The sequence below is a fragment of the Ostrea edulis genome, chromosome 9 (genome assembly GCF_947568905.1).
Source record: "Ostrea edulis chromosome 9, xbOstEdul1.1, whole genome shotgun sequence".
NCBI classification, from domain to species: Eukaryota; Metazoa; Mollusca; class Bivalvia; order Ostreida; family Ostreidae; genus Ostrea; species Ostrea edulis.
In genome coordinates this window covers 75320879-75450662 of record NC_079172.1, presented here as the reverse complement: position 1 = coordinate 75450662, position 129784 = coordinate 75320879, and the positions used below count along the sequence as shown (strand labels likewise).

Sequence of the window (129784 nt, the reverse complement as noted above, 5' to 3'; positions counted from 1 at the left end):
TGAAGAAGACCGGTAACACGGTCGAAATATTTCAACAAAGTGTTTAGAGTTTTTTCTATATTTAACTTCCAAAACAGAGACTTATATATATATATATATATATATATATATATGTATGTATGTATATGTATGTATGTATATCGGGTCTGTGGTATAAAATTATCGAGATGTTACAAAATCATTCATAGTCACAAAATTGTTGGAAGCGGCTTCAGACACAGAAACAAGGCACACAAACCCCAATAACCCTACAAAAGCTTGTTTTACTGCAACAGGTCCCGGAGAAAGTCTGCTTCAAATTATGAAGTTCACCTCTTTAAGACTGCTTTTTGCCTATGTTACAGGTTGACCGGGTTGGCTTCCAGGTTTAACAATCAAAAACAAGATTTCAAACGTTTTCACTTTATATTGCAGACATTTTGTACATAGTCATTCTCCACTGCTGGCTCAGGTATTCGTTACTAGCAACGCCTGTTTACATTTGGTAAGGTTTACGTTGAACACCAAGTACCATGCGTCATTACACCGGGACCTCAGAAGTCGTGTCTGTACGAATTTCTAACTTTAACTTAGGAGTTTGACAAGAAGAGAGTGAAATCCTAAACTCAGGTGAATAAATACAGGTATCGAGGGGTACTCTGAAGGGTGTTTGACTAGAGAGGTCCTCCACAGGATAACTGAAAACATACTATACAGACATGTGACATCTTAAATGTGACAGCCTAGCATTTATAGTTTCTTGAGAGTAGGCAAATTGACCAGCAAATCGCTGACAGGGCATGACCCCTGACTTTTGCGGCAAAGTGACGTTAATATCATTAACCGTGATTGACGTAGTCAGGTAAAACTGACAATTAGACAATAAAAGGTGAATATAACAAACAGTAATCAATCTCATAACTCCTATAAGTAAAACAAAATAGATAGTTTGCAAACACGTACCCTTGGACACACAAGATGTGGGAGCAGGTGTCTAGGAGGAGTAAGCATCCCCTGTCGACCGGTCACACTCGCTGTGAGCCCTATATCCTGGTCAGGTATACGGAGTTATCCGTAGTCAAAATCAGTGGCCAAGAACGGCTTAACAATCGGTATGAAACACGACAGACGACATTTGACCCAATGATAGGTTGTATTGTACTGGACCACAAGTCTACTTTGTTTTTGTTTGAAAGAAGGGAGCTGCTAGCCCCATCTGATTCTTCTCAGTAAACAATTTCATGGGACCCTGTGTGGGCCCTGGTTGATAAGAATTTGGCCCACAGTATCCTCTGCTTGATCGTAAAACGCGACTAAGAGGAGCGTCCCGTTTGCCGTGGGATGAGACCCGTGTCGGTGGAAGAGGGGATCCTGGTGGCTGAGGTTGATGGGTGTTAAGGTTACAACGTTCATTGACCAACACGCCACTTTGGCCCTAATTTAATCTAAACGAGCGGACGTGCTGGGCCCTGCATGTTCAATCGGCTGGTCACGCCTAGCTTAGACTTTACCTATCCTTATTTTATACAGATACTTGTTACCTTTTACTGGTTTGTGTCAATGTATTCTATGTGGTTTAATATCGCTAGTAATAAATTGGAAAGTTATGTCTTCTGTTTTGTACAGAAGACTACCTGTTACAAATTCAATATTACTTTAATATAGATATCGTCTAAGCGGTGGCTAGGGTCAATTGGGTGGATACGTCCATCTGAGTATAACACCGCTGTATCCTCTTGGTGTTCGTATTCTGCTGGAATGTCCGCGGAGGACGACATCGCCATTGTTGGCGATCCGAGGCGGGCGGGGAGCAATGGTGCTGAACCACTTTCTCTTCATCACGGCATATAAAAACAACAAACGAAAACTTGTGGAAGATGATGACTCTGAGTCTGAAACTGAACGGAGTGAAAATTGGGCAAGATTTATTATTTTATCAACATACGATGAAAACGAAAAGCCTGTTACAAAGCTTTCTCCCTTCGTGATCGACAAAACGTTGAAAGGCATAATTGGAGAAGCCCAGTCAGTTAAAAAAAATGAAAAATGAGACTCTTTTGGTGGAATGTAAGAACAAAAACAATCTATGATTTTACAATCCGTTTTGAAATTTGGCGGAATCAAGGTGATTGGAACCCCAAGCTTCAGATTAAACCGAAGCAAAGGAGTTATTATAGACAAAGGACGTGTTCTTTGTGACTTGGAGGAGGCGGAAATTACGAATGAATTGAAACCGCAAGGTGCCCTTCTTACAAAACGTATTAAAATCAAGAACAATGGGAACTTTATTCCAACTAACACCTACATTCTTGATTTTGACACCCCCAACCCCCTGATAAGATCAAGATAGGATACTACTGCCTGAAAGTAGACAAAGTTATACCAAATCCTTTACGTTGCTTTAACTGCCAAAAGTTTGGTCATTCATCTGATCGTTGTAAAAAAGAAAATGTTTGTTTCAGATGTGGTTCTGAAGATTGTGTAGCAGAACACTGCAAAGAAGAACCAAAATGTGTCAATTGCGGCGAAAAACACCCATCATCGTCAAATCAATGCAGTGTCTGGTTAAAAGAAAAAGAAATTCAAAAATTAAAAGTTGAAAAACACCTTAGCTACCCAGATGCAAGAAAACTATACAATTCTCAGCATCCAAATATTTCATATGCAGCTGTTTTAAAAAAGAAAAATACAAAAGAGGTTGCTTGTCAAACAGATCATGTAATAACATCTACCTCTGGTTCACCTCTGCAAGATCTTGTAGACACGTCTTCTTCATCATCACCTAAACAACCTGTTTCTGCTTCCTCCAAGCCGCAAATTCCTCCAAAACCAAAGGAGTCCAATATTTCAAAACTATTGAATAAACCATTAGAACAAAAGACTGACAAAGACTCAGGGTCATCCAAAAAACCTTCCAAAACAACCATAAGGAGTGATAGAATCCCTAAAGGGATGAGAGATCCAATATCTGTTCTTAATAGATATGGCATTCTGGAAGAAGAGAGGATGGACACTTCGTCCTCTCAGTCCAGAAGCCAAAGCCTCTCTCCATCAAGATCCAGAACAAGGATCAAAATTAATCAATCATAATTGATCCTTCTAAAATCAGTCAGTGGAATTGTCGAAGTTTTACAATTAATTTTAATGAAATATCACTTCTTTTACAAAAATTTAATCCAGTAGCTTTTTGTCTTCAAGAAACACACCTAAAACAATCTGACAATATTACTTTAAAACATTATTCCTTATATAATCACTATGACCCAAGTGCCGATCGAGCAAAAGGTGGATCATCAATATATGTAAGAAACAATATCTTACATATTGAAATCAAACTTAACATTAATTTGCAAGCTACAGCAGTTCGTGTTTCCCTTCACAAAACCATTACATTATGTTCAATTCATGTTCCACCACAATACAAATTAGAATTACAAGAGTTAAACAATTTGGTCAATCAACTCCCTTCTCCTTATATCATTATGGGAGATTTTAATGGTTATAATCCCTTATAGGGTAGTGATAATTTAACTGAAAAAGGCAAAAAGTTGGAGGATTTTGCAAATCAAAATAATCTTTGTATCTTAAATGATGGTTCCAATACTTATCTTCATCCTGAAAATGGTTCTTATACATCTATTGGCATCTCTTTAACAGATCCTACTCTGGCTTATGACCTTTCATGGACTGTCCACGACGACTTGTGTGGCAGTGACCATTTCCCAATTGTAATTGAAGATGTAATTCCTTCCAATGATAAACAAAACCAAAACTGGAAGCTAAGTAAAGCAAAATGGAATCTATTCGATAAACTTTGTATTGAAACAATTAAAGAAGACACATTAATCAATAATAATGACCCAATTTTGAAATTTACAAATATTATTTTAGAGGATAGTGAAAACTCTATTCCAAAAACCTCGACAGATCCGAAGAAAATTAAAAAGCCATGGTTTAATGGTGAATGTAATGAGGCGATCAAAAACAGAAAAAAAAGCTGAAAAACGTTTCAATTTATCCCCGTCCAACCAAATTTAGATAATTATAGGAAATTAAAAGCAAAAGCCCATAGGACATTTAACACAAGCAGGAAAAATTCATGGAGAAACTTTGTTTCTAAATTAAATTCACACACCCCTATTAATAAAGTCTGGAATGCAATTAAAAAGATTAAAGGGAAAAATACAAATAAACAATTCAATCATCTAAAAGTCAATAATGCCACAATTGCTGATATTACAGACATATCCAATACTATTACAAATTCTATATCTAAAAACTCATCAACAGAACATATGTCTTCAAAATTTATTGATGTCAAAAATAGAGAAGAAAGGAAAAATCTAAACTTTACTTCGGATTATTAATATAGAAAATTATAACAAACCATTCTCCATAGATGAATTAAAACGTTCATTGTCAAAATTACATGACACTGCCGTAGGTCCAGACGAAATATACTATCAAATACTTAAACATCTTCCAGAAAGCAGTCTAAAATGTCTTCTATCAATATTTAATAAAATTTGGGAAACGGGCAATTTTCCAAAATCTTGGAAAGAAGCTATCATTATTCCTATTCCAAAACCGGGGAAAGATCACAGTGATCCATCAAATTATCGCCCAATTGCTTTAACAAGTTGTATATGTAAAACCATGGAAAGAATGATTAATGACAGACTTGTCTGGTTTCTGGAGTCAAAAAATCTACTTGCAGATATAAAATGCGGCTTCAGAGGCCAGAGAAGTACGTTAGACCATCTTGTCAAACTTAAATCATTTATTCGTGATGCTTTTATCAATAAGGAACATGCTGTATCAATTTTCTTCGATTTGGAAAAAAGCATATGATACAACATGGAGGTATGGAATTTTGAAAGATCTCCATAATACGGGATTAAGGTAATTTACCAATATTTGTCTCAAACTTTTTGAAAGAACGTTAATTTAAGGTTCGCTTAGGGTCCACTTACTCCAACCTGTGTGATCAAGAAAATGGTGTTCCACAAGGAAGTATTTTATCGGTAACACCATTCAGTATTAAAATCAATAGTTTAGCACAGGTACTTAGAAAGGATATCGAAGGTTGTTTATTTGTAGATGGCATCGGCATTTCATATCGTTCAAAAAATATGGCAAGCATCGAAAGACAACTACAACTTTGCCTAAACAAAATTCAAGACTGGGCAGACAATAATGGTTTTAAATTTTCGAAATCAAAAACAACAGGCGTTCATTTTTGTCAAAAGCGTAAACACCATAATGATCCAGACCTTAAATTAAATGGAACTCCGATCAAAATAGTGAAAGAATTTAAGTTTTTAGGAGTAATTTTTTATAGTAAATTATCCTTTGTTCCACATATTAAGATGCTTAAAACTAAATGTTCTAAAGCACTCGACATTTTAAAGGTTGTCGGCAATACTCTTTGGGGTGCAGACAAAAAAGTTTTACTTCAACTTTATAGATCTCTAGTCCGATCCAAGTTAGATTATGGATGTATAGTTTATGGATCTGCTAGAAAATCGTATATCCAAGCTTTAGATGCAATTCATAACCAAGGTATACGTATCTGTTTATGAGCTTTTCCAACCTCCCCCATAGATAGCATCTATGTAGAAGCAAACGAACCTTCACTTAAAAATAGACGTATAAAATTAAGTCTTCAGTATATCATTAAACTTCGTTCCAATCCAAAACACCCGTCATATAACTGTGTATTCAACCCGAAATTTCAAACAAAATATAATGAAAACACCAAAGTTATTAAACCACTTGGATTAAGACTCCAAAAACATATTAAAGACTCTAACATAGATTTAAATGTTATTTCTGAATTACAAATTCCTAATATTCCACTTTGAGAACTATCAAAACCTACTGTTAATTTAGATTTAACGAAAGACAAAAAGTCAGACACAAATTCACTTGAATTTATTCAGAAGTTTCAAGAATTAAAACACAGTTTTTCAACACAGAGTGAAATTTACACAGATGGATCAAAAGACAAAAATAAAGTTGCTTCCGCTGCTGTTCAGGGAAATGATATCTTTTCGGTACGTTTACCGGATAACAGTTCAATTTTTACAGCTGAAGCAAAAACTCTTCAATTAGCAATTAATTTCATAAAACATTCAGAACACAAAAAACATGTAATTTATTCCGATTCTCTCTCTTGTCTACAAGCAATTAAAAACTGTAAAATTGACCATCCTTATATTTATAACATTTTAAAAGAACATGTATTCCTGAAACGTCGAGGATTTTCCATAGTGTTTTGTTGGATACCAAGTCATATTGGAATACGTCGAAACACTAAAGTTGATAGTGCTGCAAAACTAGCATTACAATTATCAATTACAGATTTTAAAAGTCCTTACACAGACCTTAAATCGTTAATCAGAGAATATGTAAAACATTGGTGGCAAAACGATTGGAATGAAAAGGTAAATAATAAACTACATAATATCAGCCCTATAGTTAGTAAAACGCAAAATGTAATTCTTAAACGTCCAGATGAAGTAGTTATTACTAGATGTAGAATAGGACATTCGCGGATAACACATTCGTTTCTTCTGCAAAGGGAAGATCCACCCGAGTGTGTTTTCTGTCAATGTCCTTTAACAGTCAAACACATTTTATTAGAATGTGGAGATACAGCTTTGATAAGAAATAATTACTTTGATACACAATCTATGAAATATATTTTAACAAATGTTGATTTAAATAAAATTTTAGGATTTCTACATGAAACTGGTTTCTATCAAAAGTTTTGAATTGGAAATAAATTGATTATACGAAATTTTAATTATATGAGAATGGTTTTATGCACAGTGATGATGACATTTTAATACTATATTTTAACATGTTTACAAATAACATTTAGTTTTAAATATATTACTACTTTTATAACATGTTTTTCCATTTATCTAGACTCAGCCGCAGGATAACTGAAAAATTGCTCAAGCGACTATAAACAGTAAATAATCAATCAATCAATTTCATGGGAGTTCGAACTCGGGGCACACCAATACAATAGTCAATGCCTGGTTCATTTCGATGGTAATCCCCTAGTTATCAGATCTCATCTCTACTAGTAGAAACCATACAAATTTGTAACATCAACAATGGGCGTTTTAGGTCACAACCTTTTCGAATAGGGGCGGTGGCAGAGACAACAATGAGGGGCATCCCCGACCATTAAATCAAACAATGGGGCAGGCGGAATTCAGAGGCATATGCCTCATACATTACACTATAGTTTTAGTTTTTTTTAATACATTGATGCACTAATTAATTCCAAGTTTTGTAGGTTATAGGAGAGTGGTCTGGGTTTTGGGGTATTCATAGTATTCTGCGTTGCCCGAAGTGCCACCGGTGGACTCGGAGGAAGTGACCTCACTTTCCAAGATAAAATATTACCATATTGTGGTTCGGAATAAGGGGAGTCAGATGGTAGGACTTTGAAACCATGTTTGAGAACAAGTTAAAGTCTAATCCTCCACCAAATTACTTGATGGTACATGAATGTTTAGGTTCCAACGATTTGGGTATCTTGTCGGGGGAGGGTCAAAGTATGAAATGCCCATTCTTGCCTTGCAAGTTATCGTTCCCAGACATGTCAATTGTCTGGTCTGACATGTTACCTCGCTTGTATTGGCACAATGTCAAGACTGCTTCCAGGGTTGACGCCATGCGCAAATACGGAAGGGGGTCTGGTCATCAGAAATCCAAACATCACTTTTGCCCAGAAAGACCTGTTTGGGTAGGATGGCACGCATTTAAACCATTTAGGCAATTCAGCATTCCTCAATAGTCTGCAATGGGTTCTTGAAACCTTTTATGCACGTAATCAGGCATTAGAATAACTCCGGATGGCCTAGTTTAAGAGTTCTTATACACGTATTTATGTTTAATTTATGTCTCTAACATCAGGTTCGGTGGGTGAAATACTATCTATATAAGCTAACTGTATAGGCGTGTGTAAGTGCATACACGAGTATTTATGTATATGCATAACGCGTTGGTGGAGGGTGAACTTGTACAGATAAACTCATTTGGCTGAATTCGGGGATTATCAAAAGTCAGGGTTATTCATCCTCAGCAGAGGGGAAGATTTTAGGGTTACTTCAGTGGTACCTGAGGGAACAGCTTGATCCTTGCGGTACCAAGGGCAAGCTTTGGGGCCTACCCCTGGGGGTATTAGCCCTAGGTATTTGTTTTTCACCAGGGGAGGCCGTATAGAGTTAGGGCCCGAGTCAGAACTTGAATTCCTCTTCTTGCATGGCACTCAATCTTGTCGGGGTTACCCAGAGGTGTGTTCCCACCACAGTTATCTATGGGGGCGCTATCGCGCCAGGTTCTAAGGGAGGCCATCCCAGTAGGCAGGTAGCGTTGATGTATAAATAGATTGCGACAAACACTCGACACTAGATTTCTTACATTAATAAATTATATTGCAAAGAATTGATAGTGTAATCAGTTAAAGTATCTGGGATTAAGGTTTAGTTATCATTTGGTTTAATTTGATGAAGTCCTGTATGTGTAGTCAGTTAGAGTTGTAAAGCTGATGTAAATGTAACATTACTTAAACGGTCCGGTTAGAAATGTGAAACCGTGATTGTGAATACTAACAGAGACACACATAAGATATATTACAGATGTCTTTGCTTCTAAGATTTACTGTATCGGATTTAATTTGTTGTACTGGTTCACTGGGGAGGAATAGTGCGTGCATTAAACAGGTAACCTTGATAAAATTCATTATAGTGCTATTATTACATCCTTATTATCATCATTAATGTGACATGTGGCACTCGCCTTCACTTCCATATAGGACAACATTAGATATTAGCACACGAATATCCAAACACTGGTCACAGGTCCACCTCTCGTTTAGTCTTACAGTGTTATTGTTCTTTTTGATTTATTGTGCGTGCTTCTGAATTTTGATATTATTTGAAGACAATATATTGACGTTTTAGCAATCTGAAAATCAAAATATGGTCATGTTTGCTCAAGGAACATTCTGAACAACAGAGTAATTATTTTATTCGCAAATAATATATCTGAAGTTTTAGCAAACCCGAACCAAAATTATAGCTAAAATTTACGATACAGGTACAATTTATGAAAAAAAAATGTTCTTGACAACAAAATAATTATTACAAGCACTATCCAAAGACATATTAAAGTTTTAGCAATTTAATCCGCAACCAAAACCATGGCCATACTTAACGTTCCGGATACAATGGCTGAAGAACCGTTCTTCACAACAAAGCAATTAGTACAAGGATTCTCGTAATTCAGTCAATCATGGTACCAAATTGTACATTTTTAGATAACTCGACTGTAACGAAAGTGCAATTTTGTGTATCTACTTATTTAAGAACCATAAAACAATTCAGATTCCTAGTTTAGGCGTTGTAGACAAAAAGTTCCATCAATCTCGGAAAAATCGGTCTACTGTGGTGAAACTTAAACTTGATCTGTATCCGTATATTAGTCGATTTGATGTATCCCAGCGAACTCGAAATAAAAGACACCACAAAGTCCTCCACATCTGCTTCGTACTTAGATATTTTATTGAAAATAGATATTAACGGCAAACTAACAACTCAACTTTACGACAAACGGGATGATTTCAACTTCCCACATTTATCTAGCAACATTCCATTATCACCTGCATATGGTGTGTATATATTTCAACTGATTCGATACGCAAGAGCTTGATCTGTGTATGATAGTTTTAAAATCGAGGCAGACTACTGACAAACAAGTTGATGGTTTCGTTTAAAGTCAGGATTAATTTTCGCAAAATTCTATGGTCACTATGACGATCTAGTTTGCCAATACAACCTGTCATTGGGTCAAATGTTGTCTGACGTGTTTGATAACAATTTTTGATTTGAACACATTTTATTGTATAGATATACAAAAGGATTGGTTACAGGTTCTAGCAAATCAGAAAACCTCTGTCGCACCGTACGAATTGTTAGACCGTCTTTGATTCTGATTACGGATAACTCTGATCAAGATAAAGGACTCACGGCGGGTGTGACCGGTCAACAGGGAATGCTTACTCCTCCTCCTAGGCACCTAGTATAGCCAGGGGTTCCTGTTTGCCCAACACTCTATTTTGTATTGCTTATAGGAATTATGAGGTTGATCACTGTTCGTTATCTTCACCTTTTCAATCACATACAAAATCTCATTTTCCTAAATGAAATAATAATGAAATTGAAAAGTCTGGAAAACAAACCAAAGTTCATTCAACAATGAAGCTATGTCTAACATTATTTTGTTAGAATAAATCAACTGCAACAAAAGTAAAACTGCATTTGTACCTCCACATTAAGTGCAATTGCATGCCAAATTTCAGATTATTAAGTTAAAGCACAGTGGAAAACAGTCCGGATATACAGACAAACGGGACTGACGGAGACAGAGCAAACCTATAATTGACTCACCGGCAGGGGACTTTAAAAATCCAACAAAGATATATAGTAATCATTAATAAAACATGGTAATGACTGGTTTTCAATCATCTGCATTGTACATACTAGATAGACTATTCGGCCGATTAATCTAATTATCCATTAGCATTACATGTTTTCTTCTTTATCCAGTATATTATACATCTATGTACTGGCTATGAGGACAATTTAGCGAGTTTATAGTCCCCCCAAAACACCAACTATTTCCCCGAGGCGCAGTCAAGGGAGACAATAAACTTGTATTGTCTAAATAGTCAGTAAATAGGTGTTTTATTATACCAAAGTAAACTTTACCTTCCGTCAGTGATGCAAAGCGTTAGGTGCCATGATTGTCGTCTGGTAAACCAGTTATAGTTATCGGACTTTGACGTCACGATCCGGATAAACTGACCTTGACTTTGAACATATAACCTTGACTTGACGGAAATTGACATAATGATTAAATAATTACAAAGTATGACCGGTATCACACAATTTATACACTCTAGTTTGCTAAATATAGCATATATTATTCGGGGTGGGTGGGTATCCCTCAATGGATGGAACTACTAAATTTTCCTTACGGTAAATAACTCCTCAGACATGATACGTACCAGATTTTTATAGAATTTTATTTGGGGGGGGGGGGGTTAATGTAAAGATATATTCTGCGTTCATCACTGCAACCAATCCATCGAGAAAAATAAAACCTACTATGATTTTAGATGTTAGCTAATGGGATTTGATTAGCGAAATTATGGTACTCGTTAAATATATGTGAAATTAAACTACCAACATTATCTAAAAATTCCTGAATAAATATTGACGATATGTGGCCCTGTTATCATCCAATGCACATAGAGCACCTGTGTTACAACGATTTGACAAATCAAACGGTCAGACTGTCACATCTTCTCACCGAGGAAGCACATATTTTCAGAAGACCTGAAATGACTATGGAAAGATGCTCATCCTCAAAAGTGATAAAAATGACGGAGGAGGAAAAGTTGACATCTGGAGAGAAAACTGGCAAACCCGTGTTATACGGGGTGGATGATGTTCCGCCGGCTCACATGACGGTCTTATTTGGGTTACAGGTATGTTACGGTATTATATGAAGATAATGTCTTAGTCAGAACTTGTCCAGATGGAGTCAACTTTTATCAAATGGTCTATTTTAGATCCTTATCGGTGATCATGACGGAAAATGAAGTAAATTTTCCCCTGTCTACTAAACAATGCGGTGTGTCAATTTCTGAGGAAAACTTTTCTATAACAAAAACCACTGATTGAAAATTAGTAGATATGGAAATAATTTACAAAAGAGGAACATTTCTACTCTAACTTTGATATTCTATACAGTAAATATTACATTTCAGTAAGATTCATGACTTTGGTCAATGAAATCTGGATTCGACATTTAGAAAATAGCGAAGTACATGCAACTATAATTTTCAAGTTATCCTTCTTGATATAGACCACGTATGACCTTCGTATGAAGAGTCTTCATGTGTGAATGGTATATTGATCATATTCTAACCATATGGATTTACTAAAGAAATAAATTTCAGTTTTGAAAAAGCATGTCAGCATATTTCATGAAATTCGATAGCGCTTTATGACAAAACATGCTTGCCTGACATATTGTAGTTCGTATCCTTATGTATTTTCAAAAATGAAGTTTACTTCTTATATTCACATTCTACTTTAATTTCATTTGAAATTCTGTTAAATAGATGCCCTAATTCAAGATTCATACACAATTTGTTCACAATTGCATCGCATTCATAGCTATCATTACACTGGTAACGATATTGAAGGCAAACACATTGTAAATATATAAGATTATCATCTATCGCTAATATTATGTCTACAACAGGATTGCTTCCGTTTTAAACTCACCATTGTCAAGATGAACTTACATGTAGCTCGGTACGTTCGGGTTAAGATGAACTTACATGTAGCTCGGTACGTTCGGGTTAAGATGAACTTACATGTAGCTCGGTACGTTCGGGTTAAGATGAACTTACATGTAGCTCGGTGCGTTCGGGTTAAGATGAACTTACATGTAGCTCGGTACGTTCGGGTTAAGATGAACTTACATGTAGCTCGGTACGTTCGGGTTAAGATGAACTTACATGTAGCTCGGTATGTTCGGGTTAAGATGAACTTACATGTAGCTCGGTGCGTTCGGGTTAAGATGAACTTACATGTAGCTCGGTACGTTCGGGTTAAGATGAACTTACATGTAGCTCGGTACGTTCGGGTTAAGATGAACTTACATGTAGCTCGGTACGTTCGGGTTAAGATGAACTTACATGTAGCTCGGTACGTTCGGGTTAAGATGAACTTACATGTAGCTCGGTACGTTCGGGTTAAGATGAACTTACATGTAGCTCGGTACGTTCGGGTTAAGATGAACTTACATGTAGCTCGGTACGTTCGGGTTAAGATGAACTTACATGTAGCTCGGTACGTTCGGGTTAAGATGAACTTACATGTAGCTCGGTACGTTCGAGTTAAGATGAACTTACATGTAGCTCGGTACGTTCGGGTTAAGATGAACTTACATGTAGCTCGGTACGTTCGGGTTAAGATGAACTTACATGTAGCTCGGTACGTTCGGGTTACGTGCTTTGGACAACATCAACAAAATAAGTTGCCGTATGGAAAGAAATTTGTGATAAATAGATATTTATGCCATAGTAACTTCGATTTTTATACTGTGCATTAAAACGCCGAGTTAATTCTTCCATTTTCATTATTCAGCAAGCCGTGATGTGTATCGGAGGGACGCTCTCCTTGCCGTATATCTTGGCGGCGTTACTTTGCCCGATGGATGAACAAAACGTGCGAGCGCAACTTCTCAGTATAACCATGTTCATGTGTGGTGTAGCCACCGTTCTGCAGTGTTTCTTTGGCGTGAGGTAAGAAAGCTATAAACACCATCTGTTACAAAAATGTGTACGAAACTACTGTGAAAGTCATCGTACAGAAGTGGTTCGGGTCTTATTGGTAATTCATAATCAGTGGCATAATTATCTTAAATAACTATGGATGTTTAACTCTCTCACTTCTATACCACACAATAATTATACTTTTAATTATGTTTTCGTGTCTTGGTAGGTTACCTATCATTCAAGGTGGTTCTCACACATTTGTGGCCCCGATCGTTGTGATGATGTCCCTGGAAAAGTTCCGTTGTCCAGACCAGGGTTTGTGGAATTAGACAAGGGTTTAAACAAGTTACACAACAAACTTCATCCTCTTGTAGTTTATATCGTCAGAGTTTTTAATCAGACGGTGTACATGCACGTTTACATGCACAATTCTGAAAACTTTATCATGCTTTATTCAACTGTAGGTTTAGACATATCGACTGGGAACAGAACACACGTTGACTGGACAGAAAGAATGCGGGAGGTATGTGGTCACCAGCTCATCATCCACCTTAAAAAGCCCGCTACACAAACAAATGTGTACATATACAAGCACAACATATTACGGTGATAATTCCCTTACTGAAAAGTGGAGTAAAACCCCTTAGACTGTGAAAAGTCATTTTCGTTGGGGGTAATTTCCATGGTATGTGAATCCCATGAATTTTCAATCCTTTATAAGCAAACGATGATTAATTGCAATCAAGGAAGACAACTCTTCATCCACGGAATCAAAGTCGCATGAACATTCTTAATATTTTCAAACCACGTAAATGATACGAATCCCAAACAACCAATGATAAAAGAAACAACATGAGCTGCTTTTAACTTATATAGATTTTGATATGCGTCACTATTGATATCTCCCCGTGTAGATCCGGGTTAGAATAGATCCTCAGTAACCCTTGTTTGTCGTAAGAGGTGATCAAATGGGGCGGTCCTTTCTGAAAGATGCCTGAGAGTGGCGATAAACAATATCCAATCAATCAATTAAATCCCGTTGGGACTCGGGTTATAATAGGTCCTCAGCATCGCTTGCTTGTTGTAAGAGGCGACTAAATGGGATGGTCTTTCGGATGAGACCGCAAAAACCGAGGTCCCGTTTCAAAGCAGGTGTGGCACGATAAAGATCCCTCTGCTCGATAGTCATAAGCGTCGAGCGTATGCCTAAATGTTGTAGCCTGGTTACGTCTCCATATGAGTGAAATATTCGCAAGAAGGACGTTAAAGAATATACACTCAATCAATCAATTATTGATATCAGATACTTAATATGCCCGTAGTATCAAAATGTTTGAATCTGTACGCTTTTATAAGATGGGTAATATGTAGTTTTTTTGTAAACTTGAAATCTTTTTGTTGTGTTTAAACGGTGTCCAAAAACGCTGTAACCATATGCACATATCCATATAGCCCTTTTTGGCAAAATACAAATTACATATAGAATATATCTTCTGGAGAGTATCAAAATACAAAATTCATATAGAATATATCTTTTGGAGAGTATTTAAAGAAATACAAATTACATATAGAATAAATCTTTTGGAGAGTATTAAAAGAAATACAAATTAACATATAGAATATATCTTCTGGAGAGTATTAAAAGAAATACAAATTAACATATAGAATATATCTTCTGGAGAGTATTAAAAGAAAATTTTCCAAAGATATCCTCATTTCATCTCTTGCAAAATCATTGCATTTTTTATACATTCTTTCCCAGATACAGGGGAACTTGATCCTGGCATCCATGACTCAAATTCTTCTAGGAAGTTTCGGGCTCATCGGGATAATTTTACGATTTGTAGGACCTCTAACTATCGCCCCAACGGTGTCCCTGATAGGTCTATCTCTGTCACATGTCGTCGCCATGTTCTGTGAAACACATTGGGGAATTTCAATGCTGTAAGTTTCTGATACAAAGGAGGTATGATAATTAATGTATATAGCAGTTAAGAAGGTTTTATGTTAATTCTAATTACTTTCTCCATAAATACCACACATGATTAAAAGAGCATTTACTTTCAGGACTTTGTTTTTTCTCCTGTTGTTTTCAACCTGTATCAACAAATTGGAAGTCCCAATTCCCTCATTTTCACTCCAGCGGAAGTGTCATACAAAGAGGCTTCCTGTATTCCAGCTCTTTCCTGTTGTGTTCTGTGTCTCAATTGTATGGGCGTTGAGTCACGTGCTCACTGTAGCCGATGTCTTTCCCAGCAACAGCACAGTCACGGGATATAAAGCGAGGACGGACTCCAAATTACAAATCATGACGGACTCTTCCTGGTTCTCATTCCCTCTTCCATGTACGCAATATCTACTTAAATGACATTTCAACAGTCTCGATTGAAGTCAGCATTTCGCAAATTCTATGGTCGTTATAACGATCTAGTTCGTCAATACAACTTCGCATTGGGTCAAATGCTGTCTGACGTGTTTCATACCGATTGTTAAGCCGTTCTTGGCACACTGATTTTGACTGCGGATAACTCCGTTTACCTGATCAGGATATGGGGCTCACGGCGGGTGTGACCGGTCAACAGGGGATGCTTACTCCTCCTAGGCACCTGATCCCACCTCTGGTGTGTCCAGAGGTCCGTGTTTGCCCAACTATCTATTTTGTATTGCTTGTAGGAGTTATGAGATTGATCACTGTTCGTTATATTCACCTTGCATTTAGTACAATGGAGCAGTCTTTATCGAAGAAGTTGAAAATATTTCATTTTTCCTGGTCTGTAATCGATCTATCTCCAGGCTGGTACCTTATGGACACTTTTTAAATTTAACAGTGTGTGCAGTGTTTTGACTGCTATTTCCAGTATTGTGTTGCATCATCTTTCAGGGGTATGTTTTGGCTTAAGTGTGTAGAATCTATTCGACTTCTAGGACTCCGCCTTCAGGAAAGATTGTATCCAAGAAATTTTGAATTAAATACCCAGGGTTACAAGAATAGTTTTGATTTACTTACTCATTGACAATCTCTTCGTGGCCTTTGGAGATCAGGTCTTCCAACGGTCTGTAAGAATTCCCTTGGGCACGAATTGTGTTCCCTTGTTAGTTGACCTGTTTTTATATTCTTGTGACGTAGAATTTATTCAAAAGCTTGTACATAAAAAAGAATCTACTGGATAACTATCAATCTATCAATTTGACATTTAGATATACATGTATCGACGACGTTTTATCTATTAGTAATAATCATTTTCATTCATATGTCTATTCAATATATCTCAGTAAACTCAAAATAAAAGACACCACAAAATCCTTCACATCTGCTTCGTACTTAGATATTTTATCGAACATAGATGCTAAGGGCAAACTAACAGCTCAAATTTGTGAAAAACGGAATGATTTCAGCTTCTTCATCGTCAGCTTCCCATATTTATGTAGCAATATTCCATTATCACCTGCATATGGTGTCTGTATATCTCAACTGATTCGATACACAAGAACTTGTTCTGTGTATGATCAGTTTTTAAATCGAGACAGGCTACTGTCAAACAAAATGATGTTGCAGGGGGTTTCAACACTTTCGTTTAAAGTCAGCATTTCGGAAATTTGCAATACAATCTGTCATTGGGTCAGATGATGCCTGACGTATTTCATACCAATTGATGTACCGTTCTTTATACACTGATTTAGACTACAGATTACTTCGTTTACCTAATCAAGATACATTATAGGGCTCACGACCGGTGTGACCGGACGACAGATGATGATGCTTACTCCTCCTGAGCACCAGACTCCACCTCTAGTGCATCCAGGGATCCGTGTTTGCTCAACTCTTTTAATATTGCAATCCTTATAGGGGTTATGAGATTGATCACTGTTCGTTATCTTCACCTTGCATATTTGAATATTTACATTTCCTGTGCTTTGATATCTTTACAAATTGTAATGATAACCATTTGTTCATGAATTCAGTGCAGTTGCGAACAATGCGCTTATGAATCTTGATAATATTGTTTACTTTAACGGCTGAAAATCTTGACAGAAATGCAAGTGAAATGTAAATGTAACAAATGCACTTCATTTTGGAAAGTACACGAGGGTATGAACTGCAACGTCTCACTCGGAATACTTTTCATAACGAGGTAATGTGCATCATGAAGTATGGTTGCATGAAGCGTCGCAGTTTGTACTTTTATGTATTTTCAAAATATTATTTATTTCTTAAATGTGTGCACTGCTGAACAAAGGGTAAAAACGCAAGCTTTCCGAACTCTTTTAATCATTAGCCTGTAGATCATGTTAGATCTGTTGACATTACTTTATTGTAATTCAAGATTTCTCTCGATTTCCAACGTGCTCTGGCAACAAAAAGTAACAACCATAACGAATTTCGTTGCATGCGATTGGTTGACTTGACATTGTAACGTAACACTATATCAGATTTGTACTTAATTATGATTTGCATACTTTAAGAATTCGACTATTCAATAAAAATTTCTTGATTTCAGTTCAGTTCGGGAGTCCCACGTTTAGCTTGGCAGGTTACATGGGAATGCTAGCCGCGACAATTTCATCCATTATTGAGTCTGTTGGTGATTACTTTGCGGCTGCGCGAATATCTGGTGCTCCACTTCCGCCAGCGCATGCCATCAATCGAGGTATCACATTTGAGGGCGTGTCCAGCATAATTTCTGGATTGGTTGGAGCAGGTCATGCTACAACGTCATATAGCGGGAACATTGGAATTATCGGAATAACGAAAGTTAGTGTTTGGAAGCGTCGAGAGATATCCCAGTAATATCAAATATTCAAACTCGAGGGCAAGTTGTGGATTTCAGAAAATGTGCACTTCGTTCTAAATTTTTCCATCTCTTCTTATTTAGTGAAAAATTCCCAGAAATACTAGTTAAGTTATCGATTGGAAGTACTCTGTATTTGTCAACTCTTCAATAACCAGGTGGCTAGCAGGGCTGTGTTTATAGCGGCAGGCGTGATCCTAATTATTTGTGGTGTCATAGGGAAAGTGGGAGCAGCCCTGGCCCTAATACCAGAACCCATCATCGGCGGGGCTCTTCTCCTGGGTCTAGGAATGGTGGTGTCCATAGGGATATCAGGTAAAGGGTATTCTGTCAAAATGTGTGAAGAATGATATACGTTTATAGTATAGCATCGAGGGAGTCTGCAAGATTCTAATTCCCTGAGAGCAAGTCTTCTTTCCGAGGCGAAGCTGAGGGAAATAAGCTTACTCAAGAGGACCTGCAATATTACCATGTCCCTCAGTACTATCCTTTAATCGTTTTATTATACCGTCACTGACATTATGACCAAAATAAAACAATGTTTAAAATGTGGATTCACGGGACCTACTTACCATGATTGTTATCGGTATCTACCGTAAACTGGTTCTTATACGGGGACCAATTAACTTAAATGCAATTCCATTTGATGATCAAAATTCACAATTCCATTCCGGATACATCAGAACTTTCCATAAAGATAAAAAGAAGGTGCAAATTATTCTGAATAGGGGTGTATAAGTTTGTCGGATTGACGCACCTTTTTGCAGGGAATCGGAAATTTTGGGTGATTTACATGGAATCGGGAAACTTCGCGGGTACGATAAGGCGGGTCACGAGAATCTTTGCTGGTATAAAATCCGCGAAACAATGTGACGTAAATGAAATAAGTATATCAATATGTATATATATATATCTAGTTCCGATTTTATATTCATTTAAGTTTTATTCATACATGAAATAAACCATGCAGCAACTAAGATCGAAAGAAAAAAGAAATGTTATACTGCTGTCGTGTAATTTGTGACATGTCAAATAAAGGTGAAGATAACGAACAGTGATCAATCTCATAACTCCTATAAACAATACAAAATAGATAGCTGGGCAAACACAGACCCCTGGACACACCAGAGGTGGGATCAGGTGCCTAGGAGGAGTAAGCATCCCCTGTTGACCGGTCACACCCGCCGTGAGCCCTATATCCTGATCAGGTAAACAGAGTTTGTCAGTATGTCAAGGACGGCCTAACAATCGGTATGAAACACATCAGACAGCATTTGACCCAAGGATAGGTTGTATTGACGAATTAGATCGTTATAACAACCATAGAATTTGCGAAATGCTGACTTCAATCGAGACTGTTGAAACCCCTGTACCTTCAACTTGTTTGTCAGTAACTTGCCTCGATTAAAAAACTGACCATACGCAGAACAAGCTATTGCGTATCGAATCAGTTGAGAGATATAAACACCCTATGCAGGTGATAAAAGAATATTGCTACATAAATATGAGAAGTTAACGATGGAGAAGCTGAAATCATCCCACTTGTCATACAGTTGAGTTATATGAAAGTAAACTGATGACGTCATAAATATACATCAAATAACGTTAGCGCATTGAAAGAATTTGTTAACAGTGTCATGTAAATATTGACAAAATATGGAGCGATTAATGCATATGCCATATATATATATATATATATATATATATATATATATATATATATGAAACACTGAGAATGTATCGATATTATGAAGGCTATGGTGATGGTATTCATTCATTGACAATTTTGTTCAAAAGAAAAAGATTCCATTTAGCATGTCGGTCCGATTTAGCTCTGTCGTAAACTGAAATAAAACTGCAAAGTATAACACTTTGCTGCAACCTTTTAGCGCAGCACTTGACTGTAGACACGACAACGTCCAGACGTTTTGCTACTCTTTGGTAAGGTGGTGAACTTTCTCGACTATCTCGTGTCCAGAATCAAATGTTGCGTTGCTATGATGACATTAATTAATCCTGAATTCCGTCCTCCTGCGTGAAATTGTTATAGTACTTGTTAGAGAAATATTATTTCTGTAAATGCCAGAGAGAGAGAGAGAGAGAGAGAGAGAGAGAGAGAGAGAGAGAGAGAGATGTGTGTTAGATGTATTTTATTCCTCTCCATATTGACTTCTACCAGTGCTGCAGTTCTGTGATATGTCCTCCAGCAGGAACGTCACCATTCTGGGACTTTCGTTCTTGATGGGTCTGATGGTGCCAGAGTGGTTAGCTGAAAACTCTGAAAAAGTTAAAACAGGTCAGCTTTTCTGTGCAATTCCTTATTATACAAAATTTTATAATATTTCATTACCGGTGTTGTATAGTAGCCATTCCCACACCACACCCCTTGGAAATTGGCTATATAGCAGGATTATCCCCACGGAAATAAGGCTATATCGTCAAATTTCCCACCTATTATAGCCATGGAAAATCCCCATGGAAAATACTCCATGTTGTAGAATGTTCCCTTCATTTCATTCAAGTTTATCGAGGTATATTTTTTGGTAGAAACTTAGTAATATTGAAGACGAAATATCAACGTCCCATTAAAACTTCTAATCATTGTGAAATCAACTGTATGGAGAGATATGCGTGTATTCTACACAGCAGGTCCATATCAAATACATAGTTATATGCTATTCTCTTCAGCGGTTACATAGGAGTAACAAATACATTTAGTATATTTTTGCCGAACTTTTATGTTCAACATGAGCATAACTCTCGGAATATGCACATCTATTCGGTATTTCCTTATTGATGCAACGAATTAGTTCGGGATTCGAAACCCCCCCCCCCCCCCCTGGAATCTCTATTCAGGTGATCTACCAACTTGGTTATTTGGTCAATAGCGATTGGACCGTCTGACCGTTACAATTCAAACAAAACAAACCCGAGAGGGAGGAAACTTCTTATTGGGGTTAAATCTGCTATACATACTAACTCCTGCCTCAGGAGCTAAGTTTACTGTTTAGCCAATTTTCCTGGGGGTAACCTTCGGGGGGGGGGGGGTTATTATGCAACAACGGCTTGTAATGGATAGAAAAAATATTTGTGGAAAAAAATTTAAACTTCTGATTCAGGTTCGGATGAATTGGACCAGATGATTCGAGTTCTATTTGGAACAGCGTCCTTCGTTGGAGGTTTCATGGGGTTTATGATGGATAATATCATTCCTGGTATGGCCAATTTGATATACATGTTGTTGGAAATTTTGCTTTGAAATGTTGTCAGTAGCGGGAAATAAACCAAATTGTATGAATCCTCTAAAATGCAATACTTGGTACTCGTATTTGACGCAGATTGATGTATTCCAGAGGGGAAAACCATGTCTGCAAATTGGAAGATTTGTAACATACAATATTTGTTTCTATCCCTTTTTATTTTTGTTTTGTCTACCTTATATTGACTTCATAACTGGTTGTATACAAGGTCAAGGTCGATGTATGAGGTCAAAGGGAAGCTCATGTATCAAGGTCAAACTTTGATACACACATAACTTTGATTTTTGTCGCAATATTTTGACATTGTTTTATCGTCATAAATCATGTTCAATTCTGCTGTACAATACAGTTATGGCTACGTTCAAGACTTTATTACAAATTCACATCTTGAATTTGTCTGTATATGACGTCACGTGAGGCCCGGTATGATTTTAATTCATACAAAAAAAGATTAAAACCCTAAATACTTTTTTCCAGGGTCTAAACACGAAAGAGGCATCGACAGATGGGTGAATCAGTCAGTCTTTGATCCGGAACGGCTGTCCACAGATTCAGACCCTAGCAGGGTGTACGACTTACCTTATGTTACCAAATATATCAATCGTGTCAGACTGTGTCGATTCTGTCCCGTTTCGCCATCATTCATACAATTCGGGAGTTCGTGTTTTAAAACCAGACAGGGAGAAAACGTTTCAACCAAATTAACAAATGAAAATGAGTTGATTCCCTTACAGAACGGGACGGAAGGTTGACTTCTACTGTCAGAGACTTAAAACGCTAGCATGCCATATATCAAACATGGAAACGCAATAATAAGATATCAATGTAGAACAAAATGAAATACAGTTGTATAGGGTATTACAATATGTCAGATTACAAATATCACGGTTGTATAAGATAAAGTTCCTCTCAGTGCGCATGTAAAATGTTTTAATTTTTAAGCTAAACTGTTTTAATAATGATAATAATACCATATTTATATAGCACCCTTTTCATACACTATGTACGCTCAAAGGTGCTTTACAATGCATATATACCTTACAACAGAATGTTATACACATAATACATGGGAAATAAATAAAAGACTAAAAAGCAATGATATAAAAGGCGTTATCACATGTAAACAGTCCGTAGCTGTACCTATCTTGATTGTACATATAAAACATGAAAACACAAGATACCATAAATATGCTAGATAAGAATAAACATCAGTTTCAGGGCGTATTAAAATCACAAAAATAATGAAATAAACACACGCACACACAGCATATAATGTCTCGGTTATAATACATTAAAACAAAGATTTCTTTTACATCCCATTTAAAAATTTCTATACGCCTGACGTCATCAGACGGGACATATTATGCTATTATACGACTGACGTCATCAGACGGGACATATTATGTTATGGCGATGTTCGTCCGTCCGAGGTAATGTTTTCCAGACTTTTTTCCGCAACGGATGCATATACAGCGTTGAAATTTGGTCACAATTTTCCCCTAAGTAATTTAAAAAGTGACTGCATTTCAGCTGGATTGGTGCATCGTGACCTACTTTAGAAGAGGTTGGCCTTGTAGTTTCTGCAGAGAAAACCAAGGTTATGCCAATAGGTGAAACATCGGCATGCGTGAAAGATGGAGAGTCTACCATTGATAAAGTTGAGAAGTTTAACTACCTAGGCTCAACTGTAACACCAATTAATTCCATCGATACTGAGCTGAACATTCGTATAGGAAAAGCCGCCAATGCTTTTAAGAACTTGCGCAACACTTGGAGAGCAAAGATCAGCCTCAAAATAAAAATGAGAATATATAGAGCAGTTGTCATTCCAACATTGCTGTATACATCTGAGACATGGGCCACAACCAGGAATCATGAGCAACGACTAGACGCCTTCGATTCCAGATGCCTTAGAATTATTCTGAAGACCAAATGGTGGGAACAAAGGCGCAACAGTGACATTCGAGAGCTCACAGATCAACCATATGCCTCAACACTACTCATGAGGAATCGGCTGAGATGGTTTGGTCACATGTCGAGGATGGGAGACGAAAGATTCCCTAAACGAATGTACGAATGGGACCCTACATCGGTCGGAGGAAGACGAAAACAAGGACGACAACGGCAGAGATGGCGAGACACGCTGGCAAGAAACTTTACAACTGCCGGCCTAACATATCAGGACGCCGAAAATATAGCCAAAGACCGTGTGACATGGAGGGATACCATAGCGGCACTGATGTGATAACAATCACTAACAGTATCCAAGAAGAAGAAGAAGACCTACTTTAGGGCTAAAAGTGGGTCAAAAAGTTTTCCGGACTTTTTTCGTTATGGATACAAATATTGCCCTCAAATTTCGTCACAAATTTCTTCTTGGAGTAAAACAAGGTCAGTTTGCATTTCAGCTGGATTGGTGAACGGTGGCCTACTTTACGGATAAAAGTAACAGTTTTCCAGATTTGTTTTCGTTATGGATACAGGTGTTATCCTGAATTGTAGTTACAACCTTCATCTCAGTGAAGTACAGATTCAGTTAGCATTTCTGCTTACCTGGTGCACGGTGGCCTACTTTAGAGCTAAAAGTAGGTCAAATAGTTTCCGGGACTTTTTCTCATTGATCCAGATTTGTCATCGCTTCCTATATGATATGCATGTACTGTTTGTGGTACTCTTGTTCACTCATACTGTCGGCCCAAAACAACAATTATGAGAATGGGGACCAAACACGAATATACTCTGAGAAGAAAGGGACAACTTCTGGGCCCCCATGTCCTAATCTAGGTCTGGAGAGACGGCACCAGCTGCAGGTGATTCGACCTATGAATAGCACATGGCCGTATTTAGACAGGGTTGTTTATCGTGCTAACGCCTAACAAGTTTATACACAGCAATCTGTCAATACATGTATAAAGAATAGAAGATTTGTTTTTCATATTAAAACGCATGAATCAAAACCGTATATATCTTATAGTACTTGCACAGGTATCTGAATTTTAATCAGTAAATAGATATAAATAGAAAAAAGAAACACTCTAGAGATAAATAGAACAGGTGTGCAACGACATTTTGCCCCCTCTTCGATTCGAGTCCGATTTTAATATTGAATTCACCGTAACAAATCTATTCTCCGACACAGTTAAGCTCAGAAATGATTTTCCTTCTCATCCGTCGCTTCAGAAGTCTAAACTCCCTCGCAACAATCCAGCAAGGGACACATTTTAATGATATTTTGAACATTCCCACCAAGGCCTGACTAATATGTCGTGACGTCACGAACTAGCATCTCCGAACCATAAGAAGGGAAACCAAAACTGCATAAGAGTTAGTCAATTTAATACATTAATTAATTCATAATCGTAACAAACAGCACAGAAATAGATTTCTTTATTTTTTCTAATCACAACATTTTATCTTACTGATTTTACCTAAATATATTTGTAAATTTGATTAATCTGGTAGAGTTAGTATGTTTAGTGCGGAGATGTGATTTCGTGACGTCATGACATGGTAGTCAGGCCTTGGTGGGAATGTTCAAAATATCATTAAAATGTGTCCCTTGTTGGATTGTTGCGAGGGAGTTTAAACCTCTGAAGCAACGGATGAGAACGAAAATCATTTCTGAGATTAACCGTGTCGGAGAATAGGTTTGTTTCGGCGAATTTAATAGATCATGTAAATTCGGACTCGAGTCAAGGGGGGGGGGGGATGTCGTGGCACACCTGGTGCATTCAGAGAGAGAGGGGGAGAGAGAGGGGGGGGGGAGGGAGAGAGAAAGAGAGAGAGAGAGTTTATTTTTCTATCTATATCTATTTATTGATCAAAATTCAGCTATCTGTGGTACATGTAACTAACTGTTCAAAAGTTGTTAAGTTCAACATTTTCGCTCTATGTTAATCACATGTTTGAAGTTTACAGTATGGTTTACATATGTTTCAAACGTATGTTAGACCTACATGTATCAATGAAATGCATGCTAATCTTGTGTAAGATAAATATTTCGAACACTCAGTTATGTCCCTTATATTTATGTTTAGGGTATGTACCTGAATAACTAGCTGATCTTTTTCGAAAAGCTTTTAATGTGCAGGAACAGTTATCGTCCTTTCACATTTTTAAAACTCTTCTCAAACTATATTCCTCACTTGTAAAACTCTTTATAGATCTTTACATAGATTTTGATATCAATTTATTACTCGATTGCGATCATTTACCCTTTGGGGGAAAATGCAATATTTCATATTGAAAGATGGGTGTGTAAAGAAAAACTTGAAAATTGGCAATTAAGTATAATCTGTGAGGTTTCCCGGTATGTTTCACAGCTCGTATGGTTAAGTTTAAATATTACAAGCGAGTTCATAGTGTTGCTGTTAGAAATAATGTTACAAATGAAATTCTCAAAGCAACTCAACTGAAGAATAAATAACTTTTCATTGCTAGTTGTAAGGATAATTGGCAAAGACAAATGCATATCATTAAAGATAGACAAAAGCTAACGTAATACATTATTTAGTAACTGTTCACTCAATTTTTTGTATTGGAAATGTCAATATGCCACTCCAGAATAAACTGTACTTATTAATGAAATTAGGAGGTATTATGAAGTCAAAGAGTAGCTGAAACTCCGTATCGTGTGGGATAAAACTTAATAAAGCTCAGAATTCCTGCACACCTTGTAGAAATTAAAACTGGTAGATATTAGAAGCTTTGTCAGAATTCCTGCACACCTTGTAGAAATTAAAACTGGTAGATATTAGAAGCTTTGTCAGAATTCCTGCACACCTTGTAGAAATTAAAACTGGTAGATATTAGAAGCTTTGTCAGAATTCCTGCACATCTTGTAGAAATTAAAACTGGTAGATATTAGAAGCTTTGTATTTCGAAAGATTCTCAGTACTGTCGTATTTGTAAAATTGTTGTAGAAGATGAATTACATTATGCTTCTTATTAATGGATTACATTTTATCTAAGATTATGATCTTTATTTTTAGACTTATGCTAATTATAAAGATAAAAGAAAAAGTTTTACACGGACGTTTGTTGTACATTTACAAATTTTGATTTTGTGAAAGAAAATTGTTGTAAAGAATTGTGTAACCCTAATAATGTCCAGGCTATGTAAATATCTGTACATTTATAGACCGTAATAATGTTATATATGGGTACAGGTAACTCAGTCCTTCAGTGGACCAATGGCCTACATTTTTGCAGTTACTTCCCTTACACCGGAAGTTGGGGGCGCACTTACAATTGCGGTCCTAAGCTTCGCATAAATAGTATTAACAAATAGTGTATAGTTAAGCTTAATTGACCAAATTCTTTAGTAAACTAAGTTTTAACAGGCTATAATATATCTATGACAAAAACAAGGTTTGATTTCTTAGATTTTATGGAGAAAACTTTTAAAAGTATGCACTTCGTCGAATTGTAGAGTTGGGTAAGGGGGGAAGGGTATAGGTGTATTTGACATTATTTCTGTCCAAGTTATAATGCAATTAATACCAAGAATTTCAGTAGTAATCTGTTTTAAAAACAAAAGACACCTAGAATTAAAAGCACTATGAAAGCATGTGATACAATCAGGCACGTAACATCGTAAAGGGGGGGGGGGGGGGGGTGACTTCATAATATTGCCTAACATTTCTTGACAAGTAAATTTTAAAAAAAAATATCCAAAGCTGGTGAAGGAAGGCGGCAAGGGTTGATTTTTCAGTTCCATTCATCGGTTAAATTTTACATTTCCACTACCATTCACGACAATGCTTTTTAAGGGGGGCAGCCTATCCGACTATAGATCTATCTCTGCATGTAAAAATGACCAAGTTTGTATGTAATAATAAGAGGAGGCAGACCCATTGTTGCTAGAAGCCTGATGATTGTTTTTGTGCTCATTTGAGTAATTGAAGTGCAAGAAGAGGTGTAAATTGATGTACACAAAATCTAACTTTCAAAACATTGAATCACACGCGAAAAAAGTATTTTAACAAAAATATTACAATAGACATACAAATTCGAGATAATTAACATGCTTTATTTATTGGCACCTGGTGTAAATTTAGCAGCAAGCAGTTTTGTTCAGTACGTGTGAAATGATAAATTGATAATGTACATGTATGCGTTGGTTGCACATGTTTTTTTTAGGCATATCGTATTGCATGGTTTTTTGTGTGTTTTGGTTGTCGAAAATATTGATAAAAATTAATAATGAAGAATTGCTGATATACTAAGGACACCATGATTCTGATCTAAAGAAATCGAGGACTAGGTAATATTTACATATTTTATTACATCATGACCATGCATTGCATGCGAGAAAACCACACAAGGGACATATAAACGTAATTAGTGACTAAAATATTTTGTTCATTTATACTATTTTTAAGACATTACAATTAATTCTTATAAAAATTCTTTAACTGGCAATTGATTGTAATCAAAAATTGTAAAGAGGGTGCTGCACCAAAGCGGGAATTTTCTCTGATCGGAGCTACGTGCCAACACTCGTGACGTAGAACTGACCTTCATTCATATTTATACTCATTGCGTATTTGTCATTTAAATACCTGAAGGATTCCCCAGTACTAGGGACAAGCCTAATACATTCTATGTGTCAATACATTATACATGTAGTCTAAACATAATTTTTGAAATGGTGAAAATTAAATTGTCTTCTTTTTTTCTGAATATCAGATACAATGTATACGATTACATGTTACGTGTATCAACTATTTAATATTCTATACTACCACAGTCCGAAAGCTCTTATACTCTTGTGTATTATTTTCTATAACCAACAATTGGCAACTGTACATGACTCCGGCCACGTAACAAAATATGGGAAGTTTAATACGCATTGATAAAGTTCAACGTTATTCGAAATACATACATCTGTAAAAATTGATTCAACATAGTAATTTGCTACTGGAATACATATAAACTCAAACTGTTCAACGGTTATTTACCTTATTTGGCCTTAAAGTTTTTCTTCCAAAGCTTTGCAAAGTTCGCAACGGTTTTTCGTAAAAGGTACCACTTTCATTCAGAAAAACATACAAGTTGTCGTTAGCAGCCGTGACCATTAAAACACAGGTATTGCATGCTGTATTCGGCGTGTTTGTTGAGAGTCCTATTCACAAACTAAACAGTGTCCAGGTTGGAAACTTATTTCAAACTCGGCACATGGTAATAAACAGAGATTTGACATGAAATATTTATAAAAACTAGAAGCGTGTTTCAATTAAGAAAAAACAATCTAGGTGAAAACGTAATATGAACAAAAAAAGTGTGTTCGTGAGGGAGTCGAACCCGGTCGTTTTAAAAATAGAAAATATCTTTATACATAAGAGTCGACGACTTTATCCACTGAACCACGCAGTAGACCATACTATACTAAGGAAAATTAACGTACAGGTGAAGTTGAAAATAATACCAGTGAATTCGTTTCGATTTTTTTTAAATTTACAAAAAAATGCCCTCGTGAAACAAAATTTCAAAGCGACAGTTTTTAGAGGAAAACTCGAAGAACATGTTCATGCTAAATCTATTTTGTTTCACGGAGGCAGTTTTTCTGAAATTCGGGGATACCCCTCCATTTGGACGCTAAAAATCATATAAATCGCTTATTGCTTGATTTAAACTCGAAATATTTTGGCTAATTTTGTCAATACACTTCTTTTAAACTTATTTTCAAGAATTATTGAATCAAGACATACGTTCCAATTGGTTTTATCATATATTTGAATAACTTAAATTTGTCGATCTTTCATGCAACACCTTTAGGGAAATTAACACGAGACGTGCAACGTCTTCTTTTCTATGTATTCCTTATATGGCACCGTCAACTGAGGACCGCAATTTGCTGCGCGCCCTCTGTAATCAGGGGGAAATAACTCGCATAGCGTTATGAAAAATGTAGGCCATTTAACACTATACTTATAATTGTTATAATTTGTGTGAAAATACTAATTTGTTTAATTATGCATTTCTTCTTTGTGGTATTGTGCTTGAATGTCAACGTGTTTTGTGAAATTAAATACCGGTAAATCAAATTATCACTATGCTTAATCCTGTTCAAATGTAGACCAAGACTTAGTGTGATGTACCTATCTGATTTAGATATTTTAAGATACATTGTAAGTCATTAAACATTCCAATTAAAGGTTACAAGGTATGTCAAAATACGATGTATTACAAAAAAAAAAGAAAAAAGAAAAGAAGCAAAACAAAAAGCATGAACATCTGTCAATGACCGCTTACGTCATACAGCCGAGCTTAGACATCGATTTAAGTATAACCTGTTTAGTTTTATTCGAGTTATCCCTCTTCAGTGGGTGGAATTCATATTTTCACTATCATTCAGTCGCTGGTAGTACGCGGAACAAGCATTATCATCCTTCACCAGACCAACAAATAGTTACTATGAAAACATTAATCATGTGTAAAAAAAAAAAAAAAAAAAAAAAAAGTCATGACCCATGTGGCTTTCTTTATCCATTTATTGATTTTCCTGAATGAAAATTAAACAGGAAAACTTTAAACTTGATAATTTCATTTGAATATAAATTAATGTCGGGGATATTTTTTTCGAGCGTTTTTATTCTTTCAATTCTTCAACTTGGATGCCAGTGCGCATTACTTCTTCACTAAATGATTTAGGTACATTAGCTTACAGATCCTTAAATCGATCAGTTTTATTTAATCAAGGACTGTCAATATTTGAAAGATTGGAATTATATTGCCTGTGACACTGCCGAGGTTGGATAAATCATTTGATTAATTATTGAGAATACCGGGGTCAGATCAGTACCGAGTTTAGTTTCACGGGCACCTCGGGTCAGCTTTCATCACAGTCATCATTCAGAGAATGTCACAGTCATTCCAGGCCGAATGTTTTCGATGACATCTTTTATTTTCAAACATTTAGTTCACTTATTTTCGCCAAAGCTATTAATATTTGAATGATTCTAAAAGTGTGCAAAGTCTTCTCCATTTTGTTGAAAAGGTTAAGATGACGATTAGTGATCAATCTCACAACTCCTACAAAGAATACAAAATGGAGAGCTGGACAACACGGACCCCTGGACACACCAGAGGTGGGACTATGAAAAACCCCATGTACTGAAGGACACCATGACGATAAAATAAAAGGGAGTCAATCGGGAGCTTACATAACTAAAAATAGAACATCATTCATTGATACTTTTCATTATACAGGTATGTGTTTAGACGTTTGCTTACCTTTGTGGTTTCAGAAAGCAGTCTAAGGACAACTGCGTCTTTACACTCACAGTTTTTATGGATCAAGTTTATATTTTTCATGAAGTGCACACTTTTATGAAATATCGACGAATAAACTTGCTCCTGGGCCCTTTTCTGTAGCCCATATTGCTCACCTCAGCTACCGTATTTCCCTTAGCAATACCTCTATTTTGGTTCCAACTAACACAAGAAGGGGGGAGGTCCTGTTCATAAGGGTAACATTTCCAATGTGTTTTTTTCCCTTTGATATCTCTACAAATGCTAATGATAGCCTAATCTTAGTCGAGGCAGGATTGTTGGATTGACGCCTATTCCGAATCTCAGATCAGTGTCACACAAAGTGATTCGGGAAATCTGCTGCCTCTTGTTGCGAATCTCAGACCAGTGTCACACAAAATGATTCGGGAAATCTGCTGCCTCTTGTTGCGAATCTCAGACCCGTGTGACACACACAAAGTGATTCGGGAATCTGCTGCCTCTTGTTGCGATTACATGTAATATGGGTTAGACTGAATTTCTCGCCCGCTTTGACTTTCGCTTAGACATCCTATTAACTCCTCATCACTATGAAACGTGCATTTCTTACCTTTACATAGTGTAAATCTCACAGTAAATCAAGTTGCCCAAATGGTTATTTTTTAAGCTGTTGCAAGTGGCCATCATTTGATTTTATACCTTCTTAAGACTACCGAGTTCCAATAGTCAATATTATGATAGTTTGTGCAATCATTTAGACATAAAACTGTCTGGCGATACAGAACTTTCTAAAGATGCCTTAAAATGACACTTACTTTTCAAAAAGTAGTTTTCTTTTGATTGCTTGTAATCTCCATGCTTGAATGTTTTGTATGAAGGTGTGAACAGAGCTGGAATCTTTACTTTATGAGGATGTTTTTTTTAATTGAATCCTGTTGATTCTTTAGTAGCAGATTTTGAGAAAATTGTCCTAGATATTCCAATGTAAACCATGATTTAAGGAACCCCATTTGTGTCACTACTCGGTCCTCACCGGCCATGACGTGAACAAACCTGTAACTACACCACATACAGACATATGCATATCAATTTGACCAATTGTAACCGCGTCGTTCTTGAAAAGAATATTTTCCAACAACTTCTCCATACATACTTGCAAAGAGAAATGATTTTTTTATGACCCAGCCCTGGACCAAAGGTTCATGCCACGAAACATTTACACGACAAAGAGATATATCCTATAGACCTATCAAGAAACCCGAAAGGCATTTTGACATTGGTTCAAAACAAAATGTGAAATTGTCATAGCCATTAATGCGCAGTAAAACCACACCGGGATTTTTGTTTCCCAGCAAGTGTTACGAAAGAAAAGTTAGAATTGATTTTTATATAGTTATTATTGGTTGTAATCTTTCATTGTTTTATTTCGGTCAAACCAGTAAAAATTAAGTTCCTTCAACCTCCTTCACATTGCATATTGAAATCATAATCTAAATGATCCGTGGGGATCAAAGTAAGAAAAGGTTCTCAGTACCCCCTTGCTTGTCATAAGAGGCGACTAAATGGGGCGATCCTTTGGATGAGACCGCAGAAAACAAGGCCCCGTGTCACAGCAGGTGTGGCACGATAAAGACCCCTCCCTGCTAAAAGGCCATAAGCGCCGAGCATAGGCCTAAATTTTGCATCCTTCACTGGTAATGTTGACGTCTCCATATGAGTGAAAAATTCTCATGAGGAACGTTAAACAATATACAATCTATCATAATCTAAATGCATGGTACTTTGTAATTCCCTTTTTTCAATATTTAGTTAATGAGCAGAAATGCGAAGTTTAGTTAATTTGCTTTTCCTCTGATCGAAATTGTTAACAATGGAGAAACAGTGTTCTCTTCCATAGTTAATTTTGAATGTCCAAGTGTACATGTATCATACGTTCTTAAATCGCTATTTTGCTGTTCACTTTCTTTATGCCACATGTTTCTAAATTATGTCTTATACTTTTGAATGAGTACGAACTCAGATTTGCTAAATCAATAGTTTTGAGTCGAATAATCGAGCTAAAAATGCCTGGGTGGATCTAGCTGCAATACTGTAGCCCTCTCCGATATATTTTGGGGGAGAGGGCTACAAATCCCTAGGATCTCCGTAATGGTGCAGATGCTTAAAAGTCCACCCCCTCCCCACGAAACTTTCCACAACCATATAAAAGAATAGGAGAAATGTAATAGTATAATCAATTAAATGAAGATTTTTTTAATAGTACAAATATTGTATTTTCCAAATTGCATATACGTACAATAATCAGAGACCCCTTGCATAGTCCTTACCAGGGGTGTCAGGGGCCCCTGGATTAGGCACATATATTATCCATAAAACATATATATATTTGATAGCTTATGTAACGCTACATAAATTGTCAAGGAACATTAAGCAAAACAGTCTTACATACATGTGCATCCAACCGGAAGAATATTTTGATGGTAAATAGAGTAATATAATTCTTTATACATATACTCGAAGGAGAAAAAAATTATAAAAGAAAAATAGATCTTGTCTTGAATAGATTTGGACTTCAGATATCCCCTTGCCTAACAACTTGCTGAATTTGAAAAATTCAGTTTTACTATTTTAGACTTTTTGTACAAGAAATAATACTCTAGACCATTTCTTTGATAATGTAAAACATTCGTCCAACCTCTATCTGAAGAAGTAAGGGAAACACGAATCCTTGATAAGTGGGATTAGTTGTCTAGGAGGAGTAATAACCCCTTGTTGACTGGTCACACCCACAGTAAACCCTCTATTCTGAATAGGTAAAAGGAGTAATCCGTAGTCAAAATCAATATGTAAAGTGCGGTCTAGCAATTTGTATGAAACACTTGAGACAGGATTCGACCGAACCACGGGTTGTATATGTGCAAATAAGATCATTATAACGACCATAGAATTTGAGAAATGTTAACTTCAAACTAGAATGTTGAAATCTCAGTAACGTCAACTTATTTGTCATTAGCCTGCCTCGATTTAAAATTTGATCCTACAAATAACATGCTCTTCTGTACAGAATCAGATGAGAGACAAATACCATATGAGATACAACATTCTCGTTTGAAATCAGCATTTTGTAAAGTGTTATGGTCGTTATAATAATCTTATTTACAAACACAACATCTTATGATGTGACTTTGGTCAAATGCTTTCTGACGTATTCCTACCAATTGTTAGACCATTCTTTGCATGCTGATTTTGTCTACGGATTCCTGTTTACATCATCGGAATAGAGTGCTCATGGCGGATGTGATAGGGATTAGGGGATTTTTGCTTCTATTAGGCATCTGACCCTACCTCTGATGTTCCCAGGGGTCCGTGTCTGCCCTACTTGTGCATATTGATCACTGCTTGTTATCTTCACTTTTTCACTATTGACTAAGTGACACCAAGCAGGGGCGGATCCAGGAATTGCAGTTACGGGGGGTGCCACTTTATGAGGCAGGAGGTCTGGGGACAAAGCCCTGGTGGGGGCCCAGGGGGCGAAGCCCCCTGAAGCTCCTGGATTTTACAGATTTTATAGGGCTTGAAATATGTCTCCTATTTAGTCTTTTGTACTATTTTCTATAATTTTTTATGAGGTGAAATTAATAAAATTACGCAAATGTTAAGGGGTTTTGGAAAAAATTAAGTTCTCTCAATAAAGTAATTCAAGAAATCAATAGATTTTGTCATTTATTTCTCCGGAATTGGAAGAAATTATTGCTTATTACATCGTTTAGTACATTTTTCTAAACAAAATACCACGATTTACCTCAAGTTTGAAAATTTTAGGGGGGGGGGGGCGCCGGTTGCGCCCCCCTTAAATCCGCCACTACCAAGGGATTGTGCTCCTGGAATGCAGATAACTTAAGTAACTGTTCCATCATGTGTCAAGTGCAAACGTACTACGCCTAAGTACTGTTGTTGTATACACTTTCAGTTTGCACATAAACACATAGCAAAACAAAACATATCTGCAATACATGCAATACAAAAACGCAGTAACAATTCCAGAAACCTTATATAGAAGATCAGCAGCTTTCTTATTTGCCATTAAGGCTATTCTACGGACTATTGACAAGTAGCACCAGGGGACTGTGCACCTGGAATACGTATAAGTAATTGTTCCACCTCGTGTCAAGTGCAAATAATCCTTGAATAAAGCATGATTAAAGGTATACTTAATTTGTGATAAATGGTCATGTAATAACTGTAAATGACAAACTTAATATATATATGAAAATAAAGAGCTGTGTTTCCTTAAACTGGAACAATTCAAACACGGTCCAGTGTCTGTGCTGTCGATGAAATACACGGCATTGGGAGCGAGATCTTCTAGGTCTCCTTTGACCTTGTGGTGTAGTAATTCCCAGTACGGAATAGATCTTCCGCTTTAGATATTTGGACAGTAAAGATACACTCTTTCGTTATCCTCAATTAGTATACCATGGTTTGAATTTCCATTGGATGAAATATACATACAGTGATCAACATAAAGTATTATTTCTTCCAACCGTTGTTGAATGAGCGCATTAATTACTGGGTCATTTGAATTATTTAGCATCTACTCCTCCTGGTGTAGTGTCATTGACAATTATCTTTGCCTAAGGCTATTTTGGGTTGGATGATATCTCGACACCTTCAGTGGATTACATAAATTTTAAGTCATTTGATAAGGTGTGTAACATAATGACGTCCGTGAAACTCGATGTTCCAAAGTAAATTTCATAGTTTCATCTAATGATGTTTTTACTATTTCTATGCCCCCATAATCGGAGATTCAGAGTCATATATCTTTTGATCTGTATGTCTCTTTTTCCGCAAAAACTTTAACCTTGTCCATAACTTTTGAATGGATGGTGATATGGCTTTCATATTTCATATGTGTATTCCTTGTGTCAAAACAGTTATGTATCAAACGTTTTGACCGTGTGACTTGGAGGTTAACCTACTTTTGAAAAACTCCAACCTAGGCCAAAACTTTTGAATGGTTAGTGATAGGGCTTTAAATTCCAAATGTCGACAGGGGATGCTTACTCCTCATAAGCACCTGATCCCACCTCCGGTGTGTCCAGGGGTCAGTATTTGCCCAACTATCTATTTTGTATTGCTCATAGGAGTTATGAGATTGATCACTATTCGTTATCTTTGCATTTCATGTATATTTCTTTTGACAGGACCTTTCGTTATACGGCAAATTCCTTTACCTCATGACCTTAGAGTTTGACCTACTTTTGAAAACCTTTAATCTAGGCCATAATTTTTAAATGGTTAGTGATAAGGCTTTCATGTTTCATATGTGTGTCCCTTTTGACAAGACCTTTCTTTAACATGTAGTACAAAATATTTACCTGATGACCTTGACCTGGGAGTTTGACCTACTCTTGACAACTTTAACCTGGGCCGTAACTTTTCAATAATAATAATAATGTCCTTTATTTCAACAGGATAGCACAATTAGTTTAAAACTAGTTTACATTGTGGTCCTGAAAACATATACACAGACAGCAGTATTATACAGATACAATATGAAATAGTATATGAAGGTATGTTGTATACATACATGTATGTTATTTACATATTTGAAACTGAAACTGAAACAAAATAAATAAATAAACAAATAAAAATAAAACTGAAAATAATCAAAAACAAATCTCTATGGTTTTAATTTCCCGAATGAAAAAAATTTCTAAGATAAGCGGATTTTAAAGTTTCCAATGTTGGGTAATATTTTAAAAATTCTGGCATATTATTCCATAATTGCGAACCGTAAATTGTAAAAGATCTTCTAAAATAGTGTGTCTTTGCTCTCTAGATATATAATGAATTACTTTGACTTAATCTGGTAGATCTACTGCTAATTTCATGAACATACTGAAAATCATCTAAATAATCGGGGGTTAGACTATGTAAAACTTTGAAGACAAGAATGATAGTTTTATATACAAAATAGTCTGACAGAGGCATCCGTCTAAGTTGCTGCATCATTTCTGTTGTAGTTGTATAAAGATTTCTATTTAAAATCACTCTAGCAGCTCGCTTTTGAAGTTTGCATAATTTGTAAAGACCGTCCTTGTTTTTCATATTGCCCCAAACAGTACAACAATAGTTAAAATGAGGAAAAACAATTGTATTAAAAATTTTCAGTAATAATTCAGTTGACAAGAATGAACGTAATCTAGATAACACATCTATTTTGCTTGCAAGTTTTTTGGTTAAAATGTCAACATGTTCAGACCACGTGAGACATCTGTCAATATAAACACCAAGTAGTTTTGCACATGATACATTTTCGATGGCGATATTGTCCACTTTTATCGAAAGTTTTCTACAATTTCTTAATCTTTTTTCTGTACCAATTATCATGCACTGCGTTTTCTTGAGATTGATTGTAAGTTTGTTTTTATCCATCCATTCCAAAGTATTCTTAAGATCCATTTGTAATTTATTTTCTATAACATCTACTTTTATCTGAGACATCTTGGGTTGTATCGTCCGCATACATATGGGCTGCAGAGTATTGTAAGCAATCTGGATAGTCATTTACATATAAAATAAAAAACAAAAGACCAAGTATTGATCCTTGAGGTACTCCTATTGTAATATCTAGTTTGTCGGACTGAATTCCATTCCATCTAACACATTGTGATCTATTTGTCAAATAAGATTTAAACCAATTGTATGAATTTTCACATATTCCAAAAGACAGTAGTTTGTGAAGTAATACGTCATGATTTACCGTGTCAAAAGCTTTACTTAGATCTACAAATAAGACACCTGTAAGTTTTCCATTGTCAATGATTCGTAACCATTTTTCAATTATTCTATGAAGAGCTGTTTCGCATGAATGCTTGGGTCTAAAACCATACTGTTTTTCATTGATAAGATCGTGATGTATTAGGTATTCGTAAAAATAATTGTGAACATGCCTTTTAATAATTTTGCTGAGAATAGGCAGAACAGACACTGGACGGTAGTTATTGACCAAAAACTTTTCACCAGTTTTATTCAGTGGGGTAACCCGTGCATTTTTCCACTCATCAATAAACACATTCGACTTAACTGAACAATTCATGATATGTGTTAAAATATCTCCTATTACATTATTGCTAATTTTCAGAAGTTTAACAGAGACATCGTCTAAACCAGTAGATTTTGAGTTAGACATAGACAAAACCTCAGAAATAACAAAATGCTCGCTAATGAGAGGTATTGAAAATGAACCTTTCGGCATCTGTTGATTAACACTGGGTAAAATATTGTCAAATTTAGCTCCATATTTGTGTCCGATATTAGTGAAAAAGTCATTAAATTTAATTGCAATTTCGTGAGGTCTCTCCGTCGACTTCTAAGTGTGATGTTGAGGACTGAGTTCGCTTCGAGGGTAGACATTCCTTTATAGGGCCCCACATAGTTTTAGGTTTGGCGTGTGCTTGATCGATAACCTCGTTCACAAAGTCGCGTTTCGCACTGTTGATTTGTACTCCGACCCTGTTACGCGCCGCTTTGTACGCTTTCCAATTTGCGTCTGTTTTGGATTCAAGGGCTTTCCTGTGTAAATAGTCACGTTGTCGCATTTCAGATAAAATTATGCGCCTTTCTCTCATAGGAAAGTGTTTGTCGATGACTTGGAAGTAGTGATAAAGACCACATATCATTAACATTTTCAAGATTTCTAACTGAGTCCCAGTTTATTTCTGCAAGATCAGACAGGAATGAAAATTCATCGGCGTGTTTCATGTCCCTATATTTCATGTATATGTGTTTATTTTTTTCCTTGTTCAGTTTATTTCTTATTGTAATACTAAATTGTGATCACTAATTCCAATAGGAATGACACCAGTAACAAAAGGGGCAATGGAAGCTTTAGAGGGAGTTTCTTACCAATCTGGTGAGTTATCTGCTGTGATGTTTTTATCATGATGATTGAACATATTGAAGTAGTCGCCATTAGTTGGATTATAAATTTTTAAGGTCAAGGTCATAGATCAAGGTCGTATGTCTAGGTCAAATGAATATGATCTTTTATATTTGATTATTAGAAGTATTTTGATAAATGTTGTTAACATACAGTATCATAATCCTTAATAGGGATGATAAAGTGATTTTAGTGCACAATGGACTTTTTTCACTGTGGTTGACAACTGATAATTAAAAAATTTGTGGATGTAATTACAATTTTTTCTTTTATGATAGTCATATATGCATGTATCTTGAAAATAATAATCTTTTTTATGGTTCTGTGCATATAATTTTTTGTTGGGAATAAAACTAGTCAGTATTCTCCATCAAAAATGATTTCTTGGCGACTGAGTATTGACTCATTTGGTGTTATCATTTTCTTACATGATTGAAATGAGGTTGCAGACAATTTTAATTCTCTTTTAGAATATCATATAAGAAAAAAAAAAACTTATTATAAGGTTGATTCCCAACTGGAATATAGAATGCACCTGGTAACTATGTGTTTATTAATGGAAATGAAGCCATACTGGGTAGAGGTATATAAAGAGTTATAAAAAAAAAAATTCTGTGGTTAAATTTTCATGAAACTTGCAGAAATGATAAACTAAATATACTTCATCCCAATTCTGATGAATTTGGCAATATCTGAATTATTGTTCATTACACCCCTAATACCACACAACGCATGTTTCTAAACTTTTTCATTTTTTCAGCAAAATTAACTCTTTTTATGCCTAAAACTACTTTAAATGTGTTTTAAATGAAATATTTTGCGTAGTTTTCGAGTTTAAAAGCGATGAAATTCAAATCTTGCGATATGCATATTTTCTTTCGCTAGTTTACGCGCCTTTTGTGTGACGTCATATGCGCCCTCGGGTTTGAAAACATCTCTTAGCCATTTCATAAACAGATTAGATTTAATCGACAAAAAACCAATTGTCACGTTAACGGCTTGTAAATAATAACGCATTAAGATGTTTTGTGCCGTGCTCGGGTGTACTAGTTGTCGGTAGAAAGGATTTAGACTGAGTATTTTTCAATTTTTCGAAGGAAGGTACGAGAAAAAAGACGTGGATAATTTTTTTGTTGGAGCAAGAACTTTACCTTAAAAAACACACCCAGTCACCTTTTCAAACATCGCTTGGACAGAGACCCTGATAAACTGCGAGAAAATGGATATATCGAAGCTATAAGCACTGGTAGGCCTATAGCATACATTCTGTTTTGCTCTTCAAATTCAATACACACTCGGGTCAACTGACCTTCACCTTGTAACAACATATATCGACGATACAATGTAACTTCTACCAACTGGTAGATTTACAACAACAACAAAATAAAGATACAAAATAATTGAACTTTTAATTATACAAATAATAGAATATTGTATTTCCTAACTTTAAATTGAATTATAAAATTGTTTCTTTATTGAACTCGTAGCATCTTGAGTGCGTCAGTAGGCTACAACGCCGTGCTCCCACTTCGTACTTCCTAAAGACGTGCAGATCACAATTCAAAAATAGTAATAAGATTGCTTTATCAAAATAAAATAATGTGATTACCACTTTAAATTTGAATATTTTTATTGATTTGTGTATGTGTTGTCTTTTTCTTTCTTTCCGAAATGCACGCGTGACAATAGCTTGGCATAGGGCCTAGTTGTCAACAATTTAACGTATCATAATTTGTCTAATCCAAAAATAAATAATGATTGCACTGTTTATTTTAGAAAACATCGCCAATTACAGATGTATAAAGGAATAACATCCCCAAACAGTTTGTAGACAGCGACCCATATAAACATTATTTACTCACAATTTTGCCGATTTCATACACGCTTTACTCGCTATATTTGGGTATTTACATCGTTATATGTGTGCACTGGTGGCGAACACATATAAAACTCGGACAATTTATCAACATCGATTTAAATGTTGCCCATGGTAAATTAATTAGGCCCCTAAAAGTTGAGTTTTTAACAATATCTCGCAGTACTTTCACAATCCGAAGGGCGCATGTGACGTCACTGTACCACGTGACTGCCTACCTAATTAACTTGACTTTTTGAAATCGGGGCTAAGATTTAAGTCTGTATTGTGGTTAATTATCGCAAAATTTCGGCGAACGAACTATTAGAATTAATTACTATAAGCATAAAGAAGACAAAATGCATGTAATATTGTATACTTTGAAAACATGAGATATGTCCTTTAAGTGTTTCTTTCTCATGTTGAATCATCTTTTCACAGTTTACTTCCCTTACAGACTGTTTCCTTCTACATGTGTAACTGGTAGATTGTTTACTTTTACATGTGTAACTGGTAGACTGTTTACTTTTACATGTGTAACTGGTAGACTGTTTACTTTTACATGTGTAACTGGTAGACTGTTTACTTTTACATGTGTAACTGGCAGAATATTTACTTTTACATGTGTGACTGGCAGACTGTTTACTTTTACATGTGTAACTGGTAGACTGTTTACTTTTACATGTGTAACTGGCAGAATATTTACTTTTACATGTGTAACTGGTAGACTGTTTACTTTTACATGTGTAACTGGTAGACTGTTTACTTTTACATGTGTAACTGGTAGACTGTTTACTTTTACATGTGTAACTGGTAGACTGTTTACTTTTACATGTGTAACTGGTAGACTGTTTACTTTTACATGTGTAACTGGTAGACTGTTTACTTTTACATGTGTAACTGGTAGACTGTTTACTTTTACATGTGTAACTGGTAGACTGTTTACTTTTACATGTGTAACTGGTAGATTGTTTACTTCTACATGTGTAAGTGGTAGTCTATTTCCTTCTACATGTGTAACTGGCAGACTATTTCCTTCTACATGTGTAACTGGTAGACTGTTTACTTTTATATGTGTAACTGGTAGACTGTTTACTTCTACATGTGTAACTGGCAGAATATTTACTTTTACATGTGTAACTGGCAGACTGTTTACTTTAACATGTGTAACTGGTAGACTGTTTACTTTTACATGTGTAACTGGTAGACTATTTCCTTCTACATGTGTAACTGGTATTTTCAAGCATGTTGTTTCTTCTTTCAATTTTCGCATTGTCTCTGTTACAATATTTGTCGGAGCTAAAGACTCAGTGATATTATCAGTATTTGATTGGTAACCCATATCAATCTTTTTAATCTTTTGAACACTTTTAGCAATTTCCTTCTCCAGTCTTTCATTTGAGGATAGTAACTAACCTTTAACTTTTTACAACATCAAAATCGTTGCACCCTCTAAATCCTTAACTTCTTGCTAAACTGCGGCATTTAGGTTAAAAAGTTTCAATTGTCCCCTAAAGAATAACTTGTTTGGGGTTGTTTCTTCAAGACGAGATTCAGTGTGTTGTTCGCGGGGGTGGGGGGGGGGCTAATAGCAAGTTCAGAATTGGAATAAGAATATTGAAATGGTCAATGAAAAGTCTGTATTAACTTCCTTTCTCTCTGATTGTTCTCGTGGTGATGAAGACTGCGACCTTATAAAACAAAAACACCTTTACTGTCTTTAGCTTAATCTTAATACACTTTTCTGAGTTAGTTGGATGTGACCAATTTTCAGAGGAGTACGTCCAGCTGACATTTACATCTTCTAATCTCCCAAGGCTTTCGTTATAAAACACATGGAGTGCTTTGCTCCATAAAACCAACCTTTCCTCAGATGTGTGAAATGTTACAATTCGTGCAGATTCTTCATAAATACCCGTGTCCAGTTTTTTTCATACAGATTGTTCCTTCTTTTGCCTACACGACAATTAAACCGTTTGGGCAAATATCCTCAATGAAATAGTCTGTTGGATTAAATTCTAATTCGCTGAGACATACATTTCTCAATGTAAATGACCCGTTGATGCTTGGCGGGAACACAAGGAAATTCTAATGTCATCACAATGTCTGTTCTAGTTAATATTCATTAACTAATTCCAGTTTCAAAGAGAGATTATAGATTAATCAACTTTCAACACATAAACACTTCATCTGGTTTACAATGAGGATTGATTTAAGAAAATGTATCCATGTGTCTCCTGAGAATATATTTTAATCCCAGATAATCCTAGCAAATAAAACATTAAACCCTTTTTGCACCCACCCCCCTGTCCCTAGGGTTCAGGGTATCAGCAAACTTGAACCTACGGGCCCGGGGTTCGAATCCCGGCCGCGACACACCTAAGTCGTTAAAACAGGTGGTGACAGTTCCATCGCCAAACGCTCGGCATCAGGAGTGAATGTCACAGGTCCTCGGAGATGACATTATAAACGGATGACTCGTGTCACAGTAGGTGTGCCACGCTAAAGAACCCTCACTGCGCAATGGCCGTAAGCACCGAACATACGCCTAAATCTGAAGCCCTTCACCGGTCTTGGTGACGTCTCCATATGAGTGAAAAATTCTCGACTGAGACGTTAAGCAAGATACAATCAATCAATCAATGAACCTACGGATATGTGTATATTCATTTGACAAATTGTACCCTTCTGTTTCTTGGAAAGTAAAATTTTCCTGTATAATCCTTTGAATCCCTCTAGGGCCTCACCTCAGCCCCCGGACCGGTCCTCAAACGGTAAAATCCTCCTTCTGTCCCGGAAGTCATGGTTTAAACAAACTTGAATCTTCAACATGAAGGGAATTTTTAATACCCAGCGAAACTCGGACGGGCCGAAGCAAGGCGGTAAAGGTAACGCGTATGTAAAAGAAAAATAGAAAATCAGCTCAGGAATAGAGATAATCTCTACATACGTTCATTGAAAAGTTTGCGATCCATATGGGCGCCGCCATTTTGTTTTGTTCACTAGTTGCTTCTACAGTTATTCGTGTTTTAATTTTGAATGCCAAGATGCAAGACTGGCGTGTAATTTGTAATCAAACACTTAGTTTGTTAAAAATTGAATGGGGTAATTATTATTGTTAGAGTTTTTAGTCACTCATCAAATAGAAAAACAGTCATACGACTAAATAGATAAACGAGTTCATGAGTTTCTTTAAATAAAAATATACGATATATTTACACTTACGTTTTCACCACTTTGAATGTGTAGGTTAGTTTTGTTTGATTTTTCAACTCTCTTTTAAATTGCAAACGGGATGAATTGTTGTTTATATATTGTTTGATTTGAAAGAGAGAGAAAAGGTCGAGGCTAAATGTAAAACTTATACGGTACCAATTTTGATGCACCAGATGCGCATAAAAATATCTCAAATTAATTATAATTTATCGTACTTAATGATATTATGATTATCACTTGGGACACGCCAATGATCATTTCATGTTTCGCTCGGTCCAAAGATCACACCTAATATATATTACAATCGTTTGCGTTTTAGGTTCCGATTTTTTAAGCACAATACCCTACTTCAACTTTTTGACTGTTGTTAATTATCTCCCATTGGAGGGGGAGGGCTTCGTTTAAAAAAAAAATTGAACCCCTTTTACGCAAGAATACTATGTGGTACATGTAAGTTTGGTTGAAATTGGCACTGTGATTATAGAAAAGTACCAAATGTTAGAAAGTTTTCAGCTCAGGTGAGCTAAAACACACACGCAAAATAGTTCACTTAACTCCTAGAAAATCTGACTGCTAATCTACATTCCATCTATAGTTTGGTTTTTTCCCCGTCAAATCAAATAATTATCGGGGAAAATTAATGAAACTCTATAAAGCTATATTTGTATCCATATAACGAAATGATGTAGGAATGTTATAGATATAACGTCCATTATACTCAAGATACCGTTATATTAATTGATATGGAGTCCCTTTATTCAATATTCGAACAGAAAATGTTTGTACCGTGGTACATGTACCAAGCCATTTGGAAAATAGAATGTGAATAGAAGCGGTGCATCACCATGATCTGTCGTGGTAATATCCATGTTACACTGCATATAATTATGTTTAATGTTAGCTCCGGATATGAAAATTTCTCCCCCAAAACTATCGTTAGCGAAAAAGCACTTGTGCTGGAATGTGGGGGGGGGGGGGACAATTTTACAGACTCGACAGATATCGTTTTTTCTAAATAAAATATTTTAAAAAATTGTTTTGAAATCAAAGAGCACGACATGTGATATATAAAAGAAATTTTATTGGTTCTTTTATGTGATGTTATTCACATGTTATAAAAAGTTGATGTATAATGACAACAGACAGAGAGAGGTACAAAAATAACAAAACCTCGAACACGTAAGTAGCAAGTAATACAAAGATGATTGTGTATAAAAGCAGCAGTCCACCCGAACATCAGGCAATTCCGGAAATAATTGGTTTACCCTAAAAATCCTTTCCTACTACAGGTCACATTATGTAAATCAGGATATTTCTTTGCTTAAAAGATACAGTCTGCTCTGTATTAAAGTTCATGGGACTGACCTGTAATACAGTCTACTCCGGATATAATGAAATTCATGGGACTGACCTGAATTATTCATTGTATCCAAAGTTCAAAAAAGCCGATGTTGAACTATATAAATATTGTTACTGGGGGATTTATTCTATTTCATTATGACAGATAGTTTAATATAAGTGACTTCAATATAAATGGGGTAAATTGTAACTGAGAGAGGCTTACTAGTGCTTTATAGGGGTGAAACACAGTTATCTGGGGCCCGTTTTACAAAACAACTTACGACAAAGTCGCAAGTCTTAAGTTGTATTATACAGTTATTACTTTAAATGAATGAATTAAAACTTTTCTGAGGCTAAATTTTCAATCTTTTCTTTAAAAAATATTTTGTATTCGGAGTGAATGATTTACAATAAAGTTGAAAATTACAGTATGTAAAGTTTGTCGTAAGTCGTAAGTTCTTTTGTAAAAGGCGCCCCTGCTCCTTAAGAAATGTTGTGTTTGTCTGGCATGCATACAGGCCAAGTAACAAACCACAACCATTTGTCAAATGTGTGACGTTTGAGCCTTTGGATACAAAATATAAAACAAAGTTATCTGTAGCTTTTTCATAAATAAACCATCTCCGCGGGACGTGGACATCTCCGCGGGACGTGGACATCTCCGCGGGACGTGGACTGCCACTTCAATGTTTGTTGCGAACTAATGCCTTACGACAACCCATTTTGGGCATTTTAAACAAATCATTCGCCGATCGCACTGGCAAGAAAGTCTTTCATAAAGCTTGAGAAACAGTAAAGTTATTTTTCCCCATTTTCGTGAACTTCATTATAACATTTAAAAATAAAATATAAAATTGACCTGACTTTTATAACAAAACAAAAAAAAAACTACAATTACAAATTGGCACAAAAGTAAAAATGGACTAGATATATGCATCAGTATAATTGATGGACTAAAGATTCACTAGACTCTGAACATGTATATGGACTAGAAAAAACACATCAATATCCATCGGAGTAGATATCTGAGTAATTGATTAAATTAGAAAACTTTCAAATAAGTCACTGGACTTGATATTCCGATAATTAATGGATTAGAATATGTTCAAATCGGTATTCACTGGACTAAATTAAAACGTAAACTCGCTACTTCGGGAATAAGTAGACAATGATAATTTACAATAAATACTATCAAAAGTAAATTATAAAAAATACTTCAAACAGAAAAACAATGTCGATCACAAAACTATCATAAATACCTATTTCAATATAGGACATGTTAAAGTTACTGATAACTAAAGCTAGTGAGTCAAAAATAGCTGGGACACTGGAAAGAGAAGAACACGCTATCTATATACCGAATCACATCTGAAACAAATCATTAATTCAGCATCTACAATACATAGCGAACATTGGTCTATTGGATTTCATTCATGTAAGGTTACAGTAAACGTAAACCCCATCTTAAGAAGTTCATGTAAGGTTACAGTAAACGTAAACCCCATTTTAAGAAGTTCATGTAAGGTTACAATAAACGTAAACCCCATTTTAAGAAGTTCATGTAAGGTTACAATAAACGTAAACCCCATCTTAAGAAGTTCATGTAAGGTTACAGTAAACGTAAACCCCATTTTAAGAAGTTCATGTAAGGTTATAGTAAACGTAAACCCCATCTTAAGAAGTTCATGTAAGGTTACAGTAAACGTAAAACCCATTTTAAGAAGTTCATGTAAGGTTACAATAAAAGTAAACCCCATTTTAAGAACTTCATGTAAGGTTACAGTAAACGTAAACCTCATCTTAAGAAGTTCATGTAAGGTTACAGTAAACGTAAACCCCATCTTAAGAAGTTCACTCAGAGTACACAAATCTACTCTACTATTAAAATCTTTAAACATACTTCGGTTTGGAATTATTAGCCAATTAAAGGCTTAAGATTTAACATTAAATATATGTGTGTAAATATATATAATATAGAAATGAGTAAAGAATACCGAATTATCAACACAACCTCTTGTAAACAAACAATTAAACAAAACCATAACATCGGAAGTAAAACATATTTAAAGCATAAAGATTGGTTACCACAATATTGAGCCATAGACCCTTAATGTCTGAGTATTTGTATTTTGAATTTGTCAAAGCTGTTTACACCTAGATGGTTGTGGTATTACTTGCCTTGAATTATCATACTATGCTGAATGGTTTAAATTGAAAAAGACATGAACAATTAAACCTCGCACGTGATGATTACATTAAAAATCTAAATGAAATTAACCATCTGAGTCAACTGACAACAGCCGTCTTTCGTACTTAAAAGTCTGCTCCCAGTAAGTACCGAAAACCAGGATGGATGTCGTTAAATTTAAGGTCACGTGAGCAAGTGAACATTAAGGCGCAGTGGCAAGAACAAGATGTCACTGTCACTCTCAGTCCCTCCTTCTGTCCAGCCCACCACAGTACAGCACTCTACCGCCATTCTCGTGTACATATTACAGCCGGAACTTTGTCCCGATGAGACTAGTTTTTTGATTTTCATTTTGCTGGCGATATGATGGAGCTACCATATGTTTGCCCATTACACGTTGGAAGCGCAAAAGGATTTACACTGGAGAATGGTGACGTCACAAGACTGCTCATACCTGATAGAAACAGAAATGTGAAGTTTAATTGTAAAATGTATCATTTATCTATCTTAATAATTCAGAATGTTCTATTTTGTCTCTTTGTAAGTTAATGCTTTTATACACTACTGTTGTTAGAAATATTTTTTAAACATGATGAATATTCATAGGTCTACCTAGTATCATGCATTCAAATAATACTGATTGAAATTAATTTTCATTACCCATGTTCCCCAGACCACCAGTGGGGGCGTGGTACCCGTTCATGGCTGCCGAGCTATATCCGCTTCCGTTACTGTGAGGCGTAGACCCATTAGAACCGTAACCCCTGGGGGACAAACTAGAACCCTGGCCCCTTGTGTAACCTTCAAATAAAAAACAAAGAATATCGTTCTAAATGGCCGTTGCTATTAATTATAGATGAATAAACTCCATTCACATCAGATTTGCAGTGTAGACCTGCCTAAACCAACATTTGAAACGAATTTTCGCAAAATGAATATCTAAACATTTTCAAAAATTAAGCAATGATATCATCTATACAATAAGTTCGTTTTGAAATGTTCACATCGAATTTCTTTGCAAATTATCACATAAAAAACTTTAGTTGTACGTGTTTTGCCTTCTCAATTCTAAATGTATATGTATATATATATATATATATATATTCACATTCTTTGGATTCGAGATCTCTTCCTTCATGCGGACCTACTTAGTTCACCTGGTTTTCACTTCCTCTTTATACAACAGGACAATACGTGCTTACCTTCCTCCCACTGACCGTTGGTGTCTTGGATACTGACAGCAAGTTGTCCGGAATAAGGAGGGTTAAAACTGGACATGGGGGAGCCGTTGGTCATCGCTGGAGACCGCGGCGGGGGGAGGGAAAGTTGATTGGGGTTGCGGGGCATACTGTACAAAGCCTCGGCGAGATCCGCAGCTCGCTTCAGAACAATTTCCTACAAAGAAAATAATCAAGTCATATATTTACATCCATTCTGATTTTGTCGGTTTGGTCTGATATAAATTTATTATGAAAACCTTCAATAATGAGCATTAGTCATCGGCACGCTAAATACCTTAACAGACGGGTACACCGTGCATGAAACGGCAGCGTCAAAATTCGGAGAAGCCGAATAATTCGGCCTTATCTACAGTGTATATGTGATAGGATTCTACATTTTCCTAAATTCACGAAGGTTTGCTATCTCTCCAAACATGAGCTAAATTGCTTATCTCGTGCGGCACGTCTGTTTAAGCAATATTATATCACTGTAGGGTGCGTGTACGAGATTGCGTTACAGGTGTTTGTAGCAGGTTATCGCCGGTTTATCGCTACAGAAACGTACCCCATACTGCTAACAAATTCCACGGCCGATGCTGTACAATTAACACGAACAAACTGTTCAGCAGAAGAATTATTGCAAAGTGTCTTTATTCTTTAAATCATTTTATGATCTTAAAAAATGTTGTTGTTGTTGTTTTTTTATATTTAATCATTAAATGTATCATTATCAAATTTTAGATGTTATTCATTTATTTTTCTGTTGAATAGTCTAATACCAGCACTTCAACTACCATGCTTTACATGTAAACTATTGGAAACTAATGAGGAGATACTCGCATCACAGAATGAAAATTGTACTAGCATACCTTCGGAAGTCTCTCTGGGTCTCCGGGATGCCTCGGGACGAGCTTCATCAGGCGCTGAAACCCATAATCAATGGTTGGCTCCGCCAAAGCTGGAAAAAGAAACAAAAAAATATGAACAATTAAAAAATATTACAATACTTTGAAGAGAAAAAAAAAGTTCCTTACCCGGCATGCAATACTGGTGATTCTTCATTGAATATTGCAATAATATTGGGCGGGTAAAATTGTCGTACACGCCCCCTTTTCATCAATACGGTTTTAAAGTTACATACATTTAAAAAGGAATATCTTTTATCCTATCAAATGTATTTATTCCCAATCTGGTGTTATTTTAAGATGATACGCTTGATACCAATCTCCAGAAGAAGAAAAAAACAATGAAGTCAGATTATAAATATTTTACCGTCACAGTTGATTCGACGCCACACTTAAAATTTTTATTATCATTAAGAAAATTATAGCCGCTAACATTTTTTTCCCTTGCATTAGAAAATTTTATTATAACGTGGAGAAATATTCATTACGATTCCACAGCGATATGAGACTTTCAGTCGGTTCAGTGGTGCATGTGTAATGAATATTGATCTTTCTCGTCTCTTCTTGTACACGCATTTTAAAGTCAAAAGAAAATACTTTTAAGTTTTGGTTTCCATTAATGAATAAAAAGATAAAAACAAATGCAGATAACAGAAGAATTACCATCGATAAAATCTAAACAATGGCTTTAATCTGCTGACAACTTTGCGATATCGACGCTACTTTGTATTACAGAATTTTTAAAATGCGAAATCAATCAACGACAGTCCATAAACGAATACTGTAATAAGCACACATTTCAAAATATCAAATTGAATGATTAGATTACTTACATGTATCAAAACTTTAGGAATAGCATCTTTTTCATTAAAATACTCATGGGTCATAACGCTCACCTGAGTCACCTTCACTCTGCTGTTTGAAGAACAGATTAAAAAAATAATTAACCGTCGCAAATTTTGACCCCAAATGACTTAACCGAACTGTAATTCACACAACATGGGGATACTTCAATATCTGTATATGACTGACATGACTTTGCTGGTCTCGAGAGGATTTTGTAATAGCTTTAGAATATTTTTTTCCCAAAACGTAAACTTTGATCCCCGATTTTAACCCAACCCTAATCCCAAGTCTATATAAACAAAAACTTGAATCCACACACCTTGGGATCATATGCAAGGTGAAGATAACGAACAGTGATCAATGTCATAACTCCTATAAAGGTGAAGATAACGAACAGTGATCAATCTCATAACTCCTATAAAGGTGAAGATAACGAACAGTGATCAATCTCTGCATATTGATATGATTTAGTTTGGTCTTGCTACTCTTGATAAGATTTTTTTCAAATTTCCTCTTTTTTCATGTAAAAACTTTGCATCCCTACTTTAGCCAACCCTGGTCAAATATGAATCTGCACTGAATCACTGTCTAATCAGGACCAGTAAATTGCAATGTAAAAATTTGATACGCTATTGTGGCCCCATCCTACACTCCAGGGCCATGAATTGAACAAACTAAAATCTACATTAGTTGAGGATGCTTGTACATGGATACAACTAATCACAGCCCTGGTGGTCTTGCAAAGAAACTTTTTAAAAAAAATCTTGTATATCTCATGTAAAACTTTGATCCCCTATTCTGGCCTCATCCTACCCCCGGGAATCACAAATTTAACATATTTGAATCTGCACTACCTGGGAATGTTTGCATGTTAAATGAACATATTTAAATCTGCACGACCTGGGAATGTTTGCATGTTAAATGAACTTTACAATATAGAGTTATCTGTGGACGCTTGCTTATCAATATTACTTATCATACTACGGTTGCTATTAAGAAAAGGATTTTTAAAAGTTTTCCCCTTTTATTTACATATAAAGATTGGTTCCCTATGGTGGCCCCATCCTACCTCCGGGGGTCATAATTTGACAAACTTGAATCCATATTACTGGTTGGTATGACTGATCATGGTACTGGTGTTTTTGAGAAAAAAAAGGTTTTTTTTTTTTTTTTTTTGTTTTTTTTTTTAGATATTCGGATGTAAAAAATCCGATCCCTTATTGTGGCCCAACCCTACCCCGGAGTGGGATGATTTTTTTCTTTTTAGATTTTACATCTACATTAATTAAGGAAGCATTCATATAAGATTTGCTTTATGGCGAGTTTGGTTGAAATTGGCCCTGTGGTTCTGGAGAAAAAGTAAAATTGTGTAACGTTTACAGACGGACGGACGCCGGGCTAACGTTTACAGACGGACGGACGGACGCCGGGCTAAAGGTGATCAGAAAAAGTAAAATTGTGTAACGTTTACAGACGGACGGACGCCGGGCTAAAGGTGATCAGAAAAAGTAAAATTGTGTAACGTTTACAGACGGACGGACGCCGGGCTAAAGGTGATCAGAAAAAGTAAAATTGCGTAACGTTTACAGACGGACGGACGCCGGGCTAAAGGTGATCAGAAAAAGTAAAATTGTGTAACGTTTACAGACGGACGGACGCCGGGCTAACGTTTACAGACGGACGGACGGACGCCGGGCTAAAGGTGATCAGAAAATTTACTCGAGCATATAGCTCAACTGAACTAGAAATGGAAATATTTTTTTTATTATGACTCTTTTAAAGAGAGTTATGATGCCATCAAAATGGTGTAGCTTCACATTTATAACAGTCGAAAAGATGTCATGTTGCGTTCGTTTATTGATTAGGGGGACATGCCTAACTGATACAATGCGTAAAATGATTACATCAATGAAATATGTGCACATGGTGATGGTGCAAAACTGTTTGAGCTCTATTTTTCCTAAAGTGAATTCGAGCTAACATTTGATCTTTTGACTGTATTTCAGACTGAAATTTGTTAGCTCATTTTCAATAGCCAAAGATTCGGTAGGTTTTTATTGGTTTTCATTTTAAGGGAAAGTTTTACTGTAATTTAATCGGACGTTTAATTTTTTTAAAACTTTGTTTTATATTTTGGGAGGCAGGTCTTTGTTTTATATTTTGGGAGGCAGGTCTTTGTTTTATATTTTGGGAGGCAGGTCTTTGTTTTATATTTTGGGAGGCAGGTCTTTGTTTTACATTTTGGGAGTCTTTTAGTATGTTGTTACCTGTATCTGTATTTTACAATCCTCCGATTTCAATATTCAATAAAACATATTCACATTGACAATTATTCCTTCCGTGTTTCGACCCCTTCTCTTTGTGAACTTGTTTCCTAGGTACCAGTTCTTATATTTGTTATGATTTTTTTAGTACCTACACTGCAAGAATGACCTTAGTAAGCCTGATCATGAAAATCACTGTCTCACCTGTGTAGACGAATCTCCCTGGCGCACCTTTACAGAACTGCTTGGACTTGTAGGACAACGTGACCTCCACGACCCCTGGGAGTTGCCGGGCAGGTGTCTGAACACGTATGGCGTGTGACGTAATGAGCTGAAAAGTCATAGTGTAAAATACTATATATGTTTGTTAAATATTATTATACATGTACAGATTATACATAAACCTTAGTGCAGAAAGGTAGCACGGGATCGAACTCTGGGCCGTTCAAATTGACACCCCATATTTGAAGTGATGTTATTGTAAGAATGTGAAGAATAATTTTAGGATACATGTCAAGTCTAGACAAGTGCTTAATGAAAATAATAATATGCAATATGTAGGTGTCACCGTGATGCCTAGCCGTTAGATGGGTGCAAATACGAAACTAAAACACGTGGTCAGTTGCTGCAGAAATTCGGGTCAAACCCTACATGGTCCAGCCAAACGTTTGTAGTTGAAAGAGAAAGTGGATGACCCCAGATAAAATGTAGGTTTTTAAAAAGGGCAGACAGAGTTCTTGATTGTGCATAATGATTAAAACCCCTCGCACGGTATTCTGATGGGTTGTGGGTGGTACGGTATTCTGATGGGTTGTGGGTGGCACGGTATTCTGATGGGTTGTGGGTGGTACGGTATTCTGATGGGTTGTGGGTGGTACGGTATTCTGATGGGTTGTGGGTGATACGGATTGAAGTATTCCCACTTACCCAATATTTTTGCAAAAAGAGAGACAAATATTGTATTAGCTAAGTGGGAATGAGGTGCAGGTGGAAGACAGAAGATTTGATTATAAGTGGGAATGAGGTGCAGGTGGAAGACAGAAGATTTGATTATAAGTGGGAATGAGGTGCAGGTGGAAGACAGAAGATTTGATTATAAGTGGGAATGAGGTGCAGGTGGAAGACAGAAGATTTGATTATAAGTGGGAATGAGGTGCAGGTGGAAGACAGAAGATTTGATTATAAGTGGGAATGAGGTGCAGGTGGAAGACAGAAGATTTGATTATAAGTGGGAATGAGGTGCAGGTGGAAGACAGAAGATTTGATTATAAGTGGGAATGAGGTGCAGGTGGAAGACAGAAGATTTGATTATAAGTGGGAATGAGGTGCAGGTGGAAGACAGAAGATTTGATTATAAGTGGGAATGAGGTGCAGGTAGAAGACAGAAGATTTGATTATAAGTGGGAATGAGGTGCAGGTGGAAGACAGAAGATTTGATTATAAGTGGGAATGAGGTGCAGGTGGAAGACAGAAGATTTGATTATAGGTATCTGTATAGCTATAGTTATCATATGTATATTCAGAATGAAGTACATGTATTTGTCAGCATTTTAAACACAGATTTAATGATATTGTTGGGATATACTGTGTTTCTGCTCTCTCTCTCTCTCTCTCTCTCTCTCTCTCTCTCTCTCTCTCTCTGATATAATTACATTTTTCATCACCTTTTATATTAGTGCAAAATTGGAAATATTGCAGAAATAAAAATATTTTTAATTACACCAGATAATATTATCTTTTAGAATATTTAAAATTGTTTGGACTGTGCAACTTTATGATTAATACATTCCATAATTAATCTTCAATATTTCTTATCTGTTAAATGTACAATATTGGATTTTAAAAAAATATTCAGATTTATACTTGATTTTAACACATTTCAATTCATACAATTTAACATTTCTAAACGGAACTCTGTTTTATATTATATTTCAAAATTTATTTTTTTAAATGTTTGTTTTGATTTCATACAAATGTGTAATAATAATAAATAAATGCAATAATTGAAAAGTAAATAACAATAGCTGTCCCCAGACGATGCATAACAAAACTCGTACATGTGAAATAGACGATGGCCTGCTGATCTTAGAGGTGTAACAATAAAAATGTTGGCTAAAGGGGATTAAACCTGAGAGAAAATGAACCTGCGGATTAAGTCCAAATAGAAGAAAATCAACCTGTGGATTAAGTCCAAATAGAAGAAAATCAAACCTACTTAGAGCATGTTTTGTGCACTAGCACAAGTATGTATGAATTACATGTAATTTAGGGTCATAATTTATTAGCTGTATACCTACATGCAATACAGTATTGAGATAAAAGGGAAGTATGATTTTTATTAGCCTATAATAACCTCACTTTGAGGTATACCCCCTACACACATGTTCCAGATCCAAAATATTGTCCCGTGGCACCACAGAATATTTCATTGTGATGATTAAATATACCATTAATATGATTTTAAACACAGTATTTTTTGTCTGGGAAGAAACTTCGAGGATTATTAATCAAAGCTGCTGACTACCGACATACATATATTTGTCATCAACAACAAAGATATCATTAACGATATAAATATCTGTTATTAACTGTATAAATATCTGAATTAACTGTATAAATATTTCTCACTAATAGCCAATAATTATGTTTTGTGAGTTTCATTCCTTTCACCAATTGCGAAGTCCCACCCACTAGTAGCTTGGTAATTCCAGGCTACAGCACGGGGATGTAGGCAGTTTATATACGGACCGAAGAGTTAAATGTGTTCTATTGCTATCGATTTCTCCGCTCGGGTGATTTGCAGGCACATTATACTAGTGTACGACAACAATATGACTCGTAAATATTTAAAACAAAACAATGCTGATGTTCTTAAAGTTAAGCCCGTCGCCTTGGAAAGGCCTGAAGCCGACAATTCAGCTTCTCTCAATGTGGTTTTGCTTGGCATTCACTTTCAATTAATTATCCGGAGATTCAATACCTTAGCTCGGCTATGGCTTTCCATTATTAATTCATGGCGACTCAAGTTGTTGTCCATACCATTAGAATTACACATCCAGCGTTTTCCAATTTCAAAAATATTTTAAAATCGATCGTGTGTATAATCGGCCTCTATATCTGCTCCGTGGTGTGTCAGAATGTGTAACTAATCCGGATCGTTCCGATGGAGTCAGCACTGTGCTGCGTGTAAATGTCGCCCTTTTTTTCCCGTGGATTCAGAGGATGGATCGTTGCAGGACTATCTGAGGCAACCATCTGCCATATTGTGACCCGGGTACGGCAAACCGTTATATTTTAACTCTTAAATAAAGCAGTTAAACGATCGGTCGATAGATGGGATCACAGATTAAACAGTTATATCCCAGTGTTGATTTGAATTCAAAGTGATTACGGGTAACAACTGCCTAAACCGTTAGATTTTATGATTAATATGTTGAAATAACTTTGAAAGCCAATGATGTATCGATAAAAATTAAATTATTGCTCTTCCTTAAAAAAATATCGTCGTATATTTAAATTGTATCAATATTTAAATTGTATTAATATTTCATCGACACGAATTTCTATTCTATTATTTGCCAGCTTGAATTTAATGTACCTTCCTTCTTTCTTCTTTACAACGATTCTATACGGCTGGTATCGGTTAGTATGTATACACGTATTTGTCAACATTGGAAAGTCATTGAGCGTCACCGTGCTTTCATCAAGAAATGAAAACAAACAGACAAAATATTGATAAGTGTTAATATTTCATTATATATTGTATTTACCTCGCTCCAAACAAACACAGATCCAAATGCCACCTGGAGTCCATCGAAGAAATTATCTCCAATAATGATGATGGTGGTGCCCCCTAGCGTCCATCCTTCACTGGGACAAATGGCCTTGATAGTCGGAGTAGCTGTCAGAAAAAAATAAACGAGGTTATGTTTTTACTTACTAAGGAATGTAAGAAAGCCCGAAAATATCTATCTATAGGCAAGATAGATTAAGGGGCATTAACTGAACTTTGAAGAAGCATAAGCAAGGTGGTGAAAGTGTTCATGAGCGAGAACAGAAACCAGAAACGAAGGTAAACAAGATGGAGGTTAATATCTACTGAGGACTGATTGTCTGTCTGTGATACTCACTGATGGCCCCGGCATCCCGAGGGTAGCGGCTGAAGGCCCTGGAGGTGTATGAGTCCGCGAAGAACCAGGCATCTAGGGATGAGAAATATTCGCGTGTCAGTTATTTTCACACCAATGCATTACGCTATGAATGGAGCTATGGATGGCATGCAAAATGACTGAAATCTGACTCCAGTACATTAATCATGCATGGACATAGAGAATTTAGCTCCGATTCCTTGTTATATTTTAATCATCAAATGTTGATTAAGTGTTGGGTAAACAAATGACGATGCTATAGGTTTTTGTGACATTGTTTGTCACGGGACCACTTCCGATTTCGCCGTGTATACAAATTGACAACAATAACGGACATTAACATCTTAAATGTCATCAATTGCTGCAATTATTCCCATCTCTCTGCTTAAGACGAATCGTGGAAGGACCCTTGATTTACTCGAGAACTTGTAAAAAGCTCTTCACATTTTTCAAGAGTCTATTGATTCGTTTAGTGCTCGACTTCTTTGAGAGAGGCTTGATCGCTTTCTGTCTTTTTACTCGCTGTAAACCCGGGCCTGACGACATTGTCTTATGAAAAGGGGAGGGTTAAATTCATTAATCTAAAAAACACGAGTACAGATGGTATAAGAACGGTCTCTCCGGAACAGATGTGTCGGGGAGAATCAGATTTTAGACAGCTGGTGTGTAATGGTGTCTGGGTCGGAACACTATTGTTATTCTAATTAAAATTATAATCTGCCATCAAATGTTTAATTGTCTTTTGGGTAACTCGAATCGCCCCAGTGTGGATGTAGATTCTCATTTACTAAGTGATGAGAAGGAAGCAATGAATTCGTACAGTGACGATGGCGTGCGCATTGCATTTTAAACAAAAGAGTTATGGGAAATGAGTCGGATAAAAAAAATTGCAACTGAAAGTGAAAACTAAAGAACTGAATCAAAATCTGCTGCAAATAAACACAACAAACTTTTTAAAGAAATCAAATATAAATTGATTGAAAATCAACATTATTTTTAAAGACGAGTGAAAGAAATGCTTGACATTGACAAACAAATTGTGTTGAAGCAGAAAGCATTTCCAAAAATTAAGAACTTTCTCAAGCCTGTTCTTTCGAAAGAAAAAAGCATCTCTTTGTACTTTTTGTAAACGGTTGTCAATATGTAACAGACTTTAGGTATGTACAGCGAGGACAATGACTGTTTGAATGCCATATGATATATGAATAAGTAATGGAAGAAAGTTATGCGTGATGGTTTGAGGATTTTTGTGCTATTTTGAAACTGTGCAGGGACTGACCTCCGTCCGTGGGGTCCAGTCGTCTGGCCCTCCGCCCGTGTTTGGAATTGTTGTGGACGAACATGTTATCCGACACGGCCAATAGTGTCCCCTCCACGGAGATTGTCGTACAGATAGCTACCTGTAAAGTGAAAAATAATTTCAAGTCCACCGTCGGGACGACATTCCTACAATCATCATTTCGATTCCACATTGTTTCACCTTATTGGGCTATAGCTTTTGACACATGCGTGGAAACAATAAACTCCATCAAAAATCAAAACACAAGATTAGAACTGTTTTTTCTCGAGTTCCTTAGTCTTTACTGCCTCTGATGTATTTAATCAGAGAACAAGTTGCTCCCGAGATCAATTTCTGATAATCACCTTATTTTATTCATCGACCTATCTCCAATGTTGGTCATTGTGTCTTAAGAGACTTCATTTTTTTCTTCACCTTCTCTTTGTTAGTACACAAATTTCAGCTAATAGCCATTGACAAATGCTCTAATCCCTAAGCGGCCCCACACTAAGCACCTTTTCAGCCTCCATTGAAGAGGTTGCACTGGAGAGTACCTAATCTTATCAATATGTCTCATTTTCTGGGGATTACGTTAAATATAATGCTGGAGTTTCAAATACCATACATCAACATTCTTTCAGAGATTTTATAAATATCATTAAAAGGGTTTAGAACGAGATGGATTGAGAAAATGATCAGGGTTTGGCTTTGTTTCTGGGATTGGGAGTCCGTAGTCTGACATTTCAACACCACAGAAAACCATTAACACTCTCTAGTAATTAGGACTGCAGACAAACTCAATATAAACTAATGTATTCCACTAAAACGAAAACAAAATGTTTTGTGATTCCGCTACGAATTTTTTTTTTATCTTCCTTCGTAAAAAGAAAAATGAAACTTTGGCGACATAAAATGTCTGAAGAAAAAACAATGTATGGAGCTACTGCACATTTTTACATCGCATGCTTGATTTGGTAATTTTGACCTTGATTTGGTAATTTTGACCTTGATTTGGTTATTAATAGCATACCTGGAACCTCCTCATGTCTCGGGGATTCCCCGCGTTCTTTAGACAGTTTTGATTGCACTTCATGAAGAACTTTAGGAAAAACCTATAAAACGGCAGGAAAACAAAGACCACATAAGACTAGATAATGAAATGTAACATCACTCAGATGAATGAAGATGCGTGGACTGATAAGAGTCTGTTAATCATTGTGTTGGATATGACATTAGAAAGAGTGAATCGTCACGGTGGCTGGTCAGAAGACGAGGAATTATTTTACACATCTGGCCAGACATTCATCCAATATTTTCCCCCCCATTTTTTATGGGTTTCTTTATTTATTCATAATTTTTTTTTTATTTCTTGCTTTTTAATTTTCATTGAGATATCAGAAGATCATCACACATCAACAATCGGCTTCATCTTTTGAATGAACGTTAGACCTGGTCACGTTTATTGTATGACGATATTGCATGTAAAGGGCTAGTTTTGGCTGCAGGTAATGAAGAAATACACTATCAATTCCTCTATCAAATGCTCAATACCAACATCAATTATGCAGCGACCAGGCCTGGCGTTTCGGGATGTTCGCCTCTGTAACGGTCTATCCGTGGTATGACACTGGCCATTAGACTTATAGACGGGATCAGGTTACGGACGCCGGTCCTTATTTTCTATTCCTTGTCATCGATATTGCAAGTCTGCAGATCTTGTGTCATTAAAAATTAAATCACAATGCCCCGAAATGATTATGATAGAAAGCAATAGCTAAGAATACTAGGTTATAAAAAAAAAATTAAACCATATACCCGTATGAACTATTTTAAACACCCGGAAGCTTTAACGGAATCCTTTTTTCCGGAATAATGGCCCATCGGGACGAGGGTTGCTCATATGTAAGTCTAACCCTCGAGAGGCCCGTATAAATGGAGAGAGAAAATTACCTGTGTATTAATAAATTATTTGATTAGTGATCTCCGGAGACTTCACTTGTAAAACCGTACTGCAACATTACTACCGAAGCAATTAGTCCTCCACCGTCAATCTCTCGCACACATCAAAGAATGCACGGTTCACCTACCCTCCGCTAAAACATCATAATTGTATGTTGTTTCTTTCGCCATACCCAGACCTCGTCATGCATAGAAAAAATGTTTTTATATCTTGTTTTATTATATACATATTTATAAGTTCCTGGTGATAAGTTATTCTAATTGTGTCGCAGAATGTATAAAGCATTAGCAAAATTAGAGCAATTTTTTTCAAGAAAATATAAAAATTATTTTTGAAAATAGTATGCGTAAGAAATATGATAATTTTCTTCTTTATTACAATTTATCCTGTTATTCTTTAAAACATTTTCTGTTACCTTAAAGAACATGGAATGTTCCGTGTTATGACCTCGTGAAATTCAAGTTTATGAATATAAAGGTTAACAAAAAATTCAGGAAGTTTTGCAATTTGTAAGAAACACTCTTCTGTTGTAAGTGTAATTTTCATGAAAACATGCAACTTAAGATAATCCCGTTCCTGCTCAAAACAGGTCCACGGTATTTGAATACTGAATTGCCGCGGAATTCGGAAGGAGACGTTAAAAGAGACTTGCTATTGTAATAAATGACTTTTGGATTCAATTCCGTGTCGCGTGTTTTGTCAATTGGACGAGTTAATCCGTAATGGCAGAAATATTGCAATTTCCTCATCATTTTCAAGTCATCGCACCATTTGATTCCAAACATCAGACGACACAGCATCGCCGGAATCGGTACATTAATGGTGGTAATACCTGTGTCCCGAACCCGATCGATACGATGTAGAAACACACTTCAAACAGATACCATTATTGTTATTGAATGAGAGTAAGAGACAAAGTCGAATCAGAATTGCCGGCGTTCAACAGGAACCATCAACTAATGATATTTTGTTAAAGCTTTCCGGAACAGGTCTCGTATGACACGGGAAAAGTTATTTAATTAACCATCCAACATCAATCAACGCGATCATAACAGGACCGCAGCAAAGGCTCGGGAAAAATATGCAATGTTTAATTTGCAGAATTCAAAATCGATGGAAATTTAATAATTCAGTATTGCTTTCCAAGTTTGAAAACATTGCTCTGTGTTTTGTAGTTTGATCAGCTTTCAAAGTTTTCACAAATGCAATACTTGGTGCCATTTTTCCCATCTTACGCGAAGAGCATTAGAACGATTTCTTTGCTGTATGGGAGTAAAATCTCGTTTAAGTTAATTATTTCAGAAATATTCATTTAGCTTGATAAAAGCATGTGCCGTTGTTACGGTGAATAAATAGTGAGAGAAGTGTACTAATCCTGGGAAAATGTCTTATCAGAGCCTTTTCTCCGACATTGCTTTCGTCCCTTCATCCCCATGGACCTATTTGAAGGCAGATATACTGAGATAAAATGGCTCTATCATCATATTTACAGAATGCACTATTGATCACACACCGAAGAGATTGGGGTAATTCTAAATCTCAAAACCAAAATCAGTTTGATTAACAAAATACGCTACGAGTCTAAAATGAACAAGTGCTCTCTTGGGGAACCGGTTGCTTTCCGTGCTTGGGGTAAAGGGGTTATAGTGGTAATTAGAGGAACCCGGCGTGTGCTCTTCATTCAATCTCTGAATTTCACACACCAAAGATCAATGGCAGAGGTGAGATAGATAAATGAAGACAGCGTCACGTAATTACAAACTGACAGAGTCACTAATGTGCGGAGCAATTATGTAATGTTGAGGGACAATCTGTATAGTAGTAATCGTGTTCTTGTGTGTTCTTCTCAATAGTTTGTTATTCCAGAAACATATTTCGTAGATTATTTGTGATGTTTATGTGTTGATTGTAAACGACAAAATATCATCATGGTAATGTGATTCCAATAACACGTTAAATTAGTTTATTTAGACAAGTTACTGTAGAAAACTGCGAACATTTCATTTCCTCGGAGAGTCATCCGCCGAGGGTAATTATTGTTTGAAAAAGTGTCAGTCTGGAGGGGAATACAAATGTTTTCATTTATTGCGGAGTGATACACCGAGTGAAAATTAGTTCCCGGGAGAGTTCTAAATACACAAACAAACATGTAGTAACGAGGGTTTATACTTTTCTTTTCGCGGAAGGTGAAACAGACACTGCTGAACAACCATGTAACGAGCAGTTTATGTGATGTTACATCAGAAAACTAACAAATATCTCACGATCTGTCACAACCCTGTCTGACAGTGTTTGGTACAGCGTTTCTTACTGGTCTAGGGTCTTGAAAAAAATAACATTTTCTCGATGACCAAGTACCGGTATACAAAACGTACTTTAAAATGTTTAATTAGGAATGGCACATGAAGATGAAAATATCAGACAAGAATATGGCCTTTCTGTATTGTATCACTCAGGGAACCTTTCCATCGATAAAACTTGATAAATCCAATTATTACAAAGAATCGAAAAGACCAAAACTTCTGAAAAGATAGTTTAGACAAGAATTTCAGTTATAAGAAATGATCTGTTGAACGAAGCAGACGTACATCATGGCGGGAAAATTCCCTTGAGAACGTTGCCACGTCACGAATCCGTCCTCGGCAGGAATACTAACTATCTAACGTAATTGTTCTCGAACCAATTCTAAACCGCGGGGAATTCTGTCACTAATTAGTCGTCCACATTTCTAAAGACCGTCAACCTACCGTTTTATACGAGCAAAGAGGGGACTGTGGGCTTCCTCCGTCGTTTGAATTCTCTGTTCGGTGACACGATCATCAGATGTCTGCGAATCGCGTCAAGATTAGCACTCAGGCTAAGGATACACGAACTCGATGTACATTTGAATTTTCTTTGAAAATAATTCGACATATGAGCCTTCTCTACACAATGTGACGCCATTCAGCTCTAGCTCTTTTCTGACGCAACATAACTAAATAACACGTAGTGATATGTTTTCTTCCAATATTGTTCTGATCACAAACTGCCACCAGCAACTTCATATCAAACGGATCGTAGCTTATCATGGTAACCAGGAGCGGAGGAGACACAAAAGACAAACGCTCGTAATTTATTATAATTAGCACGAAGTCCACGTGCCGATTAGATCTTTTATATCCGGGGCACGTGAATAGTATCACTTTTAGCGGAAGTTGATTAACTCTTCAGCTTCTCCAACAGGGAGCATTTAGATAAGGTATTTTTGCCCTGAATACATTCGTTTATTGGAGTTTTCTACTTTTTAGCCTGTCCTGCATTCCAATAAATATAGACCTCGGCATATGATGAGCAAAGGTCCCCAGGGTGTTGTATTGTACAATAAACGGTACCATATAAAGCAGGAGCAATCACAGACCTTGGCTAAATGACAAAATATATTTCTCAACAAACCAACGACAAATTCAGTTTCAATTATCGGCTTCTAGCGACTTCTGCATACTTATCCATCTGCGGCCTGAGTCCAAATCGCCATAAACATTGTCACCCCGCAGTAAATTTTGTAATGGCGGCAGCGCGTTCGCCTTCCTCTCTGTCGTCTGCAGACAACTAAGAGTGTTAATCGTATTAGCACGGCTAAATGGTCGTCATGATGGATGACTCTGACCAAAAGTAGACCGTTTCCATCATTCTTAATGGAAATATTCACTCCTACTTGTCCAAATTTCTTTTCGTCAAAAAAGCTTAGTTGGGGAGAAAAGTTTAAAAAAAATTCATTTTCAATGGTCAGGAAAAATTTCATTTTGCACGTAATTTTGTTGGTATCCCCGATTGCATTGACATGGACTTTGACAGCAGATATATTTGCTGCTGCAAACTAAAATCTCCGTTTCCGTATCGTTTAATCGTCCTTTGTGTGCTAGAACTGTTGTATGTAACGCACACTTCCTCCTTAACGTTTGAACTATAGTAAGATTATTTACCCCCGGCTAATTATTGATCGGGATCAACATTGATTATATTTTTGGTCGCGTTTGTAAACTTTATTTACAAATAAGCTCGACCTCCCTCGGCTAATGAGGACTAGAATAGAGTGGCACCAATGAAGCATTGTTAACGAAGATCCTCTTCAGAAACCGACGTTTTTGTGAACATAAGGAGTCACCAGGGAGCCTTTGTTTAAATGGATTTAACAAACCTACCTAATAGGCTAATAGCTCTCTTGACAAATTATACCAAATAGTGCGTATGAATATTCAAGATCCCAAACCCCGCGAGGACTCCGGGTTAAACTAATGGAGAAATAGAATTATCGGGTTCGGAGTGCTGAATCTTCCCGACTTCGGTATTGTTCAGCGAGCGAGAATTCCACAGAGACACGACCAAAACCTTCATAATCAGCGATATATAGTGCTTCTCATCTTCATTCAAAGATCGGAAGTTTTATTTGTTAAATTTATCCCACCAGGGGCTGCTAAATTGAATCGGGTAGATACGATCATGGCAATATCTCTACCGATAGACACTGAAAAGGCAAAATCCGTGCCGCAAACGGCCAACAAGCGCTCTCTCGCACACTTACTTATCAATTAACGAAAGCTCCAGAGACCTACACTGCGAGATCCACAATAAGTTTTTAAGCATTACATAAGAGGAGGCACGAAAGTCAATTCAATCATTCCGAATTGAATTAATTTGATGAAGTTAACGTTTACGCATAATTTACAAAATTAACTGGCCCATAAATAACAATTCTGTTCTCTTCATTTTTTTTTTATTCTTCGAAGATGTGTTTGCTCATTTGTTTCAATATAATTCAACTTACGGGTTTCCAATTGATCTACCCAATTAATTAATTTGACTGTCCTCTTTCTGTTTTTACAACTTATATTTCTATGTAATACTCGTAAACAAAAAGATATCATTGAAATGCGGTTTTAAAGATTCTGGTAGACTGCACGACGGAACTCGACTGTTTGGTGCGTTTATTCGAATAGTTTTATGGTGGAAATATCAGTATTTGTCTGATCGATTGGACCTGTGAGATGGATAAAGCAGGAGGCATGAATTATTTGTTAGCTCTGGTTTATATGGAGGTCCGATATCATTCACAGAACAATATAACTATATATCGCAGTGATGCCGATTTAATGTTTATATACAGGCATCGTTACTTATCTATTGTTACATAGATAACGTATAGAGTACAACGGAACCCTGTCACCATAACAACCGTTACTATATAAAGTACAACGGAACCCTGTCGCCATAACAACCGTTACTATATAAAGTACAACGGAACCCTGTCACGATAACAACCGTTACTATATAAAGTACAACGGAACCTTGTAACCATAACTACCGTTACTATATAGAGTACAAAGGAACCTTGTAACCATAACTACTGTTACTATATATAGTACAAAGGAACCTTGTAACCATAACTACTGTTACTATATATAGTACAACGGAACTTTGTAACCATAACTACCGTTACGTACATATAGTACAACGGAACTTTGTAACCATAACTACCGTTACGTACATATAGTACAACGGAACTTTGTAACCATAACTACCGTTACGTACATATAGTACAACGGAACTTTGTAACCATAACTACCGGTACATGATACTAGAGCACAACGGAACTTTGTAAAAATAACTACCGTTACTTATAAATGTACATAGAGTACAACGGGACATTGTATCTATGAACAGGGTTCAATGTATATCGGAATTTATTTTTGCATAATATGTAAGGAAAATAGAAATTAATGAGGTAATCTGACAAAGAAATAATACCTCAGGCTTATCCCGCAACTGGCATTAAAAATCACAAACAATACAATTTTTGTCAGAAACAATGGAATAAATTCTGAAAATATCGATTCTACAACTCAAGAGAGGACTACACAAACCGATTTAACTCATCATAGTAAGACTCCTATCAAAACCCGGACGATTGAGAACTACCGCGTGGCCGCTTCCTTGAATCCCAAAGAATTGGTGATAAAAATATTGTCAAACTTAATTTGGAAGTCGCTCAGTCACCGCTACCAGCGAACGAGGCAGTGTGAGTTCTTTTGTATCATATTAGCGGCGGTAATAGTGCAGATGAAAGCCTGCTATCGCTTTAACCGTCATCGTTGACAGAGGAATGATGAAGTTTCGTGCGGGACTGAAACTTTACCAATGTGATTATAAGTTGATGAACCAATATTACGGGGGGATCTGGACGAGAGAAGGTCGTCGGTACTGACCTCCAACTGTTTGAGGTTGTGTTTCTAGTCAAACTTATTTTGACGTGTTTAGTAATAATTAATTTACGATGTTTCAGATGGTCGCTATAGAAACAGTTTCTCATAAGTTTCAAAATCTACAGTTATCCCCTCGTGACAAGGGCGGTGTGTCTGGCTGCACGGTGTTGTTGACTTGTTACTGAGGCATTATAAAATATTGTTTATATGCATATTACAACACAGATATTTTCTTCAACCTCGGCGGAACTCGAGCAGATCAGTTCCTGATATAGGAATAGCGATAGAAAGAACATGAAGAAATGTATCAGACATCGTTGTTAATTGTAGATTACTAATGACAATTAACTGAAATTGCAAAGTCCCCGGTAAAAAAATCCACCATTCAGAATCTTGCAGTTTTTTAAAATGCCGCAGAAACACTTAAGAGTGTGTTTTTATAATGTGATTTTGTCTCGATGACAAACACTGAGCATAGAGTCTTAAGATATGGCTGTAACGACCGTTTGATTTGGATATCAGTCGTTCTAAAATAATTAGAAGCTTGGCGGAGTAATATCATAATGCGTTATAGCAAAGGCTAAAAGCTCCAGGCACCATCTTATTCCATTTATTCCCAATCTTCTGAATTTGACAAATAATTCATCTAGAAAATTCGTTATTGATATCGGAATTGACCACTGTTTTTAAAAGGACTTTTCTGTAAAGCCCTTATAGCTGGAGGTGGTGCGGAGCAATAAAAGTAATAAACGTCAATTAGTAAGTCCACAAAAAATGAACAGACTAATAAATAAAATTGCTGCTTTGTTTTTAGTCGCTCGAGTGAAAGATTTATGTAAATGGAAGACGAAATTCCTCTCTTCAAACTTAAGGCATAGGAAGGTGCATTGATATACAAAATTATTTAACAATAAAACAACGCCGGTGAAAGTAAATTGGAAATATGACGTGCGAAGTTGTCGCCGTGGTTACGTAGAGGCGCTGAATTCTCGGGAAATCCCTCTTTTATCCGTCTGCCCGAGATCTTCTAAATTCTAGGAAATTTATATTGTGTTAAAAGTATTTTTACATGTATATTGAGCAATCCAGTCCACTTGGCAGAGAGGTTAGTATAACATCAGAAACTTCAGATTTCCTAGACGCGTTGTGATATATCTGTGACGGGATGGAGAAATGTATTATATACTGGATTTGATTATCCTATTACGTATAGTTTTAGCATATACAAAGGGATTGAATACAAGTTCCTCGAACTGCCAAACACCCTCCCCTTATGTAAAATCTATTTAATTGTCGGTAAGGTACATGGCAAGTACTGCCTTCAATTTGAATGAACAACTTGATAAAAAAAAATTAGTATCATACGTGAAGAAATTTGATATTACCCCCAAAGGCTACTACTAAAAACTAGCGCTCATTGATGAGGTCTCCCAGACAGAAGAAGACCACATGGACATATATACATGTAATTAGGTTACGCGCCGAGTGTTACTATATTATGAAACTGCCCTTCTGCCGGTTTTACACTACTGCTTTCCTCCAGGGGATACGTGATCATTAAATCGGATACGATTTCATTCAAGCTGTATCGTGATGCCCCCTCCAAGGACTGCTGGGAAATTGTTTCGTAATGGTTTAAGAATGAAATGTAAATTAATCAAATATATAAGCAGATGGATCACAAGCGTACATCCAAATTGTGATGTAGGTAGCGGGGTTAATGAAATCTGACCGAACATAGTCCGATACAGCGTCACTAAAACTGAAGCAATGTCTCGTTCCTCTGGGTTTTTTTTTTGTTTTTTTTGTTTTTTTTTTTTAGGAATAAAAAACGTTCTGATTCCTTATAAGAATTTTTTTTAGAATTCTTTGAAATCACACCAATAGTATTGTAAAGATTGGTAAGAAGAAATATTTCGTGGATGGGTTTTGCTTTTAAGATTTTAAATGGTAAATATCCCCGTGTATAGAGAATGGAGCCGATTCATCGATCTGGCTAAGAGAGTTTCTATAGAATTCTTTTAAGGGACACCACGAAAGAACTTCATTCTCCATGGTTTGTGCGCTATTAACTCTCGGAATTAATTCATTAATACCGGGTCAAAAACGAAATGATATTATCTCATTTTCTAGTTGCAAATAAATCTAGTTTTTAATCTCTTCGAGCGCACGGGTCTTTGCAGGAAAGATTAATGCGACATTAGGCTTTTGTAATTCATCCCACAGAAAAGCTTGCAAAGTAATTGAAATAAGTTTTCTGACAAATAAAGAATATCGAAAAATGGACCAGACTTTGTAATCGTTAAAATTATTATACTAAACTTGTGTCTACACATTTCCTTGTATCATCAAGACACGGGATGCTGTGTCGGCGCAGTATTTACATTACAAAATTTCGCAATCAAGTACGAAAGCAAAAATTAATTATTACCATACAAAACTAACAAGGTAATTCAAATTTAGTATTTGTATTTATCGATGGCGATCGGAAAGTGTCATCGTGTAATTGTGGGCGCCCGCGGGGTGCCACCAAACCGACATCGGAACCACCTGGTCCATGCGGAGTCGGTTTTGTTTTCTCGTCATTGGTGGACAGATTCTATTTCTGACACATGTGTCGACCATGTCGGAGAAATATCAAAGCGAAACCTGATTTATAATTAGGCAGCAACTTCTGGGAGGAAATTATTGAAAATTGCTAATATCAGAAAATAGGGGTTTTGACCCGAGACATTGAACACCTTATCCGACTTGCTTGATTAGATAATTAAACAAAAATGTCGTACCTGTCAATGATGACCGGGTCTGAGGGGGTCTCGTTTCTGTTTCCACAACTTTTCTTGTCGCAGCACCGACTACAAAAATAAACAGAAAATTGGACCTGAGTAAAATACAGCTCATGTTTTAGTGAAATTCTTTAAAATGTATTCATGAAGTAGATCTATCAAATCATTTTATTTTTTGGTATTCAAAATAAACTATGAAATAAAATAATGCAAAGTAAATTATAAATTATATACAAGTAGTTTCTTCCATAACGTCATACAGAGACCGTTTTTAACAGAATAAGGTATGGATTGGCTAAAAATAACACTAAAATTAAACTATATCAGGGATCAAGTATATGAATAAAAATACTAGATAGATAAATAAACAGGGATCAAGTAAATGAATAAAAATACTAAATAGATAAATAAACAGGGATCAAGTAAATGAATAAAGATAATAAATAAATAAATGGGGAATTAATTTAAATTATATTTGAATTTTTTATGTTTAATTAGCATCACAGACCAAGAACGTGTAGTTCATAAATTAATTCATCGTTCAGTTAGCTAGGGCGTTTGATTTCGCTTCAGTCCACATAAAACCTCCATTAATTAAAACTGTTTGAACCTGGTCATTGATCAATCGAGCACTATGTAATAATCAAGACCGAACGTCCCTTCGCAGCGGGAGGGGGCATAGTAATGAGGTCAGCGATGGGGGAGACAGCCCGTGCCCAGATGTTTGTGACGGGGGGAACAGATTGAGGAGAGTGATAAATGGTTTGTAATGGGGGTAAATTTGTTGTGAATGTAAATATGATGTCGGGGGATAAGAGGCCTATCATTGTTTGTGGAGGGGAAGAATAGGTCTGATGACTTAGATTGACTTCCGACACTTGTCAACGAAACAGATCCACAGAATTACAAAAATATCCCCCTCCTTCCGTTGTTGTGTTTGATCGGATAATGCATAGAAAATGTTATGAAAATACTGTTACAATTACGCCTGTATGGCATGATATATATAAACATGTATTCAACATCACCAATTACTTTTAATAACCACCAATTATGAAACGGTATTTACATCCGCGTTTCATTAGTTGAGCATATAATCCTATAAAATTCTGATATACTTTGTATATCACCAATCCAGCAAAGTTTGAAATGACATCGTGATATTTATATACACGGATACGAGTATCTTATTCGTAATATATCATGTGTATTCACATTCTACAATATCTTGTATATATTCATAAACTAGAATATATTATATATATCTATGTACTAGTACAGCTTAGATTTATTCATCTATATGCGTTTTAAGAATTGTAATATGGCTTTAACAGGGAATTTCATGTACCTGATGCATTACTGTCATGTGTAAATGTATACCTATATCTTATCATTAAAATAAAACTAATGTACATAATTAATTTCATATATATATATATATATATATATATATATATATATATATATATATATATATATAATTCAATAAAAAAAAAAAGCAGGAAAATATACAGTTCCAAAATATATTTAAATATATTTTGGAACTGTATATTTTCCTGCTTTTTTTATTGAATTATTTTGACTGTGTGATATCAACTCTTTCTATTTGGATTATATATATATATATATATATATATATATATATATCCTAGATAAAATGATTTTAAAGCACTAAAATCACCAATGACGCAAACATTTTTATATAGTTTCATTTTTGTATTTGACCTTTGACACCTTTAGCTATCGAGTGATGTTGGCATCTAGTGCTTTACACATGAACACAGACACACAGAGATAATATACATGTATACATTACATATGTTTTGATGATTACCCTTTTGTGTAAAATAAACTGTTGGTAATAAATGTATAAAATGATAAAGATTCGTGTATTATCTACTGAATATAAGTTATTGTCGCGCGGTTATTAATGAAACAATGGGTTGTTCGTACCTGCACATGACTTCGTGGGTGAGTAACACTCGGCACATCTCTGGATTTTTGTCTTGGCCCTCGTAGATAATGGCCTATAGAAAAATAAAACTAAGTTAATATCACGGGGAATATTGACTGAAATTTTAATGTTACAGGGCGTTCCAAATAAAATGAACGATGCCTTTTAATATTAGACTATTGCTGAGGTCAGTGCCGAGCCGCCAATTAATTGATTTTATGCTGAATTTGAGTCCGTTTTGGTAATATAAAAGCTTACGGAGAACGGCGCTCGGGCAAATTACAATTCATAGCCGTATTTCAGCACTCCAGAAGAACGGTTGCAGTATTCAATGAACGCCTTTCTCGGATACGAGAGGAGAAAATTGGCCTATTGTACAGACTTCATTTACATCTATAACCAAGAATTTAGCGAGTCGCCATATGCTCCGGATATTCTCACAAAATACAAAACAGAACTTGTGTCTGATATTTAACAGTGATATTGCCTGCTTAATGAATATTGTATGTTTCCTTTTTACATTTCCTCTGACAAATGAGGCTGGAAAATCGTGGGGAGAAATTTCATTTTCTTTTCCTAATAAATATCGTAAGGAAATAGAGGCTAAAAATGAAAGAATTATAAAATCTTCTCCATACTTCTGCGATTTGACAATATTGCAAATAGTATAACAGAGACGGCGAGTTAGGGACAGATTTTCGTGACACCTCTGGAATACCTTCGTGACACCTCTGACAGTTCTGGAATCTAAAGCACGTTATTCGAGAAACACCACGCATACGTTAACTACTGATGCCGAAATTTTTGCAGCAACGGATAAATATTTATCCATGCATTAGAAACTTCTTGGGTTGCAAGTCATATTCATTAGCTTAAAATGCAATCAATTATCAAGTAATTAAAGATACATGGCTGATGAATATGTTACCTGCTTTGTAACGGAATCGATGAGACGAACAAAGAGATCTTGTTCCTGCCGAACTCCTGAAAAAAATACACGGCTTTAATGGTTGTTTAAATTTCATAATAATTTCATGTACAACTTACTACGATATAAAGTGAATATTTTAACTGTTATGGTGAATTAAAGGAAGATGCTGATCAAATTCTTATTTACAAAAGTGCATTTTATCGCCCAACGTGACATTTTCCTTCTTCTCTAAAACGTGACATTTTCCTTCTCTATAACAAATGACTGTGTGATTTTCTCGCAACAAAAGAATGTTTTACTAATAAAGAAAAAATAATAAACTTATTTTAATTAATTTTCCTGTATTTCTACAAATATTTTTGCTGTAAACACGGATCAAAGTTTTAGATGATGACTTTCAATAAGATATTTTTACCGAATTCCTTAGAAAAACTACAATGTTTCCTGATATAAAATCCCCGATTTTAACAAATTTCCCTCATCTAAAAGAAAAATACAAGCACATTGAATCATTGAAACAGTGGGTGGTCGGGGATTAATGGTTAAACAATATGTCACCGGTTAAAAACAATTTATTTGTACTTAATGGAATCATCCCTCTGATATTCCCTGATAAAATTCACCGGAGCATGTCCGTAATCTAGGGGTGCGAAGGTGTTACAGGGAAAATAGTCACGGCCCAGCGCTACACGGGCAGCTGTCGACAAGGGTCCAACAAAAACGAAAATGTCTTCATCACACTAATGCTAAAACCAGCATCGCACCATTCTCTGCTCTGTAACAGTTCCCGTTATTGTTAAAGGGAAAATCTTACTCAAGAAAATGAATAATTAATAAAGTACTAAAATAAAATGAAAAGAATCGGCTCCAACGACCAAAAGATCGGCATAAATAAAATATAAGCTATGCAGAATCTTTCTTCTGTTGATTCCTGTGTCTTTTTTCTTCTTAATTTAATCAATAAGATCCATTATTTAAAGAAACTGTTATTTTCTAGTTCAACAAAATCTCACACCCGCCATCTGTCAGAAGGATAATTTTTTGGTGGAATTTGAAGATCGGGTCGAAGTTGATTCATTGTTTTAAGATCCGGGAGTAATAAATCACTTCATTTAGAGAGTGTATTTGCTACCATTTTAGCACTAAATGACTTTTGCTGGAGCCTGTGTTTCGCTAAAAAAAATCTCAAAGAAACGTTTATTTCATGATATCCTTTTCGCCCTCGACTTAATTTAATCAACTCGGCAAAGGTGCGAAAAGCGCGTAAAATAAGAGGCATCACATTCTTCGACTGTGATGTATCCGATACGGAGTACGCAAAATCCAGTTAGCACTAAAATTATGTGATCCCCTCATTTTCGTTAATTGCTGTCAGGAATAAATGCCCAATTTAAAATGGATGAAAAAGTATAATTTGTTTTTTCTACATTTATCATCGAACGGTTTCCCCTAACAAATTAACTGTACAGTTTTTTAGATCAGCCATTTATAATTCATAGTATCACCCAGTGTTTCGCCGATTACAATTCAAGCTTTCATACAATACTGCGTGATCTTATTATTTATATTTTTTAATCAATTCAGTTGTGCATGAAATGGATACTTGTTTATTATTCTGCTTCGAATGGAATCATAATTAAGAATAAGGGAAATTTTACAGACGAATATTTGTGAGTGCAGTATTTTAAGGAATAAACATTCGCAAATTAATAAAACTTACCATTAGCGTACAATAATTGAAGCCTATAGTGTATTCCATTATTTGTTTTCTGGCCTTCCAACTCCTAAAATATAAAGAGGAGAAAGGTGAGATAAGTTTCTGAATATAGTGATAAATATCTGTTTAAAATAAATCTTTCAGAAGCTAAAATAGTTTCCAGTTCACATGCCTGGACATGGGATTATTGCCTACATGATATTGTATAGACAGACACTCACATTATCCAAACAAAACATTTATCCAGGAAAAAACAGTAATTACATAACTCTTTTTGATTTCCATTAGGAACTGACATATAATCCTAATTGTAAAAGAGAAAACCCAAAATTCAGAAGCCGTCGACATGACGGAATACGGACCTGATCCTTCTCCACAAAGTCAATGAAGGCCGTTCTTTCCACTTCAATGGGTTGTCCCTGCCGGTCATACAAAGCCAGCACAAAATGGAAGAAGTTACTTTTCCGGAGGTTGCTCGGTGGCTGTTTTTCAAAATGTGCTCTTCCGAACCCCGCACTGTTAAGTAAAAGTTAGTCTCCGGTGGGAAACATGAAACTTATTGGGAAATGGCAGATTGAATACCTGCGGGGCCATTCGGGCTATAGGTTTTCATCGCCGGTGCATTTTTCTGACGATAAAGCGGAGGAATTCCGCTATGGCTTTTATTTGGCTCTGAGATAGATAAATTCCAGGTTTTGGGGGAAAATTTCCCCCATTGCATTCATGATATACGATATAGATATTTAGGTGCAATGTTTGGACTAATGAGATGATGCATAAATATTGGTGTACTTACTTTCCCCCTTGGTCCAGTGCCGTGGGCTGCATCCAATTCCGTATGGAGTTGTTTTGGACCGGGGCCACGGGTTCTTCCTTCATAGATGGGGGGTCGGGACTTCTAACGGACGAAACGGGTGGGGGAGCCGTTATGAACATGTACAATTACACAATGAGAATCACCGAATCTCCTCAAGAAAACATAACTTAACAAAAGAATAATCACTAAACATTTAACTCTCCATTGTAGATTGACATCATCTGGAACATTGTGAAGAAAATCTCACACACTTGTTGATGGCGCATAATATGTTTCATGTATTAAGTATATCTTTTTCGCCGGGTGATGCTGAGAATTGTTTAACGCCGAATCCCACGTGAGAGAGGAAAGAGAAATGTTATCTTATTGTTTAGCACCGTTATTTTGCAAAAAGATATAAAGTTATTTTACCCCGTTTTCTGCAGCGCTCGGGTGCGAGCCGGGAATCTCGAGGGTCTAAACTTTGTTGCATTCTCGTGTACGGTGTAAGGAATTATATCCCCAAGGAAGGTAATGTATCCCACGGGAGGCACCGCGCTTCCACCATGACACCTAGTTAGCCAATCAGAATCGCGCTTTTGAAGAGTTGATTGAAATATGAACGCCTTCCGTCCAACGGGGCATTATCCAAGGGAAATGACGGACCAATCGCAGACGGCGAAGGGTCATTGATAATTTACCGAACACATGTTCTCTTCATCTCGCCATATCAATGGCTCTTCTGGCTGATTGATTTGCAATACCGTTATCAAATAGCAGAATTCTGGTTGTTTACGGTATTCTGATGCTCTCTGTAAATAGAAAAGTGACAATTGACTTCTATCATCACATATGCTAGGTACCTTTTATATCATTCTATTTCATACACATTTTATTTCATTCTCTCTACATATCGTAATAAGAATTTATGAATTCAAGATTATTTTCAAAGTATTTCACGTGTTTCATAGTTTATATCATAAATTAATCTAGAGAAAAATATTTTGTAATATAAATTAAAATTTTCTGTATCCTTATTTTTCTCAGTAATATTTATAGTACATTTCTCACAGTAGATTATTCTTCAATATAGAAAATTCACAATATAATAAAAAATTGGTTACTTACACGAATATTCCCCTATGTAAGTTTTTCGTGATAACAATTATCGCCGAAATTAAAACTGCATTCCCAAAAGTGTAGAATTAATTTGAGAGAAATAAATCACAATTAATCTCTCTAAAAATGCTCTAGTAAACTTAATTTTAGAGATTGCCATTTTTCATTTGGGTACATTCTACAAACCATTTCTTTTTTGCAGATTGCCTTCTTCTTGTTCAACACAATAATAAAGAATCGTGAACATTATGAGACTTCAATTCACCGGAGAACGAGAAACAATAAGGTCGACCAATGAGGTGTAAATTATCCGCTGCATGCGGCTACCCCAGGGGTCCGGCTTTTACACTAATCATACGAGTTGACGACACGGCGATTACACAAGAGTCACAATAAAAATCCAGTTTTTTCTAAAATATATCTAGATGGCGTTGTTCGTTATGTCCCCAAGGAAAGCTTTTCGTAGTTACAAATGCCACGGCACGGTTCGGGAGTAGCGCCAGTTTATTATCTTAAGTAGACTTTTTTTTACTTCAACTAAAGCGCAGTATTGTCGTTGATAGAATTCTCACTTTGTGTAAGTGTCATTTGTTTTAAAGTTTTCCATAAGGATGACACTTAGAATGAAATTAAACAACACCCACGAGACCTGGATTTAAAACAGAATTTTAGTTCATAATAGCTCGTGACATCAGAGTACATACATAAAAGACAATGAAAGCTAAAATTTATCTGTCATGATTCCAGAATTCTAAACTGGAAGTAAGAGCATGCGTATTGTATCCATTGAACTACAAACCGAACTAATGATCAAAGCATTAACATTAAAATCTAAAATCTAACGTCAGTAATCAAATTATATATCTATATGTGTCCAGTCTTGACGCTCGTTCAGAGCAGGCATTTTTTATTGCCCCATTTTACACTCGAACATTTCAATATGGTGACGTTCTCTTTGTTCTCAGCTTATGTACGTTAATTTTATCGCTAGTTTGCATTTTCATATTTTGAAATATATTTTTCATTTCTATGTAAAGATTTTGTCGTCCTGAAGAAAGAACAGGTCGTCCGGAAAATTTGACAATATATATATATATATATATATATATATATATATATATATATATATATATATAATTATATGATTATTATTAATTGCCTGTTAACATGTACATGCCCCCCGAGGGCCCTTGATTGGTGAATAAACTATATCATATATATATATAATAATAATAATAATAAAATTATATATATATATATATATATATATATATATATATATATATAAAGCAGTTGAATATATATACACAGAATAACAGTCTCGAGAAGTAAGTGAAAGAGTAGAAAAGGATAAGGATAAAACAACGGGAGACCACTCTGCATATACCAGATCAGGGTCATATACATGTATTTTAGTCGTCCTTTGTGTCTCTTGAATTACACATGTATTTTAGTCGTCTTTGGTGTATTGAATTACACATGTACGGCTCCAGAGAGGGACTTCTAACAAGCGATGATGATTAAGACAAATTCCAGCTCCCCAAGTTTTGTTACAGGTAAGGGTCAGTATCGCATTATTTTTGCCAGAAGAATATTATAGATATTATTATTTTAATATTGTAGATAAAGTCATCTTGATATATCAATTCGTACTTTCAAAAATAATGATAAAACGAGAGATTAATTTCCTTGATGAAAATTATGGCGTTGTTGACCTCATTTTAAGATGATATCTAAATGTTTCATTGATAAAATAAACAAATAAACAAGAATCTGAAGATTTTTTTGTTCTGTTTACATTGAGATCCTTATACACTGTTCAGTCCAAAGTACTAATACCATCAACAGGTGTTTTAGACTACCGTGCGGTGTTTTAGACTATCATGCGGTGTTTTAGACTATCATGCGGTATATTTTCGTCACACCTACGTTGTTGTCCTGTTCTGTAGTCATTGATAATTTTTCCTAAATATTTATTTTTTAAATAGATATTAATTACATATGTAGATTTCTTCCTGAAGATAACTCTTCTATCAAACCAAAATCAAACTCCACAGATGTCCACAAAATAAATATATAGATGTTTAGGATAAGAATAAACCGATTTTCATAATTTACGAAAATCATTTTGTTGACAAGAATGAATATAGAAGGCCATATCACGTTGTGTCAAATTATTAAAAAGTAAATTATAAAGTTTCATTTCCAGTCAAATTGTATTTTCATGATAGTGAAAATGAAGGATTTAGAGCAATTCTTAATGGAAACACGATGACAATACGTAATTTTACAATTCACCCAAGTGATCGTAAATTGCGACATAAATATTTCAATAGCAACATTAGCACTGTCAATTTGATCGTGTTGATGTGGAGACATTAGTCTCGTAGTCACACAGATACAGCGGTCCCCGGGGGCAGTAGTACTACGATCACCCCGAACACCTTCCAGTGATGGCGGAGTCGCGTGTCTCTTCCCTAAACACACAACCACCTGTGCAATGTCGTCAACCCGTGTAGTTCTTTACAATTCCCCGTCACCTGACACGCCGGTAATTTTATTACAGGTAAAGTCTCGCCCTCCTCTCCTTTGTCACAGTAGCAAACGAGATGTAAACAGCCTTTTTGTGACAAATCCGGTATTTAATCTGTCCACGGGTACCTTAGTGTCTTTATGCTTTGTGATGTGCTCTGAACCTTATCGTCGTTAGAGTTTTGGTTACTGCTCATTATTTACATTCGTTGGCTCTTGTTTGTAGTCGTTATACATCTGATTCCCTGGTTTATCTTTATCTCGCAATGAAAATATGTCATTTCAAATTTATAAATTCGCGTTTCACAAATATTTTGATTGTTTGTGAATGTGTTTACCAATATAAATCATTTATACATGTACATGCACTTAAAATGAGCTGCATTGTTGGTATTAGTCTTGATATCTGCTATCAATAGATCTAAAAAAAAAAAAAAAAAAAAATAAAAAAAAAAAAATGTTATTTTAATTTTCTGCTATTCATGGATCTAAAATTCTTGTTATTTGAATTTCCTGCTTTATATATATATAGCTTTATATATGAATTTTCTGCTACCTATATGTATATAACATGCTTGATATCTGAATATATCTATAAAATAACATTTGATTCAAACATTGGATAGATCAACCCAGTAAAAATTATGGTGCGTTTCTTTAAAATATTATTTGCTTCTTCTTGAATTCAAATTTCTTGATTGTGATTTTAGAAAAAACGGGAGCTCAGCTCCTTATAACTCTAACCCTAACCCTAACCTTATAATGAAAATATATCGTGAACGTGAGCTCAACTCCTTATAATGAAAATATATCGTGATTCCAGCTTCCAGGACTATGAGTGTGTAACTGTGGGGAACTCTCCACTTCTCACATCATGTGAATATATGCTGTGTTTAAAAATATACAAAAATTAGAAAAATTAAAGAAATAAAATGGTTTCATTTGTATACATATACCTCGAAATCAGAATTAAACTTATCTCAGTTGTATGACCTCGAAGTGTATGACCTGATTGAGATTGGGGTTAAACTCTCCTCATTTATGGCTCAGATCCCAGGATCATGAACCGCCTGACGCTTAAGTAAAAATCTGAATATTGAAATGAAATGATCTAGAAGACAATCATTCAAAAATAGAATTGCTATTTGATATTGTTTCATCAAATTTTTAGTGTCTGTAAATTAAGAGTTTCAGTTCAAAAGCAATAAACATCTTAAAGTACTGACATGAGTTTGTTACATAATCCTGAGGCCAGGAGTCTTGTCTCAGTTGTCAAATACTTTTAACTTCCACTAACCGCTGAAGACAATGTTCAGTTAGACTGTGTGGTTATTGTGGATGATATTATCCAACTCTCTCTCTCTCTAACTCTCTCTCTCTCTCTCTCTCTCTCTCTCTCTCTCTCTCTCTCTACCTTCATTGAGATTTTTATCAAGAAATAAAAGCATGTGAATAAGATTCTACCTTTTGCGCTTATGTTTGTTTTTTTGGAGGACCTTTATCCTGTTTAGCAAAACTAACTGAGTAGTGAGACCAATGGACGTCCGAATCTGGCTGTCATTTCTCTATCTTATAAAAAGCTTCCAGGGAGACGAGCCAGGCTGTTGTTCTGATTTGTCAGTACTTTACTTGGTACATTTGTGCTAGGTAGCCGGGAAGAGTGACCATCTCACGTTGTGACTTGACAGCCATGTATTGTTTTACGTCACATCCGGTTGATGTAGTATAACCCCCCACATCGCTTATAAATCTGATCCTCCATAAATAGACTTTCCTTCGGCCGTCCATGTGATTTTTATAAATCAATTGTGGAATTTCAACAACAACAAAAATCTTCTTAATTTTATTTAGCAATAAGCTAATAGAAAATATATTTTACACATTAAGTTCAAGACGAGGGTTAAAGTGATGATATGCATTGAACATGTCATACTTAAACATTCAAGTTATATGTGGCGTATTAGTTGGATGAAGGGTGAAGATAACGAACAGTTGTTCAATCTCATAACTCCTATATAAGTTGAACAAACACGGACCCTTAGACACACCAGAGGTGGGATCAGGTGCCTGCCTAGTAGGAGTAAGCATTCCCTGTCGACCGGTCACACCCACCGCGAGCTCTATATATTATATGTGGATATAGTTTGTGGTTGTTTATAAATAAGGTATGTAAGTTATACACTTCATGCAAATTATGCAATTTAACTCAATCGGATTATAAAGTAATCTCTATTCATTTACTCTCAAAGTCGGATAATAGACGCCCCATTTCAAAATATTTATGATCACGTGATGTCAAGTTCATTCATTACACACAGATCACAGAAGTGATACATGAGATGCAGTACAAATTTACAAATACAAGCATGAGCAAACGAAGAGAAAGATCAAGAAAAAATAGAAACAAATTAAAACTAGGTTTACAGTTACATATACTAGGTAGCTAAAGGATCAGAAAAACCGAGTTTATTCTAATATTTTCGAAACGAGCACAAGTACGAGTATTTCCTCTCAAGTTGTCAATAAGTTACTAAATCTAAAAGTCGAACTTAGGAAGTAAACAATTATAGCGACACAAAGGCGTGAACAGCCTGCAACCATGAAAAACAGTCATACTGGGTAGGGAGAACCAGTTTAAGTGATGTACGTATCTAGGGTAGTTAAAGTTCATGTTAAATATCAAATCAATTTTAATGCAACAACATATTAGAAAGAAATTTTCTTCTGATAATACTTTTCTTGCGCACTTGTGCACACCCACCATAATTTTATCATTCATATATATATATATATATATATATATATATATATATATATATTAAAATTGCAGAAAAAGTCCACGGTATAGGTAAATAGTAAAAAAATATATCCAACGATAACTAAGTACACATGATCCACATTTAATTAATTACACTTTTTATTAATTAATTTATTGATTAAATGTGGGTCATGTGTAATATATATATATATATTAAGAAATTACTGTTTCCTTCTTGCATTAAATATAGACCATTATTTCGGTAATACCAATTAATAATTCGTCAGAATTTACCATCTTTAATAGTTTATCATAATGACAAAATTTGGTTTGGTTTCCAACATAAAAATACTGTTAATACGGCATATATACATGTACGTTTAAGAAACATTTGGTAGCTGGATAAGGTTTTGCACCAATATGATATAATATTATAGCAAAAGAGGTCAAAATATTTTACAAGAGAGGGAGAGTCAGTTGTTGTTTTTTTAATTAGTATGGAATGAGAAACATTTTATTTATTAATGATGCTGACTTGTATTCATAAGAATGGAATCGGCATTTATTTATTTTTTCTCAGTAGAGCCGCATGTACACATCCTTGGACATAGCGATATGGATCTCATGAAATATATATTAACTCTTACAAGAAAAGATTCTGTGATTCCGGTCCCCCTAGTGACAATATTAAGGGTATATGTCAACGGGTGACAGGTTCCAAATATAACATAAATGTCACTTACAAGTAGATAATTGATAGTACCGCTAACTTAACGCAATAACCCCATATTGTCATCAATAATGAATTGTCGTTATGAGAAATCACTCCGCAATCATTGCTTTGGAAACTCATGTAATGAATCTCGACCAATACACCATGAAATTACCCGGCGAAAGACCAACGTTCGATTTGGAATTATTTATTACTCTCAGATTCCGACACGTTTAGCCAGGTTTCGCCTCACTGGTTCACCGTTTAAAATAGGTAATTCTGATGAATTAATAATGACCTTGAAGTATGCCACTGTTTATAAAATGGAGACCAAATTTGACAACCGCGTTGCTTTGCCTGGTTTATACCATATTTTATGGGAAAACTTTTCACCTAAATAACTACCTCAGTGTACATATAACACGGAGATGTTGGGACAAATTCAGTCACAGTTGTCTTCCCCGGAAGTACATCAATCATAACCATTATTGCCTTATGATATAAGAACTCTGAGCTGACAGTTACATTGAGAAATATGAAATGTTAATGCTTAACGTATTATGCAATGATACTTTAAAACAATTTTAAATTCATACCTGTCTCTGAGGTGTGACCAGGCCCCGAGATCATAAATTGAGAATAGACTCTGAACAGTCTAAATTTCGAACCCAACTAACTTTTGAAATAATTTTCATAAACAAAAAAAAAATTTCAGTGTATGTTTAATTTGTATTTATTATATATATATATATATAACGGCGGGTCGTTTTTTTTTTTAAATCTTTGGTAGAGAAACATAAGTTATAAGTAATAAAAATTTTGACTTAAGTATATTTTTAGTTCATGGTCTTGAGGCCAAATCAAATGTAGAAGACAGAATGATTTGTGACATTGTGCTGACTTGGAGCTATCAACATCTATTTAAACCAAAAATGCAGGAATATTTTCTATAACTCCCTAAACCAAATTCACATCAACATATTTAGTCAGGTCCTTCACAACGGAATGGCTGTACTCTCGTGACGGTGTATTTATTAAGAAGAACGATGCCAAAGTTCGTATAAGTTCAACAAAACAATTGTTCAAGATGCTTTAAGGGTAAAAATAACGCCTGGAAGTTTTACATAAACATCAATAGACTTGTCTAGTTTGAATTGTCTCACGAAGCTCACGTTGAACCATGTACTGTAAATAGTTATTTTCTACTTCATTTAATTGAATAAAAGTATCTATTGTAAATATATATTTTCTACTTTCATTTGATTGAATAAAAGTACCTAAAGAGGCATGACTACCCACGTTCGCGAATGTAGTGTACGGTTATCATAACAATCCTGCTAATTGAAGTTCCACGTGATACGTTTTGCTTGAATAAAACAGTAAAGATAAATCTGGTGTGAATCGCTAAAATCAAGATGAAGTTTCACGAATTTCACATTTTCATTGTGTGAGACGGTAGTGGCATGTGGCTTAGTTTGACTTGCAGAACAGCATCGAATGATGACGTTCTTAATTAGGTCTAATCATCATATATGTATAATGACATGAATACATAATGATATATCAACTCATTTTATTGCACCACATTTTTTTAATGACAAACCATCTGCCTATCGTGTTGCTTTACAAAATTTGATGAATACTCGCATAGAGGAGAAGGCGCGGATCAAGAACTTGGAGGTAACTCCCTTCCTAGTGCCATGCATCCTATTTGCATTTACCAATGAAAAGGAGTTCATAATATCATATAGCAAAACATTGGTGAATTTCAAGGCAGAATTGTGGTGGTTCATTTAACACATCAATATTTTTTCATGGAAAACATTATATAACCTCTATTTTAATTTTTCATGCTTCACTGAAAGATAACGGCATTGTAATTTATTTCTTGTACTTTAAATCAAATGAAAAATTCATTTTTCAAATTATAATCATTTGATATTGATGTAGTATGAGAACCCATCTGTCGACCTTTTGCCTCATTTAACAGAAAATAAGAAAAGATAATTAGCAAGCCGTGCTATTTTGCACATCGTTGGACCATTATTTTAAAACTGACTTAGAAAAAAAAAACCAAAATGAGCAAGATTTAGTTTTTTTTAACTTTGTATTTTTGAATATAGGACATAAAATTTGAGTGGCAATGGGAATTTCTAGAAGAAAGAAAAGAGATGTTTCTTTAAGTATGGTTCCATGTAAAAATCAGGCAGAGGGTGATAAGTCGACCGTCAGGGATCGAGCCGATACTTATATATATAGTAACATTGTTTATAGGAAATCATTCGGTGATAATATTTTTTTCATATGACGCACCTTCACAGAGCTGTGTTACTAAAAATAGAATACCCATGTTTTGACCAAAATTGACTCATAAAAATGCTATATATTCTTAAAGGTTTTGTTAAATGAAAAGATCATACATTTTCAAATGGCTTATATAAAATGAAGAAGAAGGCTACTGTTTACGAATTTCTGTTGTCATAGTGAGTATTTGTTATGTGTTACCATGGTAACCGTTCCTGTAGTTAACGAAAGGATTTTCTAACGGAAAAACATTCCAACTTTAAGACCATTTTTCTCGAAACAGCAAACACTTTCAAAAAAGTTTTATAATTAGACGAATAAAGTACATGCTATTGAATAATTTTTACTCAATATTTTTTTTGAAAGTTTTTACTGTACTCGGAAAAAAATATATGAAGATTGTGAAAAATGGCGGGAAAATAATATATTTTCATGTTTTTAAATTTTCTTCTACTTACAAACTATTCAACAAGCACACTTTTTTGTCATGTTCTAGTAATTATCATATTTATAAATATCTAAAATAATCTTCTTTATGTGTTTACATACCATAATGATATGTCTATAGATGTAAATGCAAGAAACGATGCATAGCATTTTGGGTCGGGATCGAAAGTCCGTTTATTATTAACCCATGTCTTTCAGATTTCCTCAGGTTTTTGTAAACAACTTATTAGACCGGTCTTTATAGGATATTTTGCACTGAATGGAGAGTTTAACTTGCAAGTATTTTTGGCTGGATAGTTGTGAGTTTGTTGGTAATTAACAGATTAAAGAAAAAATGCTTGGTTGGCAATTGTTTTTCATTTTGAAATTCACCTATCAACAACTCTTGTGAGGCTGGTCAACGACGTACGTTGTAGGTTGCTCGAATACATTTATTACAAAGCATCTGGACATTTTAAACTTTGACTAACAATTCTAGAAACATGATATGGCTCAAATTTTAAAATAAAACTTTTTAGCACTTGATTTCCTTATGAATCCTTTGTAAGAGTGGAACAAAAACTTTTAGTGAAATGTACGTTTTTACAGTCGTATAATATATATGTTTGTTCAGGAAAAAATAAAAATGAGAACAGAAACTGCAGACATTTGTGTCATTAATATTGTAAAATTTGAACAGTTTATATTGACTTTATATAATTTTATGAAAATACATGTAATGTAGAAATGGGATTGTTTTAAAATTCAATAATGTAGTTTAAAAAATGTAAGTTGACTCATTTATCATGTCTATGGCACTATCTTTTACCAAGTATGATTACAGGTTGCTTTTAGATGACAAAACAACTGTTTTACATAATCCATGTAGTCTGTAAAGTGAATTGAAAATGAATTCTTAATTATTTCATCAATACATTCCATTATCTATAAGATTTTTTAACAGTTGCAACTTGTAAGTTTAGATCCTTTATAAACTGTATACTGAAAAATGTACATAGAAGAGTTCTTTGAAGCTTAAAATTTTTATTTCAAAATCATTCTTTTTTAAAAGTGTAACCCCAAACAAGGCATAAACATGATAAAGGAACAAATGAGCACAGACATATATTTGTTACGAACATATTTCTCCATAATTATCTGTCCATAATTTTGGAACAAGGCGAAATAAATCAAAACTACTTTGTTTATTTGCCAAACATATTACGGTGAGTTAGTATGCTAAGTTTGGGTTCATTTCGTGAACATGGACTTATCACGAAAATGCGATTTTGCCTGATTTTTACGTGGAACCATACTTAATTTATATACTACTAAGTGTATAAAAAAGATGAAGACAACGAAAAGTAATAAACCTCATAAATCCTAAAAAGAATATTAAATTGAAAGTTGGGCAAACACGGATCCCAGACACACTGCAGGTGGGATCAGTCGCCTAGGAGGAGTAAGCATCCCCTGTTGACCGGTCACGTAGGAGGAGTAAGCATCCCCTGTTGACCGGTCACACCCATCGTAAACCTAGGCTAGGAGGAGTAAGCATCCCCTGTTGACCGGTCACACCCGTTGTAAGACCTATATCTTGATCAGGTAAACAAAGAAATTCGTAGACAAAATCAGCATGCGAAGAATGGCTTACAAATTTGAATAAAACGTATCGGGCAGGATTTGACCCAGTAACAGATTGTACATGTGTTTGCAAATCAGATCATAAAAACGACTATAGAATTTACAAAATGCTGACTTTAAACGAGACTGTTGAAGCCCTTTATCATTAACTTGTTTGTCTGTCAGTAGCCTGTCTCCCTTTAAAAATTGACCATACTAAGAACTTGCTCATGTGTATCGAATCTGTTGAGAGACATATACACCGCCCGCAGGTGATAATGGAATATTGCCATACAAGTGTAGGAAGTATACATTTTATTGCACCTCATCATAAACTGAAGTTCAATAACGGGATTAAAAGACGTGGTCGTGTGTAGAATCCCCACCTCGTAAATTCACCATCCACTGGAGCCATGTTGTCTTCACATCGAGCGTGCATATACAAGCTAAAAATATATTTACATCTTTACGCATTCATCAATTTAAAACAAATTTAGAAATTATTCGATATAGGATACAAATTTATGAGACTGATAATGCTTCATGCAAATTCAAATTCAAATACATATATACATGTAGATATAATTTTTTCATTTATTTTACAATTATTTAAATTGGAAGTACATCACGTGGATGTAAATAGACCTGTAAATTTATCATCTTTTCGTCGGAAATTATTTATATTTCAATTTTAGGAAATGAAAAACGATAAAGAGCTAAAACCAAGAAAGTAGAAACTAACCTTGCATGCATTGATGCTGATTCCACCTCACCACAGCCGCTGGTTGAACCAGAGACAAGATAACACGGGATGGTTTGATTTATAAAATCAATGTTTTCATCACAATTCTCTTTTTAAAAATGAAAATAAAATATAAATTTTTGTAAGACGGGAAAACTGTGTAACCAGGCTTAGATATTTTGGTGTCAAATTCAGTACGTGGTTTTGAAACGTGACAAGTAACACACAAACACAGGTAAATTCTATGTGTACACTGGATTTAAGAACAAAAAGCTTTCCTTTCAGCACTGCGGTTGATGTTTTATTTATTCTTTCATCATTAAACACAATTCTGCAATGCTTTCCTAGCAGACATTGTTCCATGCCATATCATATCTAAATGAAAATGTATAATGTAGTTCGAATTATCTCTTCCTTTCGTTTTCGTATTATAATTGAATGATTAGATAGGCGTATCACGTGACAGGTTCCTCGCAGCAGTATCAGTTACATCTATACGCAAACCAATCTGACCGACAGACTGACCCCGGCATGATACTGTGATGTGCACAATACTGAGATAGGCATCAGACAAACATCATTAAATAAAAATGTATGTAATCTCTTGGAGACTGTAAATCGTCCCAAGAAATTATCTCTTCTTCTTGACTTCATTCCCACAAGTCCTTTCATTCCCACAAGTCCCTGTTCGGGAAGATTGCACAGCCTCGGTATTAGTGCTATCTTTAATTAAGGTAATGCTTTTTTTCAAATTTGTACCTATTGACTTCAATAATTAACAAAACGACGTGAGGCTAATTGTGGAGTGTATTTATTAGTTTTTGCCAGAAGTCAGAGTAAACATGAGGAGCTCTTCCGTAACAATACTCATGGGCGTTTGTTGGTTAATAAACGCAAGATCATAAAGATAGCGTGAAAGACGGGGACATGCGAACACGTCATTACGGCGCGAATTCACTGAAATCACAAACGAGACTTGTGAAAGGTGTATCTTAACTGAATTATTAACGAATTGTTTAGTGGAAATATTTACCAATAAATAACTACGCCATTACTTTAAAACAAGAATACTCGTCCAAAACATAAACTATGCAAATGGGGAACACAGTCAGTAATTTACAATAATCAGGTGTGCGGATAAGTAAATCTACTGGCGTATCACAACAAAGTTAGTACCAAGACAATTACAGGTGTGTGCACGTGCATGGGGGTGATATACGACGAATAAAAGCAAAAACTTGCACTAACTGACACATGGACTGGCGGAGATCATTAGTACATTTATAGAAGTCTGTAGATGCGGGGTATATGTGGATGGACGGGGTGGGCTGTACATTTATAGACCTCTGTAGATGTTGAATATGTGTGGAGGGACGGGGCAGGCAGTACATTCATAGAAGTCTGTAGATGTGGGGTATATGTATAGTGACGGAGTAGTACATTTATAGACGTCTGTAGATGTGGGGTATACATGTATATGGAGGGACGGGGTGGACAGTTCATTTATAGAAGTCTGTAGATGTAGGGTATGTATGGAGGGTCAGGGAGGGCAGTACATTTATAGAAGTCTGTAGATGTGGGGTATGTGTGGAGGGACGGGGCAGTACAATTATAGACGTCTGTAGACGTGGGGTATATGTGAAGGGACGGAGTAGTACATTTATAGACGTCTGTAGACGTGGGGTATATGTGAAGGGACGGAGTAGTACATTTATAGACGTCTGTAGTTGTGGGGTATGTGTGGAGGGACGAGGTGGGCTGTACATTTATAGAAGTCTGTAGATGATGAGTATGTGTGGAGGGACGGGTCAGGCAGTACATTCATAGAAGTCTGTAGATGTGGGGTATATGTGAAGGGACGGAGTAGTACATTTATAGACGTCTGTAGATGTGGGGTATATATGGAGGGACGGGGTGGACAGTTCATTTATGGAAGTCTGTAGATGTAGGGTATGTATGGAGGGTCAGGGTGGGCAGTACATTTATAGAAGTCTATAGATGTGGGGTATGTGTGGAGGGACGGGGCAGTACAATTATAGACGTCTGTAGATGTGGGGTATGTGTGAAGGGACGGAGTAGTACATTAATAGACGTCTGTAGTTGTGGGGTATGTGTGGAGGGACGGGGTGTACAGTTCATTTATAGAAGTCTGTAGATGTGGGGTATGTATGGAGGGACGGGGCAGTACATTTATAGAAGTCTATAGATGTGGGGTATGTATGGAGGGTCGGGGTGGGCAGTACATTTATAGAAGTCTGTAGATATGGTGTATATGTGAAGGGACGGAGTAGTACATTTATAGACGTCTGTAGATGTGGGGTATATGTGAAGGGACGGAGTAGTACATTTATAGACGTCTGTAGATGTGGGGTATGTGTGGAGGGACGAGGTGGGCTGTACATTTATAGAAGTCTGTAGATGATGAGTATGTGTGGAGGGACGGGGCAGGCAGTACATTCATAGAAGTCTGTAGATGTGGGGTATATGTGAAGGGACGGAGTAGTACATTTATAGACGTCTGTAGTTGTGGGGTATGTGTGAAGGGACGAGGTGGGCTGTACATTTATAGACGTCTGTAGATGTGGGGTATATGTGGAGGGACGGGGTGGGCAGTACATTTATAGAAGTCTGTAGATATGGTGTATATGTGGAGGGACGGGGCAGTACATTTATAGACGTCTGTAGATGTGGGGTATATGTGAAGGGACGGAGTAGTACATTTATAGACGTCTGTAGTTGTGGGGTATGTGTGGAGGGATGGGGTGGGCAGTACATTTATAGAAGTCTGTAGATGTTGAGTATGTGTGGAGGGACGGGGTGGACAGTACATTTATAGAAGTCTGTAGATATGGTGTATATGTGGAGGGACGGGGCAGTACATTTATAGACGTCTGTAGATGTGGGGTATATGTGAAGGGACGATGTGGGCTGTACATTTATAAAAGTCTGTAGATGTGGGGTATATGTGAAGGGACGGAGTAGTACATTTATAGACGTCTGTAGATGTGGGGTATATGTGAAGGGACGGAGTAGTACATTTATAGACGTCTGTAGATGTGGGGTATATGTGGAGGGACGGGGTGGGCAGTACATTTATAGACGTCTGTAGATGTGGGATATATGTGGAGGGACGAGGTGGGCAGTACATTTATAGGCGTCTGTAGATGTGGGGTATGTTTGGAGGGTCGGGGTGGGCTGTACATTTATAGAAGTCTGTAGATGTTGAGTATGTGTGGAGGGACGGGGCAGGCAGTACATTCATAGAAGTCTGTAGATGTGGGGTATATGTGGAGGGACGGAGTAGTACATTTATAGACGTCTGTAGATGCGGGGTATATGTGGAGGGACGGGGTGGGCAGTACATTTATAGAAGTCTGTAGATATGGTGTATATGTGGAGGGACGGGGCAGTACATTTATAGACGTCTGTAGATGTGGGGTATATGTGAAGGGACGGAGTAGTACATTTATAGACGTCTGTAGTTGTGGGGTATGTGTGGAGGGATGGGGTGGGCAGTACATTTATAGAAGTCTGTAGATGTTGAGTATGTGTGGAGGGACGGGGTGGACAGTACATTTATAGAAGTCTGTAGATATGGTGTATATGTGGAGGGACGGGGCAGTACATTTATAGACGTCTGTAGATGTGGGGTATATGTGAAGGGACGATGTGGGCTGTACATTTATAAAAGTCTGTAGATGTGGGGTATATGTGAAGGGACGGAGTAGTACATTTATAGACGTCTGTAGATGTGGGGTATATGTGAAGGGACGGAGTAGTACATTTATAGACGTCTGTAGATGTGGGGTATATGTGGAGGGACGGGGTGGGCAGTACATTTATAGACGTCTGTAGATGTGGGATATATGTGGATTGACGAGGTGGGCAGTACATTTATAGGCGTCTGTAGATGTGGGGTATGTTTGGAGGGTCGGGGTGGGCTGTACATTTATAGAAGTCTGTAGATGTTGAGTATGTGTGGAGGGACGGGGCAGGCAGTACATTCATAGAAGTCTGTAGATGTGGGGTATATGTGGAGGGACGGAGTAGTACATTTATAGACGTCTGTAGATGCGGGGTATATGTGGAGGGACGGGGTGGGCTGTACATTTATAGAAGTCTGTAGATGTGGGGTATGTGTGGAGGGACGGGGTGGGCAGTACATTTATAGACGTCTGTAGATGTGGGGTATGTGTGGAGGGACGGGGTGGGCAGTACATTTATAGACGTCTGTAGATGTGGGGTATGTGTGGAGGGACGGGGTGGGCAGTACATTTATAGACGTCTGTAGATGTGGGGTATGTGTGGAGGGACGGGGTGGGCAGTACATTTATAGACGTCTGTAGATGTGGGGTATATGTGGAGGGACGAGGTGGGCTGTACATTTATAGACGTCTGTAGATGTGGGGTATGTGTGGAGGGACAAGGTGGGCAGTACATTTATAGACGTCTGTAGATGTGGAGTATGTATGGTTGGAACAGACAAAATAAATCGTATCAGAAAACCATGCATCTCTGGAGATTGGGTATGTAGCAAAGTGTCCCCACTAGGTGTCTAACCCTTACCCTGAAGGTTCTCAAAACGACTGAGTTTATGCATATAACCAATGAGCTTTTTTTTTATCTAAATATTCACAGAAATATTTCTTAGTTTACAAAATGATATCGTTGTTTGTTTACTCATGCAATAACATTAACAATAAATCTGAAAAAATAGTTCCATAAGGCGAACGAATAAGTATCGTCAATATATTCTCCCACCAGAGGGCGCGTTACGCAAGCTTCACATACACCTCTGACAACGCTTGGAATCACGTGACAATATAATCACATGATATAAACAATCATTTTCTGTTTCCTTTCCCTTTAAAAGTTCTGGCAACAAGTGATACATCAGGCTCTTTACATAGCCCACTGGCACTTGAATAAGTACATATTTACCATTTAGCTGTTTGTCTCTTATTTTACAAGTGTTATCGTATTTTTACAGCCTTTCTTACTTTTGATTCCATGTTTACATTTAAATCTCGACCACGTGAATGTTCTACATTCATACGGATATTACGAAGTAGTTCCAAATTTAGGATCAGAAAAGGGCGATTTTAAACAATTTACAGTAAGCATCAATTTAATTGCACCAAAAGCATTTCATAATATGACTAAATATTTAGTCCAAAACATAAATGTTGGATATTAGAAACTTTTACAAGATTTCTGTAAAAAGCCGTTGACAGAGGTGTAGTGCGAGGAGCGCAAGGAACTCTGGGTAGAGAATGATTGTCAATAGTGTATTTCCTTGAACTGCGCATGCTCAGAGCATATGTTTTGAATTTTGTTTAAATCAGCATGATTTTGTGGTGCTTAATCTTTGTTCTCTTTGTTTTTAAATTGTGACCTACGTTCATTAATAATATAAGCATTGGGTATATTAACATGTTTAAAGGTCTATTTAATTTATCTAAATATTACGAAACGTTAATTTGCTATTTCATCTGAATATTTAACTCTAGCTCTGTCACATGAGAAAGTGGCGTATTGTGTGATTTTGGCCGCAGTGCGAAGAATATGCAAACCTTTTTTTTTTTAAATTGTTTTCAGAGAAGATCCTTACTCATTTTTCATTTCAATGATGAGAACCACAGGGGCCCCAAACAATATTTATATTTGTGTTAGCAGATGAGAAAATTCTTTGAAACAGATAAATTATTGAAAACGTATCATTTAATGTTGTAAACAAAAAAATGGGAGAAACACCTGGTATATAGATATAGTATAATTACATAAAGATGATTAATTAATTTTATGTATTTTAATAGTTCCTATTTATAATAACATAAAGATGATTAATTAATTCTATGCATTTTAATAGTTCCTATCAACAGCTCTATTTACAGAGCCGTATCCTTGTTGCTTACTTGAAAAATGAAACCATTCATGTTTTTCATTTCAATGAAAATGTTCGGAATAAACAGATTTGAATACGATGAATTCTGAGTACTATTTGTCAAGTCATGTTTTATTAATCCTAATCATCCAAATGCACCGAAATGGCTGAAATTGTTTTTCACCTAAAAGTGAAATTTTTGGGGGATATATTGACCGTAACGGTCCTATCTAGTGACGCTTCCTATCTGTGTGTTGTCATAGAGCACTGTGATAATCAGGTGATAAACAAATCTAAATTTTAGCAAATATACGAAAGAGATTTCATTGAAGGGGACAAAATCACTTTTACTTACTTATTCATTTATTTGACCATTATTTATTTGGTCATCTATTTATTGTTTATTTAAGCTTATTTTTCAAATCTTGAGATGAGGGTATTTCAGTCAATTTTCACATTTTATGATACAAAATTTATGCCAATAACCAAACCCGAAACAATTCAAATATCGACTTCGACACAAATTTTTATCAACAATCTATTAAAACGAAATCAGTAAGACATATCACACACGTCAATTGGTTTGAAGTATACATGAACTAATTATATTTCCTCTTGATTAATATCATTTTATACCCTGATTATTTTTGATAGGATTCCATTTTGTGTTTCCGTGACTACTTAAATATAGAGGGTAATAGAAATCGCCTATATTTGGTTTTGGCATGCTAACGACGGACATGTTATTAACTCGTCCAAATTGATAATGACACCATGTCCCTCTTATGTATATTTCATTTCCCTGGAAAATTGAAATACTGCCAATTTATGACGTTTTTGCAGATATCGGAGAATCGCTTGGCACCATGGAGAATTCTTATGCAAATATGCCAAAATCAATTAAGAAAATGTGACAATTTATAGCACAGCCCAAAGCATTGTTATTGGATTTGCTAAAAACTTCAATGCGGTCAATTCATGTTTATTCATGTATACTACAGACCACTATGAATCTATTCGCCATTCCTAACTATGCTAATGAGAGAAAATATACATTAATAAAAGTTTTGCATGATGTTCAACAAGACAATTTTCTATTCTCCGGTGAAGTGTCGTTTTCTTAAAAGCATTATGTTTGCTAAACTGTTCTGTAAATGGCCATTTTTAGTTTCTATAATTTACTTCGGAACACACTCAATTTCCGCTATCAACAAGCAATATTTTATGACAAAACAACCATTAAAATGTCAGCTTTCTAAATAACATTTTAGGAACAAGCATAAATCCTAAAAAAAAAAAATATATAAACCATTGGGGGGCTCTCTTGAGCACTTTAAGGGCATGTTCATGGGATTGTTGTCACGGTTGCAATTCACAAGGGCTACCCCAAATTGAAAGACAATCAGAGACTCTGATGCGTTTGGATAACTATAGTCCCTGTATGTCACAGCAAAGCTTTGGTTTGATTTCAAGATGGGACCAAAGGGATAGAGACGATAGCTCCAGATCAGGTTTGCAATCCCCACAATTCTTTGGGGTTTTTTGGTCGGTATATTAAAAGCCGAGGCAAAGCAGGAGAGTACCTCAGATTTAAATGTACAGTAGAAGTGGAGCGGATTTAATAATGTTTTATTAATCACCGTATACTTGTAAACTGTGTACGTGTTAGTATGGGGTCCACCATAAATAAAGGTAAGTGTTTATTACATATACCGACATCACTATCACAAATATCTACCGGATTCAATGGATACATATCTTTCCATTTAAAAAATTAAATTGTGGTCAACATTATCAGAGAATTTTGATTTAAGAAAGTCTTCGTTTCAGTATCAAGTATTTGAAATTCTTTTCAAACTTGTCAGAAGGCATATTGTGATACAAATATTGTCATAGATGAAATATTACCCTGATCAAAGTATGAATAAATCTGTTGACAGCATTCCAAGAAATAGATAGCACTTTTATGATTTGCATCATATTCATTATTATTTTACTGATGATTTTTAGTTAAAAGTCGGGGTTTTGAATATCAAACAATCGAAGCAAAGACAAATCTTTTCATCTCAGTTTTATTGATGCTAGTGTCCAGCCAGCACAGACAAAACAAAGACAATCATTTTATTACATAAATTGTTTGCCGTTCAGCATTCATTTCAAAGCCATTTTTATTGTATTGTGTAGTATTAGTGCAATTTCAAATCCGCCGCATGCCATTAAAAGAATATTAAAAGACAGGAAAAAAGATTATTTTGCAAAGAATTTTGCAGGTGCAGGTAAACTTTGTCATGGGCCACCAATTGTTAGTAAAGGACGTTTAGTCATCCATGTCTTTGCAAAAAGCTACAAAATGATTCACTCACATAAGAGAAATCACACTGATGAACGCCAACAGTACACGTACTATATAACGCTTCATTGTCGTGATCCTACCAATGCGAATTTTCACAGAGAAATTGGGCAACCAGAATAATTAATTTGTTGTATTGACTTTCTCACGAAAATGAACAATTTCTGATTACAATGGCCATTTAATCCTCCTCTCGTACCTGAGATGACAGATGATGAACCATGCTGAATTACTACACTAGTGAGCCTTAAATATTTTATGAACTTCAACTTTTATTTTTACAATTGGAACGATATGTAGCATTGTGCTAGATGATGACGTCATTTTTTTTCTATTTAATTTCTTTTTGGCTCCGGTCCTATTTCATTAGTGAGATAGGACGCTAGTGATCGCTTGAATTATAGCCGGAGAAAATGGCTCAGAAAAAAAAACTAAATGCAAACATTATAATTGAGAGTTGATATTCGAATTACAAGACCGTCTCCCACGGGAGTCATCTTGGCATGGCATCTATAAGAGTAGTACTGAAATATTCATGTTTGGTTATTAATCTAGGTTTACCATACGCTCTTAATTAGAAACTCTCTTTTGAGATCATTAACTGACAATGTTGTAAGAAACTAATCCGTTAAATGGATACAGAAGAGTAAAATTTATGACTCTGAACAACCCTGTCTTGTATGCAGTGCGGAAAGTTTTGAACAAGCCGAGATCCTTTTTCCAAGCCGCTTCTCGGTTTCCATATCTAGCCGAGTCACTGCCAACATACGGACATGGGTATATAATTTCAGCTAATGCTTCTAGGATATCAATGTCGTGTACAATGGATTGGTTTGTCGTTAGTGCCTGTAACTGGGTGGAAACCATTAAACATCAGCGACTCGGACAATTCCTTGTGCTTGAATCCTAAGTTTGAACCCAGACATTACTTGCTCCTTACTTGCCTGTAGACCACCGATCTGTTCATTCTGTATTTTCGTTTGTAAATCTGTAAACAGGGCTATATTTTGTAAACAGGGCTATATTTTTACACGTCTCCAGAGGTTTCTGGTCCAACGATAATTGATGTGTTGGTCAAACTAATTCTCTATATTGGGACCTCTGTATTGTATATACATGTATACACGTTTTAGTGGTGTGTTACTATTCTATATTGGGACCTCTGTATTGTATATGCATGTATACATGTTTTAGTAGTCTGTTACTATTCTATATTGGGACCTCTGTATTGTATATACATGTATACACGTTTTAGTGGTCTGTTATTATTCTATATTGGGACCTCTGTGTTGTATATACATGTATACATGTTTTAGTGGTCTGTAACTATTCTATATTGGGACCTCTGTATTGTATATACATGTATACACGTTTTAGTGGTCTGTAGCTATTCTATATTGGGACCTCTGTATTGTATATACATGTATACACGTTTTAGTGATCTGTAGCTATTCTATATTGGGACCTCTGTATTGTATATACATGTATACACGTTTTAGTGGTCTGTTATTATTCTATATTGGGACCTCTGTATTGTATATACATGTATACACGTTTTAGTGGTCTGTAGCTATTCTATATTGGGACCTCTGTATTGTATATACATGTATACACGTTTTAGTGATCTGTAACTATTCTATATTGGGACCTCTGTATTGTATATACATGTATACATGTTTTAGTGGTCTGTAGCTATTCTATATTGGGACCTCTGTATTGTATATACATGTATACACGTTTTAGTGGTCTGTTATTATTCTATATTGGGACCTCTGTGTTGTATATACATGTATACATGTTTTAGTGGTCTGTAACTATTCTATATTGGGACCTCTGTATTGTATATACATGTATACACGTTTTAGTGGTCTGTAGCTATTCTATATTGGGACCTCTGTATTGTATATACATGTATACACGTTTTAGTGATCTGTAGCTATTCTATATTGGGACCTCTGTATTGTATATACATGTATACACGTTTTAGTGGTCTGTTATTATTCTATATTGGGACCTCTGTATTGTATATACATGTATACACGTTTTAGTGGTCTGTAGCTATTCTATATTGGGACCTCTGTATTGTATATACATGTATACACGTTTTAGTGATCTGTAACTATTCTATATTGGGACCTCTGTATTGTATATACATGTATACATGTTTTAGTGGTCTGTAGCTATTCTATATTGGGACCTCTGTATTGTATATACATGTATACACGTTTTAGTGGTCTGTAACTATACTATATTGGGACCTCTGTATTGTATATACATGTATACACGTTTTAGTGGTCTGTAGCTGTTCTATATTGGGACCTCTGTATTGTATATACATGTATACACGTTTTAGTGGTCTGTTACTATACTATATTGGGACCTCTGTATTGTATATACATGTATACACGTTTTAGTGGTCTGTTACTATACTATATTGGGACCTCTGTATTGTATATACATGTATACACGTTTTAGTGGTCTGTAACTATACTATATTGGGACCTCTGTATTGTATATACATGTATACACGTTTTAGTGGTGTGTTACTATTGTATATTGGGACCTCTGTATTGTATATACATGTATACACGTTTTAGTGGTCTGTTATTATTCTATATTGGGACCTCTGTGTTGTATATACATGTATACATGTTTTAGTGGTCTGTTATTATTCTATATTGGGACCTCTGTATTGTATATACATGTATACACGTTTTAGTGGTCTGTAACTATTCTATATTGGGACCTCTGTATTGTATATACATGTATACACGTTTTAGTGGTCTGTAGCTATTCTATATTGGGACCTCTGTGTTGTATATACATGTATACACGTTTTAGTGGTGTGTTACTATTCTATATTGGGACCTCTGTATTGTATATACATGTATACACGTTGTAGTGGACTGTAGCTATTCTATATTGGGACCTCTGTATTGTATATACATGTATACACGTTTTAGTGGTCTGTAGCTGTTCTATATTGGGACCTCTGTATTGTATATACATGTATACACGTTTTAGTGGTCTGTAGCTATTCTATATTGGGACCTCTGTATTGTATATACATGTATACACGTTTTAGTGGTCTGTAACTATACTATATTGGGACCTCTGTATTGTATATACATGTATACACGTTTTAGTGGTCTGTTATTATTCTATATTGGGACCTCTGTATTGTATATACATGTATACACGTTTTAGTGGTCTGTTGCTATTCTATATTGGGACCTCTGTATTGTATATACATGTATACACGTTTTAGTAGTCTGTTACTATTCTATATTGGGACCTCTGTATTGTATATACATGTATACACGTTTTAGTGGTCTGTAGCTATACTATATTGGGACCTCTGTATTGTATTCACACAAAGTGCCCTACTCCATCTTTACCGCTAAATTCACATCCATCGATCTATTCTTATTTCGTTGTTTTCCTCTTCTTTAAAGCAGTTTTTTTTTTTTTTATAAGTCCTCATTACTAGAAAGTAATAATGTCACTTGTGAAATCTACTGGTACATGTAATTAAAATAAGAAAACCAAACAAACAAACAAGCAAAAAAATCCAAATTGATTTTTTACTCGATTTTCAAAAGACGAAGTATTTCGCATGAAATTCTAAGCTTGTAAAAATTTGATTTTTAAGTTGAATTTCTATAATATTTATTAACAGTACATATGTATAAACCGCCTGTAATATTATACATATATACTCTTTTTGTTTTAGACGATAGTGAGGTTTTGAATATCCATATACACTTAATAAAGAGCTTACAAATTTCTTAGAGAAATCGATAAAAGAAATCAAGCAAAGAATTATGTGTGATAAGGGATTAAAATGGCCTCTTGAAAAAATTCAAGTGAAATCTTTGAAATTTAAAGTGTATAATTCATTTTCAAAGTGTAATTATTGGGGGGAAAATTAAGGAAACTTTGAAAAATGATTCCCCGCCATTTCTTGTCATTTGACATCAGAAAGGACCATCGTCGTCTTTTGAATGGAAATGTAAATTTAGGATAGGCAATTGTTTATCATCTAAAACAAGGCAAATTTTTTCACAACTAACGTATTTTTGAGAGACACATATCGTATTCAAATGAACCTTGTTAAAGTCACACCTTACATGTGTTTGTGAAAGGAAAATGGGGAGAGGGGTCTGTATATTTTCAATACTTTTCTTAATTGAGAATTGTCCTGGCGTCACATAAAACAGTATACATGGACTCGAGTTCTTGAATCTTATGAGGTTGGTTCTGTCCCCATACTACATATATATACAAACTATATAACATTCAAATAAGATAAACGTGAGCATGTGATCTTATGGGTTTTAAAGTTTTTGGCAACATTAAAAAAACAACAGGAGAATTATAACTTTTCATGATACAGATTTTATAGTTTTTAAACTTCTTTAAACGTATTCAAACGTTCTGAATATGTCATAGTGCAATTTCTAGTAAACATATTCAAACGTTCTGAATATGTCATAGTGCAATATCTAGTAAACGTATTCAAACGTTCTGAATATGTCATAGTGCAATTTCTAGTAAACATATTCAAACGTTCTGAATATGTCATAGTGCAATATCTAGTAAACGTATTCAAACGTTCTGAATATGTCATAGTGCAATATCTAGTAAACGTATTCAAACGTTCTGAATATGTCAAAGTGCAATTTCTAGTAAACATATTCAAACGTTCTGAATATGTCATAGTGCAATTTCTAGTAAACGTATTCAAACGTTCTGAATATGTCATAGTGCAATTTCTAGTAAACATATTCAAATGTTCTGAATATGTCATAGTGCAATTTCTAGTAAACGTATTCAAACGTTCTGAATATGTCATAGTGCAATTTCTAGTAAACATATTCAAATGTTCTGAATATGTCATAGTGCAATTTCTAGTAAGAGAATATCTTGTTATCCTCTGTATTGGTTTTCTTGGAAAAATCAATTCAGCTAACGGCTTCTTATAAACCCGTTTTCATGCACCAACTTAAGAGAAAGTACCCTTTTTGAAAACAAATTCCTACATTCATTTGAATGGCTTATTAAATACCTAGTATCACAAACAAATTCCTACATTCATTTGAATGGCTTATTAGATACCTAGTATCACTAGCGGTATAAAACATTTTCAGCGTCATCAATTTTGATACCGTATCTCACTCAGAGAGAAAACCAGAGACCTGATTACAAACACTGCGCCACAACAGGAGTCCCCACAGCCACGGGTCATTTCACTTCTTCATGGTGAAATATGAAATTCAGTCTCCATCATTTTGTCCGTTAAACTCATTTCCATCGCAAACTTCCATCAGATAGTAATATTTCTAGTCCTCTTTTTTACATCAGTCATGCAAGACTAGGTTTCCTCACAGAAAATCCATGTCATGAAATTGTAGACTCCAGCGGTGAAGTGTAGCTTCTAATCAAAGTAATATCACAACTAAATCTGTCCATTAATATCCACATTTCTCATGGTCCTAATGTTTAAATATACAGGAAAATAAGCAGACAATCTTTTGTTTTATACGTAATTTGGGACATATAAATGATTTTAAAGTTTAGATGTTAAAATTTCTTTAATAGATCATTATTATTTGAAAATAATTGTCTAGGCTGTTCATACAATATGGTAAATATTAATGTAGTGATTACCTCCTTCTTTGCATTGTCTTTATGCCCCCATGATACAAAGAAATATCTTCTGTTTATGTAGATATGCATGTATATAACTTTTTACGTCGAATTGAAAGACCAAGCAGTGCTTTTATTGAGATTTATTTACTACTGATTGTTTTAAACATTAGTAAATGTAGATGTTAATAACAATTCTTAGATTCCCAGGCTGTCAATCTCAATATTTGATAATTAGATAATAAATAAATCTTACACGTATACATTGCTGAATAACTCGCAAGTAGTGTACAGACTTCGGATAATGGATTCTATCATCCAATTCAATTTGCAAGGCGTACTCTTCGCCAAATTGTATTTTTTTCCTTTTCAGGTTGAAAATTGATGTAAAAATTATACATGTACATTGGGATAAACCTTTAGATATAACATGTGTATTTTATGCTGTCGATCTGACAAACTCCGCGATATTTATATTCTTGCGCTACAAATACACATGAATTTTACGGGTCAGATAATGTTTATTGATCTGAAACAATAAACATTAAACATTGAAATAAAAATATCAGACTAGATAGATGAAGTCATAAACTATATGATTACCCAGGGAACTACAGTTAAAAGCGCATTGCTGAATTTTCTTCTTTTTTATTCTTATTGTTTAAACTTTATATTCAAACGCGCAAAAAATATTTACAAATACAAAATAGTTTATAAAAATTATATACAGAAAATATGATTTGTTTTCAAAACAGAAAAAGAAATGATTTATCTATTTATTTTAATCAGCAAAAATATAATAAAATGTATGAAATGTATGCTTTTTTCCCCAGCCTTTTGGTTAGGAAATTTATCTGCTACTAATTATCTCTTCACATATAAAGCTCTGTTCAATTCCACTAATAGGGATGACTGATGTCTTTCTGAGTGATCAATACTTAAACACCGGGTTTTATTGCAGGAAATATACCATTTCCTAAATGAGGAAACAATAATCATCATTCCGTGATGGTAACACCACGCAATTCCGGAATAAGGTTGTCAATTAAGTTATTAATTTGGAGTCAGAATTCCTGTCATTGAAGCATGTCCTATCGTCATTACGTTTCACTTTTCTGTATTTTGCTGGGTCTCGAATCATGTTATCTTTTTAATCATCAAATGGCTGAAGTGGATGAATAGCTTTTTTTGGACAACAGTTGAGTATGGTTATCACCGCTTTGATGTAGTGTCGTCAGAAAAAAATGCCGAGAGCGTTCTAATTAGAAGAAAATTTATGGATATAAATTACTGTGTATTATGTTCCTTGTAAAATTCCCAATTTTTTTAAAGTCGAAATGAATTCAGTTTTGTTTTTTTACTGGAAATGCAGCACTCTGAATGATGAGTTTTCGATTTTTCTTTGATGCATGCATATATTCAGAAAGCTGATATTCCAAGGTTTTTATTTCAACCAAAATCTTATGTTTTCTTTCTCACAGCGAATCTTCTTGTGGTGCAGCCGGGAATAGAAGTCATATTACGTAAAACTGACACAAATTACTCAGAAAGGCGCTCCAATATGAATTCTCCCTAATTATGCTCCTCTCAATTGTTCTAAAAACGTGTATTCAATTGAATTTTATCAATTGATGAATATTGTCTTGGATTTACGAACATTTTATCAATATTTCCCACTGAATCACGTGCTTTTACAAAGATCTTCCCATGTCGAGCACGTGCTATTAAAGAAATTTAATCAGGACACGTGCAATGACGATTGAAAAGCTATTAAGAGATATTGAAATTACATTGCTTTCTTAATGACAATTTAGTTCCAATCTTGTGACCGCTTGCTTTACAATGTTATAATGAGTTAATCAAGGAAATGTGTCTTTGGTTAGTGGTTTAGTATTTGTCCAACTTTCAAAAAAAAAATATACCAGAGTGTGAAAACACCACCTAAGTGTGAAAAATTCCCTCAAAAGTCAATGACTGTCACTTCATGTCCCGAGCTGGTGACGTTTCTGTCAGCGGGGAATCCGCATACCCTCACTGTGGGACGCACACCCCTCGCGGCGATACAGTGGTTAAAGATTTCTCTTGGTAAATGAGTGGTCTTGGGTTCAAAACCCACTCGTATTTGGCCGCGTCAAACCATAGACGTAAAATTAGATAGTATTGTTTCTTCGCAAAACCTTCAACATTTAGAAAGGAGAGTTGCGGTTACTTAAAAACCGAGGACCCATATCATACCAGGCGTCGGCACGATGAAGAATCCTCATTGCTACGGCCCCGAACGTGTACTCTCTGTGTCGTGTACTCTCTGTGTCATGTACTCTCTGTGTCGTGTACTCTCTGTGTCGTGTACTCTCTGTACTCTCTGTGTCCTGTACTCTCTGTGTCGTGTACTCTCTGTGTCGTGTACTCTCTGTGTCGAAGCGGACAGAGTCTACATTCACTTCTCTTTCGCAAACCTTCGTGTTTTGATACTGGAAAACCTGTTAATGTCGGAACCGGTGACGGTTTAAGCTTTGCGACGTTTCGATTCAAATATGCCTGGATTACGTAACAGACGTGTTATCTCTATAACTGTAATATCAATGCATGTATCTATCACAAGGAAATTAGTAATCACTTGCTGTTAATCCATTTTCACATACTCCATGTCCCGGCTTTAAGTTATGAGTTTAACTAAATGGCTGTAGAAAAGAATCGAAAATCTGAAGTAGAAATTTTTTGAAAAATTAGTACATGTACATTCACATTTGGTTTCTCGTAAGTTTCCTGACATAGTTGAAATAAGTATATTTTTGTTGATATCAACAAAAGCATATGTTTGATCAAAAATGAAATGACAAAACGTTTTCCGAAGAACAAAATACATGTTAACTACTTTCTCCAAATTTTCCGACTTTAGATTTTGGATTTTTTTCTCCAACCATTGGATTACTCATAATTCAAACCCAGGACGTGGAATATGTGAAAGTGGACTAACAGCGAATAAGTGATAACTCCTTATGACATATACATGAATGTATTAAAGGGGGCATGGACACAATTTGGGTATAAAAAATTATTTAGATATTTAATAAATGATATGATAGTATTTGATATGTGTAAAACATAGCAACAAACCCAGAAAGTTAAAACAAAATGTTTACATGTCACGTGATTCAACCATCAGTTGACGGCTTCGGTGAAAAAAGCTTTTTCAACGTACGTTTTCTAGATTGATCTATCATTAACGTGTGTTGAAATGTTGAATGCTCTTGACATACTCTTTAGAAATCTTGGTGTTCTCACCTCCGCACGTGGTTTCCTGGCTTTGACAAGCGTGTAGACAAACATGATTTGGGAGTTGGATTTTATGTAAATACAAAGTGTATTCTGTGTAAAAATATCTCTGATCCATTTATTCATAATATAAGATCTTTATCTTTATAATTTAAAAAACTGCCAATTTCAATCAATCAAAATATGCCCCTTTAATGTTAAAATTGTGGAAATAGGTAAATTCAGACAATTTTGAGTTGAAACGTAAATCGTCATCGGTTTCGGCATTTACACGTTTTCAAGGATTTGCGAAGAGAAGTGGATGTAGGCTCTGTCTGTCCACTTCCCGGATGTAGGCCCTGTCTGTCCACTTCCTGGATGTAGGCTCTGTCTGTCCACTTCCTGGATGTAGGCTCTGTCTGTCCACTTCCCGGATGTAGGCTCTGTCTGTCCACTTCCCGGATGTAGGCTCTGTCCACTTCCCGGATGTAGGCTCTGTCTGTCCACTTCCCTAAGAGAATACCGAACGCCATGCATGCATGGATCTAGACTTCACTACAAAAAAGTAAAAATAAAAAATGGTTCAAATTCTATATGACTCTGTAGATCGTTTTATAGTAGGTTATTTGACGTGACCATAAACAGCATACTGAATGAAAGGTGAAGATAACGAACAATGATCAATCTCATGACTCCTATAAGCAATACAGAATAGAGAGTTGGGCAAACAAGGACCCCTGGATATACCAGAAGTGAGATTAGGTGCCTAGGTAGCTGCAGAACTGTAGCTCTCTGAAAAAATAGTTTGACATAACAGAGAGCTACAGATCCACCCCTTATAAAAACCTTCGATTTACGGCGCACAAAACGCTGCGCACGGTTGAGGCCTTATATCGTTGTATTCTTGAATTGCTGTCTCATAAATTTAATATCAAAAAATTCTTAACATATTTTCCTACTATACCTGTGTCCAAACATACCTTCAAATATTCATTAAAGCCCCATACGACCCCCAAACTCCCAGCTTTAAATGATTTCGTTTGTTGACGTAGCCGTGTTAGATAGCCGGTCAATTCGAATCCCGGTTAAGTTCCGTACTTGCACAATAACGTCTAGATGTGAACTAATATTCCCACAAATATTTTAGCTAAATATTTTAGATAATATATCATCCCAGTGCCTTTAAATAATAATTATTCAAATAGCTAAATTCACGGCAATGCGGCTTTCATTAGTCTGGTCCGGTCTCCATCCCTGCCACACGAGTGTTAAGGACTTTTGTAGCATTTTCATGAATCAAGAGCATATATTACCTTTAGAAAAACTATATTTATTAATATAAATTATTTGTATTGATAATGAATGAAGAGCGAATACATAACATATAACGAATTTTATGAATAGATACCAATAGCAACATAGTTCGAATTGACCGGCTACCTACGAAATCATTTAAAGCTGGGAGTTTTCGGGTCGTATGGGGTTTTAATGAATATTTGAAGGTATGTTTGGACACAAGTATAGTAGGAAAATATGTTAAGAATTTTTTGATATTAAATTTATGAGACAGCAACTCAAGAATACAACGATATAAGGCCTCAACCGTGCGCAGTTTTTTGTGCGCCGTAAATCGAAGGTTTTTATAAGGGGTGGATCTGTAGCTCTCTGTTATGTCAAAATATTTTTTCAGAGAGCTACAGTTCTGCAGCTAGTGCCTAGGATGAATACAACACTGTATAGAATTTTTGCTGTAAATGATTTGGGATGACCATAAACAATATTTGATATGGCGAACAATAAAAACTGACCAAATAAGCGGGTCTTGGGTCAACATGTGTTAATTTGAGTGTTTTAGGTGAATACACAAAAAATCATGAAAATTGTCAAAAGTTTATAAAAACTTACATCAAAGACGCTTCACATAGTTTTCTTTGATGTAGATGATTTCGCACGACCATTAACAGCAGTTTATAGGGGATGTAGTTAATACAGTTCTGTTGGTCAGATCAGACTTCTGAATAGAATTACCTCTCTGCAGACACCATTCATTTGGTCAGACAGGATGAAAAGTGGCATTTACTTTAGAGCTGCCAGTCAAGCGATGACTTTACGTAATGTTTCTCTCAGGGGCGGATTTAGAGGTTACCCCTTTTGTGACCAAAAATTAAAAACAAAATAGTAGAACAACAGCAAACGTATATAAGATATGTCATTATACATAGAGACAAGTGCATAAAAGATAAACAAGTTATTTGTTGTTATTTATTGATTTTATCATCTATAAAGAATAGCTAGAAGAGCTGATGAGCACTAAACCTCTGGCGCCCCCGACCCCCAGTCTATTGGGCTTCACCACTAGCATTATTTGAAGGGGAAGAAATGGAAAAAATTTCCTCCGACTGTCAGGGAGGCCAAACCTTACAGAAAGAAATCATGTATGGAAGTTTTAATTACATGTAGTACGGCAAATTAAAACCATCTCCAAGTTATTTGTTTGTTTGTTTGTTTCTGAGTGTGACACAATGATACTCTATGTGTGAAAGAGATTCTATCGGGTGTCCCACACGACTACTGACAATAAAATAGAGTGAAATTGTTTCACTTACTAAATGCAGATATGTTCAAATCGACCGGTACCCCACGCTAATACTTAAAATGAAGTGGAGGGAATAATATTTTTGATTATTGATTGTTTACTGCACAGTGTTCAGATCGCCTCAGTTTAGTATTCGGTAAAACAGTTTAATTCATAGCGATTCTCTTCTTTTTTTCAGAAGCTGAAGTTAAACCAGTCAGTGTTTTCCTAAGGTATGTAATTGGTTTCCTTGATAACAAATCTCGGGCGATATCAAGTTTGTATAAATTTCGGTGTAAAACTATAAATCTACTGCTGGATAATTTTCTTTTTACTGGGAATTCTATTTCTGCACGCGACATTGGAAGTGGGGACACGACTAGAAATGGGCCCCGCGGGATTTCACCAGATGAATACAGGTTTATAGGGATCCATCCCGGTCACACCAAGGAAGATCTTTCGGCACAAATCAAACCGTCTTCTTGTCTTTATATTCCTCATCATGCTATCTTCTGATGGAGAATCTCACGAGAGTTGGACGTGATTAGAGCCGGATTTGAAATCCATTTGTAGAAGTGTGCTCTATAGAGCTTTCAAAAACCAACATTGCAGAGATATAATTACCTTAGTCCAATCAATCTTTGCTTATACGATTTGTACTTGTTGTAATTACACACATTTCTGTTTTTGACCACAAAACAAATTAGTTCATTTGAAGACAGAAATGAACAAAAGCCCGGTAATGCATATTGAGGGTTATTGTGTGGTGTTTATGCTAATTATACAGCATGGAGGAAATCGCCCTATGACCTTTGTAAGTTCTTAGACAATGTGGTTAAGGTAAGTGAGCATTAATATGCTTTTATTTTAAAATGTACTCAACAAATCTACTAAATAAAGTCTCAACAGTCTGCGTACTTATTTTGTTTTTCAAGATATATGTTTTTAAAAATGGTCAAATAACTTTGCATATTGGGTAAGATTCACAGCATACAATATGCTTTGGGTAAGACATTATTATTATCATTACAAAAAGGTGGAGTATTTTTTGGTCATCATAGGGGATATGAAGACGATAGCATTGTGGGAAAATCAAATGAGGCACGAATGAATCTCATGCTGTGCTGGCTACCATCTTATCCCCTATGATGATGATAAAAACAGGCCTTTCTATGTAATTACATCACATGCAACTGCACACACTGTAAATGTGCAATTTACAACCATATTACGTAAATCAAGAACATGAAATTGAACATTGAAACTGACTTTTACAGGAGTTTTCAAGATGAATGATTTTGCGAGCTCTGTTTGGATTGGGTTTGTTTGAAGATAAAATCAAAAAATATTTTTTAGAAAGAAAAATGAAAGCTAGCCTTCATTTTTTATTTATTCAATATTACTTTACAACTGATAGAAATATTTATTACATGACAAATGCGATCCCGTCGTGTTTACCGTGTCACCACGTGGCTCGGAGAGTGATCGGGAGAAGCACACGTGACCTGTAGGAATACCTCGTGTGTACCCGTTACTTGATGGTATACAATACCCTTAATGTTCTCCATCAGGAGGCCGCATATTATGGTCAGGATCAAACATCCCGTCAATTGATATGATGGTCAATGTCAGTCTTATACTATTATTTTTCATCCGTAAATTCAGCATCGTTTCGACACTGTTCGACAACAGATACATTAAGAAATGATTTTAAAACTTCTATTTATACTGAAAAAAAATTCTCACGTAAAGAAAAACTTTCCTTATTCATTACTACATTCGATATAGGGAATTCAACATCGTAAGCATGCTTCCCCCATTCAGCTGTGTATTACATATATTCACCAATCACTCTCATTTTTGAGAAATCACCACGTTAAACTTTTAAGCTTACAGAATAAGCGCGTAATCAACAGTTCGGAATCGCTGTAAACATTATATACACGTTTCTTTCACCGTCTACAAATATCATTATCTGTAACTTAATACTCATTCAATTCCTCCAGGATTTTCTAAAATCCATTTCCTTGAAGAATTTATTCTGTGTATAAATATAACAACTTTATCTATCTGGAACGTCGGTTTTACCTATTGCACCATATGGTGAAATAAAATTGCGTTGGTGAAGGATAACTTTAGATTTCTTCAGTTAAAAATTCATTTTTAAAAATGAAGAAAAAACCCACTTGCAGTTTTGTTGCGATTCAATAAAATGTCATTTAAAAAATCAAACGCATAGAAATTCTCAGAAATAAATCAAACGCATAGAAATTCTCAGAAATAAATTGACGAAGCGATTCAAGATGCAGATTTTAAAAAACTGGAAAGATCCAGAGAGACCAACATTTCAAACTATTGATTTAATCCTCTGTTTAACCTGTCCCTTTATCTCATTACAAGGTGCACAAAACTATTAATTTAATCCTCAGTTTAACCTGTCCCTTTATCTCATTATAAGGTGCACACTGTGCGGAGCATTTAATCGGCACCACCTTATATAGGTGTTTTCCAAATCGAAACCGTTTTACCCAGGTTTAATTTCCAAATTATTAAAATGTATAATGTATGTTTTTTTCATTACAATTTTGATAAGAGTTTATATTTTGTAAGGGTATAGGGTGCAATTTTTGCTTAATCTTACGATTTTGCCTTCCACGAAAATAAAAGCTGTTTACATTATCCGGCATAGGCCAAAATGCGTTTTCCTTGATGAGTTTTTTCCCCGTGTAATTGTGGGGAAAAAAATATTGTTGAGATACTTGCAAAATATTTATATTGCCATAAATAAAAGAGGGGGAAAATATCAACAAAAGAAAGCAATACGACAATTAGATGTGTACCCTTTTTAGTGTCGCAGCGATTTGTTTTCTAAAATTTCACGTCTTTTGTTGCTTATTTGTAATGATTTGTTTATTTTATTATTACGAACGTATAAACATTCGGTTCAATCGGGAAATACTTTCTAGAGGTTCATCCTCAACATATCAGCAAACATGCTCTTAATTTGAGACTTGTGTTCTATTTCGTGTTTACAAATTGTTATTATGAAATAATGATGTCTTTTTCATTCATGTCATCATTGTAATATATGGTCTTTGTAACCTATAATCAGTACTGTAACCTATAATCAGTACTGTAACCTATAATCAGTACTGCTTTTGGAAATAAACAATAAATTACAATGAATAAATAAATGTATATTAAGTACTATTGATAGAGGAATTCAGCTAAGAATTTGACTTTTAAGTTAATTCACTATTGTTAAATCGGCACACTCTTTTGTCAGTAAATATGAATAATCAATTATCTGTTCGTGTTATTCAGTTCCGGTTTTCCCCATGCCTTTCGGAGTTAAATTTAGAATGATCTTATTTGAAAATATCGCAAATAAATTTTTATAACATTTTTCTCTATTCGTAAAATGATTGTCAAGTTTTCATTATGAAATTGCACAAATGCCTTAAATATCTTCATCTGGATTGTGCGGTTTGTAAAGAAAATGTCAATATTTGTAAATAAAAACGGAGAAAGATCTAGAGTCAATGTTTATACTGACCAATATAAACAACAATAAACAATTTTAAAACTAAAATTCTTGCTTTTCATTATTTAGTATTTCATTATACTATTCGTGTGTGTTTGCCGTTCGTGATCGTGCATTTTTATCCTGTCCATATTCATACTCCCCTTGCCTGCAATTAACGGACAGCGGAGTTAATTAAGATAGCTGTAGTTGTTTTGTGCATATGATGATATTTTTTTTTACTTAATTGTACGGTAGTCATCAGATTTATTTTGTTTGTGTATACCATGATGGTTTGTTTTTAGTTGCTTTTTAATAATCAGAACTCTTCTTTGTTTATAATATTTCTTCTTACTTGTTTGATGTTTTGTTTTAATCACCAAATTATTTAGTTTGTTTGTACATGTATATGATATTTGTATTTCTTTTGATCATCAGTTATTTTTTGTTTGTTTTTATATGATGATATTTGTTTTTATTTGTTGTGGGTTTTTTTTAAATCGTCAGAATTTCTGTGTTGGTCGTACATGTACATGTATATGATAATATTTCATCTTATTCATTATTTTAATCATTATGATTGTGTGTGGGGGGGTGTCGACAGTTGTAGGACGGTCCCATTAATGAATTACATGTATTGTACCTCAGTTTCCATATATTTAGAAAGGTCAGAGATCGTCAATGACATTAAGAAAACGGTGATATTTCATCATTCCACCGCGGTTGCCGTTTCACCTTGGAAGGTGTTTACTCTACCCATCCAACATTTAACGTTTCTTTAAATCACGACGAGGAATCATAGATGCTCAAAGTGCAATTTACTATAACACTTTGATTGCGACGCAGTACCCGGTGTGTTTTTATTTCAATTCTTTTATTGTCGGTGGAAATTTTCGTTCGTTTTACTATTGATATACTTTTCCAATGCCATATAGGATCGTTCCAGCACATTATTTTTCCTTTGCTGTTCTGCACTTCATCAATCAAATTAATTAATCGTTTTCTCTAGGGATCATATTCATTTCTACTCCATGAAATTTTAATAATGAACAAACACTTCTCAGTCTTTGTTTAGACTTTGTTTAATGTGAATGATGGGCACTCAATGATTATCAAAAATACCTTCCAAACAACATTATAAAATTTTCTAAATAATTCATGACTGAATTTGTCAACCAGAAGAATATTAATGTTAGAATCTCCATTTTATTTCAGACGTTCACTTAAAGAATACAACGAGGGGTCTGATAGGATGGAAGCCATATTTGGAATATGGAGAAATACCGCGTAATAGGAGAACGGGCACTGACGGAGATAAATCAGCGCTTAATAATGAATGACGCTAATCCCCGGACAACGTTACCAAAAACATATCCCACTGTAATGCAGCCTGATCACTTTATTAATTTTCGTACCGGGACTTCAAAGAAAGTTCTTGATTTCTACTTAAATATTAATTTAATCACAAGAAGCCACCCGCTTTCTGAATCTCTCCTATCGTTGTCTGTAATCTTCTCTGTAATTTATTTTTCTCTGATTTCATATCAGAGCAATTTATTAGTGTTTCAAGTGCATTAACTATGCATTTTTTATATATATCAAGGTAAATTCATTGCGTTTCAGGTGCAAATTCAGAAGAGCTTTTTTACCGGAGTACAGGATCTGTATTGGATAAGTGTACTGATCAAAAAGAATTAAATATATTACAGCAATATATATGGTGTTGTGGAATGGCTTTGTTATGCACAAACATTAAATCAGAGATTAAAACAAAATGAAATATGCAGGAGACAGACATAACACACGGTTCTTTACAATGCATTGGGGAGCTGGAGTATTCTGAATGCTTCCTAATTCACAGATTTCAAACGCGACACAGCCGATCACTAACTTTAAAGTTTTCCCCTGGTGTGGGGGACGAATAGTAAGTTTGAAATATTTATAGTTGCCTATTTGTTCGAAATTAAAGTTAACAACATTTGATTGCCCAGATAAAGATCTCATCAATCGGAATATGATGAATTATGAATCCCACCATCAATAAGTGAGCTTTAGTACGTGTCAACATTACAGAAAATGGTTCTCGTAATAGCACAGCTCTGTAGTAATTAATGAAGCAGATTTATTTCTCCAAAAAGTCCAAAAACAAGTACATTACATTTATCCATGTTTTCTTAATTTTTTATAAATTGTTTCACCTTAAAAATAAAAACGTACGTACGACAACCAGCTACAAAACTCAAGTGTACGTAAACTTTTTTTTATTGAATTATTTTTCATTTAAATCAACATTTAGAATCCAGACTTGGATTTCTCGAAAAAATATCAAACTTATCTTTGAGTTCCTTTTATTTGAGCAGTCAAAATTTGAGTAAAATTTTTAAGTTTCCACTTACTTTAAGTTGTTTCCGAGAAATACAGTCCTGATTATGTTTGCGTTAGCTATATTATGAGAAATACAGTCCTGATTATATTTGTGTTAGCTATATTATGAGAAATACAGTCCTGATTATATTTGTGTTAGCTATATTATGAGAAATACAGTCCTGATTATATTTGTGTTAGCTATATTATGAAATAAGTCCTGATTATATTTGTGATAGCTATATTATGAGAAATACAGTCCTGATTATATTTGTGTTAGCTATATTATGAGAAATACAGTCCTGATTATATTTGTGTTAGCTATATTATGAGAAATACAGTCCTGATTATATTTGTGTTAGCTATATTATGAGAAATACAGTCCTGATTATATTTGTGTTAGCTATATTATGAGAAATACAGTCCTGATTATATTTGTGTTAGCTATATTATGAGAAATACAGTCCTGATTATATTTGCGTTCACTATACTATGATTATATTTGCTTTAGCTATACCATGATTATATTTGCGTTCGCTATACTATGAAATAAGTAATTTCCGTGTAGAGGTGTAATTCTGTTATATAATGATACAACGTGCCTGATTTAAATCCTCCGAAATTACCACCACCACCCCCCTCACCACTCACGATCCGAATGTTTAAAAAAAACAACTAAACACAATTCTTCAGTTCCGACATTCCCCTATAATGCTTATTGTGTCTCAAAAAAAAAAAAGAATTTTTTATCCCGTGAAAATAATTTACTCTGTAGTCTATGACTTCTTGTCTCATTAACAAAATGACGACGTTTTATCATTATTTTCAGCACTTACAACGTGCATTTTTCAATCTCTCCAGTTGATTTTGTAAAGTACAGACAAGTTAGAATTCTAAAAAGACATGTGTGATCATCATGGAAAATTAGCTAGGCTTTTATCCGGAACAAGAGGGAGAGAGTGGTCGGCAACCTAACACGGACAGGTCAACAAACGAATGTTATAAATCTGTCAGGTTTCGGCTCGCATGGGTATTTAATGAATGTTTGAAGGTAATATGTTTGAGATATGTCAGCAAAAAAAAAAACCGTATGGGGGATGACAGTTGATATTTTTAGTTGGGTGGTGGTGACGTTGGTTGATATTTTTAGATGGGTGGTGGTGACGTTGGAAAATGTATTTGTATCGGTGGTTCTGTTCATGGTATGAAAAGATGAAGTGTTGTCTGCTTGGTTAAAAAAAAAAAGGCCACCATGCATGTAAATGGGCGATAGTTGGATTTTACTTGCAATGAAAATAATACAGAGTCTATATCGATTGTGCTTGGTTTGCTTTAGAAGAGGAATTACGAAGGTATTAAAAGAATACAATAGGTTTTGGAAACTATAACTTGACATCTAGAAAAAATATAAATATACATTGGTTGCAATTTTCTTTTTTTAATTCTATAAGTGATGGTGGTGGGAAGGAAAAATAAATTGCATGAGTAATGGTCTTAATCATAAATTGTCTTCCCACCCCCATATATTTTTGCTGAAATAGCTCTTGAGGATTTTTATATTAAAATTTTGAGGCAGAGATGCAAGAATCAGGGGCGGTTCCAGGAAATGCGGTTACGGGGGGCGCCACTTTAAAAGGCAGTGGGTCCAGGGCAAAGCCTTGGTGGGGATCCAGGGGACGAAGCCCCCGGAAGCTCCTGGATAAATACAGATTTTATAGGGCTTGAAATATTTCTCCTGTTAAGTCATTTGTACTATTTTCTATCATTTTAATATGGTGAAATTAATAAAATGACCCAAATTTTAAGGGGTTTTTGGAAAAAATTAAGTTCTCCCAATAAAGTAATTCAAGAAATCAAAGGATTTGTCATTTATTTCTCCGGGAGTGGAAGAAATTATTGCTTCTTTTATCGTTTAGTACATTTTCCGAAACAAGATACCGCGATTTACCTTAAATTTGAAAATTTTAGGGGGGGGGGGGCGGCTGCGCCCCCCTCTAAATCCGTCACTGAGAATCCTGATATAAGAACTCGTCGTGCACAGAAAAAAGTTGCTCTGAAAACTAAAGGTTTATAACTGGGCTGGACCTGTAGCTCTCTAGTGTATATATGTAGCTACTGGATATCCCTATGTTCTCAGAGAGCTACTGTTCTGTGGCTAGTCATGACTATAAAAGATATATAGATTGAGAGTCAGAAACGGTTGGTAAAAAGGCAGGGTAACATGAGGTCATCACCAATGCAACGAAACCACCTATCAGGAGTAACAATCTGATGGAACTCCGAACCCGAGGATTATGTCTAATGATACTCTCGTCCAGCGATGGCAGAAAGACAAAGACAACATGGCGGACGGTGCATATTACTCTTCACAAAAAGCTTTCATCAATTATCTTTATAAGCATTTCCAAATTACAAGGCTTTTGAGCACAGCTTCATTAAGTGATATGGGATTAAAATTCTACAAAGTTCATCAGAGTTGCTTAAACAGGTTTGCCTTATCGTGGAAATCTTGTGCCATGTCACAAGGGATGAACGAGCGAGGTGAAATCCTCTATAAAACGGGATTAATTCCTTTAAATATTTGATTTTGCTTTGAATAGGTGAAGCATGCTCTCAATTTATCTTTCCTGATCAAAACGATTTTAAAAAGAATCCAACACACAACTCTTCACAAGCAACCATCAAACAATGTATAAAAGGAGAATGAAGCGAACAAACTTAACTAGTATTGCAATATTTTATGTATTGTCTGCGTGATTTGAGTAACTTTCAGTTAATGATAAAGACTACCAATAGATACTCCTATCTTATATATTACTTGAACATCCTGTTTAAATCATCGAATATTAGGTACATGTATTATGGAATACATTATGATGAGAAGCAACACTGTAGTTCATTCTTATTGGCAGTAACATAACATATATTGTCATTACAGCATGATATGTGTATACAGATGTTTCACTTTCCGCGGACATCAAAGGATATGTCAAAGAAGTTTTGTTTCTGCTTAAGGAAATCTATTCTATATTCTTCCTGAGCAAAATCTATACGTTTTGGTCTGACATAGGTTCCACCAAAACAACGAATATAAATACTCGACGAAATATGAAGAGCCCAGGGTAGTCTAATAGCTAGTATCTATTTCAAACTTATTTGATGTGAAGTCTTATTAGTGTGACTGATAACTTGGTACTTCGAATGTCCTACAGAAAAATGTATGACGATGTAAGCACATTCAATAAAATTCTTAGCATGCAATAAACAAGTCATATCATTTGAACCTAAAACTCGGGGGGTATTTACCGGTCCTCCGTCCATCTTTTAATTGGCGGACAAAAACAATACCATATACATCTTGATTATAGTTTGTCACAAGCTTAAAAGAGAAACAAGAAAATTCCATTAAAAACTTCTGCTTTTGGTCATTCATCTTGCGTAACATCAAAACGATAAGGAGGTTGATCCTTTATTCCGCTATGTTCCTCAGACGAAGTGATATAATCGGGTAATTAGCCGGATCCGCTACACCGACAAGTACCAAGCCGTATCGATATTGAACTGAATGGCATCTTATTAGATTCCCTCTGTCAATAATAGAGGGGTCCGACAACTTCCAGAAGCCTTGTTAGCTTTGTATGTTTGACAATCGTCCCGGGAGAGAAGGGACAAATCGGGCTCTCGAAAATGGGTTATTGATATAATATGAAAATTGAATAAAAAGTCCACGCCGTCTGTCGGAATTTGAAGTTCGGGTTACACATTAATGCAGAGTAATGATAACAAATTGACATTGTGATAAAAGGAAAATTATGATTAAAATGGAAGACGGGGTGCTCTAGGTCCGGAATGGGCCGTTCACGTGGTCCATTATAAAGGAAGTTTATGGGGACCATCCAAAGATTGTGATGCATTTATTACAAACATCCTCTGACTGAATCTAACTGCAGAACAACTAACGTAGACCCATCAATAAATGTCTATCTTCACAAAAAAGAATATGGGTGAATAAAGCAGCTCTTCTAACGTTACACAATTCTACTGACATACTGAACATAGGGGACGTGCATAACATTACTGTCCTCACTAGCATACTAAACATAGGGGACGTGCATAGCATTACTGTCCTCACTAACATACTAAACATAGGGGACGTGCATAGCATTACTGTCCTCACTAACATACTAAACATAGGGGACGTGTATATCATTACTGTCCTCACTAACATACTAAACATAGGGGACGTGCATAGCATTACTGTCCTCACTAACATACTCAACATAGGGGACGTGTATATCATTACTGTCCTCACTAACATACTAAACACAGGGGACGTGCATAACATTACTGTCCTCACTAACATACTAAACATAGGGGACGTGCATAGCATTACTGTCCTCACTAACATACTCAACATAGGGGACGTGCATAGCATTACTGTCCTCACTAACATACTAAACATAGGGGACGTGCATAGCATTACTGTCCTCACTAACATACTAAACATAGGGGACGTGTATATCATTACTGTCCTCACTAACATACTAAATATAGGGGACGTGCATAGCATTCCTGTCCTCACTAACATACTAAACATAGGGGACGTGCATAGCATTACTGTCCTCACTATCATACTGAACATAGGGGACGTGCATATCATTACTGTCCTCACTAACATACTAAACATAGGGAACGTGTATATCATTACTGTCCTCACTAACATACTAAACACAGGGGACGTGTATAACATTACTGTCCTCACTAACATACTAAACATAGGGGACGTGCATAGCATTACTGTCCTCACTAACATACTAAACATAGGGGACGTGTATATCATTACTGTCCTCACTAACATACTAAACACAGGGGACGTGCATAACATTACTATGCTCACTAACATATTAAACATAGGGGACGTGCATACCATTACTGTCCTCACTAACATACTAAACATAGGGGACGTGCATAACATTACTATGCTCACTAACATATTAAACATAGGGGACGTGCATACCATTACTGTCCTCACTAACACATTAAACATAGGGGACGTGCATAACATTACTGTCCTCACTAACATACTAAACACAGGGGATGTGTATATCATTACTGTCCTCACTAACATACTAAACATAGGGGACGTGCATAGCATTACTGTCCTCACTAACATACTCAACATAGGGGACGTGCATAGCATTACTGTCCTCACTAACATACTCAACATAGGGGACGTGCATAGCATTACTGTCCTCACTAACATACTAAACATAGGGGACGTACATAACATTACTATCCTCACTAACATACTAAACACAGGGGGCGTGCATAGCATTACTATCCTCACCAACATGCTAAACATTGGGGACGTGCATAACATTACTGTCCTCACTAACATATTAAACACAGGGGACGTGCATATCATTACTGTCCTCACTAACATACTAAACATAGGGGACGTACATAACATTACTATCCTCACTAACATACTCAACATAGGGGACGTGCATATCATTACTATCCTCACTAACATACTAAACATAGGGGACGTGCATAGCATTACTGTCCTCACTAACATACTCAACATAGGGGACGTGCATAGCATTACTGTCCTCACTAACATACTAAACATAGGGGACGTGCATAGCATTACTGTCCTCACTAACATACTAAATATAGGGGACGTGTATATCATTACTGTCCTCACTAACATACTAAACATAGGGGACGTGTATATCATTACTGTCCTCACTAACATATTAAACATAGGGGACGTGTATATCATTACTGTCCTCACTAACATACTAAACATAGGGGACGTGCATAGCATTACTGTCCTCACTAACATACTAAACATAGGGGACGTGCATAGTATTACTATCCTCACCAACATAGGAAACGTGCATAGCATTACTGTCCTCACTAACATGCTAAACATAGGGGACGTACATAACATTACTATCCTCACTAACATATCAAACACAGGGGACGTGCATAACATTACTGTCCTCACTAACATACTAAACATAGGGGACGTGCATAGCATTACTGTCCTCACTAACATACTCAACATAGGGGACGTGCATAGCATTACTGTCCTCACTAACATACTAAACATAGGGGACGTGCATAGCATTACTGTCCTCACTAACATACTAAACATAGGGGACGTGTATATCATTACTGTCCTCACTAACATACTAAATATAGGGGACGTGTATAGCATTACTGTCCTCACTAACATACTCAACATAGGGGACGTGCATAGCATTACTGTCCTCACTAACATACTAAACATAGGGGACGTGTATATCATTACTGTCCTCACTAACATACTAAACATAGGGGACGTACATAGCATTACTGTCCTCACTAACATACTCAACATAGGGGACGTGCATAGCATTACTGTCCTCACTAACATACTCAACATAGGGGACGTGCATAGCATTACTGTCCTCACTAACATACTAAACATAGGGGACGTGCATAGCATTACTGTCCTCACTAACATACTAAACATAGGGGACGTGCATAGCATTACTGTCCTCACTAACATACTCAACATAGGGGATGTGCATAGCATTACTGTCCTCACTAACATACTAAACATAGGGGACGTGTATATCATTACTGTCCTCACTAACATATTAAACATAGGGGACGTGCATAGCATTACTGTCCTCACTAACATACTAAACACAGGGGACGTGCATAGCATTACTGTCCTCACTAACATGCTAAACATAGGGGACGTGCATAGCATTACTGTCCTCACTAACATACTAAACACAGGGGACGTGCATATCATTACTGTCCTCACTAACATACTAAACACAGGGAACATGCATAGCATTACTGTCCTCACTAACATACTAAACATAGGAGACGTGCATAACATTACTGTCTTCACTAACATACTAAACACAGGGGGCGTGCATAGCATTACTATCCTCACCAACATGCTAAACATTGGGGACGTGCATAACATTACTGTCCTCACTAACATATTAAACATAGGGGACGTGCATATCATTACTGTCCTCACTAACATACTAAACATAGGGGACGTACATAACATTACTATCCTCACTAACATACTCAACATAGGGGACGTGCATAGCATTACTGTCCTCACTAACATACTCAACATAGGGGACGTGCATATCATTACTATCCTCACTAACATACTAAACATAGGGGACGTGCATAGTATTACTATCCTCACCAACATACTCAACATAGGAAACGTGCATAGCATTACTGTCCTCACTAACATGCTAAACATAGGGGACGTACATAACATTACTATCCTCACTAACATTCTAAACATAGGGGACGTACATAACATTACTATCCTCACTAACATATTAAACATAGGGGACGTGCATAACATTACTGTCCTCACTAACATACTCAACATAGGGGACGTGTATATCATTACTATCCTCACTAACATACTAAACATAGGGGACGTGCATAGTATTACTATCCTCACCAACATACTCAACATAGGAAACGTGCATAGCATTACTGTCCTCACTAACATGCTAAACATAGGGGACGTACATAACATTACTATCCTCACTAACATTCTAAACATAGGGGACGTACATAACATTACTATCCTCACTAACATATTAAACATAGGGGACGTGCATAACATTACTGTCCTCACTAACATGCTAAACATAGGGGACGTGCATAACATTACTGTCCTCACTAACATATTAAACATAGGGGACGTACATAACATTACTGTCCTCACTAACATACTAAACATAGGGGACGTGCATAACATTACTGTCCTCACTAACATATTAAACATAGGGGACGTGCATAACATTACTGTCCTCACTAACATGCTAAACATAGGGGACGTGCATAACAATACTGTCCTCACTAACATACTAAACATAGGGGACGTGCATACCATTACTGTCCTCACTAACATACTAAACACGGGGGACGTGTATAGCATTACTGTCCTCACTAACATGCTAAACATAGGGGACGTGCATAGCATTACTGTCCTCACTAACATACTAAACATAGGAGACGTGCATAACATTACTGTCCTCACTAACATACTAAACATAGTAGACGTGTATAGCATTACTGTCCTCACTAACATGCTAAACATAGGAGACGTGTATAACATTACTGTCCTCACTAACATACTAAACATAGGAGACGTGCATAACATTACTGTCCTCACTAACATACTAAACACAGGGGGCGTGCATAGCATTACTATCCTCACCAACATGCTAAACATTGGGGACGTGCATAACATTACTGTCCTCACTAACATACTAAACATAGGAGACGTGCATAGCATTACTGTCCTCACTAACATGCTAAACATAGGAGACGTGCATAACATTACTGTCCTCACTAACATGCTAAACATAGGAGACGTGTATAACATTACTGTCCTCACTAACATACTAAACATAGGAGACGTGCATAACATTACTGTCCTCACTAACATGCTAAACATAGGAGACGTGTATAACATTACTGTCCTCACTAACATACTAAACATAGGAGACGTGCATAACATTACTGTCCTCACTAACATACTAAACACAGGGGGCGTGCATAGCATTACTGTCCTCACTAACATACTAAACACAGGGGACGTGCATATCATTACTGTCCTCACTAACATACTAAACATAGGGGACGTACATAACATTACTATCCTCACTAACATACTCAACATAGGGGACGTGCATATCATTACTATCCTCACTAACATACTAAACATAGGGGACGTGCATAGTATTACTATCCTCACCAACATACTCAACATAGGGAACGTGCATAGCATTACTGTCCTCACTAACATGCTAAACATAGGGGACGTACATAACATTACTATCCTCACTAACATACTAAACACAGGGGACGTGCATAGCATTACTGTCCTCACTAGCATATTAAACATAGGGGACGTGCATAACATTACTGTCCTCACTAACATACTAAACAGAGGGGACGTACATAACATTACTATGCTCACTAACATATTAAACATAGGGGACGTGCATAACATTACTGTCCTCACTAACATGCTAAACATAGGGGACGTGCATAACATTACTGTCCTCACTAACATACTAAACATAGGGGACGTGCATACCATTACTGTCCTCACTAACATACTAAACACAGGGGACGTGTATAGCATTACTGTCCTCACTAACATACTAAACACAGGGGGCGTGCATAGCATTACTATCCTCACCAACATGCTAAACATTGGGGACGTGCATAACATTACTGTCCTCACTAACATACTAAACATAGGAGACGTGCATAGCAATACTGTCCTCACTAACATGCTAAACATAGGAGACGTGTATAACATTACTGTCCTCACTAACATACTAAACATAGGAGACGTGCATAACATTACTGTCCTCACTAACATACTAAACACAGGGGGCGTGCATAGCATTACTGTCCTCACTAACATACTAAACACAGGGGACGTGCATATCATTACTGTCCTCACTAACATACTAAACATAGGGGACGTACATAACATTACTATCCTCACTAACATACTCAACATAGGGGACGTGCATATCATTACTATCCTCACTAACATACTAAACATAGGGGACGTGCATAGTATTACTATCCTCACCAACATACTCAACATAGGGAACGTGCATAGCATTACTGTCCTCACTAACATGCTAAACATAGGGGACGTACATAACATTACTATCCTCACTAACATACTAAACACAGGGGACGTGCATAGCATTACTGTCCTCACTAACATATTAAACATAGGGGACGTGCATAACATTACTGTCCTCACTAACATACTAAACAGAGGGGACGTACATAACATTACTATGCTCACTAACATATTAAACATAGGGGACGTGCATAGCATTACTGTCCTCACTAACATACTAAACATAGGGGACGTACATAGCATTACTGTCCTCACTAACATACTAAACACAGGAGACGTGCATAGCATTACTGTCCTCACTAACATACTAAACACAGGGGACGTGCATAGCATTACTGTCCTCACTAACATACTAAACATAGGGAACGTACATAGCATTACTATCCTCACTAACATACTCAACATAGGGGACGTGTATATCATTACTGTCCTCACTAACATACTAAACCCAGGGGACGTGCATAGCATTACTGTCCTCACTAACACATTAAACATAGGGGACGTGCATAACATTACTGTCCTCACTAACATACTAAACATAGGGGACGTGCATAGCATTACTGTCCTCACTAACATACTAAACACAGGGGACGTGTATAGCATTACTGTCCTCACTAACATACTAAACACAGGGGACGTGCATAGCATTACTGTCCTCACTAACACATTAAACATAGGGGACGTGTATATCATTACTGTCCTCACTAACACATTAAACATAGGGGACGTGCATAACATTACTGTCCTCACTAACATACTAAACACAGGGGACGTGTATAGCATTACTGTCCTCACTAACATACTAAACATAGGGGACGTGCATAGCATTACTGTCCTCACTAACATACTAAACATAGGGGACGTGCATAGCATTACTGTCCTCACTAACATACTAAACATAGGGGACGTGCATAGCATTACTGTCCTCACTAACATACTCAACATAGGGGACGTGCATAGCATTACTATCCTCACTAACATACTAAACATAGGGGACGTGCATAACATTACTATCCTCACTAACATACTAAACATAGGGGACGTGTATATCATTACTGTCCTCACTAACATACTAAACACAGGGGACGTGCATAGCATTACTGTCCTCACTAACACATTAAACATAGGGGACGTGCATAACATTACTGTCCTCACTAACATGCTAAACATAGGGGACGTGCATAACATTACTGTCCTCACTAACATACTAAACATAGGGGACGTGCATAACATTACTATCGTCACTAACATACTAAACATAGGGGATGTGTATATCATTACTGTCCTCACTAACATACTAAACACAGGGGACGTGTATAGCATTACTGTCCTCACTAACATACTCAACATAGGGACGTGCATAGCATTACTATCCTCACTAACATACTAAACATAGGGGACGTGCATAGCATTACTATCCTCACTAACATACTAAACATAGGGGACGTGCATAGCATTACTGTCCTCACTAACATACTAAACACAGGAGACGTGCATAGCATTACTGTCCTCACTAACATACTAAACACAGGAGACGTGCATAGCATTACTGTCCTCACTAACATACTCAACATAGAGGACGTGCAGAACATTACTGTCCTCACTAACATGCTAAACATAGGAGACGTGCATAACATTACTGTCCTCCCTAACATACTAAACATAAGGGGACGTGCGTAACATTACTGTTCTCACTAGATTCAATTCGGCTTGCACCATGAATAATTAACAAAAGGAATTCAGAATATTCATGTATATTGCATATATTTTAAACATTTTCATAGTCGTGTACTATTTGATATTCTACATGAAAACTTCACGTGTTTTCGTAAGATGGACAATGGAATTTCTAAAACAACGACTCTCAAGCTTCCGGCCTTCTGACAAACGACTTGATTACAATAGCAACATTAGCTGTTATTAGGAAACACAACAATATACTATTCTTTCATGCCCACTCGAGAAACAATTAAAACTATTGTTCCGAGGAGATGACCCGGGAAATTGTCGTCAGAGGCTGTAGGCCGAGGACAACAGTTTTCCGGGTCTTCGACACTACCGAGGGGCAATAGTTTTGACTGTTTGCCGAGTTGGCATGAAATAATAGTTTTATTACCTAATATGCTAATCGGGCAATAGTTGGTCACGTGACCGGGAAACAGTTCATCACGTAATCGAGTAATAGTAAGTCACGTGATGAAATATTTAACCCCTGCTCATTTTGAGTACCTTTTTCTGTTGATTAAAGGTGAAAAACAGAGGGGGGAAATGTCATATCAATTTATATAGTAGATTAGGTAATACAATAACCGTTATTAGGTAATATAATAACCGTTATTAGGTAATACAATAACCGTTATTAGGTAATACAATAACCGTTATTAGGTAATACAATAAATGTTATTAGGTAATACATTAACTGTCAGTCTGTTATTAGGTAATACATTAACTGTCAGTTTGTTATTAGGTAATACATTAACTGTCAGTCTGTTATTAGGTAATACATTAACTGTCAGTCTGTTATTACAACAACGTCTAACAATGTAATTAAATAAAACTCCTCACTTCTGATCGCTATACGAATTAAATATCATTTGGTGTAGATTATATTTTATTTGAATAGCAACATACAATTATGTTTTTGTCATTAATCTTCAGTACACGTGGCCTAAACGATCGGATCACGTATGTGTGTGAGAGTATTGTTAACTGCGTGTTATACATAGAAAAGGACGGTTAATCATGCTGACGACTTCCTAACCGTCCACCGTGTGCATCTTGTCGAAGTCGTCATCGTATATCGGGGGACAAAGTTCCAGGTCATTTCGCTTACAATTACAACACCAAATGTGGGGAAATTTCCACGATATTGGGGATCAGGGAATCCTCCGATGTTACAAATTACGGCAAAGATTCGGAATAATTTCATTAACAAAAGCGGCTTTACGGCTCTTCTGTGGGCTCTGCTCGCAATCGCTACCTGTCTTCGTGGGATAATTCAATAAAGAGATAATTTTCCATACAAAGGTCGATTGGCAGCGCATTAAGTTTCCCAGAGGTAGAAGATTTGAAGTGTATGTTCCTTAATTGCTGAAATTACTCTGAATTTCCTTCATGATTGTCGCAAATGTTTCTTTTACGACCAAGATCGCAACACAGCGCGCGAAAAGATGGGAAAACTGAGAAATATGTCACGTGACAGGAGTTTATCACAAGATTTACTATAAAATAGAATCACATCTTTCCGAATGTTTTCTTTGAATAATTGAAGAGAAAAGATAAACTGCTACAGAAATCAAATTTCCTGTGTGTAAGATTGTATTGTTTTAACGCCCATCCTGATTATGACGAATTCTTCCTCTAGCCAAATGGCTACCATTAGATGGAAATAATGCCATATGTGCTAATTAACATCTCTTGACAATATTTTACATTTTATCCTTCATGAGTAAAAAGTTTTCAATTCTCCTGGGTCACTTCGGAGGTTAAGACGTTGTAAGACGTACGTTTTGAGTGGCTTACATTATGTCTCGACTAAGTAAACTACATCGACGCATTAGACGATCACAGAAATAAAGGGAGAAGTTCTAGTTTAAACCACAACATGAATTTCCAAAATTTTCGAACGTATTTCACTATTTCATTATTTTTTTTAATGAAGAATGAAGATCATTCTTTCACTTCTTTTTTTATATACAATATGTATAGAAAGAATGATATTTCAAATTGTATGAAACCTCTTTATGCATTTAATATAACAGGTTTATCCATCGAAAACAACCGGTCCCTTATCTATATATAGCCTCTTTGTATACATCATCACCATATACATGTACCATTTCTTATGCCTTTTGCCTTCGATATCTTTACCAATTATAATGATAATCATTTCCTCATGAACGCGATGCAGTTGTGAACAAATCGCGTATGAATTCTGATAAATATAGTACCGTTAGTACGTCATGTTAACGACTGGGAATTGTAAAAATGAAAATAGAATGGAAATAAAAGAAATAAAATTTAGCTTTGAAAATATATGAGAATCTGAACTACAACGCCAGCTTCACATCTTTATTGGAATCTGAGCACCATCCATAGGCCAAGAGTAATGGCTGTACACTTCCGGTAATTCGGCCAGCTAGAAGTTCAGCGTCGACACCTTTGTTCTATGATCTCGTATGTATATGTTTTGTTTTTATTTTCATTACATTTCATTTTCATCATTTATCTTTTATATATCTTTCATTCTAGCATCCAATGTAAAAATTCTTGCCGCTGAAACCAGTCCCCTAGAAAATTCTAGCTTTATGAGTCGTCCACTTCTGCTTCATAATTAGATATTTGATTGAAAGTAGATATTAACGGCAAACTGGCAGCTCAGCTTTGTGGCAGGCGGGATGATTTCAGCTTTTCCATCGTCAACTTCCCATATTTATGTAGCAAATATCACCTGCATAAGGTGTTTATATCTCTCAACTGATTCGATACGCAAGAGCTTGTTCTGCTTATGGTCAATATTTAAATCGAAGCAGGCTACTGACAAACAGTAGTACAGCATTTCGAAAATTATATGGTCGTTATAACGATCTAGTTCGCCAATACAACCTATCATTGGGTCAAATGCTGTCTGACGTGTTTCATACCGATTGTTAAGCCGTTCTTGGCACACTGATTTTAACTACGGATGTCTCCGTTTACCTGATCGAGGTATGAGGCTCGTGGCGGGTATGGCCGGTCGGCGGGGGATGCTTGCTCCTCCTGGGCACTTGATCCCACCTCTGGTGTGTCCAGGGGTCCTTAATTGTTTGTCCAACTCTTTATTTTGTATTCCTTATAGGAGTTATGAGATTGACCACTGTTCGTTATCTTCACCTTTACAGGAGTTATGAGATTGACCACTGTTCGTTATCTTCACCTTTATAGGAGTTATGAGATTGACCACTGTTCGTTATCTTCACCTTTATAGGAGTTATGAGATTGATCACTGTTCGTTATCTTTACCTTTATAGGAGTTATGAGATTGATCACTGTTCGTTATCTTCACCTTTATAGGAGTTATGAGATTTGAGTTATGAGATTGATCACTGTTCGCTATCTTCACCTTTATAGGAGTTATGAGATTGATCACTTTATAGGAGTTATAAAATAGAGAGTTGAAAAAACACGGACCCCTGGATATACCAGTGGAATCAGGTGCCTAGAAGAAAACATCCCCTGTCGACCGATCACACCCACCGCGAGTCCTATATCTTGATCAGGTAAACTGGGTTATCCGTAGTCAAAATCAGTGTGCCAAGAACGGCCTAAGAATCGGTATGAAACAAGTGAGACAGCATTAGACCCAATGATAGGTTGTTTTGGCAATTGGTCTCTATAAAATGTCAAGCAGCTGTGTTAATGTAATTTGGATAGACACCATAGAAGATGCTTATCTTTATAAAGACATGTTATTGGCGCAATTTATGTACTGTATTGAATTATTATTAATTAATATTTGAGATTTTAAATCATTTTCGATCCTTGCGACCTTTTAGGGTAAATAAAGGAACCCGTCAAATGGTCGTGAAAAGTAAAAGTGCAAACTCTTTTACAATTTTCAGTCACTTACGGACTCCAGTTTATGAATTGGGGTGAGAAATTCCACCTCATGTTGCGCACATTCTATGCAGTTGCTTGTTGCAATTCACAAACGTTCTGTTTAGTTGTACAGTGCTAGGACCCAGGTAAATTTCAAGTAAAAATGATAGGCATTTTTCTGAATTCATTGATTTCAGCAGATCTTGAGAAGTATACGAAATTTTTGGATGAACTTTGGTAGTTGTGTATGAATATATTAGAATGCAAAGTTGAATTTTCTGTACTATTTGCGTGATATTACCAGTCATCATAATTTTATAATAAAAATCTTTGTAATCTATGAACTTGTCAACAGTCATTATAGATACGTTGTTTAAATATTCATGAGATTTACCTAACCCCCTACCTCTCCTTCTCAGGGGAAAATCAAAAAATAAATAATAAATCCATTTCATTTTATGATAAAGCGTGCGTTGCTAAAACTGTTTATCAAATACAAATGTATAACTCATTAGCAAAAAAAAAAGAAAAAAAAAAGGTGAAATCAATGCAATGTTAAACTGAATTCCATTTTCTGAGGGGGAAATGCGCTTCTTTTTAACTCTCCATTACTCGTTTGTTTATGAGAGTCATATTGAGGTTTGTCATCTAGAGCAAATATATCAAGTTGATGTGAAATTCATTTGACAATATTTCGTTTTTATCCGTTTCTTGTGAGTTTTCAGATGTTCTTATTTTTGTTTTGTATGGTTGATTTCTTCACTTGGGGATTAAATTAGGATAACTCTTCTCCGTATTTTAGTTCTAAATCTAGTGATACATTAATCGAAAAATAAACACGGAAAAATATTCCTTTACATGTATGTACCACCACAAAATTAATGTTATAATGTTTTCATAAAATCAACGTTCCCCATCTTGGGATGTCCCCAACATCACGCTTTTTATCTTGATTAGATTACACCTTGTTTGTTTGTTTGTTTTGCGTCCCATTCGAGAATTTTTCACTCATATAAAGACGTCGCCAGTTTTAGACCGAATGCATGACGCTCAGGGCCGGAGCAATGAGGGGTCTTTATCGTGCCAACGCTGGTCGCGTTTCGTATCCTGGTTTTTAAAAATATGGCTGGAGGAAACAAATGCAGAGTGTGTGAGGAGATTTGATATTTTGAAAATGAATATAAAAGCGTAATTAAGTACAACTAGAAACAAACTATTCCATTATCATCTATTTTATCTGTTATACTCTGGTTTTTGATTTTGCAATAGAATATCTATTAGTTTTTTTTATCGATTATATTCTTTCCTTTAAAAAATACATACTTTGAAAGTATCAAAATCGTTTTAAAATTATTGAATGTGATATTTCATCTACAAAAAAATATTTGAATTAAGTGGGCAAATTGATATGTAAACCAAATTCAAATTTTAAAAATTATGAATGTAGAATTACATTAAATTAAAATACCAGCTATGTTTTAATTTAATTTTCTTTTGTATTTGAATTTACTATGTGTACTCAATTAAAGATGCTGTAGAATAGAGAGACAATAGGCATGTTTATCTACTTTCCAGTTCACACAATTGACAAGAGTCACTGACGATTGTGTCGAGAGCATTTATTGCAGTCGTCAGGTATTTTACCACTGCACAAAACACGCTGTCATCTCAAAGGAAACATTGATCTAGTTGATGTTGGGTACTATTCAACAAAAATTAGACATAGTTTTATCAAATCCTCTTTAAGCAGCTCATTGAAATATTATATGTTTTTCTACATGACTTTCAGCAAGGCATGATAAATATTTACACTGACTACATAACAGCAAGACTTCAGCTCGCCGGCAAATAATCAAACAATGTATTTGAAGATCAAGTGTGCGAGACACTTCATTACACGTGCTGGCATGACAGTTTGGAATAGATCAAATTTCGAAGGCCTTGCAGGGAGAAGTCTCGGAGTTCTCTGACAGATGGCGCTAGTGGAAGCAATTACGTTACTCTAGCAGTCAAACGTCTCCGGTTTCACTTTCTTTCCACGTCTGCGTCAATTAAGTGCTTTGTCACCGGGACCAGTTCCGCGGTGGTTCATGGCTGGTTAGCACTATATTTATCATTCGGAACTCTTTTGGATTGTTTGATAGCTGCCGATGTTATTTCATTGTTCTAATGTTACGACTGTACAATTATTAAATTGATATCCATTTTCTGATTATGTTTGCTAAGTGAGATGGCGAAATGAAAGATGAAACGAATAATTTCCATCAGAACAATTACTGAGCATTTAGGACATCTAAAAGCTTGCAGATAATTGCTGTTTTTACAAAAATATTTACCATTCAACAAGTGGAGGAAATATCTTGTAAAAAATGTTACTACGTCATTCACTTTATTTTATATGTGAAATCTTTAAGATTTGAAATATATTTCAAATCTCAATCT

The 129784-nt window shown here is 35.8% G+C and overlaps 2 protein-coding genes and 1 long non-coding RNA gene across 5 annotated transcripts; 2 read left to right on the top strand and 1 right to left on the bottom strand.

Moving 5' to 3' along the window:
* Nucleotides 1-8644: 8644 nt before the first annotated feature.
* LOC125660471 (solute carrier family 23 member 2-like) lies at nucleotides 8645-22504 on the top strand. Its single transcript, XM_048892311.2, has 12 exons — nucleotides 8645-8723; nucleotides 11395-11551; nucleotides 13224-13381; nucleotides 13581-13669; nucleotides 13819-13877; nucleotides 15117-15298; nucleotides 15422-15699; nucleotides 17854-18107; nucleotides 18303-18459; nucleotides 20324-20440; nucleotides 21264-21359; nucleotides 21882-22504. Exons 2-12 carry the CDS (start codon nucleotides 11405-11407, stop codon nucleotides 22154-22156), a joined length of 1812 nt encoding a protein of 603 aa, XP_048748268.1. The 5' UTR covers nucleotides 8645-8723; nucleotides 11395-11404; the 3' UTR covers nucleotides 22157-22504.
* A 22217-nt stretch (nucleotides 22505-44721) lies between these two features.
* On the bottom strand, nucleotides 44722-74804 carry LOC125659261 (transcription factor collier-like). Of its 3 annotated transcripts, XM_048890868.2 has the most exons (15): nucleotides 74232-74804; nucleotides 73798-73951; nucleotides 73439-73502; nucleotides 71716-71771; nucleotides 70787-70860; nucleotides 68834-68902; nucleotides 58879-58960; nucleotides 57849-57969; nucleotides 56552-56623; nucleotides 56192-56322; nucleotides 52626-52752; nucleotides 49276-49364; nucleotides 48389-48581; nucleotides 47847-47987; nucleotides 44722-47640 (listed from the first exon to the last, which is right to left on the bottom strand). In XM_048890868.2, the coding sequence occupies exons 1-15, from the start codon at nucleotides 74369-74371 to the stop codon at nucleotides 47534-47536; spliced, it is 1620 nt and encodes a 539-aa protein (XP_048746825.1). In that variant the 5' UTR covers nucleotides 74372-74804; the 3' UTR covers nucleotides 44722-47533. The 3 variants fall into 3 exon arrangements, with proteins under 3 accessions (XP_048746825.1, XP_048746826.1, XP_056004144.1); XM_048890869.2 differs by lacking the exon at nucleotides 56552-56623; XM_056148169.1 differs by lacking the exons at nucleotides 73439-73502; nucleotides 73798-73951; nucleotides 74232-74804 and adding an exon at nucleotides 72734-72815.
* A 19096-nt stretch (nucleotides 74805-93900) lies between these two features.
* LOC125658703 (uncharacterized) lies at nucleotides 93901-111399 on the top strand. The gene is made up of 4 exons (XR_007363779.2): nucleotides 93901-94023; nucleotides 106360-106393; nucleotides 110899-111063; nucleotides 111307-111399. It is a non-coding gene; the product is annotated as an uncharacterized LOC125658703 (long non-coding RNA).
* The last annotated feature ends 18385 nt before the right edge of the window (nucleotides 111400-129784 follow it).

Excerpts from the sequence above, each read along its gene's own strand:
- LOC125660471 (XM_048892311.2), top strand. The coding sequence starts at position 11,405 with ATGACTATGGAAAGATGCTCATCCTCAAAAGTGATAAAAATGACGGAG. Across the intron at positions 13,670-13,818 it reads GTTCCGTTGTCCAGACCAGG|GTTTAGACATATCGACTGGG; the intron begins GTTTGTGGAATT and ends ATTCAACTGTAG. Across the intron at positions 18,108-18,302 it reads GAATTATCGGAATAACGAAA|GTGGCTAGCAGGGCTGTGTT; the intron begins GTTAGTGTTTGG and ends TTCAATAACCAG.
- LOC125659261 (XM_048890868.2), bottom strand. The coding sequence starts at position 74,371 with ATGTTCATAACGGCTCCCCCACCCGTTTCGTCCGTTAGAAGTCCCGAC. Across the intron at positions 73,952-74,231 it reads GCACTGGACCAAGGGGGAAA|TGCGGGGTTCGGAAGAGCAC; the intron begins GTAAGTACACCA and ends TTTACTTAACAG. Across the intron at positions 56,624-57,848 it reads ACTGGACCCCACGGACGGAG|ATGCCTGGTTCTTCGCGGAC; the intron begins GTCAGTCCCTGC and ends TCTCATCCCTAG.